The following is a 144,179-nucleotide window of genomic DNA, read 5'->3' as shown; positions in this document are numbered from 1 at the left end:
CTCTTGGTTTTCCTTTCTCACCAGGCCATCTACCAAGCATCTTCTCCCCTACAATTACTTGCAGAGTTCTTTGTCCCCCTCTCCCACACAGTGGTCTCCCTTGAAGCCCACTCTGGACAAGTAGAAGCTCCCACTAGTAGAAGGAATACTCAGAAATAGTGAAAGACACCGCCCTCCAAGATGCAGTTAAAGGCACCATTTTAGCTTTGGAAAAAGTGGCCCCCACCCAAGCTGGCAAAAGGTGGCCCTTTTCCAATCCCAGCTTCAAGCAAAAGAGTCCCAGTTCAAAGGTCAAGGCCCCAGGTAAAATGTGTTTCAAATTTCCCTGGTGACACGCGAGCTTTCCCTATCCTTGACAGGACTAATGGATGATCCTTGCATCAGGGACTCCTTCTGTCCTACCGCCATTTCCAATTGGTTCACTATTAAACCCATCAGCAACATACACAGGACAAAATCAGTGACTGTAGAAGCTGCTCTTCCCTCAATTCATCCTACATTTGAATGCCATAACTTCAAAGATTATACTTACTGCTGTCAAGTGGTTCACTAATTCTAAGCCATTGGTGAAAGCAATATGATTTTTCTATTCATTCAAGGAATGTGGGTGTCACGGTATCGGTCAACATTTATTGACCATCTCTTATTGCCCAGAGAGTTCTTAAGAGACAACCATTTTGCTATGGTTCTGGAGTCATATTACAGACCAGATCAAGTAGGGTTGCCAATTTCTTGCCCTAAAGGACATAAGTGAACCAGATGGATATTTTTTACAATAAATAAAAAAAACAGTGATTACACTAGACTAGCTTTTTATCCCAGATTTTTATCAAATTCAAATTTCATCTTCTGTCACCAGCCCAGAGTTAGGGATTATTAAATTGAAATCAATAAAATGTACCTGGTATTAAGAATCAACTGATGATCATGAAACCATTGTTGATTGCCAGAAAAACCCATCTGGTTCACTATTGTTTGTCAATGAAGGAAATGTGCATCCTCTCCTGATCTGGACTCTATGTGACTCCAGCCACACAGCAATGTAGTTGACTCTCAATTATGCTCTGAAATGGCCAGACAAGTTATTCAGTTGTATCAATTGCTACAAAATCTCAAAGCAATTATACCGGACAGATCACTTGCATAAACCTTGGCATCAGAAGAGACAACAGTAGAAGCACTCCTATCAGCCCTGCAAAATCGTCCTCACTAACATCTGAGGGTTAATGCCAAAATTGGGAGAGCTGTCTCACAGACTGGTCAAGCAACAGTCTGATATAGTCATACTCACGGAACCATACCATATAGACACTGTCCCAGACATCAGCATCACCATCCCTGGATGGACAGACTCAGCAGAGGTGGTGGCACCACGGTATACAGCCAAGAGAGAGTTGCCCTAAGAGTCCTTAACATCAACTCTGGATCCATGAAGTCTCATGTCTACAAGTTAAACATGGGCAAAGAAACCTCCTGCTGGTTACCACATACCATTCCTCTGTCAACTGATGAATCAGTACTCCTCCTTGTTGAATGACACTTGAAGGAAGCATTGAAGATGACAAGGGCACAAAATGTGCTCTCAGTGGGGGATTTCACTGTCCACTGCTAAGAGTGACTCAGCAGCAGTTTTACTGATCGAGCCGATCAGCTTCTAAAGGATATGGCTGCTGGATCTGCAGCAGGTAGTGAAGGAACCTATAAGATGGAAAGCATCTTTGGACTTCATCCTTACCAATCTGTTGCCTGCAGATGCATCTGTCAATGACAGTATTGGCAAGGGTGACCACCATACTGTCCTTGTGGAGACAAAATACTGGCTTCACAGATACTATGCTCCATCGTATTGTGTGGCCTATTGTCATGCTAAATGGGTGCTTCAAACAGATCTAGCAACTCAAAGCTGGGTATCCATGAGATGCCTTGGGCCATCAACAGCAGCAGAATGTTACTCTAGCACAATCTGCAATCTCATGGCTCAGCATATCTCCCATTTCACCATTACCATCAAGCCAGGGGATCGACCGTGGTTCAATAGACAGTGCAGGAGGGCATGTCAGGAACAGCACTAGGCATCACTGAAAATGAGATGTCAACCTGGTGAAGGTACCGAATAGGACCACATGCATGTCAGACAGTAAGTGACAGACAGTTAGCAGTCCCACAAACAACAAATCCGATCTAAGCTCTGCAGTCTTGCCACATCCAATCATGAATGGTGGTGGACAATTAAATAACTCACTGGAAGAGGAGGCTCCACAAGTACCTCTATCCTCAACGATGGAAGAGACCAGCACATCAGTGCAAAAGATAAGGCTGAAGCACTCGAGTGGATGATCTATCTCAACCTCCTCCAGCGGTCCCAGAATTACAGATACCAGTCTTCAGCCAATGCGATTCACTCCATGTGATATCAAAAAGCAGTTGGATACATTGGATACTGCAAAGGCTTTGGGCCCTGACAACACTCTGGCTAGGGTACTGAAGACTTGTGCTCCTGAACTTGTCACTCCCCTAGCCAAACTGTTCCAGTACAGTTACAACACTGGTATCTACCTGACAATGTGTAAAATTGTCCAGGTCTGTCAAGTACAAAAAAAAAAGGGCAATTCCAACCCAACTAATTACTGCCCCATCAGTCTAATGTCGGTCATCAGTAAAGTGATGGAAGGTGTCATCAATGGTGCTATCAAGCAGCACCGGCTCAGCAATAACCTGCTCAGTGACACCCAGTTTGGGTTCTTCTAGGGTCACTCAGTTCCTGACCTCATTACAATTTTGGTTGAAACATGGACAAAAGGGCTGAACTCCAGAGGTGAGGTAAGATTGACAGCCCTTGACATCAAGGATGCATTCAACTGAATGTGGCATCAAGGAGCCCTGGCAAAACTGGGATCAATGAGTTTCCGGGGAAAATTTTCCACTGGTCATACCTGACACATAGGAAGATGGTTGTGATTCTTGGACATTAGTCTTCTCAGGTCCAGGACATCTCTGACGGAGTTCCTCAGGGTGCTGTCCTCATCCAAATGTCTTCAATGACTTTCCCTCCATCATAAAGTCAGAAATGGGGATGTACACCCATGATTGCACAATGTTCAGCATCATTCCCAACTTCTCACATACTGAATGTTCAAATGCAAGATCTGACAATATTCAGGTTTGAGCTAAAAAGTGGCAAATAGCGTTCATGTCACACAAATGCAAGGCAATGACCATCTCCAATAACAGACAATCTGAATATCACCACTAGACATTCAATGTTACCATCACTGAATCCCCTACTATCAACTTCCTGGGGGTCACCATTGACTAGAAACTTAGCTGGACTCTCCAAATAATCACAGTAGCTCAGAGGCTCAGAATACCATGCCCTAAAACTCTCCTCATGACTCTCCAAAGCCTGTGTACCTACAAGGCACAGATCAGGAGTGTGATGGAATACTCCCTTCTTGCCTGAATGAGTGGAGCTCCAACAACACTCAAGAAACTTGACACCATCAAGGACAAAGCAGCCCACTTGATTGACACAAATCCACAAGCATCCATTCCCGCCACCACCAAAACTCAGTAGCAGCAGTGTGTAGTATCTAAAAGATGCACTGCAGAAATTCAAAGATCCTCAAAGAGCACCTTCCAAACCCAGGACCACTTCCATCCAGAAGGACAAGGGCAGCAGATACATGGGAATACCACCACTTTTATGTTCCCTTCCAAGCCATTCACAATCCTGACTTGGAAACATTGCTATTCCTGCACTGTTGCTGGATCAAAATCCTGGAATTCCCTCATTAAGGGAATTGTGGGTCACTCCATAGCAGGTGGAATGCAGCGGTTCAGGTATGCAGCTCATGACAACCATTTCAAGGGCAACGCGAGACAGCTAAATGCTAGCCAGCCAGCAATACCTACATCCCACAAATAAATAAAATGACATGTTATGAAATCGTATAGTTGTACAGGCTAGTCTGTCTCAAATATCTGTCATAAAATGACAGAGATGAGGGAAGTGCATATACTACTGCCAAGTTTGCACATGACATAAACATAGGTGTGAAGGTAAGTGGTGACCGTGACACAGAGTTTGCAGAGGCCTAGAGACAGGTAAAGTGAGTTGGCAAAAACTTGGCAGATTGAGCAGAATATCGAGAAATGTGAGGTTATGGACTTTGGTGGGAAAATAGAGAAGCTGAATATTATTTGATTGGGGAAAGACTGCAGAAAGCTACAGAAAAGAGGGAGTTTGAAGTCATCATCCCATGAATCTCACATTTTCAGCAGGCAACAAGGAAGGTTGATTTTTTATTTCAAAGGAAACAGAGTGTAAAATCGGCAGGTTTTGATGAACCAATACAAGGCATACGTCAAATCATGGTTTAAATACTCGTAGAAAACTTTTGGGCCCTTTATCATTGAAAAGATAGACTGGCATTGGAGACAGTCCAGAAAAGGTTCATTATGATACCAGGCATAATGGGACTGTCTTATGAAAAGAGGTTGAGTAATTTGGGTCTGTATGCATTGAAATTTAGAAGAATGAGAGATAACCTTATTAAACCATGCAATATTCTTAGCAAACTTTACAGGGTAGATGTAGAAAGGTTGCCTCCCTTTGTGGGAAAGAGCATAATGTCAAATAAGTAGCCCCACATTTAAGGCAGAGGAAAAGAGGAATTTCTTTTGTCAGAAGGTTGTGAACCTGTGGAAATCTTTACTGCAGAGAGCTGTTAAGGTTGGGTCATTAAGTAGATTCAACGCCAATAGAGGGCTTTTAGGCAGTGAGGGAATCAACAGTTATGGAGGAAAGGCAGGAAAGTGGAATTGAGGTATATCAGATCAGCTTATGATCTCACTGAATGTCAGAGCAGAACCAATGGATTTTATGACCTACTATCTTCTGTCCATGAGCCCTAGCAAAGTTAGAATGAATGGGAATCAAGAAGATAAATCTTCTTAGGTTGGAATGACTCCTCGCACAAAAGACGATTGTTGTGGTTGTTGGGGGCCTGTCATTTCAGCTCCAGGATATCTCTGCAGGTGCTCCTCAGCATAGTGTCCATCTTCAGCTGCTTCATCAAAGACCTTCCCTTCATCTTAAGGTCAGAATATTTTCTGGTGATTGCACAGCAGGATTTGTGACTTCTTGATTCAGAAGCAGTCCATAACCAAAAACAGCATGACTTGGACAATATTCAGGCTTGTGCAAGTAACATTCACATTACACAATTGACATTTGATGACATTGCTATCACTGAATACTCCACAGACCTTAAACAGGACTTAATCAAAACCTTCTAAAAATCCAAGTAAAAAACCTTTTATCAACTCTACTGGTTACATCCTCGAAGGTTATAAGTTAATTTATCAAGCATGGTTTTCCTTCCATGAAACCATGTTGACTCTGCCCAATCAAGTCACTGTTTTCCAAGTGCTCTGCTTTAAATATGATACAATGGCCTCTTACATTTTCTCTATTACCAATATTCGACTAACCAGTCACTGTCACTGAAGCTAACCTCTGGAATTACCTTCCCAACAATACCATTGGGTGTCCCTCCATCACACAAAACTACAGCAATTCAAGATGGCAGCTCAACATTATCTTCTTGAAAGCAATTAAGGATGGGAATAAATACTAGCCTAGCTAGCAACACCACATCCTGTGAATAAAACTGTTGGTCTCACTAAGAGAAATGACAGAATGGTTGGCATGTGAGATGGGGAAACATAATCTCACTGGTATAATTCTGGGTTCTTTTCTGAGGTGAGACAAAGGATGTCAATGGCATTTTAATCTGCACCCCGGGCTCTAATGGTGTAGTGGTTCTATCCCTACCTCTGAACCAAAAGGTTCAAATCCCACCTTCTCTACATGTGTGTAATAACATCTGAGCAGGTTGATTCATAAATCCAGTCCTGCTATAGGCTAACTTGGTAAAGCCATGATCCTAATTATATCCATGAGTTGAAATTAGCAGATTTCTGTCCAAACACTGCACATTGTAAAAATTGAAGCCATGGGTATTTTATCCTATGAATTTTACTTAAATGACATTAATTAATTTCTCACCCAGTCTGCATGGTACAGAAGTCCCATACAAGAAATTACGTAAAATGTATAACACAGAAACCAGCCTTTCCATACGACTGAGTTACACCAGTGTTTATACTCACCACAAGCCTCCTCTCATTTTATTTCATCTCATGGATCTGCATATCCTTCTATTACGCTTTCCTAGTACTTCCCATAAAGGCATCCATGTTATTCATCTCAACTACTCCAGGTGGAATCAAATTGCACCTTCTCATCATTTTTTGATCTTAGAAGATTTTCCAGAATTCCTTGTTAGATTTATTAGTGACTGTCTGAGACTTATGGCCCCTATTTTTGAGTTACCACTCATTATCAATATCTGAGAATATTAGAGTAATGCAGCACGGAAACAGACCCTTTGATCCAGCTAGTCCACATTGACTATGTCCCTAAACCAAGCTAGACCCATTTGCCTGCATTGGGGTCAATTCCCTCCAAACTTTTCCTATTCTTGTCCTTATCCAAAGGTCTTTTAAATGTTGCAAATGTATCTGCATCCATCACTTTCTTTGACACATATAATCTGTGTTAAAAAAGTTACCACTCATGTCCTTTTCAAATCTTCCTCTTCTCAGCTTAAAATATGCCCCCTAGTTTTTAACTCCCCCATCTAGAGAAAAGACTATTGATAATTAACCTTATCTATGCCCATCATGATTTTATAAACCTCGATAAGGTCACCCTTCAACCTCCAATGAAAAATGTCTCAGCCTATCTTTATAATTCAAACATTCCTTTCCAGGCAACATCCTGGTAAATGTTTCCTGAACCCTCTCCAATTTAATAATAACCTTCTGATAACAGGATGATCAGAATTTCACATAGTACTCCACAAGAGGCCTCACCAATATCCTATATAACCTCAGCATGATGCCCCAACTCCTATGCTCAAAGATCTGAACAATGAAGGCAAGCATGCTAAATGCCTTCTTTATCACACTGTCTATATATGATGCAAATTTCAAAGAATTATGTACCTGAACTCTTGGTCTCTCTTTTTTATAACATTACCCAGGACTCTGTTATTAGTTGTACAAGTTCTGCCTTTGTTGTTTTACCAAAATGCAAAACTTAACATTTATCTAAATTAAACTCCATCTACTATTCCTCAGCCCATTAACCTAATTGATCAACATACCCTTGTAATCTTAGGTAACCTTCTTCATTGTCGACTATACCACCAACTTTGGTGTCATCTACAAACTTACTAACCATGTCTTCTAAATTATCATCTAAACAATTTGCATAAATGACAAATAAAAGTAGACCCAGTACTGATCTCTGTGGAACACTGCTGGTCACAGGCCTCCAGTCCGAAAAACAACCCTTCACTACCACCCTCCATCTCCTACCTTCAAGCCAATGTTGTATCCAATTCGCAAGCTCACCCTGAATCCCACGTGATCTAATTTTACTCAGTACTCTATCATGTGGAACGTTGTCAAAGGCTTTACTAAAATCCATGTAAATGTCTACCAGTCTGCCCTCAATCTCTTTGTCACTTCCTCACAAACTCAATCGAGTTTGTGAGACACAGTTTCCCTTGCACAAAGCCATGTTGACTATCTTTAATCAGTCATTGCTACTCCAAATGCATGTAAATACTATCTTTCAGAATCACCTCCAACAACCTTCCCATCACCAATGTCAGACTCATAGGTCCATATGTCTACTCTACCAATCCTCTTTATCAATTTAAAGAACTCTATTAGGTCACCCATCAACCCTCTCATTTCTAAAATGAAATATTTTACTTTTACCGAAGACAACACTCAGGGCTGCTTTTTAACAAAGCAGCTGTGACTGTGTAATGTTATCTTAATACATCTTTGGGATATCAGTTTAGATTTTGTGTTCAAGTCTTTGATGTTGGAGGTTTATGAATATGACCACGAAGCCACAGCTTCACACAGACCATGCTTGTCCTTAAGTTGTACTAGGCACCATTTCCTGATCAACAGGTCTCACAGACTTCCTTGCCAGTGTCATTCTGAAAGCAATTGCTGTGTTCATAAGATCATAGAATCATTAAGTGCAAAAAGAGGCCCTTTGACCCATTGAGTCTGCCCCAACAAACAGCTGCTCTAAATCTATACTATCCAATCTCCCAGCACTTGGCCCAAAGCCTTAAATGTATGATATTTCAAGTGCCCGTCCAAGTACTTTTAAAGGTTGTGAGGTTTCCCTCTTCTGCTATCCTGCCAGACACTACTTTATGGTGAATACAATTTTCCTCTAACTTCCTTCCTTTCACTTTAAAACCATATCCCCTTGTTACTGGCACATCAACTGAGTGGAACAGCTGCTTTCCATCTGTCCTGCGCGTGCCTCTCAACCTTTTTTTTAGATTAGATTACTTACAGTGTGGAAACAGGCCCTTCGGCCCAACAAGTCCACACCGACCCGCCACCCACCCATACCGCTACATTTACCTCTTACCTAACACTACGGGCAATTTAGCACGGCCAATTCACCTGACCCGCACATCTTTGGACTGTGGGAGGAAACCGGAGCACCCGGAGGAAACCCACGCAGACACGGGGAGAACGTGCAAACTCCACACAGTCGCCTGAGGCAGGAAACGAACCCGGGTCTCTGGCGCTGAGAGGCAGCAGTGCTAACCATTGTGCCACTGTGCTGCCCATAAACTTCATACATCTCAATCAGATCCCATCTGAGCCAGCGCTTGTCCAGCCACTCTTTGTAACTAAACTGCTCCATCCGAGGCAACATCCTGGTGAAGCTCCACTAAACCCCCTCAGGAGCAATCACGCCTTTCCTATAGTGTGGTGACTAGAACTGCAGACAGTACATCAGCTGTGGCTGAACTAAAGTTCTGTTCAACTCCAACATAACCTCCGCTTGTGTGATCTATGCCAAAAATGATAAGGTGGATTTGGTATTTGCTCCTTGCTTGCTCACCCAACAAAGCATGGGGCACTTCATTATATAAGCCAGTGAATAAAACATCTCAGTAATTATTGATTAAACTGGAAACTATTTTATTTGTAATAAGTTGATCAGCTGTAAGGAGTTCAGACTTGTAAATGCGTATTGGAACCAGTCTCAAGCAGCTTTTAAAAGTAAATTGGTTTAGTAAGCCCACACAATTATCCAATTTATAACTTGTGTGTGAATAACTGGATGTAAAACAATCTGACCTTTTGCTTCGGTGGTTCTGAACGGGGAATGTGGGTGTGTTATTCTTCATTTACTTTCTCCAGCTTCACTTGGGCAGTAAAATCACTCTAAGAAATTAAACAGTTCTGGGGCTGTACAGTCTCCATATCCAGCTGCTCCACAAGTCTGGTGTTGATGAAGTAGGTGTAAAAACAGACCCACAGATTACCAACTCAAGCAGAAAGGAATGCTTGCCTCTTCACCGATAACACAGCAAAGGAAAAGTTCAAAACTAAATGTTGATGCCTTCAGTTTCAACTTTTAAGGAACAAAGTGACAGGGTGATAACATAATGTAAGAAAAGCTTGATACGCATGAAGTGTGATGCCAAAAAAAATCTAACACTGCTCAATAATCACATGTCATCTTTTGTTCAATGATGCACTCTTTAAAGCTTTCTTATCAGTTTTCTGCATACTGTGAATTCTTTGTATGGGCTTTCATTTGGCTTATGGTATATAAATCATCTCAGGGAACATAAGAACACATTAAGCAAGTCACAGTGCCAGAATTCTGAGTCTGCTGGTTTGGTGTTCTTTAATGAAGGGTGATGCGATTACAAGTGGAAGGAATGTAGGAGCTATCATTAGTGTGTCTGGTAATGGCAAACTCTGCAATTACTGATAAGCTGCTCTTTGAACTAACTATTAAAGGAAGACTGAAGCTGTGAATTTCTCAGCTTTTTGAAGTTAGGGCAAACATTTCACAAGTAGGAAAAGTACTCAAAGAAATCTATCTCAACAGTTCATATTCCACATCTTAAATTTGATTATCATTATAATATACCTACAATCTGAGGTCAGGGTGTGTAAACACAGCATATTCCACAACTTCTCTTCTCACCTGAAAGCACTGAGTCCTGTTGGAAAACAGTTTTTGGATGATGACAGTTCCCAAAGATCCTAGTATTCACTGTCATTAGCTGCCCCAATACCAATTTGAATGAGCTCAGAGAGGCGGTTGCTTTTAATCCCTCACCCCACTCTTCAGTTCAGTGGGAATAATGCGTGGGAAAGGTTAAAAATCAATCAAAATCAGTGGTGTTTTATTTTACGTTGACTTTAGTTAGTTCAAAGAGTATTTCCCACTGTGGGAAGGTGAAGGCCTAAATTAAATCCAGAAGTCCTACTGCAATGATAAAATCAACAAAGCTTCAGCAAAGTTTTGCGAAGTCCCAGGGACCCATACATTGTTGAACCTTGATTCCCGGGACAAAGAACCACTGTCTGATAACCTGAAATGCTCAGGGTATGTACCATTACTGAGATATTGTAGAATTCATTGAGAGTTAAGAAGTACAGGAAGTACTATTCTGACAACCAGAAAGAATCCTTAGGTTCCTGTGCCATAACAATCCCAACACCATTGTCTTTTTTGCACTCACCCACCCTGTCTCTACCTAAACTCTCTAATACTGGGAACCATTTTTTTGGATGCCTGGTGGTGGCACCATCTGTCCTGAATCCTCTTCCCCATCTGCCCAGCATCCATTAATCAATTCCCTCATTTGGGAGACCAAATACGTAGGTAAGATTGCAGTTGGATATTTAAATCTAACAGGGCTTGCCTCCTGCTGAACAAATGTGAGCACCTAGCCTATCATCTCTGCAATAAGTCAGCCATAACTTTAAAACTCCAGTCTGCCATTTAGCACTGCTGCTTTATGGCGCCAGGGATCCAGTTTCAATTCCAGCCTCAGGCAACTGTGTGGAGTTTGCGCATTCTGTGTAGGTTTCCACTGGGTGCTCTGGCAGTCCAAAGATGTGTGGACTTGCTTGATTGGTCACATTTAATTGCCCCATAGTGTCCAGAGATGTGCAGGCTAGCTGCATTCCTGATGAAGTGCTTTTGCCCAAAACGTCAATTTTCCTGCTCCTCGCATTCAGTCTGACCTGTTGTGCTTTTCCAGCACCACTCTAATCTAGATTATCCATAGTAAATGCGAGATTACAGGGATAGGGTGGGGAAGAGAGTCTGGGTGGGTGCTCTTCAGAGGGTCAGTGCAGACTCGATGGGCTAAATGGCTTCTTTCTGCACTGTAGGAATTCTATGATTCTATGATTCTATTCACTACAGTACCACAACCAACCCCAATCTCATCCTTAAACAACATTCATATACCCACTTTCCCACAGGTGGCACAGAACATTAATTTATTGTATGTCACACACTGGCAAGTTTCAACAGGAGAAAACATACCAGAATGATTATTTTATTTACTAATACCACTCTGGAACAGAAATCCAGGTTATTTCCCCAACCCCAGCTCTCCTCAGCAACACCCAAACATTTCTCTTTACTGAAATTATGCTAATTCTTCAATCATACCATACTGGATTTCATGGTTTAGTTTCATGTTGGATAGAGGTTTGAACATGAGAGTTATGGAGAAGGATCTCAAGCTGTGTTTTTTTTTAAACCAGCATTTAGCCATACTAACTTGAATATCACTAAATAAAGTGACATGTTGTTGAAGCTTTTTGTTTTACACACATCAGGACCAAATGCAAGAATGCCTAATTTCAAGTAAACTGTATCACAGCGAGAAAGAATGTCAATGTCTTATCCATTTAGGATCAACTTACCAGTTCCCTTTTCTCTTGTAATATAAACTGTGTGATGACTTTAAACCTGGCATTTTTGTATTTGTCCTGATGTAAAGTTATTATAGTCTTAGCAGACCAGAGGGCTGCTTTGTTATTACACGGATATGACTGATGGTGGTTAAACCTGAGGGTCACCATGCCTCAGGCAAGGGATGGAGTTGAGAGGGAGAGTCTTTCATGCCACCTCAGCTTGCATGGGAATTGAAACTTGCTGTTGGTGTCACTCTGCATCACAATCCAGCCATACAACCAACAGAGCTAACTGACTGATTCAGTTAGTGTGTTGGATGAAACACTTTAGCAACATGTCTATTTTTGAAGTGCAGCCATTGTTGTAAATTTGGAAACATGGTGGGGCAATTTGCACTCAGCCACATCCTTCAAACAGCAATATGATAAATGATCATGAATTCCATTTTATGATGTTAATTTGGCCTTAAATATCAACCGGGGAGGGGGGGGGGGGGGGGGAGTGAGGAGAACAGCCTTACTGTTCTTCAAAATATTGGATTGGAATCTTTATGTCCACATGAGGGAAAACAGGATCTGAGGTAACCTTTCATATGAGAGACAACACCTTGAAAAAAGCAGTGCATGAGAACAATGCATGGAGTAGCATGGTGGCTCAGTGGTTAGCACTACTGCCTCACAGCACCATGGTCCCAGGTTCAATTCCAGCCTCGGATGACTGCCTGTATGGTGTTTGCACATTCTATCCATGTCTGCGTGGGTTTCTCCAGGTGCTCCAGTTTCCTCCCACAGTCCATTGATGTGCAGTTTAGGTGAACTGGCCATGCTAAATTGCCCCTAGTGTTAGGTGCATTAGTCAGAGGGAAATGGGTTACTCTTCAGAGGGTCAGTGTGGAGTTGTTGGGCTGAAGGGCCTGTTTCCACACTGTAGGACAACTAATCTAATCATTAAGACATAGGAGTGGCAGTAAGGCCATTTGGCCCATTAGCTAAGATATTACCTTGAACCTGCATTCACGCAGACAAGAGCAAGCTGCTTACTTGTCACCCATATTTGGTGACAAATATGTACGTGTTGTACACTTGTGATAGAGTGTACTATCTGAAGAAGTAGTTCACACCTGTCTCCAATTGATTTTTGCCCTTGAGGTAACATGGTCACAAAACCATGGAAGATTTTGAGTCATTTATCACTTGCTGCCACATTTTTGAAATTACTTCATGTGCATATCAGTTAACCTTTAAAATGGTAAAAAAATTTTGAATTGCCCACCACAGCATTGCTCCTGATTTCATTGTGCAGAAATAAATCATTGTAACTGTATTCAGTCAAATCAGGGTTGACTGCATGCTGAACCTACAAGACTGATTCTTGCGAGGTGAATTAATAACCAAGCCTGAATTGGAGGTCTTTTGTTAAATAAATGGAAATGTTGATGCTGTGCGGGGGTCAGATGGGAATGATTCAGTCTTCATCAATGGTTCTCGAATGCATTGGAAAAACAGTGATTGAGAAAAGAGTATTGTCTTCCTTTTCGCTCCTGCTTTATATCTAATCAATCATAAAGAGTATTTTGGGAAAATTCTTGACAGCTGGAAGGCCAGACCGATTTCAACAACAGGGCAATGTAAACAGTTTTACATCTAATAATTTCGTCATCAAATGAAACTGTCTCCTGACATTTTTTCTTCAAATAAGCAGCAGTCCTGTCAAATGACCAAAGTGAAATGGCAGGTTAATGATTCATCTTTGACCTTCTCTTTAAACTGAGAACTGACAGATAGCTCGTATTTGAGTCTGGCTGAGAGGAAATAGCAGGTGAAGACGTGACAGTGACTGGCAGTCACACTGAGACAAGGAATAACAGCAACACAACATGAATTAATATGGCACCGTCAGTAAAATGAAACAGTCTAGGATCTTTTATACAGATACACGGCTTCAGAGTAAACGGAGAGCCCTTTGGAATTGAGATAAGGCAGAATTTCTTCAGCCAGAGCATTATGAATTCATGGAATTCATTGCCACAGAGGGCCGTGGAGGCCAAATCATTGTGTGTACTTAAGACAGAGATAGATAGGTTTTCAATAAGTAAGGGCATTAAGGGTTACGGGGAGAAGGCAGGTAAATGGGGTTGAGTAACTTATCAGAGTCAAGTGTGTAATGCTGGAAAAGCACAGCAGTCAGGCAGCATCCGAGGAGCAGGAGAATTGACGTTTCGGGCATAAACCCTTGATCAGGAAAGGCTGATCAAAATTCCTGATGAAGGGCTTATACCTGAAACATCGATTCTCCTGCTCCTCGGATACTGCCTGACCTGCTGTGCTCTTCCAACACTGCACTCTCAACTCTGATCTCCAGCCTCTGCAGTCCTCGCTTTCTCTTTGATTAACATATCAGACATGATTAAATGGTAGAGCAGACTAGATGGGCTAAATAGCCTAATTTTGCTCCTCTATCTTGTGGTCTTAGATGTCCTGCTGAGCAAACTGATTCATAAAAGTAGATAATCAGGCAGATAACTAAAACATTGCACAAAGAGAAAGACTTTAGGCATTAATTTGGAGAGAGAGCAAGTTGGAGATACTAGGGCAGAGATTTGCCCAAATAAAGGCCACCAATGATTAAGAGTTAAGATTGCTCAAGAGGTTAATATTGGCAAGTATCTTACAGATATCTCACTCAGCTCTTAATGCTGGAAAAAAAATCAGTGAACTACAGATAAGTTGAAGCCACAAAAGGATCTGAAAACAAAGATAGAAATTTTAAAAACTCGAACCACTGCTGGAAATATGAATTAACTGCATGAATATATTAGCAATAATCAGCAGGCCAGACAAGATGGGTGGAAAGGCAGAGTTAAAATGTCGGTCCTTTCATCAGGACATCAATCGCAATCTCCTAACCTCCTTGGTGATGAACTGGAAGATGGTAAGACTGGAAAATGGCAGTGAAAAGATAGTATAGGCAGGGGGAGGAAGGGATGATAGGGAAAGCCTAAAGTCTGACTATCTCCAAGTCAATTTACAAGGGGCAGGAAAGTTGGAAGTGTGGACATCCATTGAAATACCTCCATTGAGGTGACACTGATGCAGTTCCCTCAGACCCAGCTGTCAGAGTGAACCGAACCCCTGACATTCCTGTTCATTTTTTCTTTTTTTAATTTTCCCCCAAATTTTCACCCAACTGAGGAAAATTAAAAAAAATGAACAGGAGTGTCATGGGTTCTGTTCACTCTGACAGCTTGCTCTGAGGGAGCTTGATCAGTGGTGAAGGAGGGGACTGACCTCTGAACTGCCTGGGTCATACGGTCAGTGTGTTATAACTGCTGTTGTGCTTATTTCTTACTCTGGCATCCATGTTGTGTGTGTGCAGGCATGAGATACAGTGAAAGACGCAAGGTGTACAAACCTTTATTCAATTTCCACCACCAGGAAAGTGACCAGTGACGAGCAGTTCCATTCACATCAAAGGGCAATGCTGTGTGATCAAACAGTGAAGGGGAGGGCAGGGATTTAATCAAAATAGAGTTGGAGGAGGAAATAATACACTCCATTCCCTGCTGCGCCCACCTCTCCCTGAACAACTCCAGGGTGTTAGTGGACACCGCGTGCCCCTTCTCCAGAGACACCCGGGCTCGAGCATAACCACGGAAGAGGGGCAGGCAGTCGGCCCTAACAACCCCCTCCATGGCCTGCTGCCTGGACCAGTTTATGGTCAGTTTAGCCAGGCCTAGGAGCAGACCCACGAGGAGGTCTTCAGACCTGTTTCCCCCTCCCCCCGACCCCTCTGTACTGGGTGCACAAAAATCAGGAGCGTGAGACTGAAGTGCAACAAAAAACAGAGAAGAGGTTTTTAACAAAATCAAAAAGGGAGTGCGAGTGCCCACACCCAATATATACATGATGGTTCACAGACTCCATAGCACCACACAACAAGCAGTTGGGTTGTATCTCTCGCTTTGTGGAGTCTTGTATCCAGCATAGGTATTCCCGATGCCATCTCACACTCCCCTCCCAGGTCCAGGAAGATCAGATTTAACCTGATGTGGAATCTTCTCCCCATTAACAATGTTGGAACTTTCCTGCATTTGTATAAAGTGTGGACCGATAATCAAACAGGAACAGGGACAGTTTGGTATCTAGTGAAGATGTAGGCTGTTTCTTACAGCCTGCCTTCAAAGTTTGGACTGTTCTTTCTGCCAGACCATTGGACAATATATGGCATGAAGCTGTCCTTGTATACGAAATACCATTCAATTTTAGGAAATACTCAAATTCTTTGCTGGTAAACAATGGCCAATAGCAACACTTCTGTAAGTCTGTGCATTGCAAAGATGTGTGCAGTTTTTCTATCGTCATCACTGTGTTTGATGAATGAACTCTTTGCACATCCAGCCACTTTGTCATCCTTAATTACTAAGAACACTGAGCCCATGAAATGACCAGCATAGTCAACATGTAGTGAGTCCAGTGTTTACCCAGCCATTCTCACAAATGTGGAGGAGTGGCTGGCAGTAATTCTTTAAAGGAGAAAGTGAGGACTGCAGATGCTGGAGATCAGAGCTGAAAATGTGTTGTTGGAAAAGCGCAGCAGGTCAGGCAGCATCCAAGGAACAGGAGAATCGACGTTTCAGGCATGATCCCTTCTCCAGTAATTCTTTAAAGACTGGTCTGCTAATGCCAAAACAGCTGCACCAATCTCGACCTCCATTAGAACCAGGTGACCATTTAACCAGATGTTTATTTTGATTTGTTGTGATTTGGATGTTGTTAAGCAATTTAAGTGCTCCAAACCAGCTGTAGGTGACTTTCCAGGGTATGCACTCTCCAAGATACTGGACTATAAACTCTCTTACGCAATTTAGGTCAAGTGGAATTCTTTTGCTCTCTCAAGTCAGCATACCGACAGCATCTACAATGGCTTATCAGCCGGGATACTGAAGAAAACTGTAACTATTTGTCTTAGGCTTGGTATGTTTTGGGGTTTTGTTGTGGGCTGACTTAGAGTCCTTTCATTCAGGGTATGTCTGAGTGAGGTTATTTAATTGTCTTCACTCCAGTTGCGTTCCCCAAGCTCAGTCGGATTTGCAGGTGTAGCTACTTCCATCAATTCATGTGTACTCCACTTGCCACATTTTCCAATGATAAAGCCATTGTAGTGTTTGAAATCCAGTTAGCCTTCAGCTATTGGGTGCTCATTCATGGTTGCATTATTAGTCCCACATACCAAACAATCTCTCAGCATCTCATTAAGGGTAACCCAAAGTCTCATGTTCTCTGCCAGTCATCTTACTCTAATCAAAAATCTTGATAAGCCTCCCCTGGTTCTCAAATTGGCAAATTAAAGCCATTTGTGTCCCAGAATTAGAGGAGGCTTAGTGCCATAATATTCCTTAAGTAAATCTGTCAACTCTTGAAATGTTTTAGTATATTGTGCCTCAGGGAGTTGCCAGGGTTGGAGGATTTGAGCTATAGGGAGAGGCTGAACAGGTTGGGGCTGTTTTCCATGGAGCGTCGGAGACTGAGGGGCGACCTTATAGAGGTTTACAAAATTATGAGGGGCATGGATAGGATAAATAGACAAAGTCTTTTCCCTGGGGTCGGGGAGTCCAGAACTAGAGGGCATAGGTTTAGGGTGAAAGGGGAAAGATGTAAAACAGACCTAAGGGGCAACATTTTCACGCAGAGGCTAGTACGTGTATGGAATGAGCTGCCAGAGGAAGTGGTGGAGGCTGGTACAATTGAAACATTTAAAAGGCATTTTGATTTGTTGTGATTTGGATGTTGTTAAGCAATTTAACTGTTCCAAACCCGCTGTAGGTGACTTTCCAGGGTATGGACTCTCCTAGATACTGGACTATAAGCTCTCTTACGCAATTTAGGTCAAGTGGAATGGATGGGTATATGAATAGGAAGAGTTTGGAGGGATATGGGCTGGGTGCTGGCAGGTGGGACTAGATTGGCTTGGGATATCTGGTTGGCATGGAGGGTTTGACTGAAGGGTCTGTTTCCGTGCTGTACATCTCAATGACTCTATGGGTCTAAATGAAAAAGCTATGGGTCCACAAGCTGTCAGGAGAATTATTTGATGCTTTTCATCTGCAGTGGTGTCATTTTCCCAGAGAGAAATAAAACAGTCTTTCCACATACTGGGCCCAGTCTTCAACAGCAGGATCGAAAGAGTCAAGCTTCCCAAATAATGGCATGATGCCAGAAATGCTTACCCCAAACTAAAGGTGACTCTTGTGAGTGAATTTCTTCAGGAGAATGCTTTTCTTTTATTGCCACTTAAATAACTCCACAGAGGCCAATCTCCTATCATCTTTTATTTACACATGGAGAGTCCATGACACGGATCCAGCACCTTCAGAGCCAGCTCTCAGAATGAACAGGATGGCCTGTTTATGCCAAGACTCCCTGATTGGGCCAGATTAACAGCCCCAATCAGGGAACTCATATTCTATGAGGTCCACCTGGCAAACCTTGTTACAATCGCTACACTCCATCAACACATCAATTTAACAGAATTAGGCAGATGGTATACAGAGGAACCGCGATTATCTGAACGAGATAGGTGGGGACTATTTCGTTCGGATAATCGATTATTTGGTTAATTGGTTAAATGCCTTTCCTCTGGGGCTCAGAGTTTTTAAAGTCTGCTCTCTGTTCAGGAGACAGCAGAAGCACACAGCGCGCGAGCCCTTCCCCCAACACCGCACTCTGCCTGCCCTCAGAACCCCACCTCCCGCACAAAGCACGTGAGACCCCCCAAAACCACACTGCTACCTACCCCGCCTCAGAGCCCCATCCAATACCACCCCCTGCCTCCAGCCCTGTCCAACACCATGCCCCATCCACCCCCCAGCCCCCAGTCCCGTCCAACACCACCCCCTACCCCTCAACAACACCCAACACTGCCCCTGCCAACTCCCCCCACCCGTGTGCACCCTATCCACCCCTGACTCTTTCTGGGGCAGCCAGACTGTACAGCAACAAGACTGCTGCTGCTATTGCAGCTGCCTTGTAGGTAAGTCTCCAAACAGCACACACACACATGATTTTTTCTTGCAACTTTTTGACAAGTTCCACTTTTGCCCTGTACACGACAATGTTCGAGACATTATCTGGGGAAGGGGGGTGGTTAGAGCACACGCCTCTGTAGAACTCCAGGGAAAGAGTGGAGAGAGAGAGAGGGCAGGAGGTCAGTCATTTGGAGACAGTACCTGTTTAATCACTGTAAACAAAAGACACGATCACTGCAGGAAACACGTCTTTGATGTAACATTTCTATTGGGACCTCGAGATCTCCTTCGGATAATCGGATTTTCAGATAATTGGTATTCGGATCATCAAGGTTCCTCTGTACTTGATTTCCTTAGTCAAGGCTTAAAGCATAAAGTTCAGCAGCAAGAATGTTATGCTGGAACTCTATAAAACGTTGGCTATGCATAACTAGACTATTGTGTGCAGTCCTGGAATTCCCATTCTAGAAGGGATGTGGCACTCGAGATGATGCAGAAGTGATTAACGAAAATGCTACCTGGGCTGGAGAGCTTTAGTTGTAAAGAGATATTGGAGAGACTGGGGCTGTTATCCTGACAGGCAAGTTACAAATCACACTACACCAGGTTATGGTCCAACAGATTTATTTGATTTCATCAGGTAATCTAGGTTGGTTCAATATATAGTATCAGTTGCACGACATAATGATCTTTTGCTATAAATTCTGTGTCTTATTAGCTTGCTCCACACTTACCTGATGAATTAGCAGTGCTCTGAAAGCTTGTATTGCCAAATAAACCTGTTGGACTATAACCTGGTGTTGTTAACTTTGTCCACCTCAGTCCAACACTGGCATCTCCACGTCATCCTTAGAACAGAGGAGATTGAGAGGGGACATAATTGAGATCTATAAAATTATAGATCAGGTAGATAGGGTAGACAGGAAGAAACCTTTCCTCTTGGTTGAAGGATCAATGACTACGGATCATAGACAGGCTCATGACACCAAGTTATAGTCCAGAAAGTTTATTTGAAATCACAGGCTTTGGAAATGCTGCTCCTTCATCATGTAATTTCAAGTAAACTTATTGGACTATAACCTAGTGTCGTATGACTTCTGACTTTGTCCACCCCAGTCCAACACCAGCACCTCCACGTCTTAAGGATCATACATTCAGAGGAGAAGTCAGGAAAACAGTTTCACCCAGAGGCTGATGGGAACCTTGAACTCACTGCCTGTAATTGGGGTACAGGCAGAAACCCTCAGAACATTTACAAAGTATTGCAAAGTACATTTGCAATGCCAAGAGACATAGGCTATGAGCCGAGAGCTGGAAAAGGGATGAGAATAGTTATATGATTGTTTTTGACTGGTGGCAGTGTAGATGGGCTGAAGGGCTTTTTTTGTACTGTAGAGTTCTATAACTCTACTATAATATTAGGGACCAATTCAGGATTACTTCCCATCATTGTGGACATTTTGCCAACATTGGGAGAGCCAACAGCTAGATGGTGAAGTGTAACTGTATTGCCAGGTGATACTGGCAAGTTGTCAGCAGATCCTGGGAGGGGTGCCCTCGTTTATGGGTACAGTATTACCCACAGATGCTAGACTGTCCTTGTGGCAATGGTGCCACTGATGCACAGTGATAACACCCCACTCCCAAACAATTGCAGGGGCCTAGCTCCTGGCACCAGAATTATCTAACCTCACTCTCTTACTTTCGCGAGTGTCTGATATGTGACACCTTCTCTGTGCAGCACATACCCAGTAATGGCAGCCTCTAATGGCAGTCTCTAATGGTGGCACTAATGTGACTGTTTAGGACAGACTGCAGTCCTCAATGAAACAGGAGCCATAGTGGCAGTCTCCCAATTGCCCACTTCTGGCAATAAATCTCCCTGGGTCCTCTTAATAGCAAAACCCATTCCACTCAGCTGACTGAACCTGACTATTTGTCATTTGTAATTTGACAAGTAGTTGGTTAGTGGTTTTCTAAAGCTAAATCATACATTCTGATATTTCTTCAACACTCTCTCAGCCATCGGACCACCTAACCCACCTTTACTACTGGAATTTGAAAAAAACTAGAGGATTTGTGTGTGTTTTACAGTGACAATTGGGAGAATGCCCATTCACAGCCCATGAATCAAATTCTACTCACAGAAAGTGCTGGTTACAAAGCTGCTCGGTTTTATAGCCAAGATTTCATCAGTGAGCTGACAGTCGATTATGCAGAGCAACAAGAATTCTCCCATTCTATTTCTTTTGTCAAAAGAATTTTGGGCACAGTCTCCAAATGTGACGAAAAACAGCCAGTTGCCTCTATTCAGATTCATAAAAGAGCTTCAGTATTTTTACATCTCCGTCCAGGTAAACTGATTGCAATCTGTGAGATTTCAGATAGGCCAGTCATGAAATTCAAACAGTAATTGTGGCAAGTTCTGTCAAAATGTCCAGTCCCCTATCAGCACTTCTGCCACAAAATAAACAAGCCACTCATTAAGAACTGTTCATGCGTTATTTTCTGTGCATAATCATTTGGCTGCGGTAGTTTCCAGCTGCTTCTTTTCCTTAAAGCAGAATTTCCCTTGGACGTGCAAATTTTTGAAGAACAAAGGCCACCTTGCCCATCTGGCTCATGTTGCTGTTCAGGTCGATGTTCAGGACCATGTTCTTCTCATTTGTTGCTTGGCACGGAGCCTATATGCTTTGGTTCTATGTTGGAAGAGGGAGAGACTAATTTCTTTTCAGAATGCATTTACTAGATCCCCATTCACTCTGCCTGAAAAGTACAGCGGGTTTATTTTACAGCATAGATACTCAAGGCTGTTTTTTACTTAACTGAGAATCACAGCCTGAATTTTCCATTGGTCAGACAGTCGTGATTCCAGAGTAGATGGGATTTGCAAATGGGGACCTGCAGATTCTCCATCAGAGCTCACTCAAAAGGGATTGCCTGGGAAATTAAACTTTCTGCTGAGGAATTCCATTTGACCAGGAACATTCCAAAGTTCTCCATTTAGTTCAAAGGTCTTGGAGAGTTTCAATGAAATTAAGTCAGTAATTACTCAAGAAAGGTTACTCATTATTTAGTTGACCCCATACTCAGATCACACACTCCCCACTCTGTTTGTCCAAGATCTTGATATAAATCCCGTACTTGACCCCACTATCCCCCACCTCCATCACTGAACCCAACCAAGCCAAACGTCACTCAAATCCCACCTGGCCCTGACATAATACCCACCATGGGACTTGATCCCCTTCTATTTGAACAGACCAGGCATATATGACTTTAACACTATAAAAAGTAGGCCATTCAGCCATTGAGTCTACTCTACTCTTGATGAAGGGCTTTTGCCCGAAACGTCGAATTTCCTGCTCCTTGGATGCTGCCTGACCTGCTGCGCTTTAACCAGCAACACATTTTCAGCATTGAGTCTACTCTGCCATTCATTGAGATCTTAGCTGATCCAAAAATCCTCAACTCAATTTTCCTGCCTTTTCTCCATAACTCTGAATTCCATTATTACCTTCACCAGACTGCATCCAATTCCCTATATAGGGGGCCCAAAACATTGCAACTGTACTGCACCTCATGCATTGGATAGTTTTAGCAAAACCTCCTTATATTTTTACTCCATTCACTTTGAAATAAAGGTCTACATTCCATTCGACTTCCCTGCTACCTGCTAAATTTGGATACTAGCTTCTTGGGATTCATGGACAAATACTCCCAAATCCCTCTTCTCTGTAGCTTTCTGCAGTCTTTTTCCTTTGACATGATATTTAGCACCTATATTCTTCCTGCCAAAGTGCATGATCTCACATTTCCCCCACATTATATTCTATCTGCCAAGTTTTTGGACACTCACTTGTCTGTATCCCTCTACAGACTCTTTGAGTCTTCTATATCACTTGCCTTCCCATCAATTTTTGTATCAACCGCAGACTTGGTAATAATACATTCAGTTCCTTCAGCCAAATTATTAAGGTATGTTGTAAATAATCGTGGCACCGATGCTGAGCTCTGTGGCACTCCAGTAGTAACAGGTTGTCATTCTGAAAATGCGCCCCTTGTCCAACTCTCTGTCTGCTATGCATTAGTCAATCCTCTATCCATGTTAATATATCACTTCCAACTCCATGGGCGCTTATCTCATGAAGTAGCCTAATCTGCAGCACTTTATCAAATGTCTTCTGAAAGTTTAAATATATTATATTCACTGTTTCCTATTTGATCTACTGTGCTTGTTATGTCTTCAAAAAATCTTGGTAAATCCATTAGGAACTATTTCTCCTTCATGACGACATGCTTACTCTGCTTGATCATATTTTGATTTCAAAATGCTCTGCTATTACATTCTTTATAATAGATACCAATGTTTTCCCAATAATAGAAACTATGTTAACTGGCTAATAAATACCTGTTTTTTTGTGTCTCGTCCCTTTTTTAAATAAATATCTCATATTAGCAGTTTTCCAGTCCTCTGGCACTTTTCCAGAATCTAAGGATTTCTGGGAGATTACAACTAATGCACTCACTATCTCTATATCTACATCCTTTAGTATCTTAGGACATATTCTGGGACTCCATGATACATCCAGACCCAACACCCCTCCCACCAGACTGGTCACAAGAACACTCCGCCTCTAAACCATGCTGTCAAACCCAACCTGACTCTACTTGCTCTATCACACTGATCACACGCAATTCTGCCCCTGCCACAAAATCCAATTTCTGCCATCCACACTGACCTACCCTAGGCACTACATCACTATCCTTGTCAGCTTGCACCCTCACCTATCACACCATTCACCTTACCCCCTTCCCAATTGAAATCCTACAATCCAGGCCTCCTCCCCAGCTGACCCCCCCACCCCCCACCCCAATTCTGACATTGTACACTCTATCTATCTGGTATCTTCCTCCTAGCACACTACGTGCTCCTCAGCTGGCACAGCAACTAACGTAGCTCACTATTCTCTATTCATATTGTTATCTTACTGCTAGCACCTACTCTCTCCCTAGCTTGTACCCTTTCCAGCTTACATCCTACTCACATGACACCCTGTTATCTCTACCTATCTGGTACCCTGCCTTCCAGCAACTTAACGCTGTACTTGCTTTATGTCCTAATGCAGTTCTTTGACAGCAGCTGTTAATGTGGCTGTCAGGACCCTTAAATTTCTCAATACATCAGCTGATGGCTGTAAAGAAGGGCCTTCCTCTGACAGTTCTGTGCCATGATACTGTCAGAATGGAACTATCACTCTGCATTTCTGAGGGAAGGCGATGCAGAATCTCCTGTCAGAAACTCCCTTCTTTTGTACAAAAAGGACAACTTATAATATTTTGTTCCACATCACTTAAATTGGCCAAAGGCTCATGATATTAAAAAAAAGGATATTTCTTCTCCTTGGACTGGTCTATTAGAAGGTCCTTTGGTTTCTCTTTACTTGGGATTGTGTATCTGACCTTTTTCTGCCATTCTAAAACATTTTGCGCCTTTCCATGTAGATAGAGCAAGGTCATCAGTTTCAGGTTCAAGAAAGAGAAATTCAACAGAGAAAGTCAGTTGCTTTGTGGCAGTGTGAGTAGACTATTATGCCTGAATCCAAGCCTAATGCTTTGGGGTTCAAGTATCACCAAGATACTTTGTAGAATTTAAAAATCTAGAATTGAAAGATAGTTTCATGGTTGAGATTATTAGCCAACCCCATTTGGTTGATTAATGTCTTTTCAGGATGGAAATCTGCCACCATTACCTTATTTGATCGGGTATGGTGATCCACATGTTGTTGACTCTTACTTGCAAAGCAAGTTGTTCAGCTTAAAGGCAATTAAAGGTAGGTGTGAGGTGATGCACTTAGGCAAGACAGAGAAGGCAAGGGCATATGTGATAAATGATAGGTTGCTGGAAAGCACCAAGGATCAGAATAACCTTGGTGTACGTGTCACCTGATCTCTTAGTGTAGGTAAAGTGGTTAAGAATTCATAAAGGATTCTTGCCTTTATTAGGCAATGCGTAAAGTTTAAGAACAAGAAGATTATGTTGGAATGGCATAAAAAGTTGTTTAGGCTCCAATTAGAATAGTATGCGTGCAGTTTTAGAATCCACATTGTAGGGTGCATGCGAGTGCACTGGAGAGGGTGTAGAAGAGATTAAGCAAGATTTGCCTCAGCTGTAGACTTTCAGTTCTCAAGAGAGATTGGATTTTTTTTTTCCCTTGAAAAAGAGGAGACTGAGGGGATGTATATGATTGAGATATATAACATTTTGAGACGCATAGTCAGTCAACATTGATCAAAACTGGATTGGACAAGCCATATGGCTATAACAGCAGGATAGAGGTTAGGAATTCTGCAGCAGGAAATTCAGCTCATGATTCCTTAAGTCTGTCCACCATTTACAATGCATCAGACAGAAAAGCAATGGAATGCTGCCCGCTTGTCTGGATGAGTGCAGTTCAAACAATACTCAAGAGCTTTACCACCATCAAGGACAAAGTAGCCCACTTGATTAACACCACACTTACAAACATTCACTCCCTGCACCACCAGTGCTCAGTAGCAGCAGTGTGTACCATCTACAAAATGCCCTGTAGAAATTCATGCTAGGATCATTGGACAGCATCTTCCAAACACATGATTACTGCCATCTAGAAGGACAAGGGCAACATGTATACCACCTGCAAGTTCCTCTCCAAACCATTCAACATCCTGAGTTGGAAATATATTGCATTCATATCGTGGGTCAAAATCCTGGAACATCCTCCCTAATAGTATTATGGGTCTACCTACACCAAATGGACTGCAGTGGTTTAAGAAGGCAGGTCAGCACCACTTTGTCAAAGGCAGCTGGGGATGGGAAATAAATGCTGTCCCAGCCAGTGATGCACACATTCTGTAACTGAATTGGAAAAGCTACTTATGACTCTAATTTTCTCCTAAAGCACTGTTCAAAAAAAGTGAGAAAAAAACATTTCTCAGCACTTATTAGCTTTCTGATTTTAAAAAATGTCATTTTGTCTAATGGATTATTCTTGAACCCAAAAAGATAAAATGCAGGAGGTCCTGGAATCTGTTGATCTGAAGATCTGGCACATGTGGTCAAATGATGAATCATGCTGGTTGACTCTGAAGTCTTGTAGACAGAGCTTGCTCAGGAAATGCAATTTTAAGTTGTTATTTCAGCTGTTGTTTTGAAAAGAATATATAGGTTTTACCCTGAACTGATATTCTTTTCAGAAATGACAGAGGTCAGCTGTGCAGTTTGTTCATAGCAACTGAGCTAGTTCTCAGCTGACTTTCTTCCAAACCCTTTTGGTTTTTATCAAGCTGTCACCCAATTTGGTTTCAACTGAAATCAAAACAAGCTCATCTCCAAGGTCAGTCACTGATTAGATTCTCTACAGTGTGGAAACAGGCCCTTCAGCCCACATTGACCCTTTGAAGAGTAAACCCACCCAGACCCATTTCCCTCTGACTAATGCACCTAACACTATGGGCAATTTAGCATGGCCAATTGACCTGTCCTGCACATCTTTGGAATGTCCATTGAAGCCGGAGAACCCAATGTAGACACGGAGAGAATATGCAACTTCCGCACAGACAGTCACTGAGGCTGGAATTGAACCTGGGACCCTTGTACTGTGAGTCACCATGCCACCCCTGTTCTAAAACAGCCCCAACAGTGTCTACAGCAAAACAAGCAATTACTATCATGTGTTTTCTTGGATGACTTGTGAAAGGAAGAGAGCAACATCCATTTTGAATTTTCAATAATTTGGTTACAATTGGCCCTGGGGCGAGGATCCTAATTATTCTGATAACAAATGGTACAAAACAAAAGACTGTCATTCTCCCAGGTAAGCAGCAATTATATTCCCTTCTTTACTTTCAACCCCTCTCTGGGTTGATAGCAATGAGGCTAATTTACAAAAATTCCAACACAAATGATTTTATGTTTTAAAAGGAGACAATTTACTCGGGCTTCCTTGTGTTAAATAAATAGTGAATTAGCGTTTAAAATACGAGAAAATACAAGAAAATGTGACTCATATATACACATGCACACAAACAAATTGTAAATGAGAGGTGAATCCAGATAGTAAATGTTAGTCAAATACAAACCAGTCCTTGGCTTTTCTATGATGAATAGATTGTGAGGTTTTGCAGCCATTCATCAGGATGCTTCCAGAAGCATTCACTTCGACAGCTTGGAGGTCCTTGGTTCTATAATTAGCTGAGCAGTGTTTTTCAGTTACTTTCAACTGTGTCATTGATGACTTTACCTATCTTCAGCAATCAGAGATAGAGAGTCTTGATTTTTACCTGGAAAAACACAACAGGTCTGGCTGCAGAGACCCTTCTTCAGAACTGGATCCATCAAGTTAACTCTGCTTTATTTCCACAGATTCTGCCAGACCTGCTTTGTTCTTCCAGCAATTTATGTTTTTGTTTCTGATTATCAGCATCCACAGTTATTTGATATTTTGATTTTACCTGCATGCACTAGGATGTCGAGTGAATTTTTCAGCTATGTTGTTTCACAGCACATTTTACTCTGGTTAAAACCCAAACTCAAGCGAACACACAATACTCTATCATTCAGAAACCAGGGGTTGCAATGGATTTTCATTTCCTCTTTTGTGTATTCCTGGGAAGGTCAAAAGGAAAGAAGTAGTCCTTCTTTCAAATCATCATGTCTGGAGTCTGAGACACAACCAACAAGAGCTTTTACTTTGCTGAGATGTAGCATGGTAATTATTCCCTCAATGACTACTGCCCAGTGGTCCTAACTTCAGTGGTCATGAAATGCTTTGAAAGGCTGGTCATGGCATTAATCAACTCCCCACTACTCTTCACCCACTCCAATTTGCCTATCGGACCAACAGATCCATGTCAGATGCCATATCAGCTTCCCTTCACTCCCCCCAGAACAGTCATGTAAGAATGATACTCATTCAATACAGTTCAGCCTTCAACACTATTATCCCCTCAAGACTGATTACTAAACTTAATGACCTCGGACTAAGCCCCACTCTCTGTAACTGGATCCTCAGTTTCCTGACCCACAGGCCACAATCAGTGAAGATTGGGGACAATATTTCATCCTCACTAACACTCAGCACTGGCGCTTTCTAGGGTGCGTACTCAGCCCCCTACTGTACTCACTGTATACCCATGACTGCATCACCAAATACCAGACTAATGCATTTACAAGTTCGCTGATGACACCAACATAGTCGGTCAAATCTCAGATGGCAATGAAACAGACTACAGACAAAAGGTGGAAGACCTGGAAAAATAGTGCACTGAGAACAACCTCACTCTCAATGCCAGCAAAACCAAAGAACTCATTATTGACTTTCAGCTGGATTTTACTTATGCCCCTCCACACATTAACAGAACAAAGGTGGAATGAGTGGAGAGTGTCAAGGTATTGGGAGTGATCATCCACAACAAGCTTTCTTAGACTCTTCATGTGGATGCACTGGTTACAAAGGCCCAACAATTCTCTTCTTCTCTTTTTCCTCAGGCAGCTGAGGAATTTGGCATGATGGCGAATACCCTTGGCAATTTTTATAGATGCGCCATCGAGCTCATTCTGTCTGGATGTATCACTACCTGGTATGGCAACTGTACCATTCAAGATTGGAGACAGTTACAGAGGGTGAACTCAGTCCGGACAATCACAAAAGCCAAACTTCCATCTGTAGAATCCATCTACTAGGCCCGCTGTCAAGGAAAGGCCGCCAGCATTCTCAAAGATCTATCCCACCCTAGCAATGTTTTTCTCCAACCTCTACCTTTGGTGAGAAGGTACAGAAGCCTGAACACATGCACCAGCCGGTTTCAAAACAGTTTCTACCCTATTGTTGTTAGAATACTGAATGGACTCACAAATTTTTAACATTCGCCTGTACCTGTGTTATTGTTTTTGCCCTGTTTACCTATTATTTACATATCTATGCTACTTAACTCTATGATCTGCCTGCATTGCTCACAAGACAAAACTTTTCACTGTGCCTTGTTAGCCCTTACCCACCAAAACACTAAAATAGCAGCGAATGAAATTGAAAGACCTATACAGACAACAAGCAAAGCTAATGTCATTTACAAAATATGTGGCAAGAACTGTAACAAACACTGCATTGGATAAACAGGCAGAAAACTAGTCACCAGGATACATGAACATCAACTAGCCACAAAAAGACATGACCGACTCACACTCGTATCCTTACATACAGATAAGGAAGGATACCACTTCGACTGGGGCAACAAACCCATCCAAGGACAAGCCAAGCAGCGACATGCACAAGAATTCTGAAAAGCATATTATTCCAATCAGAACTCGATCAATAAACACGTTGCTTGGATCCCATTTACAACTCCCTGAGTAAAAGAACAGGAAATTACATCACCACAGGTAATGACATCACCAACCCAAGGAAACCAAAACACATAAATAGAAAGCGGGGCATACAACCATTACTTCATCCAGAGGCTCACTGATGATGTTACCTAGTATGGTGACAAAATGTCTTAAAGCAAACCATCTAATTCGGCAAGCAAGCCTCCATCCAGAACCTCAACCTGAGCTACAAATCTTCTCAAAACTCTCTAACTAAAAGTTAATATTCAGGTGCAGTATGTAATTAAGAAGGCTCATGGAATGCTCTCCTTTATTATGAGAGGACTTGAAGATGAAAAATAAAGATTTCATACTTCATTTATACAGACGTCAGTTGGATGATATTTCAAACATTAGATGGAGTATTCATATCCTTGATTCAGTACAAATGCCGTTATAATATATATTAATGAAATGGATAAGGAAAATGAATATACTATTGCAAAGTCTTTGATTGATGCAAAAATAGGTGGGAAGACAAATGGGGAGGATGACAGTGAGAATCAAATAGGTGAAGTGAGCAGGAAAAAAATTGCCAGTTAGAATAAATTGTGAGAAAATATGAAGTTGTGAACTTTGGCAGGATGAATGGATGACCTGAATGTTCGTTCAAAAGAGAACGACTGCAGAAAGCTGCAGCACAGAGGGATTTGATGTCCATGTTCATAAATCACAGAAAGCCTGCATTCAGATTTATCAGGTAATAGTATAGACAGATGGACTACGAGCATTTATTTGTAAGAGAAAAAAATATAAAAATAAGGGTATCTTACAAAAACAATGCAAGATCATAATTCCATTACACCAAGAATACTGTGAGCAAATTTGTTTTCCCTATTTAAGAAAAAATACAGTGGTCTTGGAGACAGTTCAGACCAGGTTCACTAGGTTGATTCCATGATGTTGAGTAGTAACTGGGACTTCCTGGACCAGTTGCTCAGTCTGTCAGGGAGTGGTCTTTGTTTGAATTGGACTGTGTTTTCTTGAAAAAGAATCTGGCTACTTGTGCTATAACAAGAGCATTAGAAAGCTTTCTGCTTAATCTCCCTTCTCAGCTCTTGGAATCTCAGAGAATAGATAATCAAGTAATTACTGCCTATGTTTGAATGAACCAAAAAGATGATCCTGATTAACACCTTCAGAAAATCAACCAAGAGACCACCATCTCTGCCTGTCTAAGAGCACATCATGAAAACCATTCAAGTAATCTGACTAGTTTCATTATTTTCTTTTATTTATTCTTTTAACATTGTTGTTTGTCTGTCTGTTTGTCCTTTTTAGTGAATGGGTCTGAGATTAAAGGTTTTTCAGTTTATACTATAGTCCAGTTAGATTACTTTGTTCGTTAATTTTGCTCTCTCGAAGACATTGCATTATTAAACAAATTGCTCAATCTTTTGTTTAAGGTACAACTGAAGTTCAGAATTGATTATTCTGGGATTAGCTATTCAAAAAGCCTGGTTAGGAACCATTGGGTTCAACATTGATGGTCTGTGAGCATTTTAATTTTACTGTGCGATGAATATAGAGGTAGAAAGGTTCATTCAATTCAGCTGTCTGCCTTCATGTTAAGGAGTCATAGAGTTGGAGAGGTTTACAGCATGGAAACAGACCCTTCAGTCCAACCCGTTCATGCCAATCAGATATCCCAACCCAATCTAGTCCCACCTGCCAGCATTTGAGCCTTATCCCTCCAAACCCTTCCTATTCATATACCCATCCAAATGCCTTTTAAATGTTGCAATTGTACTGGCCTCCATCACTTCCTCTGGCAGCTCATTGCATACATGTACCACTCTCTATGTGAAAACATTGCCCCTTAGGTCTCTTTTATATCTTTCTCCTCTCACCCTAAACCTATGCCTTCTAGTTCTGGACTCCCCGACCCCAGTGAAAAGAGTTTGTCTATTTATCCTATCCATGCCCCTCATAATTTTGTAAACTTCTATAACCCCTCAACTTCTGATGCTCCAGGGAAAAATGCCCCAGCCTGTTCAGCCTCTCTCTATAGCTCAAATCCTCCAACCCTGGCAACATCCTTGTAAATCTTTTCTGAACCCTTTCAAGTTTCACAACATCTTTCTGATAGGAAGGAGACCAGAATTGTACACGATATTCCAACAGTGGCCTAACCAATGTCCTGTACAGCTGCAACATGACCTCCCAACTCCTGTACTCAATACTCTGACCAATAAAGAAAAACATACCAAACGCCTTCTTCACTATCCTATCTACCTGCAACTCCACTTTCAATGAGCTATGAACCTGTACTCCAAGGTCTCTTTGTTCAGCAACACTCCCTAGGACCTACCATTAAGTGTATAAGTCCGGCTAAGATATGCTTTCCCAAAATGCAGCAACTCGCATTTATCTGAATTCAACTCCATCTGCCACTTCTCAGCTCATTACCCCATCTGGTCAAGATCCTATTGCAATCTGAGGTAATCCTCTTCGCTGTCCACTACACCTCCAATTTTGGTGTCATCTGCAAACTTACTAACTGTACCTCTTATGCTCACATCCAAATCATTTATGTAAATGACAAAAATTAGAGGACCCAGCACCGATCCTTGTGGCACTCCAGTAGTCACAGACTTCCAGTCTGAAAAACAACCTTCCACCACCACCCTCTGTCTCCTATCTTTGAGCCAGTTCTGTATCCAAATGACTAGTTCTCCCTGTATTCTGTGAGCTCTAACTTTGCTAACCAGCCTGTCATGGGGAACCTTTCAAACACCTTACTGATCTCCATATAGATCAATTCTACCACTCTGCCCTCATCAATCTTCTTTGTTATATCTGCAAAAAATTTGTGAGATATGATTTCCCATGCACAAAGCCATGTTGACTATCCATAATCAGTCCTTGCCTTTCCAAATACATGTACATCCCATCCCTCAGGATTCCCTCCAACAACTTGACCACCACTGACATCAGGCTCACTGGTCTATAATTCCCTGGCTTATCCTTACCACCTTTCTTAAACAGTGGCACCACATTAGCAAACCTCCAATCTTCCGGCCCCTCACCTGTGACTTTCGATGATACAAATATCTCAGCAAGGGGCCCAATGATCACTTCTCTAGCTTCCCACAGAATTCTAGGGTACACCTGATCAGGTCCTGGGGATTTATCCACCTTTATGTGTTTCAAGACAGCCAGCATTTCCTCCTCTGTAATATGGACATTTTGCAAGATGTCACCATCTATTTCCCTACATTCTATATCTTCTACATTTGTAACAGCATGGAGGGATTTTCTTATGAGGACAGATTGAGTAGATTGGGACTGCACTCATTGGTGTTCAGAAGAAAGAGAGGCAACTTTATTAAAACATTGGTGACTGCCCTGCCACAGGAACTCATATCCTCCAATGCAATATCATCTCCCCCCACGACACTCCAAAGTTGTAAGAATGAGGCTCAGAAGATAAGGTTAGGAGATGAAGTCGTAGTTCAATGACATATATGGGTACCTGTTGGTTCAATACCGATGGGGTCATCAGAAAGCTCAGTACTGAGAGGTGATTGTGGCCAGGAAAAGAATATGCAATTTCAAGAGTGCTTTAATTATCAGGCTCAGCTCACTGCCCACTGTATCAAAGCCAACGTACATTGCACTCATGCTCATGTAACCTGCAAATGCACAGTGGAAATGCAAATTGTCTCAAATTCAACCAGCAAGAATGGAGTAAGTATTTTCATTCACTGTCAGGGCATAAGCATTCTACCTGTGAGTGATGTGAGACCCTTGAATGGGAAATTGTATTATTAATGTATTTATACAGAACAGATTAAATGCATTTATAATCATAGTATCCTACATGTGAAGTGCAGGCAGTATCCAACTATGTGGAATGTAAATCCTGGCAGATTGGAGATGGTTATTGCTGTGCAGCAGAAGTTATCACAGACGGTCTTAAAAGTGGCACCTGCAGACCACAATTCACAAAAACAATCAAAGAACTCATAATCTGCAGATGTCTCTCACCTTGAACTGTAAGTATTCACTACTATGCTCTTAATATGTTACATTAATTTTTGGGTTATCTACAAATTGGAGTAATAGGTGTCAGTAAACATACAGCACTTACAATCTTCTGCTATCTTTGCACTTCATGGCTTGTGTTGCATTCATCAGAATAAAGTATCTATGTCAGAGATCCATGTCGAGACATTCTATGGCACTCCTAATCAGAATTCATCATGTCCCACGATATAATGCGCGATGCTAAACCTTCATTTATAAGTGATATTAATGCAAACTGTACTGTTTCTGATATTTATCACACAGTTTCAGTGGAAGCATAACCAATGGATCCAGCACAGCAGCATTTACCATCACTGTTACTCTGATGTAGAGAAATTGGAGAGCAACAGGTGTGCCAACAAGCCCAGGACCAGCAGCAACCTCCAATGGATGCCAACGAGTGGTCCCCTCAATATGCGCAATAGGTACAGGAGGCCCAGACTCTATTAGCCTCAATGATATTTTCTCCAGATGAGAGAGGTGTCATGTGACCACAGTCTGAAGACATTCCAGGACACCATCACAGAACTATGCCAGCTGCTGGTTAATGGAATTATCTAATACAACCCTAGTTGGCCTTCCTGTTCAACGCAGTATGTGTCCACTCTATGTTTGAAAGCCAAGTTTTGATCATGAGTCAAAGTCTCCATAGCAACCTCCAATGGATTCTTTGGTCCTCCACAGGCCAAACCTCATGTCTGTTATTTCCAAGATCTACATCCTGCAGAAGTGGCTATCCTATCCCAATGGCTATCAAGCTGATGGCTGCACTAAACATGGTTGTTTCAAAGGATCTACTGGGGTCATGTGTGGTATCCCACAACCCTTGATACACAAATGTGTTAATGTTGTTGCCAATTTAATTCATGTAAAATCATGTTGCTTCTTCTCATTTCCCCGTGATGAGATTAATGCTGCAGCCCAGGCAGAACTATGTAGCTGGCTTCCCTCAGATTTAGGGCACTACAGACTAAACACATGGTGAGAGTGCCATGTCACAATGTGGCTGACTTCCATTCCATCAATGTATAAGTCATCTATAATCATCGGTACCACATCTTAAAGTACAGGCCAGCAATCCTAGGAGATATCATAATACTTATATCCTTGAGAACTCTCATGTTCCTGTCTGTTCCGTGAGCTGGATACCTGACAAGATGGTTAGTAGGAGATGAAGACAGCCCCCTGTAACCATGGCTGATGATTGTGTTACACAACCCATATGTTTGAGGGTGACCATTAATACAAAACAACCCATTCCTCGACCAGGACCATTGCGAAGTAGATGATAGGCTTCCGAGATAAGGTTTCAACGTTTGAGTCAGTTTTGGGCAGATTCTTCTGGTACAGTCCACATAAAATTTACAGTATAATCGTCGCACGCTTTGTTCTGCACAACTGGAGTGAGCAAAGAGGAAATGTGATGGTTAATGACCAGCTGGGAGAGAAGGAGTCAGTTTTCTGAAGAGGGAGCCGAAGACATTGAGGAGAAGAAACATCACCTTCAGCAAGATAGAACGGTTCAGCACTGGGCACAGCAAGCCAGGCAGAATTTAATTGATACCATTTCCAATAAATGTACATTGCAAAGTAATTTACTGAAAATAAGTTGCAGCTTGGAAGATAAATGATAATTGTCTGTTCCCAGTAGCACATGCTACTTTTATTAGCTTTGTTTTTTTTTTCTATTACTGAATAATAGTGAAAATTAGAAGATGTTAGGCATTGGGAAGAAGTAGCACTCCCTTCAACAGAGTTCTATGATGAGATGCTGATGACATCTGTAAGTCCTTTCCTAAATATTTATGAAGAAGTGTCAGCCGTGCCGCTGATGAAGTGCCCTGAGAAGTATTTCTACTTGATGTCCCATCCCACTAATTGCTTAGTGAAGGGTAGCTCCTGGCTGGCACAGCCTGACCCAGTTGGGCTTTAAAAATGACACCAGAGGCAGGAACTCAGGAGGTCCTGGCAGCGGTGCATACCTCCGTTCTGCCTAGAAGGAAGATAAAACAAGCAGGGCATCATAGAGGTGTAGCATATAGCCAGTGAGGTGAGTTTTAGAAAATAGCAGATGCGGCCTTGATCATAAAACCCTCCATGAAACTGTCAGATTTGACATTTAGCCCATTTCTGGTCAATTCAGCTCAGAAGGTGATTGAAGGGAAGTGTCATGGAATATATTTAATACTGAGGCAAATGGATTTTTGTTAAGCATAAGATTTAAATGCTATCAGCATTTGATGGGAATGTGGTTTTCAAAACACAATCAGCCATAAACAAATTGAATGGTGGAACAGACTTGAGGTCCCAAAAAAACCTTATTCTACTCCTAATCTGTATAACTGTGTGATTGTAAATGTCTTAATGACTCATTCTTTGACTTAGTGTCCAATGTTGTTTGATAACACTCCTATAAATTATCTCAGAGTGTTTTATACATTAAAGGTGTTGATGTATGCTGTAATGTAGGTAATTTCATATTATTGACCAGAAACTGGGATAAAACCTGCAAATTTATGTTTCCAAAGTACTTTCAGAGCTTCCAGAGAATATAGAACTGAATTTTATATTTTTGGATTACGTTTGAACTCAGGTCCCTGAGGACTATGTGATAGCCCATTGTGCCACAGGATCCATTTACTTTAAAGATGGATTACTCAAAGTCATGTTAGATTTACTACTTTTAGCTCAAAAGTCATTTTTCCAACATTGTTCATTTGTCTGCTCATGCATTAAGTAGTTGCTTTCCTCCAGTTTATTTATTAAAATTGCAACATTTGATGACAGTCATAAACATTTGTACAACATTCCACTGCTTCCTAAGTTGACAAAAGTGCTAAATTTTAAAACAGTTTGCAAATTAACTTTGTTTGCTGTTTGAACAATGTATGAATGCATTAATTTCAATGCTCGCTATTGGGTGGCACGATGCCTCAGTGGTTAACACTGCTGCCTCACAGCGCCAGGCACCTGGGTTCAATTCCCACCTCAGGTGACTGTCTGTGTGGAGTTTGCACATTCTCCCCGTGTCTGTGTGGGTTTGCTCCCACAATCTGAAGATGTGCAGGCCAGGTGAATTGGCCATGATAAATTGCCCATGAATTACATGAAAGTGACTGGAGATCAGAGTCTAGACTAGTGTGGTGCTGGAAAAGCACAGCAGGTCAGGCAGCATCCGAGGAGCAGGAAAATCGACGTTTCAGGCAAAAGCCCTTCATCAGGAAGCAGAGCCCTGATTAAGGGCTTTTGCCCAAAACATCGATTTTCTTGCTCCTCGGATGCTGCCTGACCTGCTGTGCATTTCCAGCACCGGTCTAATCTAGACTCTGTCAGGGGCATTAGTCAGGGGGAAATGGGTCTGGGTAGGTTACACTTCGGAGGATCATTGTGTTAATCTTGGGCCGAAGGGCCTGTTTCCACACTGTAGGGAATCTAATCTAATCTAATCATATCTGCTTTACAATTTGAACAAGGTATCAGATTAGATTCTCCACAGTATGGAAACGAGCCCTTCGTCCCAACAAGTCTGTACCGATCTTTTGAAGAGCAACCCACCTTCCTCTAACTAATGCATCTAACACTATGGACAATTTAGCACGGCCAATTCACCTGACCTGCACATCTTTGGATTGCGGGAAGAAACCGGAGTACCCGGAGAAAACCCATGCAGACACTGGAGAATATGCAAACTGCACACGGACAGTCACCCAAGGCTGGAATCAAACCTGTGACCCTGGTGCTGTGAGGCAGCAGTGCTAACCACTGAGTCACTGTGCAGCCCCATAGATTGATGTGAAAGTGAACAGAATGGTTCAGCTTATGGAGTGTAAATAGTTATGATCCTGATGGACATTCAAGCACAGAAAAGGAAACAACTAGCAAAAGCACCCTTCACAGCATAAGCACCATTCCAAACATCTGGCACCATCCAAGAGAGTGGCCAGTGCCAAGCCAGAGACTTCACACCAGCTTTCTTCAACACAGAGGGACATTGGCCAGGAGCAGGCAAGAGGGACTAATTTAGTTTGGGATTATGTTCGCACAGATTGCTTTGGCCGAATGGTCTGTTTCATGCTGTTTGACTCTATGACTCTATATATCCGATGAACTGTAAGCTACAAAGTCATGGCTCGAACGTAAGTTGATGACTAAGTACAATGCAGCTCCAGTGACTTCCTGTGCGAGCACATATCGAGCTTCTTGATGTCCACAGTATAAATATCCTTCTCTACCCCTGGATGACAGTGAAATTAGCACTTCCATTGACATAGCCTCACGAAAGCAAAAACAAGCAACCACATAATTAATTACTGGAACACGTTTCTGCAAACTGATGACAATCTCATCTCTAGATCGGGCACCTCCCATTGGAAACATTGCAAACTGCAACCTAGAAACCAGGTGATCCCCCAGGGTTTGACCTTCCATGAAAGTTTGTAATCAACCAGGAAGTACAAAATCAAGAAGTGAGGCTATCATCAGTTTGTATGCTGTGCACTTCAACCCAGTATGGGGCTACAAGATATTAAATAACTGTGTCCTTAACTGTGTGAGGACAGTCCAAGGTAGATGTGGCCTCTTGCTCCACAAGATGAGCATGAGGATAAGCTCAAATTGTGGTGTAGCTATTCAAATCAGACCATCGCTCATTTATTGAACTTTAAACCTTCCCAAGAGATCCATCTCTCATGGCTGCAGGACCACTGCTAATATTTAAACAGATGATTCCAACTCACTACTGTCATGTGTGAACAATGACATTTTGCTTACATTACCTTTGGCAAGATGATTAATCAATCCCAAAAGGATTATTGTGCTGAATTAATCTGCTATAATTTAGCAGCCCTTTGCTTTGAGGACATTTCCCAGCAGCATGCTATATCAGAAATACTCAGTAGCTGAGGGATTTGAAATGTGGGTTGGGACAACTCTAACAACAAAACAACAGTTTTGTTTATTTATTGTCTACAACATAGAGAAAACATTCCAAAGCACTCCACAGAGATATGAGGAAGAATTGGATGCCAGCTGCAAAAAAGTAGATAGAAGGGCTGTAACTATAATATTGTCACTAATAAATTCAGTCTGGAGTTCAGAAGGAAGATCTCTATTGAAAAGAATGGTGAAAATATGGAATTGATTATCACAAAGCATAGTCAAGGTGAACATTTAAGGGGACACTAGATACGCTTATGGGGGAGACAGAAATAAAATGTCATGCTACTAGAGTTAAGGCATGTCACTGGGAGGATACTCAAACAGAGTATTCATGCCAGCACAGTGCAGCTTGGCTAAATAATCTGTTTCAGCAGCATGCATTCTACATAATTCTACACATTATTAAGAAAGGTGACCAAAAGCTTGAGTTAAGATGTGAATTTTTTAAGTGTCTTAAAGCAGGAAATTATGTGGGAGGCAGAGAGGTTAGGGAGCCAAATTTTGAGTGTGGGGCCACAGTCTCTCAGTTACATAGCAGGATAAAACATCTGCAGGAACCCTCTGACCATTCTGCCATTTACACCAATTTTCAGACAAAGTCACCATGTTTTAAATAACTTAAAGGAGGATATCTTGAATTTGCAACCAACAAGAAAGGTGTTATGATTCTTAATAATCAAATGTTATACAGTGGAGTTTCCAAATGGGGACATGCCTTGGCCTACTTATCTTCGCTGGTTTAAATGTAAAAGCCTTTTACATAGTTAGTCAAATTCCTTCAGAGTGCAGTGCATGGATACTACCAATGAAACACTTGAAATTGCCTGCACAGTGAAATCGTGTCTAAATACTTAATGTATTAATTTTGAATATTATGGACCATTTAAACAGAGTTGTCAACCTATCATTTTAAATTAATTAGCTAACACCCCCACTAACATATCAGATATAGAAATTATGTATGAAGATATAAATATTGATGCCCTAAAGCTTGGGCAGCATACTTTCAAGACCAAAGAGTTTGCACTTGAGGTTTTGCCAAATCTAAAATAGCACCCTTGTGGGTTATCATGACACCGCTATCATGAAAGCTCAACAGGCGTTTCCTTTCTGTCAAAGTAATAGGACATTGCCTGTTTCCTATTTTAAGTTATTTTACAATAAATTTGGTGATTCTGAGATCGCTGCCTTTCTTATGCATCCATGCCTGCCAGTTCTCTGTAAATTAATGGAATGATAAGATGGCTGAAATCATTCATATGCTTCACTGACATTCAAGGGATTAGGCTTTACCCTGTCAGAATCACTTCACTGAATATACTTTTTAATCAAATGGCCCTTTTTTTCTCTCTCAGCTGTCCAATAAAACAGCAACTGAGATGTACAATAACATTATGTTCAGCTCCCTGAGGAATGTGTTAGAGCACTTTTCTTCATTCTTTTTTGGAATGTGAGTATTCCTGCTCATCCCTAAGTGTCCTTTTCTGATGAAGGGTTTTTGCCTGAAACTAGGAGAAAGTGAGGACTGCAGATGCTGGAGATCAGAGCTGAAAAATGTGGTGCTGGAAAAGCGCAGCAGGTCAGGCGGCATCCAAGGATCAGGAGAATCGGCATTTCGGGCATAAGCCCTTCTTCAGGAAATCCTATTTCTCCTGCTCCTTGGATGTTTCCTAACTTGCTGCGCTTTTTCAGCACCACATTTTTTCAGTTTTTGCCTGAAACGTCAATTTTCCTGCTCCTTGGATGCTGCCTGGCCTGCTGTGCTTTTCCAGCACCACTCTAATCTTGACTCTAATCTCCAGCATCTGCAATACCCAATTCCACCCAAGTGCTCTTGAACTGAGTTATTGAAAAAAATATCAGAGGGGCTCTAGGAGCCAGCAACATTGTTATGGGTTGAGATTATAGACATTGGCCAGATCAGGAGAGGCTGGTAGATTTCCCTCCTTAAAAGACATTAGTGAACAGGATGGATACAGGAGGAAAGTTTAGGAGTGATTAAATTTACAGTTGAAGGGAAGGCTGTTTAGGAAGATAATGGAGGCAGCAAGGCAAGAAAAATGGTTGTGCAATCAATATTATGGAACACCAACACCAACCATAGGGTGGCACAATGGTTCAGTGGTTAACACTGCTGTCTCACAGCGCCAGCTACCTGAATATGATTCCACCCTCAGGTGACTGTCTGTGTGGAGTTCACACATTCTCCCTGTGCCTACATGGGTTTCCTCTGGATGCTCTGGTTTCTTCCCACAGTCCAAAGAAAGTTGGACTGGCCATGCGAAATTGCCCATAGTATCCAGGAATGTGCCGACTAGGTGAATTAACCATGCGGAATGCAGGATCATAACGTTAGGGGAGTGGAGTGAGTCTGGATGGGAGGCTCTTCAGAGGGTCAGTGTGGACTCAATAGACTAAATTGCCTGCTTCCACACTGTAGGGACTCTATGATTCTATGAATTCCTCCTCTCAAAGTAGTTGGACCCCATCTATTTCCCTTACCCCACCCCTCGACAAACTCTCACAAAAGAATTTGATAATTCTATCATATGCAGGTAGGATTTTGCCAACTGCCATGTTCATTTAGCTGTGAATTGCTCTTTTGAAAAGTTATCAACATCAGTTTAAATTTTTCAGTGCACACTTGGTTTCAATGCATTTTCTGGGAGATTGTTTCAGGTGATTGAACTGTGTGTGGGGTAAAGGGTTAACTCCTCATTCACTCCAAGAATAATTATTGATCATTTTCATTAGGAGCTCTGTCGTGATGATGCCACCATGTGCTAGAAACTAAACTTGAGTGTGACAGTTCTTAGAAAATCTTCAGAGATGAATCAGAGAATCTCTTGCAGATATGCAGTATTTGTGGGCAGAAGGATGCCACTACCATTCCTCATTCCCTGACTGGGTCTGGTCATCTATTAAGTTTACAGTGGTAGGGGAACAACTGTTAGTGAGTCTTAAAAAGAAGCTCTTGTCTTCACAAGATTGCAGAATCACCAAATTGTTATGGTGCAAAAAGAAGCCATTCAGCCCACGGCCTCTCCACTAAAAACATATTTTATTGTTTGACAGCAATCAAGTGGAAATTACATTAGTCAGATAGACCTTATAGAGTCAAACAGTCATTGAGTCATGGAGTTGTATGGCACAGAAGAAGACCCTTCGGTCCAACTCGTCCATGCTGACCAGATAGTCTAAATTAATCCAGTCCCATTTGCCAGCATATGGCCCATATTCCTCTGAACCCTACCTATTCATATACCCATCAAGATGTTTTTTAAATATTGTAATTGTACCCAGTCTCCATCACTTCCTCTAACAGCTCATTCCATGCATGCACCACCCTCTGCGTGAAAAAGTTACTCTTCAGGTCCTTTTTACATCTTGCCCCACTCACTTTAAACCTGTGCCCTCTATTTTATGACTCCCCTAACCTGGGAAAAAGACATTAGCTATTCACCCTATCTATGTCCCTCAGGATTTTATAAAACTCTAAAAGGTCACCCCTCATCCTGTGATGCTCCAGGGGAAATAGCCCCAGCCTATTCAGCCTCTCCCTACAGCTCAATCCTTCCAACCCTTTCAACATTCTTGTAAATCTTTTCTGAGCTCTGTCAAGTTTAACAACATTTATCAGGAGACTAGAATTGAACGCAGTATTCCAAAAGTGGCCTTACCAATATCCTGAACAGCCACATGACCTCCCAACTCCTATACTCAATGCACTGACCAATAAAGCCAAGTGTACCAAATGTTTGCTTCACTATCTTGTCTCGACTCCTCCTTTAAGGAACAATGTTACAAAGAAAATGAGGGGAGCTGTATATAGATTTGTCCTCCATGACCTTCTAAGATGTTCTGCCTTATCTCCACCCAAGCCGATATGACATTATGAACTTATGTACAGCTTAATGCATACTTCAGCATTAACTCTTCAGAACCAGTATCTTCGACAACACTACACTCTTTGATATGAATGTTATGTTTAATAGAACCTATTCTTGTTGGCTTATCTGAGTGCAGTGACAAAGTGAGGACTGCAGATGCTGGATATCAGAGTCGAAAAGTGTCGTGCTGGAAAAGCACAGCAGGTCAAATAGCTTCCGAGGAACAGGAGAGTTGAAGTTTTGGGCATAAACCCTTCATCAGACATCAATGCCGTCTTATCTGAGTGCAGACCTGATCTTACTAAGCAGGACACCCTGGAAGCAGTCAGCAATGCAGTTTATAAAAACACTACAGAACCCCCTGGAAGGCAAGAGGCATCACTGCAGTCAGGTCCAAATGTCTTCAGCAGCCCAGACAGAAATGTTCAAATCCAGCCACCAGTGAATGTAAAATAAAAACACAAACAAGAAGCCAGTACTAGGGAATGTGGCAAACTGCTGATTCATTCAACTAAACAATAAGTGCTGGATTACTACAGATCAGAGATTGTTACAGCCATGGGGTATCGAAGGATGTACAGAAAGTCCTCCAGGTAGAAATGAGAAGTAGTTGATACCATCGAAGGATCACATTGATGGGAGCTTTGACCAACCATTAAATCAATGGATCAAATGTGCTCATAGAGAGGTCATTTCAAAATAGGATCAGCAGTGTAAAAAAACAGGTCACAATAATTTGTAGGCACCTAGGATACATTGAAGAACAAGATGTTTTTCTCTTTGAGGATGTTATAGACAAGATCTGGTGTGCAGATTGCCGTGTAAATAATTAATTACACTTTTAATCTAAAATAGTTATTGAGCATCTGCAAAAAGAGCTACATCGTAGTGATGCTAGATCACATGGGTCTGTCAGATTCCAGAATAAATTCTCGCCAATTATTCCTTTTTTATAAGTACATCTAATAAAGCTTGTTCATATTTATTCACTGGAGTGTAGGTATCATCCTGCTGAATTCATATCATTTTCAATGGCTAGAACACCAACTTGCCAAAGAATCTCCTTTCTGGGGAGAACAATATCGATACTGTATGTGCACCTGCCTTCAGAAAGGGCTGAAAATATGATTGGAGACTGATGCTGTAACTGCAAGAGACTTTGAGGATAGGATGAGATGTGGGATGCAAGGGTTGGGTAAAATTGAAAATGGATGATGAGATTAACAGTTTGTGGGAACTTGGCAGATCCTGTTAGTGTTCAATTCCCTAAGTGTAGGCTTGATCTTCCTGTGCCAGAGTGAGCACTGCTCAGCTTTCTGCCAAGTCTTTAGTCAGCCAGCATCTTGAGCCAACACTTGCAATCAAATAAGTGAAGGAGAAGCGGAAGTTTGAATGCTATCCACCTCAATGGCACCAGGTACAGACTGGTCACCACTTATGATGCTTATGCTTAAAAAATGGCATGGACTAACACTCAGCCATTTGACAATAGGCTTGCAAAGGTAAACAAAGTACTTCACAGGAAAAAGAACCTGACAGTGACAATAGAATTTCTTTCCTTCAATTCACCAACTTTATTTTCATTGGCAAGCCTGATTCATTGTTTTTTTTTGCTGATCTCACTGAAAACATAAATCTTTTCTATGCTGATTTAATTCCTCAAATATTTTACTCTAAAAAGAGAAATAAAGTAACTTTGAAGAATATCACGGCCAATCTGCACTTAAGCAGATTTCTCTGGACTGTAACTTTATTGGAACTGGTTGAAATTTGGCAGCCCCCAGCCAGAGTCACATGGTGGAGATCACATGACTATGGCAAGACAGGAGGCATATTGATGTAGATTCTATTTCTATCCCAAACAGATTGGCTGGCCCTATTCGAACCTATTACTACTTTCTTAAGTTGTCAAGTGGCAATACTGGTGTAAGAAGCCATTTCAGGGTTTCTTAGCTCAGAAATCAGTCCATTGCATTTTGATCCAATAAATGCCTCACACAAGTGAAAATAAAGTTTGATCTCAAGGAAATTGGATGACTTTTTTTTGGCTCAGATTGTATAGATCAGATTAGCCACCTCCAATTTAAATTTCAATATTATACCTGAATCTCATTTTAAATCATCTATTGTTCGCAGAGAAGTTTTATCAAGAATTATAAGGAAACACAAATTATGTTCAATGGCTCAGATGGTTCAGTCATATTTGCTGATGCTTGATGCTGAAAGTGCAATTTGATATCATGTTTTGAGATGACTTTTGATGCAAGGTGACAAGGGGAGGTGAGCTGAGCACCATGTCTCATTTCTGCATCTGGTCCTATTAACAATTTGGCTCCATTAAATTCATGGTATGTTCACTGTCTTTTTTTTCAAAACGTAGGATGCACATTTAAAGTGATATGAAAGCAAAGGTTTATACATAAGTGATAAATAATTCATTTTGTTCCCTTTGGCTGAGATCGTCAAGGATCATGCTGACAAAACTAGTGGAGTCTTGATAGTGACAAGGTAAACTCTTTTGTAGGAACAAATTATTGCAGGTGCCTGGAATCTGTACTGAAAACAACTGCTGGAGATCACAGTGAGTCAGCCAGCATCCATGGAGAGAGAGCAAGCTAATGTCTCAAGTCCAGATTACTCTTCATCTGATGAAGAGTCATTTAGACTTGAAATATCAGATTGCTGTCTGTCTATGGATGCTGTCTGACCCACTGTGATCTCCAGCATTTGTAATTTTCAGTAAACTCTTTTGTATCTGTTTCAGCTGTTTTTTTTTAATGTCCTTGCTTCACCAAATTTCAGACTGTTTTGTATTTCACCTCTACACCACAATAGCGGGTATCACCTCCGTGATTTCAAAACCATACACAATAATTATAGCGGCACTTGGCAAGCAATTGCTGTGGTTTCCTATCAGCAAACCATCTTAAATATTGCCTCTCCATATATAGGTGCTTAGGGCTTTCTGAGTACATGCTGCAACAGTTCTCTTTTGTCATGCTAATTTGCTCCTTCAACCATCTCAAAAAAGATCTTTGACTTGTTTGCATTGTGCTGATAAGTGGGAAATAACTTGCATGCCACACAAATTCCAGGCAATGACCATTTTCAAAAAGAAAGAATCTAACCATCACCCTTGACATTCCATGGTATTACCTTTGTCGAAGGCCCCTCCAAAACACATCAAACCATTGAATTAGGCATCAGAGGTTCAAGGACTCAGAATTTTGATGTGAGTAAATCACCTCTTACTCCATAAAAGATTACTGTCATATTCAAGCACAAGTCAGAAATGACATGGCCGACTATCCACTTTTCTGGATGAGTGCAACTCCTGCAACATTTAAGAAGCTTAATACTATTCAGGACAAAGTAATGCATTTGATTGAGACTTACTCACTACCTTCAACATTCGCTGCCTCCGCAATTGATGCACAGGGGTAATAGTGTATATCATTGACCAGATGAGCTGCAGCAACTTACCAAGTTTCCTTTGATAGAACCTCTACCATCCAACAGGACAAGGAGAACAAATGCATGGATACCATGATCTGCACTTCCCTTCCAAGCTACACCATCTTGATGTGGAATTATATCATCATTCCTTCACTGTTGTGAGGTCAAAATCCTAGAATTCTCTTCTCAATCGCATTGCACGCATACATAACTCCCATTGACTGCAGCAGTTCAAGATGGCAGCTGAGCATCATTTTCTCAAGGTTGGTTAAGAATGGCAACAAATAGTGGCCAATTCAGTAAAGTGCACATCCCATGAACAAATAAAAAGAAACCGAAGAATAATTATGGTCTGCATCTGTCATACCTACCACCAAGCCATTGGATTTCTCGCTTCCTGGCTGCATCCATCATGCTTTTGCTTTATATATGCTCTTCCATCTATCCTTTCATGATCATTAAACTTATCTTTTTTATAATAGCCACCACGTATGATTTTTGGAAGGCAGAATATTTCCCTTGACTCTGAGCTGAGTTTTCTCGTCCCTTTCCCAGCCCCCTCCATCCCCAGCCTGCCAGATGTTCTTTCTTTTACATCTCTAGCATTGCTTGCCTTCATCTTTATCTGTCTCCATAAGTTGCCATCTCTCTTTAACAACCTTATCAAATTGGGGATGAGCTTCTCTGAGGCTCTTCTTGCCAGCTTTTGCATATCCATCATGCATGAATTGCAAATCATCAAGAATGCTACCACTTGTAATCGCTCCAGTTCATGAGCATGTCCAAGTATTAAGCTTGATGGGATCCAAAAGCAAGCAGAATGATTCAAGATCCAGGATAGCCATTACCTAGTGGAGTGCTGGAATAGGCTTGAGGTGCTGAACGGCTATGTACTATATTTTTGGTTCTTCTCCATCTATTGGTTTTAAAATTAGTATGAATTTGAACTCATGCCTGTTTTGGTGGGGCAAAGAATACATTTGCCCCCAAACCATTGACAAGTCAATATATTGGTAACAATGTTTAATTCTGGTGAACATTGCTTTATCTCACATTTTAGAAGTGAATTGACCAATTATTCTTCATTTCATGTGCTCAATCTTCAACAGTTTTTCTGGTTGGACAATGACATCATGGTGGTGGTGGTCATCATGGAAACAATCAGAATGGTCCAAAATATTGAAGGATAAAAGAGCTGAAAATCTCATCAATCAGTGCAGCAGAAAGAAACATCATGTTTGAAGGTCTTCCAACAGAAGACTGTAAGAAATAAAGGCAAGAGTAGTTGATTTAATCACTCCTGTCTGCTCTGCTATTCTGTAAGATCATGGCCTATGTCTGCTTCTAACTCATATGTCCACATCAAGTGCATCAACCCCACACTATCACCATTCCCTCTGATTCTCTTCATATGCTAGGCTAAAATCCTACAATTCCCTCCCTAACAACACTGCAGGTGGACCTGTACCAGATGGACTGCAGTGCTTAAAGAAGGCAGCTCACCACCACCACCTCATGTCAGGTTTAATATGAGAGGAAGAAGCTTGAAAAGGGGTCTAAGGGGCAGCTTTTTCACACAGAGGGTGGTGCGTCTGTAGAACGAGCTGCCAGAGGAAGTAGTAGAGACAAGTAGAATTACAACATTTAAAAGGCATTTGAACAGGTAAATCGATAGGAAAGGCTTAGAGGGATATATGCCAAATGTAGGCAAATGAGACTGGTTCAGTTCAGGGAATCTGGTCGGCATCGGATCCATGTCCATGCTTATGATTCGACAACTCTGATTATGTAGATTTCACAGCCACAGGAACCATTATCTCAACATGTTAGTTTTAATATCCTTCTGCTCAGACTATCTCCAGAGGGCAATTTCCTTATTCCAAAAGTTAGTTTTGCAAGCCTTTGTTGCAATTCTTCAGAACCAAACTGCACACAGATATTGTTTCACCAGGAAGTTATATAATTGCAGTAAACTTTCTTTTTTGTAATATGATCCCACATACTATTTGCTCATCTGATTGCTGTTGTACTTGTGATTCATTAACAAGGCCACCCAGGTGCCTCAAATGCCAGCATTCCTAAATCTCTTCATTTCAAAAGTATTTTCCTTTTTACAATGCTTTTCCCACTAAGATCTATATATTACATTCCACATGATTAAATTCCATCTGCCATCTTCTTGCCCAAGCATAAAGGTGTCTTTAGAGCTCTGCAGCTTCTTTGCATCCACGTCAAGGCAGATTACTTTCGCACCTAATCAAAAGTGAATTTGGATAAATTACACTAGGACCCCTCCTTTAAGCACTGAGGGAATGTCGTATCCCAATAGAAACAAACCATCAGCCCAAAAATGATTTCTTTATCCTGAAAGTGTTGTCTGTCAGATAAGCAATCCTGAATCCACTTTAATATGTTACCTCAGTTCCAAAAGCTATAATGTTGTGGAATAAACTGTTGAGTGGCACATTGTTACATGATTTTTGGAAATTTAAATGCACTTTATGTTATTGTTTCCTCCTTCATTACGATCCCCATAGGGATCATAAACAAAAAAATAACATCAACTGCAGAAATTGCATTTTTATGTAACTTTTACTTTAACATGAATCAGAAATCACATAAATTAGACCAGCTAACAGGCCAATCATAGATGGTACTGTTGTATTGGCAGGCTAGCTCACTACAGTATATGTGTTGCTATTCATGATGAAGGTTGCTGTATTCCCCCTGTTAACTAGAGGGGAACTTGATCTGGTTAGGTAAAGGAAACCACTTCCAGCTTTCACTATAAGAATTAAAAAGACGAAGTTTATCACTAAGTACAGGTTACATTGAAATGACAGACATTGCTATAATGACTCTGAGGAGTTAAGTCTTAATTCTTTGAGATTCTAAACCGTTCTGCCCACAAGAGCATATGACATCATGGTGAGTTGTGATTTTGGCACTCCTCAGTATAAGCTCTGCTATTACAAAGATAATTACATTTACCACTACTTCATATCCATCCAAATCTCTGTCTTACAAATTCAGGCAAGCTGGAAGTTTTGTGCAGAATGGATTTCCTTTGGTTTGGAAGATTGATAATTTGCTGAATGAAAGATCATTGTTTTTGATTCTCTTTCTGATTTTCCTGTGTTTTGTAGGTCCCTGGAAACGGGAGGACTTTTAATCACATTGGTTTCCCTTGGGCTGGATGTCTTTATTACTGAAACAGGCAAAATCTTCCTCGGCCTAGCTTGAGTCAGTGAACACCTGGTCATCATTTCTAAGTGTTGGCTTCTGTGGAGTTGTATACTTCACATCTTCAATTTGTGTCAGCAGATTTTTATTCGCAATCCATCTGGAGCATGTTGGTTGGTTTGGACTCTTGTTTACCCTCAACAATTGTATTGCAAGTGAAACCAATATTTTCACTTCCTCAAAAAAAAACAAAGAACTGCAGATGCTGGAAGTCAGAAACAAAACAGAATTGCTGGAAAAACTGAGCAAGTCTGGCAGCATTTTTGGAGCGAAAGCAGAGTTAATGTTTTGGGTCTGGTGATCCATCTTCAGAACTGATTTTAACTAGTAAAGGGATGATACATATGCTATAGATGGGATGGGGGAGAGAGGAGGAGTAAATGATAAATGGAGATTGAGCCCAGAGAGACAGAAAAACAGTTGGGCAGACAAAAGAATGGATAATAGTCAGACTGGGAGTAGCAATAGTTGTTTTTGGGGTCTATTAGTGGTTGACAATGTTTGTGGTAGCAACCCATATATTGTCAAGGTCTGGTGTGTAGGGTTTGGGGTAAGCACATGGAATGAGGTGTTCAGGCCCTAAAATTATTGAATTAAATATTGAACCCAGAAGGCTAGAGGGAATACAATTGGAAATGGGATGTTGTTCTTTCAGCTTGCACTGAGCATCACTGGAACATTGCAGCAATTCTGGGACAGAGATGCTGACCAGGGAACACAGTGGTGTGTTGAAATGGCAGGTAACAGGAAGCTCAGGGTCATTTTCGTAGACAGAACATGTGTGCTCTGCATAACAATTGCCCAGTCTGTTTTTTGTCTCCTCAGTATAGAGGAGACCACATTGTGAGCATGGAAAATGGTAGGCTAGATTGAGTGAAGTGCAGGTAAATCACTGCTTCGCCTGGAAGGTGTGTCTGTGGCATTGGATAGTGAAGAGGGAGGAAGTAAGTCGGCAAATGCATGGGAAGGTGTCGTTAGTGTTTGGGGAGGAGTTGGGAGTGGAGAAGGAGCAGACCAAGATGTTCCAAACGGAACAATCCCTGTGGAAGGCTGTCAATGGAGGGGAGGGAAATATATGTCAGATGAAAGCATCCTGCTGGAGGTGGTGGAAATGGCAGCTAATGATCCTTTGAATGCTGATGTTGGATGCTGATGCCTATCTTTTTACATGAGAACCAGAGCGGCCTGTCACTATTGTGGGAGGGAAGAGAAGGGGGTGAGGGTTGAAGCATGGGAAATGGATCAAATACAACTGAGGTCCCTATCAGCCATGGTGTGGGGAATCCTTGATTGAGGAGGAAGGTGGGCATTTCTGAGGGCCCCTTGTGGAAGCTAGTATCAATGGAACCTATGCGGCAGAGATGGAGAAATTTCCATTCACTTCTTCAATTCTGCCATTTGAGGCTTGCTTCTGGCTTGACTTGATTTCTGTCACAGTTACTGAAGACTTTTTTCCTGGGAAGATAAAGAAGTCAAATATTGTAATGATACTGTCTCTATTGAATCATTTCAGCATCTAGGATCAGACTTAAATCTGTCACTGCTTGTTATTCAACAAGCTGTGTTGCTCTCTAACTTACATCTGTTGTAAATTGATCAATTTTGTCAAATAGTGTATATTGTTCATTGGTTATCTTATTCAGGGATTTCCTCCTGACTCATGCAACTTGAGCACTTTTCAGTGTTAATAGCAGTGCAAATCATTTGTGCCAATCCACTATAGTCAAAGGTTCCTATCTTGTTCACAGTATGAAACAAATTTCTTATGCTGACACAACTAATCTCAATGGATTCTTTGATTTGTTTAAATTCCTACACGAGTCTAGGGAATCTTATGCAATCTTGGAGATTGGCTATAGACCAATTGTTACACAGCTAACTGTTCCCTGACTGAATGTGCCTTGATTGGTTTTTCCTTACCTTTACATTATTTAAATCTTCTGCCATTTGAAGAAGTTGGTAGCATCGGATGCTGATGGGTGACCTTATGGAGGTTTATAAAATCATGAGTGGCTTGGATAAGTAAACAGACAAAGTTTTTTCCCTGGGGTGAGGGAGTCTAAACCTAGAAGGCGTGGGTTTAGAGTAAGAGGGGAAAGATTTAAAAGAAACCCAAGAGGCAACGTTTTCACACAGAGGGTGGGGTGTGTATGGAATGAACTGGCAGTGGAAGTGATGGAGGCTGGTACAATTACAGCATTTAAAAGGCACCTGGATGGGTATATGAATAGGAAGGGTTTAGAGGGATATGGGGCCAAGTGCTGGCAAATGGAACTGGATTAGGTTGGGATATCTGGTCGGCATGGGCGAGCTAGACCAAAAGATCTGTTTCCGTGCTGTACATCTCTATGACTATATGGCTCTAAGATATGCCATCCTATTTAAGAGTGCAAATTCTTGAATGTGAAGTATGTTTTCTGCTGTTCAGCACTCCCTGTATAGGAAACTTTATTTTAGCATAGCTCTTACGTTAAGGCTAAACCTCCTAGACAATTTTTGCATTGATGGCTCTTGCTGTGTTTCCTTAAATATGACTCACTTTATGATAATACAGCCACAACCCCTTTGGTGTCTAAATTTAGCTTTGTGAGATGAACATTCATAAATATTAGCTCGCCAAAATATGAGCTCTGAATCACTTATTTCCTCTAGGAACACTTTCCTCTGTTGTGGGTCTTCTACCTCATTTCCCTTTGTATGGATAGATGTTAGATTTGTTGCTTTTCTGAAATTCTCTCCCACTTCTAAGCATTTTCTGAAAGTGATATATCACAGATGAAGCATTTATCTTTAATAGCTGAATACTGTCTATACCTCTGAGGTTTCTTTGATCCACAGTTTCTGGTACCTGTCCTGCACACTGCAATCATTTCTCATGTGAGACATTTGTTGTTTTGTCCATGAGGAATTGATTGGATTTTGGAGATCTCTTGTGCTAATGTTGATCTTCTCCTCATAGGACTGGTTTATATTGCTTCTGAAGTTATGCATCACTCAATACCCAAATGGCTTTCTTTAGAGTCAAGTCTTTGTTGGACCCTAATAAATCTGACAAAAAGACTTGTCAGCAAGTTCAATGGTAACTCTGTTTCTTATTCTGACTTGAACATTAGCTTCTATATTAGCATTTTTCCACTAACCTGTGAAAGGCTTTCAATACCTCTTCATAAGTATTTTTTTTTCTTTTACCCCTTGGTGAACTTTAACATCATCACATACATTCCCAGTTGTACTGTATGTGTATTTACTTATTCAGTTTCTGATTTTATATCTATTTTGAAAGTTGTTCTGTATGTCACAAACTATTTTCTCCAAGATGTCCAATTCCATGTCTTTTAGTCCATCTCTAAAATTAAGTCTGCTAGTCAATTTTTATTTCTCATGGAGAGCAGTTTTGCAGTTACAATGGACAATTCCCATATTCTTGCAGCTAAACTGGAAGATTTCAACTTTTCACAGGTTTGGATGGAGCAATTATACTTTTTCACATTTTCACTGCATGAATCCCATTCTTTGGAGCTTTGATAAATTGTTTCTGCTTTAACAAGGTTTTGCTGAATGATCCCACTTCGTCCAGATTACAATAATGTCCCAGCTTTATTGTGGATCTGGATGATTTCCTATGTATTCTATGCCTAAGTAAAGTTTCCCAAATGTTCGATACTCCTTCGACCAGACTTGTATAGGTTTTTAATCTGTTGAATGTGATTGTTCCAATTATTGGCATCACAAAGTGCCCAAGACTATAATCTTAATTAATTTTTTTTTGCATGAGTTTATTCCACTTCTGTATCTAGGACTCATGGTGCATGCTTGTTTTAACTGTGACATACAAACTGATGTGTAAGGTTTTCTTTTAACTTTTTGCTTTTCCAGTGTGGATTATGGTGTTGTTTTAAAGTTTCCAATGATGTACCATTGCACCTTTTATTTTAACATGAACTCTACATTCCTGCATGTACATAATAATCTTTCATCCCCTTGATTATCAAGAAACTGTCTACCTCTGCTTTAAATTGGATAGTGCAATTATCTTTGTTGACTTCCAGTCCAGAGGGACCAACTTAAAGTTCTAAAAGTAGTACCAATGCATCCATGATCTCTGCAGTCACATCTTCAGAAATGATAGGATGTAGAACATCAGGTCTAGATTTTCTGTCAACATTTATAGAATCCCTACAGTATGGAAGCAGACCATTTGGCCCATCCAATACACATCAACCCTCTGAAGAGCATCCCACCCAGATCCATCCGATTCCTGTAGCCATCCATTTCCTATAGTTCATCTACCTAGCCTACACATTGCTGGACACCATGGGCAATTTAGCATGGCCAGTCCACCTAACCTACACATCTTTGGGCTATGGGAGGAAACCAGAGCAAACCCACATAGAAACAGGGAGAATATATAAACTCCATATGATTTGGAGATGCCGGTGTTGGACTGGGGTGTGCAAAGTTAAATATCACACAACACCAGGTTTAATTGGAAGTGCTCCGAAAGCTAGTGTGCTTCCAATTAAACCTGTTGGACTATAACCTGGTGTTGTGTGATTTTTAACTTTAAACTCCATATAGTTGCCTGAGGCTGGAATTGAACCTAGGGGGCTGGCACTGTGAGGCAGTAGTGCTAACCAATGAGCCATCATGCCATCCCAAAACTGTCAATCAGTCACAACTCATATCTCACAATCTCACCTCTGAACCAGACTGTTCAAGATTCAGATTTAAGTTCAGGAACTTGAACACAAAAGCTGGACTGAAACCAATTCAGTGTCTGGGAACCCAAAGTCCCATTCAAACATTTGAAATATTCTATGGCAACTTCTTAAAGAAACCTAAGGATATTTTCCCTGGACTCTTCATCAATAATTAACCTTTACTCAAAGAAACACTCTATCTACATGTTGCTGATTATGTGATTTACTGTGTGCAAATTGTTTTCTGACATATTATTTAATAAATAATGTCAATTTTTAAAGATCCTTAATTTGTTTTGTTCTTTGAATTTGCACTATTTCTAGAAATATCTATGCATTCTAACTTGAAAACACATGTCAGTATTTATTCAATATCTCTGGCAAATCTTTAGTGCCCACTATAATATTTTCTATTACTACTTTTAAGAGACTCTTGTTTACTTTCACTACTTTCTCGCCTTTCACTTATCCTCAGAAACTTTAATAATCTGTTTCATACCTCTCGCTATTCTCTCTCAATCAATTTTGTTGTGAATCTTTGTCGAATTCTAAAATCCTCCCAACATTTCAGGATTACCATTCTATTTGGTATAACTAAAAGCCTCTTCCTTCAGCACCACTTACATTACAATCTTTGACATTAGCTGTTAGCTTTGGTTTGTCCACTTTATTAAAAGGGTTTTGTTCTAGTGTAACATACATTTGTTGTGAATTATATCTTTAAATGTTTGCCAAAAGTTATCCATCATTATAACTTTCCAGTTAGTTTCCCAATTGCCAATTCATACTCACTTACGTAGTTTGTTTTGTTCTGACTTAAGAGACTTGTTTTAGAATTAAGCAATAAATTTCTCATTTGAAATTGTGATGTAACTTGTTCACTGAAAAACTGACAGATTTCTGGAACACTTTATTAAGGGAAGGCCAATGAAGCTTTAATGGATAAAGCGAAAACCGCAACAAAATAAACTTCCAATCAATCACAACTTATGCCTCACAATCACACCTCAAAACCAGAATATTGAAGATTTAGGTTAAAGTTCAGTAACTTGAACATAGAATCTGGACTGAAACTAATGCAGTGTTATGGGAAACCTAAGCCCCATCCAACCATATGAAATATCCCTCGACAACATTTTAAAGAAGTTTGAGGATATTTTCCCTGGCTTCTTAATCAATAATTATCCCTTTGTCACAGAAATAAAATATGTACATGTTGCTGATTGTGTGACTCACTGTGTGCTAATTGTTTGCCACATTCCATCTGTAACAAGACTTAGCGCATTTTAAAACATACTTTGTAAATCGGACAGTGCTTTGGGATAAGCTGAAACGTACGAAATGAATGCAAAATTTTTAATTGCGCTTTTCTTTGAGCAGGGAAGGTAAAAGATGTTGATTCTTCAGGTGCAAATCTTCATCAGAACTGAAAACTGAAAGATAAGCAAATTTCTACATAAATCTATATAAATTCCAGAGAGAAAGTAAATGGGTTGTATCTGTTAGATGGCATTAAAGATTATCACAAGGCAAAGAAAAGACATTTTAAAAATGGCAAAACAACATGAAATTTGCTAACATGCTGTAAAATCGAGGAAGATGCCAAATAGAAGGCATTGACCCCCTTGTCACTGAAGCATTAGTTGAGCCTGGTTAAAGTAGTGGAGGGAATAATGGAGAGTTAAGATAAGAACGGCGGAGGGATTAAGTAGTAAGGCAAAGACAATGTAAGATTCACAAATAATTGCTTTAGTTTATTGAAAGGCAAATTATTGAGAATATAATAAAGTAAGTCAGTAGATTTGAGTCATTATAAAACAAATTAAATGAGTAATAACTATCTCTACTCTTAAGTATTTTCTGTAGAGTAACTTCGATTTCCATAGAGAAGTAATCCGAATTATCTAATTCTAGCTGGTATAGGTATACAAGGCCTTTGGCTTGACAACCCATGTAAAAAACAAGTTGCAGGATTCTTGCTCCTGATTGTGCAGGTTTCTTGTGTTAGGTTTCTTGATAGTTGTAAATTAGGCCTGCTTTAGGAGTCCTCTGCTAAATTGGCAAATGCTAAATAGAACAGAAACTTATGTTGATGTGAAATCAAAAGAAATTAGTGATCTCTTCTTGGCTCCACACCAGGTCTGGAATCTGCTATTAGCTCATGATCCACCCTTCCAATGCACTTCCTGGGATTTAACTAATAGTTGCGACTGGCAAGAGACAAAGTCTGAAATATATCCTTCTCAAATAGACATGTGGCCTCTGGAGATGCAACAGGCACACCGCAACTTGTCCAAATTAATACAGGTGGACTGAGGGTTAATCTCAGCTGTGCCTCACGCCTCCAGACTCATCCGTGAGTCTTTGTTTCTGTGCCTGAAAATGGTCTTTAACCATTTCGAAACAAATGTCTCATATGACAATGTAGAACAGAATTTAGAGATATTAGTGATCTGATAGCTACTAGGCAATCTTAACTCAGCTGACAACCACCATCTACAAAGGCTGAATTGATAAAGGAAAGAAAATTGGCAACAATGTAATGAGAATCCAGAAAATTCTAGAAATCCAAAAAGAAGGTCAAATTAAGTATATCCATCTGTATTGTTTGTCGAGCTCTTTCATTCTTTAGATATTCTTAATATTTCTTCATTTCAGACATTTGCAGATTCACTCCTCACTTTCTTCCACTTTCACAAGGTTTTCCCAAGTTCTTCGTTTGCATAAAACATTGAATGATGTACAATGAACAAACAAAATTTGTTACTTTCGTCACTGGTTATAGAAAATTTAAATCAACCATTCCTATGTGTTGCCGCACTCTAGAGTAGATGGATGTTTAACCAGTATCTTCCAGCAAAGAAATAGGGACAATGCCACTGCACCATTACAGCTCACTAAATGTCTGCTTTATGCTTTATCTCAATGTGATGCTTCTTGGTTTCAGCACTACATTCAGCCTCACTTCATGATTAATTTTAACCATGTTGTATTAGAACAAAAAAATGCAGCAATGGCTAAATATATATAGTCTGTATATACTCACATGTATATATAGATATTAGATATACATTTCATTTAAAAGTAATATTTAAGGTGTCAAAAATAAATTAAAAATAAGAAAATAGCTGTCAAGCCTGCTCAGCCATTCAATATGATCATGACTGATACTGGGAAATAAATCCACATCCCTTTTGCATCCCATATCCCTTGATTTCCCCAAGAGACTAAAATTCTGTCCTTCTCAGCCTTAAATTTATACAGTGGTGGCCAGGCAACTTTCTCTCTCTCCAAAATGTTGCAGTGTCTGACATTCAGACTCCAGCTTATTAATCCTGAGTTGAGTTTCCTCAATCTGCAGACAGTTCCTGCAAATGTTGTTGTCAAGCATGGTGTGGGTGTCTATATGATCCCACATGTTTTAACTATGACATATCTCAAATATGCATGTCTAATATCTTCATTGTGCTTTAGTTAACTAGTTATGTTTCAAGTATAGAAATATAACTCATCAAGTAATTGTATTGAATAGTTTAAATATCCCTGAAAAAGGTACATTTGTCAAGGCTTTCCATCTGCAATCATCAGGAAAAGAGGATTCTAATTGGGTGAGATATTGACATGGAGAATGTACCAGTTAGATGATGGCTGACAATTAACATCCAGTATGTGCATGTTGTAATGATGCTGCCCCTTGAACAAGGTTATTTTGTCCTTGACATTTTTTAAAGAGAGGTTGTAAAGGCAGAGGTGCTGAAATGTCTGACAATAAGCCTAGTTTAACAATGGCAGGGGAGAGGCCAGTTCTCCCAGTTCAGTGTTTTTCTAGTTTCTTTTAGTTGTAACAGTGAGAAGTTGCTGCCATCCAGAGAAAGATTCCAAGCTTCAGCAGATGATTCCAGACTGGTTTCTCTCTCTGGAATCTCTTCTGCCTATAAGAACCTGTGTTAGAATTTAACTTTTGCCAAATGGTGTGTTTAAGAGATATTGCGGGAATTGGAACAGCTCTTTAGTTGAGTTGCTCTATTAAATTGGTTTGGTTTTCAAATAATTAAATTATTCGAAATTCTGTTTTTTTTATTGTTTGTGTTTCATTTGTAGTGTTTAAATAAATAATGTTTTGCTTCAAGCTGAGTGGTTTACCCAGTTGCATCACTTCTTTGCTATCCACTTTCCATCTGCCTTTAAAATAAGAAAAAGTTAGGATCTAGGCTACCTTCTGAAATATTTTGACAGAGTCTTGCCTGCATGACATTGTGCACTAAACTGCAAGCTAAACAGACAATTGTAAACAGGCTGTCAGCATAATTATTGGTGCAATCAGTATAATTTAGTAAATGTTATCCAATCTTGGAATCATAGCTAACATTAGATCATTTTTCATTGTATGTTGTGCAGTTTCATGCACAGGCCGAATGCCCTTGGTTTTGGTCCAGAATACTATCCAGGCTGTGTCAGATTACTGTGTAAGGGCAAAGTATGTCAAAATTACGAGCAATGGCTGAAGCTAGCTATTTACATTGCTACAATCCAGTTGCAACAGAAAAGGTATTCATAATGAATAGGGTGCTTCTGTCAGGCTAGAAAGATGTTCTGCCTATCACATAAGTCAGTTATGATGTTAGGTACATAGGCCCAATGACTGATGGGTAGTTTTCAAACAGAACATCCTCAAAGCAGTTTGCAACAAGTAAGGTACTAGCTGTACCCAACCTGTCCCTATTTTAAATTCAAAGCACAGTGTCCAACATTAAATGTGATTCAGTTATTGGCTAATGTTATTAAATAACTTTGGGCGTGGTCTGAATTACATTGCCAAACAATTTTGGAATGTCAGTTGGACTTACCATGTGGTGCACTTGCACATACTGGAAGCTACTGACAAACAAAAAGAACATCTGACCATGATGCACCTGTTTCAACCGAGCAAAACAAGTCTCAGCCATTCTCTGATCCATTTCTCAGAACAATGTATTGAGCAATCAGAGTCAACAGCAGCTGATTTAAAATTTCAACAAAATGTGGCAGTTAACTGTCTGTCATCATCTAACTGGTGCAGTCTCCATAGCAAAAGCTCACCAAATAGAGTTGACATGTAAACCGATCAGTGCTCTCTTCTCATACGATATAAACATTATGTATGCATTTTTTTGGAAATAGTCCTGATAAGTGCAAGATGAAAAGCGTCCACAAAATGTGTTTTTTGTCTCAGTAGTCAAATTCTGTACTGCCAAATGACTATTAAATATTTCCTTTGACTAATAAATTAAATCCAACACTAAGACTTCTCCAGTATTATTTCAAATTCTGATATCGAGGGTTAAAATCTTAGAAAACGTCAAGCATTCACCCACCTGCTCACTTAATTAATGCCTTTAATAAATCATTAGTGACTGGAGGGTGAGTAACGGTCCAAAAAGCAGCACAAGCTTCCTTCTCTGCACCAAATTTCCAAGTAGCATTTCTGCTTCTCACACTCAATCTGCATTGTTTCTACTTTGCTCTTACTTTATGCATTCATAAAACCTATCTACATGTTTGTCCCAAACATGATTGGAAATAATTAGTTTGAAGTGTTGGCATTAATTTTATTTTTCATTAAAGATGATTCACTGCCACCCATTCCATGCTATCAACCAAGATAAATTTGTACGGTCACACAACAGTATTTAAATTAATGGTTGGAAACATCATTATAAATTTTTAAATTGAACAGGCAGTGTAGAAAAGTGCTTTAGAGAAGGAAATCTGCCATCCTTACCTGGTCTAGCCTAGATGTGATTTGAGCCCATTAGCAATATGGTTACCTCTTAATTGTCCTGGACAATTAGAGATGGACAATAAATGCTATGCATAACTAGTAAATCCCACATCCCAAGAATGAATAAAAGAAAAATAAACTTAGCACAGCATTTCTAGGATTTCAGGTGAGGTTTTCACTCCATTTTCCACTTTGAGAGGCCAATAACCAGTTAAAATATCAGGAACAAATATTTCATCTATGACCCCAATTTCACTTGAATGGCTTGACTCTTCTCTTTCATGTTTTGCTTACTTTCATGTTTATTTTCATTTTCCACCGATTGTATTTATTTCTTTTCTTTGAGGCAAATATTACTGTCTTCTCATATAGTTTTCCAAAGCAAGAATATCCAAATGACAGCAAGTTGTCCCAAATTTTTGACAACAGAGCTGTTGCAATTCAGTCACAATCCTTACTTGCTGATGAGTGTTGTTTGAATTTTTCAGGTTTGGAGGTTTGTGTCTTATTGTCATTATTTAAATAAATTGTAAATTCAATAAACACTTGAATAACAGTAATCTGAGACATACAAAATAAACGACTTTGGAGTGGGTCTTGTGGAGCAATAGTAATGTCCTTACCTCAGAGCCAGAGGATTTCTGAAGTGTGTAAGAACTATTTTGAATAAATTGATTTGGAAGTATCACTATAAGTTAATAAGATAATTGATTTAATGTTTAAATGTCCTGAAAACAATCACCTGCCTCCAATCCTGTTAACTCCTATTGATTGGTGTTCTTTCTTCTCTCAATTGCCTCTAACCTAAGAATATCAACAGGTCTCCTCAATGTCTAAACTGATAAAACCAAAAGAGCCTGCTTTTCAAAAGGCGACCAAAAGACCATAAGATGTAGGAGCAGATTTAGGCCATTCAATCCAACAATTCTGCTCTCCCATTCAATCATGGTTGATATGTTCTTCAATATCATTCTCTTCTCTTCTCCCTGTCACCCTTGATCCCCTTATTAATCAAAAGCCTACCTATCTCTGGTTTAAATACACTTCAATGACTTGGCCTTCACAGACATCTGCCATAATGAGTTCTATAAAACCACTACCCTCTGGGCTGAAAATATTTATCCTCATCTTAGTTCTTAAGGGTCATCCCTTCACACTGAGATTGTGTCCTCAGGTTGTCATCTCTTCTACTAGCAGAAAGATCTTCTCCACATCCACTCTATCCAGGCCTCTCAGTATCCTGCAAATTTCAGTGAGATCCCCCACCCCCACCCGCCTCGTCGCCAGCCTTCTAAACAGTGTCAAGTAGAAACACAGAGTCCTCGGCTGTTCCTCATACAGCATAACTTTCATCCTCAGGATCAATATTATAAACCTCCTGTGGATGCCCCCCCCCCAACCATCAACTGAGCCTGCATGTTAACCTTAAAAGAATTCTGAACTGGGACTGTCAAGTCCCTTTGTGATTCAGATTTCTGAAGTCTTTCCTCATTTAGAAATAGCCTCTGCCTCTATTCTTCCAACCAAAGTGCAAAGCCTCATACTTTCCCACAATGTATTCCATCTGCCATTTATTTGACCACTCCCCTAGCAGGCCCATATACTTCTGCAGCTTCTCTATCTCCTTAACACTACCTGAAACTCCACCTCTCTTTGTGTAATCTGCAAATATAACACATTGCCTCACTTCCTTGATGCAGGTCGTTAATGTATAACGTGAATACTTGTGGTCCCAACACTGAACCCCTTGGAACTCTACTATTCACTGGTTGTCATCCTGAAAAAGACCCCTTTTGTCATTCCTCTCTGCTACTCCCCACCTACACACTAGATTTAGTCCAATGAAGCCTGGGCCTATCATGATTCTTGATGGATTACTTTTCAGCAAACTCTGTCAGATTCTGATCCCATAATGTCTGTTTCTGCCTTTCTCCACCTCTTACGCATTTAGTATGAGCAAATTAATGAACATTGAGATGGTCATCTATAAAAGTCTTCCACGGGTATCATTTCCTACTCCATGTCCCTGGTAAATACGAATGATACTGATTCAGGTTGATCTGAAATCGTCTGACTTTCCAGTGTTCAGAAAATATTGGCAATGAATAACACATCAAAGCAGTTAGATGTTATCCCTCTGTGAAAACTGAGCAAAAGTCAACAGGAGACCAAAATTAGAAATTACAGTACCATCTGCAGATGAAATCAATCGTTCTTGTTTTATTATTTTTGCTGACTCAAATTTCCCTTGACGAAAACAGAGAAACCTTTCCCCTTTGATGGCTTCCTGCCTCAGCAAAAACATGCCCCTCTGCACGGTCACTGTCACAACAGCAGCACTGGTAATCTAATCTGGCTGCTGCTGATTGTCCCTTTGAAATCTCCATTATTAAGCTGCTAGAATCTAATTACTAGACAATTTGCCCTCTCACAGTCCTGTGACAGCAGGAGGCTGTGTACTGAAGCTAATGCTTTGTTCAGAAGCCACGTGAATTCTTCATTCTTTCTCGCTATACACACGCTGCTCTGTCAGAATTTAAAGCATCCTTGTCCTTGCACAAATGTTCCACCTTGATACCTTTCTGAGACTGTTTCTTCCCAATGCTTTTTATTTAAACCCCCTCCAAGTTACATTGCTGTTGAAAGCAGCAACTTGTGATGAGACCCAATTCCACTGCTGCAGGCTTCCTTCTGGTACCTTGCCAAACAGCCAGTCCTCACAAGTGAGAGTCAAAGTAAGTTCTGGCACAGCAATGAAAGTTGGCTAGACTTCAGGAGCTTCCAAACTACTTTACAGCCCATCACGAATGTCTGAAATCCAGTCACTGTTAAAGTGGAGCAAACACAGAATCCTATTCGTGCATACCAATGTTGTTCCAACAGCAGTGAAATAAAATATAATACTTACTGCATATTTTCACAGATCTTGTCACCAGGGAGAGCTCTACTGCCTTTCATGAAATGGTGCCTTGCAATCCTTTACGTCCGGTTGAGAAGCCTTTGTGTAATCTCATGCCAAAGACAGAATCTCTAACAGTACAGCATCCCATCTGTATTGTACTGGAGTGTTAGCCCAGATCAAGTGTCTAAAGTAAGATTTGAAATCACATCCTTTGGAAAGGTCCACCATTGGTCCACAAATAATTCACTAAAGAGTATTTCAAAAATAATGTTGTTCATATTAACAACATTAAAGTGAATATTAGGGTATCAGGACAAGCCCAGGCACCTCTGTAATGAAGGTTGAGGATGTGGGGTGGGGCTGGGTGTGTGGAGGGTGGGAGTAGTGGTTGGGGTTTTTCTAAGCATTACAGGAATGCCCGGTCCTAAACTGTCTGCTACCGGAAGTTGGATTCAGGCAGCTATCACGCATCTGCCTGTAGGGACCAGGGACCAAATGGACAGTCCCAGTCAACGTCTGGCCATTGGTTTTAGGCCGCCATTAACTGGGTCAGTTAGCTACATAGGTAGTGGGTGGCTAGCCTTGCTGAAGCCAAAGCTCACCTCCACTTGAGGAATGGGATGGAGCCAGGGAACCTCCACTTGCCTGGATGAGTGCAGCTGCAATACTCGAAAAGTTCACCGTCATCTAGGACAAAAGATCCCAGATGCGTGGCACCTCACTTAAAAATTCATGTGAAAACAATAAATCAAACTCAGACTCACTACTTTCACCATTGATGCACAGTGGCCTCAGTATATTCTATCTACAAGATGCACTGCAGCAAGGCTCCTCTGATAGCACTTTCCAAGATTACAAACTCTGTTACCTCACAGAACCGGACACATTCCACAAACTTGGAACAATATGGCTGCCACTTCAGAGCTGAATCCTGTAACTCTTTTCCTAACAGCACTGTTTGGGTGTACATATACACCAAATATTGCAGCAGTTCACTGCTACCTTCCCTAGGGCAAATAATGATGGGCAATAAATGCTGGCCTAGTCAATGAATCTCAAATCTCGTGAATGAATACAAAACACTAGCATGTCAGCCAGTAGTGCGAGATATAATGCCTGATCACCTCTGCTCTTGCCCCACCAGTAACTCATTGTTATTCCCCAATACAAGTTCAAATCAGAAGGATGCAGACTGTAAAACATGATCGCAGTCAATGGTGTGTATTTCAGACTGCCATATATTTCATCCTTCTGTTGGAAGTGAACACTATTGTTCCCATTGCATTGGGATTTCAGAAGATGTCATGGCATAGTTCAATTCAGCAGACAGGAAGAATACTGACTTGATGAGTACTTGTGAAAATAAACATTTAACAGTTCACCAAACATTACGCAAATACAGTTTTTACGAGTGTATATACTTTGCCAATACTGACTAGGAGATATTGCAAACATAAGGTGCTCCACCTTAAGGTGATAATAATACATTAAAGTAGAATTAAGACATGCTCAAAGGGAAAGTAGATTTATTTTAGTCAATGAAACAACTTTAACAAAATAATCAATATTGCTAAATGTAAATGACTGGATGCACTGTTGTGTGTGGTCCATCAGTGCAAGTAAATCTAAATGAAACATTCTGTCACAGTTATTTTGTTGGCTAGAAATCAGAAGCTTCAGTTTTAGATAATACAGAGAGAACAATATTATCTCTAACTGATTTAGGAGGGCTCATTCTAAGCTATGCTTTTATCCAAACAGTATCTATCTATTTTTTTTCTTTATCAAATCCCATGTCTTTCATTATCAAAAACAGTCTGAAAAAATTTAAATCAAAGTGTCATACACATATTATTCTTTCCCCAGGGGAGTGAGTGATGCACTGAGTCGTAATGTTATCCTTTCAAGCCTCAGTTTGGCTCAAATGGCAACAACACTTATCTGAGTCAGGTGACTATAAATTCAAACCTCACTCTGGCAGTTGCTAACCAGGCTAATGCCTTTTATGCAGTGCAGAGAAAGGTGTCAGCTTTCAATTGCATCATGAGCCCCATTTGTTCATTTAGGTGCATTTAAATTATTTCCTGGTATCATTTGAACATGTTCATAGAAGTGCTGACCTGTATTCCTCCCATAACCATCATCACCAGAGATAAGCTACCAGGCTATTTCAAATCATTTGGTGCTTGTGGATCTCAAACTTCACAATCAGGCTGAAGAATTCTCCAAAAACATGACAGCGATGGGACTTACCTGATTTTGGAGTTTGTGAGAATATGGTAAGGTGCTATTTAATGGTAAGTTTACTCTTTTTGCTGCTTCCAAAAGGATCAAACCCTTCAGTTTAGTAGATCAACAATAAGCAAGCAGTAAGTCTCTCATACAACATGTTTAACATGATAAAACATCCCTGGACATTTCGGGATCCTCATGAAGTATAAGACATAGAAGGAGATATCAGATCAGGTCATCGAAAATTTAATTAGAGAGGTAGGATTTGAAGGAGTTTCTGAAAGGAGGAAAGTAAGTTGGGGAAGAAGAAATAGAACAAGAGATGAAAAGAGGGAGAATTAGCGAAATAAAAAGAACTCGGAGGGTTGTGGGACTGGAGGAAATTGCAGAGGTAAACAGGGGTGAAGCTATGGAGAGATTTGAAAACAAGGATTAGAGAATTAACATTGAGCCGTTCCTTGACTGAGAGCTAGTGGTTGATAAGGAATGGGACTTGGTGTAGTTTAAGACACAGGCAGCCAAATATGGGATGACCTCAAGTTTAGATCAGGGAGAATTTAGGAGAATAGCCAGGAATATGTTGGAGTAATTGAGTCCTGAGGTAACAAAGACAGGCATGAATAAAGTTTCAGAAGTCAATGAAATATGATAGGATGAAGATGGGCAATGTTATGGATTTGGAAATAGATGGTCACATTAATGCTGTGAATATGTGGTCAGAACTGATCTCTTATGGTGAAATCTGATGTTAAATTTGCAACTAAACTAAGTTAGGCTCAAACCTTAGCCAGGGCTGGACATGGAATTGATAGCCAAGGAATAGGGGGAAAAAAAACTGATTGCACACTTGGCACGTGGCAACTGGAAGTTTATTGATATCTACTCTTCTTATTCTACTATAGTCTGGTGTCATCTTTCTGACAATACATATTGCACAGGCAGATGCAAGTGCACAATCACATTGTAGATAGCATTGAATGGGAATAGCTGCATCATTTGTATCTTCTTTATAACGTGAAAGGACTTCTACATTTGTATGTCAGAATGATGTGCTATTTTTTAAGTGTGCATGCCATCAGTGGATGTAATACCAAAACACTATGCATATGCTGTCACATAGGAATTCTGCCTGCAATTGAGTAGTTCTTGTTCAGGAAGTGTTAATATTCCTGCCTTTCCAGTGATTGAAGAGTCAATTCAAATAACACCTGGCTCATTGATGCTCAGTTTCTTGCGGCGGCATGGTGGCTCAGTGGTTAGCACTGCTACCTTACAGCACGAGGGTCCCAGGTTTGATTCCAGCCTCGGGTGACTGTCTGTGTGGGTTTGCTCCGGTTTCCTCCCACAGTCCAAAGATGTGCAGGTCAGGAGAATTGGCCATGCTAAATTGCCCATAGTGTTAGATGCATTAGTCAGAGAGTAATGGGTCCGGGTCGGTTACTCTTCGGAGGGTTGGTGCGGGCTGGCTGGGTCAAAGGGCCTGTTTCCACGCTGTAGGGAATCTAACCCAGTTATGTTCATGTTTACTAACAGCTGAATTGTATGTCGTGAAAAATTAATAAAAGCTGGGAGAAATACCATAACTGAGACAAATAATGAAAACCATGATAGAAATGCAAGGAATAATGTTGAAAATAAAATGAGTAAGTGTTTTTGTAAAATAAGGGGCAGTGTGGTTCTGAGAAAAACAGAATGGGACTGCAAAGAGATTGAGATCATGAGAAAAATTAAAGAAAGAAAGTCTTCAAAATAAATAAAGACACTGGGAAAATAAAAGGAAATTCTGTAAGAAAAGTGAGTGGAACAATTTGGGAAAAAAATCAGAAGAATCAGTGAATTAAGTTTGGAGATTAATAATTCAGAAATATGCAACTGCAAAAGAACAAGAAGAGAAAGAATGTCAGATTATGGTATTTTACACCAACTGAGACACTTATACTGCAGCTTTGTACTTTACTCATTATTTCCCATTTTATTTACTGCATTTTTGTCTCTGTCTGACTAGATTATTTTTATTTCTATCTCTTCTCTGTCTTCCTCACCTCCCCTGTTGTTTCCCTCATATGTCAACAATGTCCTTGGCACTCATGGTTAAAATGATTGGCAGCATTCAGCAAGGTGTGAGCTGCAGAGAGGAGAAAGAAAACATTGCATAAGGAAGCTCCAGGAGATGAAAGGAAGAAAGGGAGAAAAATCAAACAAGCAGGGCAATGAAGCAGGAATGATCCAAGCAGCACAAGCAAGGACTGACCCGAGCAATCAGAAAAAAATACAAATAGAGGCAAGTTGGAACAGAGGAAGATTCTAAAAAACATCGAACAGCCTGGAACGTAGGTGGGACAGATTGCTCATGGAAGAGAAAAGAGATTACACAGGTTAGGAACAGTGCACAGGGGAGGGGGGTGGGCTGTTATAGGCAAATTTCCAGTAAGAGTGTTCACTGCTGAAGGAATCCAATCACCACCTGTGAAGTAAATAGGGCTGGCGGGTCTTCCCTCTGTGTTTCATAGCAGTGAAATAGCAGAACATTCATATCTTCACTTCCCGCAGGAATGCAGTCAAACAGAAGGGGAAGCTTATATGGGGGCCAAGTATTCTTTGGAAATGTACAGCGCTGGCTGACAGTCAGAGCACAAGCAAGTCAAATTCAATTGTACTCTGTTTGAGGGAATTTCTCATGCACTATTTATTCTGCAGCTACACGGTGCAATGAGCCTACCGGGAACTTGGCCAATAAACAGTGCCACTGCAGCACTCCAGTTCACACCAGTTGTAGAATGGTACCCAAACATGAACCATTATAGTCTTGCACAGAGACAGAAAATCTTGCTTATCATTTAAGATTGTTGAAAGTATATTGGGCCACTGAGGTTTATTTTATGAGTTCTTAAGGAATCATGAAGCTTTATAATTATGAACTACAACAGCTTTCAGCAAGATAATCTTCAAATAAGGCAAGTCAAGCTCACCAAGGCAACAAATAATAAAACTAATCAATCAGATCTTCACTACTTGTATAGTAGATTTTGCATTTAACTGAAAGTAAGTATCACGATGCACTAACTAGAATGAGCATTAATTTGTTTTAGCCTTAGCACAGTGCACAGACTGATTAAATGTTCCACATTGGATAATATTTTCTAATTAACTCTTACCGAACTAATATTTTGCACCTTATAAACAGGAAATTTGGGATACATGTAACCAGGGTGCTACAGTAATCATGAAAGACTTTAATCTACACATAGACTGGATAGACAATATATGCAATAATAAATATGTGCAGATTACTGTTATTTTTCCCAAAGTGAATCACCTCACATTTATTGGCTTTGAACTCCATTTGCCACCTCTCAGCCCAATCCTGCAGTTTAATCAAGTCCCCCTGCAACTTGCAACATTCTTCCACACTGTCCACTATTCCATCGACTTTCGTGTCATCTGCAAACTTACTAACCCATCCATCTATGCCTGCGCTAAGTCATTTCTAAAAATGACAAACGGCAGTGGTCCCAAAACATATCCTTGTGGCACATCACTAGTAACCAGACTCCAAGCTGAATATTTTCCATTAACCACCACATGTTGCCTTCTTACAGAAAGCCAATTTCCAATCCAAACTGCTAAATCACCTTCAATCCCATGCCTCCGCATTTTCTCCAATTGCCTACCATGTGGAACCTTATCAAAGGCTTTACTGAAATCCATGTCCACCACATCTGCACGCTTGGTCATGTTCTTAAAAAATTCAATGACATTTGTGAGACACGAACTGCCCTTGACAAAATCATGTTGACTGTCTCCTATCAAATTGTTGTTTGCTAGCTGATTATAATCTCTTATAATAATTTCCAAATCTTTTCTTACAGCACATGTAAGGCTCACTGGTCTATAATTACCTGGATCATCTCTGCTGCCCTTCTTCAACAAGGCACAACATTTGCAATCCTCCAGTCCTCTGGTACTAAACCTGTAGATAATGACAACTCAAAGATCAAGGCCAAAGGCTCCGCCATCTCCTCCCTAGCTTCCCAGAGAATCCTTAGATAAATCTCATCCAGCCCGGGGAACTTATCTGCTTTCACACATTCTAGAATTGATAACACTTCCTCCTTACTAACCTCAATCCTTTCAAGTCTAATAGTCCCTATCTCAGTCTTTTCCTCTAAATTATTCTCCTTTCCTTGTGTGAAAACAGATGAGAAATATTTGTTTAGCACCTCTCCGATTTTCACAGGGTCCGCACACAACTTCCAACTTCTGTCTTTGACTGGACCTATTCCTCACCTCGTAATCCTTTTATTCCTCACATACTCATAGAAAGCTTTAGGGTTCTCCTTTACTCTATCTACTAAAGACTGCTCATGTTCCCTCTTTGCTCTTCTAAAGTGTCTCTTTAAATCCTTCCTAGCTAATCTGTAACTCTGCATCGCCTGAACCATCTTGTCTCAACGTCACATAAGCCTCTCTCTTCTGTTGAACAAGCAATACAATTTATTTAGTAAACCACGGTTCCCTTACCTTATCACTTCCTCCCTGCCTGACAGGGACATACCAATCAAGGACACGCAACAGAACCAGAAATGTTTGAGAAGCAGAGACAATTAGGAAGGAGGAATTGAAGGAAATTAGTCATAACAATAAAAACGGTGAGAGAAGTATGTGGGTCTGAAAGCTAATAAATCCCCAGGTCCTGATTGTATAACTCATAGAATAGTCAAATAATCTATTGGTTGTCATCTTCTCAAAGTCTGATGAAGTTGAAATTGTCCTGGCAGATTGGAGAGTGGCAAATATTTAAACATTAAAATGTTTAAACTGATCAAATAAGAAGGAAGGAGAAAGCAAAGAATTGCAGACCAGAGAAAATAACAGGATGCTTAGAAATGATCGGCAGGGTTAGACAAAGTCAAGACATGCCAAAGAGATATTAATAACTTGAAATGTTGACTCTGTTTTCTCTTCATCGATGCTACTAGACCTGTTAAATATCTAGAGCAATTTTGTTTGTATTTGCCTCAACATCCACAGTTCTTTCTTTCATTTTAGACCAAGCCAACAGGGATTAATGAGAAGGCAAGCATATTTGACTTGCCCACTGGTGTTTCTTTGAGGATTTAACCAGTAGGATAGACAAGGGAGAAAAACAGCAGATGTAGTGTATTTGGATTTTCAAAATTTTATTCTTACATAAGAAGGTAAAGGCTAATGTATGGCATGAGTTTATAAATGGTTATACACAGGAAAGAGAGAGTAGGAATAAATGTGTCTTTTCAGAGTGAAAGACAGTGACTATTGGGTACCATAGGAATCAGCATTTGGGTCCGATTAAGTATAATTGTGAGTTGTGAGGAGGAGATAAAGAGGCTTAAGAGAGATTTAGACAAGTTGAGTGAGTGGGGAAATATATAGCAGATGGCTATAAGGTAGGCAAGTTATCCCTCAGATTTGAAGAACAAAATGGCAGAATATTATTTTAACTGTTTTAGTTTGGGAAATACTGATGTACAAAGGGACTCAGTCACTATGGCAAGCGTGCAGGTGCAAGAAGGATTTAGGAAGGCAAATGTTATGTTAACCTTCATTGAAAGAGGATTTAAGCCTAGGAGTAAGAAAGCCGTGCTGCAGTTCCACAGGGTCTTGGTGACTATTTTGTGCAGTTTTCGTCTCCATACTTAAAACAAGATATGCATTCCATAGACGGGGTTTTAATAAAGGTTAACCAGACTGATTCCTGGGACAGCAGGATTTTTGTATGAGGAGAAATTAGTTCGACTCAGCCTCTATTCACTGGGGTTTGGAAAGATGAGCAGGAATCTCATTGAAAGATATAAATACTGACAGGGCTGGACAGATTGGATGCAGGGATGATGTTCCCCTGACTGGGGAATCTAGAACAAGAAATCATGGTTTTTGAGATTCAGAGTAGACCATTTAAGAGTGAGGTGAGGAAAAGTCTCTTTAGTCAGAGGGTAGTGACCCTAGGCATTTCTTTACCACATTAGGTGGCTGAGGCCAAGTTACTGAATACAAACAAAAAGAAGTAGATAGATTTCTAGACACAAAAGACATCAAGGAGAATGGGGTGGGGGTGCAGGAGGGTGTAAGTATGAGTTAGAGGATCAGCCGTAGATAAATTTAACAGTGGAGCAGGCTTGCTGGGTTGGAAGACCTCCTCCAGCTCCTATTGTCTACATTTCTGAAAATGTTGAGCCATCCTGAGAGATGGATTTAATGAAATCATTAGCCATTGCCTGATTATCACGCATTCAAACAGTGAACCAGCAGGAGATTTGACTATGAAACACGAAAGTTGAATTTGATCCTTTTCTCAACCAATGTTCACATATGAGCTGCTTTCAGCAAGAGAGATGGTAAAATGAAAAGGGATAAACGAGAACTTGTGTGTTACTCATCCTGATCAAGGGTCTCTGAGATCATATGCAGCCCATAGTAACTAGTGCCATCAAGCAATATGGGAATAGTATGGAATAAGGTATGGAGGTAGATGGTCAGCCCTACTCTAGAATAGTAGGGTATGTTTCTCCTACTGCAATCCCAATTGATCCTGCAACTGAGCATAACAAAGGAATAAACATAGTCTTTCCTAATGTTTATTGCTCAGAATTGCTATGGACATATATCTACCCATTGAGTCATCACATAACCTTGCATAGGCTAAGGTATAAGTGCAATATTTGAATTTATCATTCAGCAAATTTAGTGTACATGCTGTTCATTTCTGTGACTACTGAATACACGTATTTTAGATTAGATGAGATTCCCTACAGCGTGGAAACAGGCCCTTCAGCCCAAGAAGTCCACACCGACCCTCTGAAGACTAACCCACCCAGACCCATTTCCCTCCGATGAATGCACCTAACACAATGGGCAATTTACTATGGTCAATCCACCTGACCTGCACACCTTTGGACTGTAGGAGGAAACCGACACAGACAAGGGGAGAATGTGCAAACTCCACACAGACAGTCACCCGAGGGTGGAATCAAACCCTAGTTCCTGGCACTGTGAGGCTGCAGTGCTAACCACTGAACCACCATATGTATTTTAATGCAGGAGAAACGCCAAAATACCAAGGCTTAAATCTAAAGACATAAGAACTTTTGGGAACAGGAAAAGCCTAATTAATAATATAAACCATTCCTTCTTAATTGATCATCATCCATCTAGCCAACTTCACATCAGGAGGTAAATATTCTTCCGTTCATTAGGTGTAAAATGTTGCAAAAGATGTATTCATCATAAAATCAAATGGGAACAATTTTATGATCTAATTTAAATTGCTTTTACACACAAGCACCAGAGAAATATTCATCACATCCTCCTCAAACACGTCTCTGTCCAAAAAACAGGAACAAAACAATTAGTCTTTCCACTTCAGTTATCATCCTTGGTAAAATTGTGCACAAATCTATTACTAAGTAAGGAGAAAGAAAGGTATATATACATGCATGTATATATATATATATATATATATAGAGAGAGAGAGAGAGAGAGAGAGAGGGAGTATTATACATGTGTGTGCATCATTATTCACACCCTCCTGATAAATGTTTTGGTGAGCACCAATTGTTTGAGCAACAGTGAGAACTGCTGGGATCTGGCATCATTTCTTGGAAAAGGAGATTGATGCCTGGTGGACTATTGTATTTAGAAATGTGAAATGTTTGGGAATGCACCTGCAGTCTGCTGCTGACAAGTGAGCAATAAGTGCCACAACCTGAACTGCATTAGGTCTGGGTGTCGAGATCACTGAACAGATTGTGCCATCTCATGATTATCAGGTTATGCTGGTAACAATGGCCCTTCAGAGTGATGCCAGGATACTTAGACTTAGACTTAGACTTAGACTTAGACTTACAGTGTGGAAACAGGCCCTTCGGCCCAACAAGTCCACACCGACCCGCCGAAGCGCAACCCACCCATACCCTTACATTTACCCCTTACCTAACACTACGGGCAATTTAGCATGGCCAATTCACCTGACCCGCACATCTTTGTGACTGTGGGAGGAAACCGGAGCACCCGGAGGAAACCCACGCAGACACGGGGAGAACGTGCAAACTCCTAATACCTTATATTAATGACTGCCCAAAAAGGTGGTTGTGGTGGAGCATTCATTTAGCATGTCCTTGTACAGCTGTGAAATATGGATGTCATATAGTTGTCAAGAGAAGATGTTCAATAGTTTCCATCTTCACTGTCTCTGATTACCAGTAGTCATGATTTGGAGATGCCGGTGTTGGACTGGGGTGTACAAAGTTAAAAATCACACAACACCAGGTTATAGACCAACAGGTTTAATTGGAAGCACTCTAGCTTTCGGAGCGCCGCTCCTCACACAATCACCTGATGAAAGAGCAGCACTCCAAAAGCTAGTGCGCTTCCAATTAAACCTGTTGGACTATAACCTGGTGTTGTGTGATTTTTAACTGATTACCAGTGAATTGTGAAGACCTAAACTGTATTACAAGTGTACATGAACAGGGCAAAAACACACAGGCAGTTATCTGCTTTAAGGCAGAGCTCCCAAGCTTCTTAAATACTCTTCAAACAGATGCTGCTACCCTTGCATAATCCACAGAATAGAAGATGGCCCCCTACAAGTTTCCTTGCAAGTCACACGCTATCCCAGTTTGGATCTGTCTAACATGTCTTTTACTGTCACTGGGTCTAAATTACAGAAGAACAGAATTAATATGCCACTGATGGAGGCTGTTTGGCATATTGTGTCTGGAGTAGCTTGATAATAAGTATCATGATATAGTGCCATGCACCTGCTTTTCCTTATGCCATTGCTGAAACTTCCTTCCTAACAACACTGGACTTATAACCTAGAAACAGCAGTACTTCAAGTAGTCAGCTCACCATCACCTTCTCCAGGGCCGTTAGGAATGGAAATGCATGCTGGTCTAGCCAGACATGTCCTTATCCCATGAGCAAATTTTAAAAAATCACATACCCGAGGACTTTCTGTAGAGAAAGTTAATTGGAACCAGATGACTGGTAGCAGACCTAAAGTTCCACTTCAAGAATCCTTGATAATGTTATATGATGGCCCTAAACATTGATTATCCTACTTAGAAGTCACTCGAGAAAAATAATAACCTGTCCTGCCGTGAGAACATGTGGCCAGCAATGTCATAATAAATTCCTTTGTCAGAAAAAAAACAATTGACAACAGCACATGGAATGGAATTATATAGGGGCCTGAATGACAAGGGCTCTAGTGAAAAATGTGGCAGAATCAAGTGAGAGGTCCAATAAAGAGGAATAATTCACTGCGTCATTCAACCAAGTTCTGGGTATTGAGATGAGATTCTCACTGGGCAGCTCTGAGTTGCCTAGTATGGGGGATTATTCCTTGTTAACTATTTTATTAACTCTTAGTCTCACTTCAATAACATGCAGTTTTATATCGTACAACCCACAATGAACAAACTGAATGCCAAGAATACTCAGCATTGAAGTCAGAGTGAGCACCTGGTGAATTCAGCTTGTCACTTGCTCTAAATGACTTGCCTGTTGGACATTGAGTATCAGCATCTAAGGGGCACTAGCGATTAATAGCTCCTGTCCATATCCATTGGCATCCAACATGTGCCAGCCTCTACAAACTCTCTTGGCACATCTCTGATCCACTTACAGTGCACTTCTGCACTTCAGTGCTGCAAATCAGGGTTCAACTGCAACTATCATTGCAATGCTGCTGCAAGAATACTTTGCACTTTGGGATATATACCCAGTTCATGGATTAGACCATGCTGCATCTTGGGTCTGTGCATTCAATCTTAGTACTCGCTCATTCTTGAGTCAACCTGGAAGCTCAGAGCATTCCTGCCTTGCATTGCATTATTTGCTTTTTGTCCCATCGGCCAGAGATATCAAACTCACAATACTTAGAATAGAAGAACTAGTGGCAGGAGTAGGCTGTCTGGCCTTTCCAGCCTGCTCCACCATTCAATAAGATCATGGCAGATCTTTTCCTAACCTCAGCTCTACTTACCTGCCCTCTCACTATAACCCTTAATTCATTTACTGTTCAAAAAATTATCTATCCTAGCTTTGAAAGCATTTACTGAGGAAGCCTCAACCACTTCACAGGGCAGGGAATTTGACAGATTCACAACTCTCTGGGTGAAGAAGTTCCTTCTCAATTCAGTCCTAAATCTACTCCCCCTAATGTTGAGGCTATGCCCTCTTGTTCTCTTTTCACTCGCCAGTGGAAACATCCTCTCTACTTCTATTTTATCTATTCCTTTCATTATTTTATTTTTCGAGAACATCACCCTCCACCCCCACCCCCCATTTGAAAATATCCAATCTGATATGGATTTGTTTATTGCATGTTCCATCATCTTTTGTAGCTACTTGAGAGGGGAAAAAACTACTCCTGAGGACATTCCAAAATCCCTTACAGCGAATTGAATATGTTCTTAAATGAAGGTACTGTTGTGATATAAGAATGACAGTAGGCAGTTTGTTTGTGCACAGCAAATTTCTCCAATCTGCACAATCATAATGATCAGAAAATTTGTTTTTTGCGATGTCTGAGGGGTAAGTATTTTCCATGGGATTTTTTTTAGGTACATGAAAGAGGACTTTGGGTTCAAGTTAACTTCTTACATTTGGCTTCAACTTGTATTCTTGAATGTTGATATTCAATATTTTTTTTCCTTCTTTTCATTTAAGTTTTCAGATCTTATTCATTTTTTTGCCTTTCCTCCAAAATAATTCCAGTTACTTGCAATTCTGTGCGGTTCCATGTAACATTAATGCCTATACCATGTGGACACACTGAACACGTTTCATAAACATTTCAATTGTCTAACAACATTAAGAATAAGTCAAGCGCAAAATAAAACAAGGCACTTCATCTTTTTTTTATGTGCAGACATAGCTGGCAGAGTTTCTTTCTAAGAGCATTTTCTAGCAATACACTTACCAATTTTCCAAACCCAACTTTTTGGGATAGGCTGACGTTAAATTGTAGCTTTCCTCTGCCTCTTTGCCTCTTCTTCCATTTCATGTGCTGCACTTTTGCTTTTTGTCATTACCACCTCCCTCTGATTAGTAAACTCCCAATCATTTCCAGATCTCACATTAGGTCTGACATTCAGGAATATAACACCCACCTTTGAGTTGATCAATAAAATTCTCAGTCTGTAGGGGCATTTTTGACTTTGGCCGATAATGCACTACAGATAATATTGATTCAGCCATCCATTAAACTAAATGGAAACAGACATATTGTCAATGCTGAATCAATATTTTCTACTTTAAACTATCACTAACTGTCAAAATACACCCAGGTCCCCCTTATGTGTAGATAGAGCACAAAATTAACCAAACCTGTTGTTGAAATCTATTGTGGTCTTTCCATGAGACAGTATTTTCAGGTTATAACATCATGGGTTGTAAATGCAGATATTTTTGCTCTTTAATATCTTTATTCTACCATTGTAAAATAGAATCTGTACAAATTCAAGACTAATTTGTTTGGATAATATCACTGCAATTGAATCGTACTGAATTGAATTTAATTTATTGTCAGGTTTATTGAGACACAGTGAAAGCTTTGTCTTGCGAGTAATACAGGGAGATCACAGAGTTAAGTAGCATAGACAGTAAATAATAGGTAAACAGTGGCAAAAACAAAAAGCATTTGTGAATCCATAAACACATATTCTAACAAAAGTAGAGTAGAAACTGTTTTGAAACCGGCTGGTGAGCGTTTTCAGGCTTCTGTATCTTCTCCCTGATGGTAGAGGTTGTAGAAAAACATTGCCAGGGTGGAATGGATCTTTGAGAATGCTGGCAGCCTTTCCTTGACAGAGGGCCTGGTAGATGAATTCTATAGATAGGAGGTTGGCCTTTGTACTTGTCCAGGCCGAGTTCACCACTCTCTGTAACCGTCTCCGATCTTGAATGGTACAGTTGCCATATCAGGTAGTGATACATCCAGACAGAATGTTCTCGATGGCGCACTTACAAAAGTTGTTGTTGCTGTTCTTTAAAATAAAATGTTTTTTAGGATATAGCTTCCCAGCTAGAGCCTCAGGGAGGCATTCATAAGCATTGATGGAACAATAACAACATATCAGTATGTAGCATATGTCCTGAGATCACAAAGGAAATTTGCAGACAGTAATTGATTTTGAGGTGAGAGAACAGGATATTTTCTGATCACAGGGTAATGAAAAGTAATATTCTCTGCGAATCAATGCAAACATGTAATTATTCACTGTAATAGCTGAATGGGAATATTGTGAAAGTGTATCCCAAATTTCTGTGATGATCCAAATTTAGCATGTAATAGTACAGAAGGGTGCAAACATTTAAAAAATATGCATTGAATGACTGGGCAGACAAGTAGTGGTTGTAATCTAATGGATGAAAGCACGAAGTAGTTGACTTTGAACATATGAATGCAGTCTGGATATTTTAAATAGGAGAAGTTAAATTTAAGATGCCAAGTGCAGAAGTCATGAAAAACAATATGATGGATGCTGGGCTTCATCATAAATGGTATGGAAGAGAAAAGTAGGGAAGTATATGGAATGACACATGCATTTTTGAGCAGGAAATCATAGAAAGCAGAAACTTACACAAACAAACAATATCACAATTCATCAGAATGATGCACAGGATACAGAATTGAATGGATAGGATGAATTTGAGTTCCATTCCATGGAGCTGAGAAGATTGGGGTAAGTTGGATTGTGGTGTAAAAACTGGAATCAAATTGTAAATATGAATATGTTTATGCTCTTAGTAGGGGAGTTCAAACCTAATTTGAGCTAAACTGGCTACAAGCCAATTTAAGGTTTGGGACAATTTGGATTTCATTACACCAGGAGAGCACATTTGACAATTTAAGTGCTTTTCCTCAGTAATAATTGATTATTATTGAGGAAACAATTGTAATTATTAGAGGTGGAGAAGTTTGGATAATTAGGATAAAAATGGCAGGTGATATGCTACTATGAGTAAGAAAAAGGTTGAATCAAGTGGCCCACTCCGGTCTGTATTCACAAAAAAAGTCTCATTTCTCCAAAGTCCATGCAAAGTATTAATTTAAAAATACATTTAATCTTGATATTTTTACATTATTCATACAGTGTGGATATTGTAAATACTATAGCAGCATGATAGTTCTTGATGAAATATTTAACTAAAATGTTCTTTTCACAAAAACAAATCGAGGAAAAAAATTACTTAAACTTCCTAACCCAATTTCCCCACTGCATCTACAATCTGACCTGTCAGGGCCTCCATTTAACCCAGTTGACTTCACAAATCTTATCTGAAAGTAAAAGAAACAATCTTCCATTTATTTAGTAATTTTCATGACCATAGATGCCTCAAAGAAATTTACAATTAAGTACTTTTGAAATGTTGCAATGAAGGGAATAACGCAGCCAATTTGCTCACAGTAAACTCCCACAGACAGGAATGTGATAAAGAACAGATAATCTGGTTTTGTGATGTTGACTGAGGGATAAAATGTTGTTCAGGACCTGAAGAGTACGTTTCCTGCTCTTCTTTCAAACATTTCCATGGGCTCCTTTACATCCACCTGACAGGCAGACTGAGCTTTTCTTTAACACCTCATCTGAAGGATGGCATTTCCTTTAGTCCTACACTGGAGCGTCAATCATGATTTATGTGCAAAAGCATTTTGAACTAAAGTGCAGAATAACAATCTGACCTTTAGAGTCTGGTCTGTATGCTGTCATTTTGTGTATAATCAGGAGAGACTCCGTCAAGACCAATAATAGACACAGAACAGAGAAGAATGTAAAACAGAAACCAACAATAGAATGAGACTTTCAATGATAGGTAAAGGGTTCAAAAGTTTAAAGATTGATTAATGTGAAGAAGTTGTTAAAGCAGGTACCATTCCAATAAAGTACTACAATGAAGAGAAATTCAGAATGACTTTGGAGGTCAAATAGGAGAGAGTGACGTCTGCCCAATATGTGTATGAGATTGCCACATTAGTTGCACTCCCTTCTTGAAGCTGGCATCAGGTATCTCAGACCATTTGTAGATGCTGGAGAGCTGCTGGCAACAGTGGATGCTCACCTAGAGCAAGGTAGCTGAGGAGGGCAGAAAATAATTTGGCTGCCAAGTCAGGCCTTGACTGGAGATTGGACGTGATCCTAGATGGGGGAGGTTTGGGCTTTGTCAGACTGATAGTGGGATATGTTTTGTCAGATCCCAGGACAGATTTAGTCATCCTGACCCTACAAATTTTAAAAGTATTCAATTTTTGAGCATTCTCTGGTGGAACCAATGACTGTGTCACTCAATGCCTGGTAAAATAGAAGTGTGAATGGTGACTGCACATTTTGTTCTCTTCATGTCTGAACATTGAAATGATGCTCCTAAAAAGGCATGGAATAAGGGTTCCATATTTAAGCAGCATCATACCTGAATCAGACTGAAATTCTTAACACTCATTTATGTGACCTGCCTGAAATCCAATAAATTTAATGTCAAAGATGTGGCAAATATGTTTTCAATCCATCATGTTTCTTATCAACATTTGGGTAATGGGGTATTATCAGACAGTGTAAATCATGATGATGCAACCAATAATATGGCAATACAACAAACACTCTGACATTGATAGCGTGAAAACACCAGGCTAGAATGTGCCTGTGACAAGAGAGGTCTGAGACAATACATCAGGGAATTGTATTTGCTAACTATGTACCAATCTAAATAGAGGAGTGTTACAGTAAAGAAAGAGTTAATGTTAAGGAGCAAGCAGCCTCAGGGCAAGTATATATGCAGATACAACTTGAGACACTTAGACTCATACCTTAAACACTAATCCAGTTTTTGTACCACAGATGTTGCCCAAACCTGCTGAGTTTCTCCAGCAAGGTCTGTATTTGTTTCAGATGTTGAGCATCCACGGTTCTTTGTTTAATTTAGTACCTTAATGCGTATGTAGAAGTATTGGCTTGAAACACAAATAAAATAGGGCAGAAAGGCCTGTGTTGCGCTTATGCAGAAGTCTAAGGTTGGCTTAAAGTTCCTTGAAGTTTGTCCATCTCTAGTAGTGGCTGGTTTGCTTTGTCACTGAAAACATCCCTGTGTCTAGGTAAGTGCAATTATTCACCTGAAGAATTTAAATGGACTCACAGATGATGGGAAAGACATGTAGAAGTATCATGTTGACTTTGCCAGAGAAAGGAATTTAAAGTAATAGTATCACAAAGTGTTGGAGAAACTCAGCAGATCTGGCAGCATCTGTGGAGAGAGAAGGTTTGGTTCAGTGTGATTTTTCAACTTGAAACATTGTCTTTTCTTCTGTCTCCACAGATGCCCTCTACTTTTTTGTCATTTACATAAATGATTTGGATGCGAGCATAAGAGGTACAGTTAGTAAGTTTGCAGATGACACCAAAATTGGAGGTGTAGTGGACAATGAAGAGTTACCTCAGATTACAACAGGGTTGGGACCAGTTGGACCAATGGGCTGAGAAGTGGCAGATGGAGTTTAATTCAGATAAAAGTGAGGTGCTGCATTTTGGAAAAGCAAATCTTAGCAGGACTTATACACTTAATGGTAGGGCCCTAGGGAGTGTTGCTGAACAAAGAGACCTTGGAATGCAGGTTCATAGCTCCTTGAAAGTGGAGTCACAGGTAGATAGGATAATGAAGAAGGCGTTTGGTATGCTTTCTTTTATTGGTCAGAGTATTGAATACAGGAGTTGCGAGGTCATGTTGCAGCTGTATAGGACATTGGTTCAGCCACTGTTGGAATAGTGCATGCAATTCTGGTCTACTTCCTATCGGAAAGATGTTGGAAAACTTGAAAGAGTTCAGAAAACATTTACAAGGATGTTGCCAGGGTTGGAGGATCTGAGCTACAGGGAGAGGCTGAACAGGCTGAGGCTATTTTCCCTGGAGCGTCAGAGGCTGAGGGGTGACCTTATAGAGGTTTACAAAATTATGAGGGGTATTGATAGGATAAATAGACAAAGTCTTTTCCCTGGGGTTGGGGAGTCCAGAACTAGAGGGCATAGGTTTAGGGTGAGAGGTGAAAGATATAAAAGAGATCTAAGGGGCAACGTTTTCACACAGAGGGTGGTACATGTATGGAATGAGCTGCCAGAGGATGTGATGGACGCTTGTACAATTGCAACATTTAAGAGGCATTTGGATGGGTATATGAATAGGAAGGGTTTGGAGGTATATGGGCCGCGCGCTGGCAGGTGGGACTGGTTTGGACTGTGATATCTGGTCAGCATGGTTGGGTTGGATCGAAGGGTCTGTTTCCATGCTGTACATCTCAATGACTCTTTGTTGCCAGACCTGCTGAGTTTCTTCAGCATGATTGGTTTTCATTTCAGATTTCCAGCATCTGCAATATTTTGCTTTTGTTTTAAGAGATTTAAGTGAAGATATTGTTGAGTTGGATGAAGCGAGATCATGAAAAAACAGTAGGAGGAAGAAGTGATCATGGATCAGATCGATGTGACAGATCTTCTTGAAAGTAGGGTGGGAACAAAAATTTTCTTTTTTGCTTTAGTGGTGCTTTATCATTGATGCAATGTAATGTACTTTTTCACAGTAGGTATTTGAAGACAAATTTTAAAATGAGTTTCCAATAAATCACCTATATAGTGACTTAGGGTCTTTGACTACACCAACTGGGTTAGTAGCATTGGCATAGCTAGTTATTTCCTGTGAACAACAGAGCAGGCCCAGTAGCATCACAGGAGCAGGAGAGACGATGCTTTGGGTCCTGTTGAAGGGTCGTAACCAGAAACGTCGACTCCCTTGTTCCTCTGATGCTGCTTGACCTGATCTGCTTCTTCCAGCTCCACACTTTTTCAACTCTCACTTTCCAGCCTCTGCAGTCCTCACTAACTCCTGTGAACAATACACTTGTATGCAACTATGTGGTCCAATACTGTGTCATTTTTGGGAAGTACCTTTCCTGATATCTAAATTGATTTATAAATTGAAAAAAAATATAAAATCATGAGGGGCATGGATAGGGTAAATCGACAAGGTTTTTTCCCTGGGTTGGGTGAGTCAAGAACTGGAGGGCATGGGTTTAGGGTGAGAGGGGAAAGATTTTAAGGGAACCTAAGGTGTAACTTTTTCACACATAGCGTTATGCGTGTATGGAATGAGCTGCTGGAGGCAGTGGTGGAGGCTTATACAATTACAACATTTCAAAGGCATCTGGATGAGTATATGAATAGGAAGGGTTTGGAAAGATATGGGCCAAGTACTGGCAAATGGGACCAGATTAACTTAGGATATCTGGTCGGCATGGATGAGTTGGGCCAAAGGGTCTGTTTCTGTGTTGTACATCTCTATGATTCCACGAGTGTAATCATTTCATAGAGTCATTAAACATGGAAACAGACCCTTCAGTCCAACCATAATCCCAAACTAAACTACTGTCGTCCCATCTGCGTGTGCTTTGCCCATATCCTTCCAAGTCTTTGTTATTCATATACTAATCCAAATATCTTTTAAATGTAACTGTACCCGCATCTACCACTTCCTCTGGCAGTCCATTCCATACACTAACCACTCTCTGTGTAAAAAATGTTGCCCCTCATGTCCTTTTTAAATTTTTCTCACTTAAAATATGTCCAGTGGTCTTGAAATCCCCCACACTAGGTAAAAGACACCTGCCATTCACCTCACCCGTGCCTCTCATGATTTGAAACAAACCTCTATAAGACCATCCCTTGACCTCCTACTGTGAAAACAGCCCTAGCCTCTCCCTATACATAACTCAAGCCTTCCAATCCTGGTAACGACCGGATAAATCTTTTTGGAACCCTTTCTTGATAATATCCTTCCTTTCAGTTAAAGTTAGTGCTGAGTTTTTAATAATGGAGACAAGACGTTGCTTTTTATTTCTTGTCTTGAAATCTAACAATAAAAATGTTTGTATCCAATGGATGAATGTGAGCAGGCACAGAGCGAAGAGTGGGGGCGAATGCGAGAAAGGGAGAATGAGAATGAATGAGGGAGAGAGATAAAGAGAGAGGAAAAAAATCACGAATATGTAGCACCTGCCGCAAGTCACGGTATTTAGCATTACAATCCAACAGAACGGGCGTGCTCAATTGTACTCCTGTCATCTGAGATGTAACTGTTACCAGTCCTGAATAAACAAAGCGGCGTTGAACGGCGCTGAAGCCCTTTCCCCCTTCTGTTTGCTGACAGAGCTAATTTCACCCACTCCCCTCGATTTACTATTTCAAGAACAATGCTCATTGCCTGCTGGTGCACTGGCGGCCCGAGAGGTTTAAGTACAAGGGAAGCTGAGTACGGAACACGAGTGCACTTGTGGCGAACGGAGAGATATGAGGCCACTTTGTCAGAGTTGTTCCACACTTAGCCAAGGTGACTGCGCGGAGGAGAGGCACAATGGGGCTGCTCAGTCACCGAGCTTGTAACATCCCTCTCCACAGCATGGCACCGTGTAACTTGACTCCACCTGTGAGCTCATTGGAGACAGCCCTGGCGAATCCCCCAAGCATGCAGGAGGGCCCGGAGAGTGGTCTGCAAGAGTTGAGTTACATTGGTGGGTTAGTGAGATCAGCAAGTGGGCGTTTTCCCGTTTCAGACTGAGCGAGTGCGAGGGTGCTTCAACTTCATTCCGTTCCCAAGAACTCAACAGGTCTCCCCTGTTGTCGGACGGGTAAAGAGCTGCAGTTCTCAGGAATCCGTGTCACCGTTAACGGTAAGCGCTTATCCTCGTCCTGACTAGATTGGCGCAAGCGGGGCAGAGGGACATGCTCCTGGGAGAACAGGCACTATCCCCGGGTCATGCAGCGTCAAGTCCAGTGGCTTCAAAGTCAGGGGAAGGAAGAATCGTCAGATGCAAACAACTTTGACGAGCAGGGTGGAAGTTGTGAAGAAGTCACGCACCCTGTACACACTTTTGCTAAGTTTGCACTGAGCGATCTCAGAACCAGTAAATCTCAGGGGAATTATGGGAAGTGGGTAGGGAGGGGGCTCTGAGTGTGACAATTTTAGGGACTCTTGCTAAAAAGTCTTGGATGAACAAACTCCACCGCCCCAGTTTCCTGAGGCGCTGTCTCCCTCATTCGCATCTTCTCTCGGGTTCTCTCTCTCTCTCTCTTTCCGACATTCACACACACACACCTTCCACGTCGATCCCTTCACGCTCAGAAGATCATCGATTCTTCCAGGCTCCGATTTCTCGTCCAATAGCCGCATTTTGCAGACTGGAATGTGGCTGAATCGCTCAGTGAAATCGCACAACTTGTTGGAGTTACCAGTTCAGGTGCAAGTCTGTTCTGTACTTACGTTACACAGGGCAGGTCGAGCCGATTGACTGCACATTATATACCTTTCAAAGGTTACCTGGCTGACTGCCTCTCTCTCTCTTCAACAGTCCTCCTTGTTCTTACTTCACACTTCTAAAAAAAAATTTTCTTTCCCCGTCTTCTGAATCCTTGTATGTTAAATTGCACTGTCAACGCTACTTCTGCCTTCACTTGGAAGTAGACGCAATAATCGGCGCAATAAGATGTAAAATAGAAATGAGAGAGCAAACGATAGGTGCGTCTAACCTCTATTTTATGTTTCAAAAAAATTACCCGGTCAGAAGTTTTAAACGGTGTCAATGGTTATATATTTGCATCAATGCCTGTTTAAACTCTTCATGTGTCGCCCTCTGTCCTTGCCATTTACTAATGCAATCCGCCAAATGAGCCAATATATCAGGAATGTAGAAACAAATGTTTCAGATTTTAGAAGAATGTTTTTTTTAAAAAAATCTAGCATTTTTGTTTAAGAGGATGGTTTTCACTTTGCCAATATCTACGCCTTTCAGACTCAGTGAGTAAACTCTTTCATTACTGGTCCCAACTGACCTGTAGAGTCAGGATATGAGCCACTGACTTCAGTTGCGTTTTTTTTTAACGTTTCCTTATTAATGTGACCTTTCATCTCCAGTCTATCTCTTCACCCGCTATTAAAAGAACATTGTCTTTGAAGGGAATCAATCTTTCAGTGTGCTCTCGTGCGGAACGAGATGAGCTCTGGCAACTGTAGTTATCATTGCTCATTGAGCAACTGAACTGGCTGTGAGCTTTCGAGTTTTTTGCTGATTTTTTTAAATCCCCAAGAGAAAGGGTAATCTGTTAGAGCTCTTTAAAATTGCGAGGGTTCGGTAAGGTGGACATCAAAATAAATGTTTCCAAAGTTGGGGGTCAAAAATGTGCAACGTAGTCGCAAATTAATCCAAGAAGGAGCTAAGGGGAAATCTCTCTGAGGGAAATGGAGGTTTTGAGAGAGCAGTATGGATTCCTGTCAGAGGAAACAAGGAAGAAAAATGTATCTGTTGTCGGGATGCCTGTGTGAGAGCAAAACTAGCAGCATCGCCCTGTTGGACCCAAAGCCCTGAGGTGCTGTGTAAGTTAATGGTGGATAATTTAGTGTGTTATACAGCCAGCAAAACACGCGTTAACCTGACGCAAAGAAAGGGAATAACCCGCGTAGAAAATGACTTCAGGAGAAAAAGACACCAACTCCCCGGTGAGGGAAAGCAAATAAATTGACTCAGTGTAACCCGAAGAGGAAACCACATTTACGAAATAAATCCAGTCTAATAAATATTAACACGAGACATAGCAGAAAGTCTTGGAATAAGAGAAACGTAATGTCCCCTCGGAGAATTAACTTTAGTTACACCAAGTTCAGACATAAACCCAAAAAAAATTCAAATCTAAAATTTCAAGGCCTGATTTGGTAGGATTTGCTGTTCATTTTATATTCAATGTTTATTAATGGGTTTGAATCAATTAATACTTTGCAAACTAAATATCCATAATGATTCATTGTGGCAATTATAGATTAAATGCAAAACACTTCATCATTTGGGGTGACATTTTGATTTATTTTTTCAATGTCGATCCTAGACACATTTAAAAGCGCCAGGCTATTCAAAGTTTATTTTATTAAAGCATTTTGATTGTGCACGTGGGCAGGAGGCCATGATTGGTGGGAGGCAAAATCCATCCTTGCTTCAGCTTTTCAAGTTTTTCTCTCTAGTATTCCCCCCCCCCCAAAAAAAGCTTCCCCTTTGCAGCAGCTTGGCTCAGTCCAACCTGTGTATAAAATTATAGGAGTCAAGACCGCAGATTGAGAGTGTGTGCTGGGATGAGATTGAATGACGCTGGGATTTTGAGAAGTTGCCTGGGAAATATATCATCACCTGTCGTGTGCTGTAATTTTGCTGTTTTGTTTTCGTGTGACTCATTATGTGTGAGGCCTGCTAGACAAGTTAATGACTACTGAATTCCTCCTGTGTACATTGCTCGATGATCACTGTGCTGAAATGTTGCTGTTTCCCTTCCCACTATTCACCCGTTGTTGACTTGTTTATTCATGTGCCTAACAGAAGGGACACGTTCCCAAAGCAATATGGGGCGCTACTTTCTTCAAACTACTTTTGGAATCTCGCCAGAATATTCCCCGCCCCTATTCTTTCTCTGTCTCACACGCGCATTTCTTTTATAGAGTTGTTCATTTTAGAAACCCGTGTCGCTTTCTCTTTGACATATTAAGCTGCAATCCACGGTCAACTGTAAAATTTCCTATTGATCTGCTTTCTCAGCGGTTCGCCTTGTCAAGGCGCTGATCTCACTTAAGAGAGTTGGCGGCAGCGAGAACTGATGTATTCAAGCCATTTGTCTGGCAATGGAGCTGGGACTGGCTGTGAAATTCACGAATCCTGGGCTAAAGATAGCGAAAGGCATCAGGGAGAGCGTGTGTGTGTTTCTTCAACAGGTACTGGTCACGTTTAAGAGTTCCTGTTAGTCTCTGGCAGAGGGTTCACTCAAAGATGTGCACTGCATCCCGCTAAGGCCTTATCGGATATTTTCTACATTCAGCAGAAACCCGAGTGAATATCTCCTGCAGCTACAAAGTTGAGAATCACACAACACCAGGTTATAGTCCAACAGGTTTAATTGGAAGCACACTAGCTTTCCGAGCGACGCTCCTTCACCAGGTGATAGCGCACTGTAACACGAGACAACAATCTAGGTCCCTTTAGTTTGTTTACTCAAGAATAGTTGGATTGTTGAGCAAAATAAATATCATATGCACAAGCGTTTTTTTCTTATTTTGCCCTATTAATTCAAAAGGTAGGACTCTGAAATTGTACGTTAAACTTTCAAAGGTATATTCCTTTTATAAAACAGTTGCCATAAATGTAACATTAATTCTGTCCACTGGCACGAGCCTTTGTTTAACATCAGAAGCTTTGTGCTTGTATAGCCAGAATACCGTTTGAGATATGTACGACATGCAGACGGCTGCTGTCATCCATCTCAAATGTTACACATTGCTCCACTGCCAACACAGCCTGTTCCAACTCTCCGATATCAACACTTTTGCTATTATGAGCATACCGTTTACCGAGATGATAGCGTTGCATGTGTAGGAGTTGAAAATGAGACATAAATTAATCATATATCATGACAGATGGGAATTGTTCAGGTGTACCTGGTGCACAAGACAAGTTGAACCACCAAATGCATTACAAATGAGATTGGTTCATGTACAGATCCGCTTGGCATCCATTTAACAATGCAGTCACTGGGAGTTAGATTTCCATGGAAAGGGGCCATTCGGCCCACATTGTCCATGCTGGTCATTAACATACATCTATTCTAATTCTATTTTCCAGCACTTGACCTGTAGCATTGTGTGTTATGGGTTTTCAAATCCTCTACTAAACACTTCATGCTTTCAGTCAGTGAGTTTGAGATATTCACAATTCTCTGGTTGAAAACAACTCTGAACACTCCTCTAAGCCACCTGCTCCTTACTGTGAAACTATGACACTTTGTTATCGATTCCTCTACTAAAGGGAAATGTTTCTCCTATGTGCCCGTTCTATGCCCCTCAGGTCTTTGTACACATCAATCAAACCTCCCTCAGTCTTCAAGAACAACTTCAAACACTGAGAAACATCAATAAATTCACCAACTTCAAACACTGAAAGACACAAACATTGTGTTGTACAACACAACCACGAAGGAAAACAACCCTAGCCTGTCTAATCTCTGATCATAGTTGAATCAGTCCAGGTCAGACTACATCCTGGTGAGTCTCTTCTGCATCCTCTCTCTTTTTTTATTCACTTGTGGAATGTGGGCATTGCTGGCTGGGCCAGTATTTATTGACTGTCCCTAGTTGCCCTTGAGAAAGTGATAGTGAGCTGCCTTCTTCAACCACTGCAGTCCCCCCTGCTGAAAGTTGACCCACAATGCCATTAGGAAGGGAATTCCAGGATTTTGATCCAGCCACAGTGAAGGAATGGAAATATATTTCCATATCAGAATGGTGAGTGGCTTAGAAGGGAACTTGAAGATGGTGGTTTTTCCTTATATCTGATGTTCTTATCCTTCAAGATAGAAGTGATTGTGGTTTTGGAAGAAGTGCAATCTTTAGTGCATTCACATCCTTGCTATAGTGCAGCAACCAGAACTGCACACAGTACTCCGGCTGTGGTTTTATGAACATTTTATACAGCTCCTTCTTCTTTTCCTTGCTCTTGCAGTCAATATCTTGACTAATAAAAGGCAAGTATCACATATACCTTGTTAACTACCTTATCTATCCATCCAACTGTCATCAAGGATCTATGAACATGCACATCAAGGTCCTTCTGATCCAAAAATAGAAATTGCTCGAGAAACTTATAATCTGACCTTCCAAGATTCTGATCTTCTGTACTTCCTAGATTCTTACCATTCAATATTTACTCCCTTCCTTATCTACTTCATCCTGTAATCTAAAGGCTTTCCTACACCACTAACTTTCATGTCATCTCTGAAATTAGTGGTCTTGTTCATGTCTAGATTATTAATATACACAACAAACAACAAGGGAGTCAGCACTAAAGCATCTGGTTTGCCACAGGATACAGGTTTCCAGTCGCAAAAACTGCCTTCAAACATCACACTCCGTTTCCTGCCACCAAGACAATTTCAATTCCAAGTTGCCAAATTGCTCTGGATCACGTGGCTTCTTAGCTCCTTAATCAGTCTGCCATGTGAGATCTTATCAAAAGATTAATGAAGTCCATGCAGACTACATCAACTGCATTAGCCTCATCTACACACCTACTACTACTTTGAAAATTTTAATCATATTTGTTTGACTCAACTCCCCCTGACAAAACCATAGTTTTGCTTTCAACTCATTCATGGGCAGAATGGGTTAATTTTGATTCAGAATGGGTTAGTTTGTTTCCAAAGTTTGGATCTGCAGTTTAAAAATAAAACTTATTCTCTCATGTTTATGATTATAGACCATTAAAGTCATGCATTAGCTTGCATTTCTGGTAATTCTGTTTCTTTGCCATGATCCAACAAGACCCACTGAGACTGAATGCAAACAATATGCCTTTAAAGTTCCATGAGGATCACAATTGGATTCTCACCCATAACAACAGTAGGAGCCTCACACGGAATTCAGTTACACTCCATCGATGCCATTTCTGAGAGTTTCTGGTTTGCTTGTTAAAGACTGGAAAGCCGAACTGCATTTTTGATGGCATGGGATGAGAAATGCTTCTCAGCTCCTGATACTAGGGCAGATCAGATTCCCGAAGTGAGATCCGACTCACTGGTTGTGCTGAAGCTTCATCACTGATCTGAATCCTCCAATGAAGCGAATCAAATCATTTCAATTTTCTGGTCTTCTCACACCAGGGATAAATTTGAACAGCATTGGGGTTTTTAAGGAAGGAGGTTAAAGTATTGCCTCCTCCACAGATATGTATTCAAAAAAGGTTTGCATTTTCTGTAGTGTCAAGAAAGTATCCCTAGAACAAGCTCCATGCAAGTAAAGGGCCTTCTCAGTAACCCTATAATCCTACATGAGGATGAAGACTGAAAATCACTGACTGTCATGACCTGCATCAAATATCTGAATATAGACCTGTAACATTTCAAAATATATGCCCCTCGATTGGATTATTAGGGGATAATGGGGGAGATTGTGTTAAATCTTGATTTCAGTTCGAAGGAAAAACATGCTTGCTGCATCAAGAGCAATTCTTTTGCTACAGTTCACATCTTGTCACTTCACCCTATTCCCTTTGCATCCAGATGTGAGGGCACAGTTTTTCTGTTCCTGGGTCCCTTCGTATATGAGATTCTCTAGACAGCAACCAAATGAGCATTTAGAAGGCAATTGCCCTTTTTACCCCCATGTGGTCCAATGCACTCAGGGACAGGAACAGCAAAGATCTATTGATGTGATCACAAGGAATTCACCATAATTTACAACCTTTCTTGAGAAAAAAACGTAGTTTCATTCTGTTAATTGAGGTATGGGAATTTTATACTGAGCAATAAAACACATTTTGCTGTGCTTCCCAGGACAGATTAGACTGAGTAAAACTTCATTATTTCTGCACAATGTTTCTCAATCTTGCAGAGGAGCTGTAAGGTATTATGGTGATCCTTTTTGTGCATTGTCCCTGCTAACTTTTTCTGTGAATACTGATTTTGTGTCAGTTAGTGCCTAATTATCCCACAGGTCTCATGCAACTGACTGAGACAGATAAAGGCCATTTCATGTTAAAGGTGCTTTAAGCAGGTGAACAGATGAACATTTCATCTCATCAGTAAATTATGAAAGGCCAATGTCTGTTTTACTGCATCACACAATCCTATTATTTTTCTATTCCCTAATTCGGAGTGGCGTTTCTTACTTCCCAAGATGCTCTCCCATTTGCCGAGACTTTCTTATGCTTGCTGACTTTCTTACGCACCACTTCATCCCAGAAGTAATTCTTGTTGCTCACTTGCTCTCTGTCGTCACGTCTATCCTGAGCCCTCACTCACATTGAACATTAGGGAGTGGAAGAAGTGAGTGGGAGAGTCAAACAGTCAAGTGGTAACAGGGGGAAGAGTTAGAATATAGGACTTAAGTAGATTTAGTGTATTGCTTTTTTGCATTGAGTATATTTTAAAAAGTTATTTCATTACTGACATTGGAAAGTACAATACTTTGACATGCAAGGCATGTTTTTATGATTTTTTTAAATGAAAAAATGTCCTATTGAAGGTAACAACAGCTTTTATATTGTTGATCATTGTAATTAGCAGATACTTAAAACTGCATCGTTAAGAAGCACAACTGCAACTTTTAAGCAAGAGCTTACTGAAGTATGTATCATATGCAGTGTAAGGCTTCCTTTATAGTTTTTAATAGTCTTTGCACCAGAAAATCACACTATAACTCAATCAGGTATCTTTGTTTCTGCTTGCCATGCAACAGTCACCCTTGAGGAGTCTAGGGTGAAATTACCAATGAGCTGTTTCTAGTTACCTATTATCAACATAGTGAAGAAGCTTTCATCTAACCAACTTGAGGTGGATTTTGACCAGAGATGAAAGATTCTTAACATAGCATGTTAACTCTGGACCACCCAATCTCCACAATGTTCTATTTCTGAAATATATAAAGTTCTGTGCTGTATTTTAAACACCATAATTTTAAATGTTAATCAAATGTGAATTCAATTCTAGAATTGCTAACATTCTCTACTCGTTTTTACTTGAAGTTTTCTTTTCAATTGTAACATTATAATTATGATATGCTTACATTTAACAAACATATTCATATTCAACCTTTTTAATTTCTTTGAGATCTTGTATTATATCTAATTGATCCTTGTAAAGACTCCACATAATTAACCAAAAAAATGTGGAAAGGTTTCTCCAAATAAATTTTTCAAGGTGAAATGTAATTCAAAATATTGGTCAACTAAAGCTGAATGAGTCCCACTGACAACAATTAGGCTCCTTTAAGCTTCCCACACTCCTCCGTTAACTCAGCTGTAGTTACTCACAGGAAGAAATGAGCTTTATTGTTCAATTAGTTTGGGGAAATAAGCAGACAAATAATAGGGAGTTTCTCAGGCAACAAACAAACAGTGTTCTGAAACTGCTTCTATCGAACCTCAATATTACTCACAACTTTATTAGTTTCCAACTTTTCCATTAACAGATAAAGAGAAAAGCCCAACGATTTAACAAACACTCCTGAATAATGTACAAGAGTAGGTTGCTGTTTGACAGCCAAATCCTTATTCATCACTAACCTTCAATTGCTTGCTTATCTTGATATCTTTGGCTATTTTACTGATACTTCTGTTATCAGTGATGGTCTGAGCATTCCACTTTCATTCCTTCCAAATCACTTCCATACTCCATTCTTCCCTGCATTTATAAGAAACAGGAGCAGGAGAAGGACATTCAGCCCCTTGAGCCTGCTTCACCATTCAACAAGATTTTGGCCGATCTGTCCTCAGCCTCAACTCCTCCCTCAATCCAGCCAGTAGCAATGAGGTCCCTGATATTTCAAATACCTATCTACTTCCTCTTAAAATACTTCTAGTGATTTAATCGCTAGACTCTCAGGGGTAGAGAATGACAAACATTCACTATCCTCTGGCAGAAGAAATTCCTTTGCATCTCAGTTTAAAAAGTGTGATATCTTATTCTGTAGCAATGTTTCCAATTTAGAGACTTCCACACAAGTAGAAAAATCTGCTCATTTACTTATCAAAGACCTTTTTAAGCCTATTGAGAACCTTAATTCTCATTCTTGTTTGTTAAAATTCATTCCCTTATCTGATTACTCTCTCTCTTTCTTTCCCAGGACCATAAACTGTCAATGTTCTTACTTTGCCTTGTTGCTTTCCGTTTACAATGTGAGGGTCTTTAAGATAGCTCTCTCCATCTCTCATTTAACAGTGTGTCAAAATAGAATTCCAGAGACTTGAGTGCATAACTTGAGCCATACTGGCAGATTTATTGATTTTTGGATACATTATTAACCAAACATCATCCTTTTGAGTGGATGTAAAAAGCAGTATTTAAAGAACAGCAGGGAGTTATCAGTATCCTGGTTAATATTTGTTTGTCATCCAACAATGCTAAAACAGATTATCTGGCCATTATCTCATTGCTGCTTACTGAACATTTCTGCATACAAATTGCCTGTTGCATTTCTTATATCACAGGAGTGACAGTTCTTCAAAAAAATACTTAATTGGCTATAAATGCTTGCCATGTCTGTCTTATTTTAGATAAATATTGTCAGTGTTGTGGTTCAAGCAATTTACTTTAAATATTTCAGCAGTTTCAAATATTTCTGGTCTAAAGAGACCATTAGACAAAAAAAAAGCTTAAAGAGGCAAACAATCTAAATAATTGTGAAATAATTATCAAAAGACAAAAGTTTACCCTCTCCCTGAGTGACATAATGTTTATGGAGCAGCAAATCCAGGTTTGGTTGGATTGCATTCTCCCTTTTTTGATGATGTGAAATGGCTCAGATTAATTTCTAGGATATGTATCTGATACAGTCTCTCAAATATATTGTACTTACATTGAAAGACAAAAAAATTAAATGCAAAAAAAAACTAGGATAAAGACCCCATGGCATTCCGTTGTGTTAAACTTCCCTTTCCCTCCTTATTATATTGACCTGTCCCATTCTCATGTTACTTTGCTGTGTTTTCCTTCAACCATACATGTAATCTTTTATAATCTTGAATGATAAAGTTTTTGTTTATGTTCTATTTTCTAGTTTATCATATCCTGCTCTTCAATAATCTGTCAATGTTTTCAGTCGAGCTATGATCCTTCACTGAATTCTTTTCATTACGGGTGAACAGTTTATTTGCTGGTTTTGGAATTTTCTCAGCTTGAAACAAAACTCTCTCTATATGAATAGGAAGATTCAAATATCTGGACTGTATTAAGTTTACAACTGCGTCTACTTGATGGGTGTGAGGAAAGTTACTAAAGTTTCTTTGGGATCAAGCTAGCTTCAGAACAACCTGCCTGGAACTGAGTTGATCTGCTGTGGAATTTCAGCAATCCAGTATTGGAGGCTTATAGGAATGCTGGATACCAACATGTTGCTGATGATTCATCTGCAAGACAGATTTACTCATGAGGCACAAAATAGGTGGCTCTTTCATTGAGAGACTAGCATCCTTCCTATGCTGATCCACAAAACCCTGTCAGCAAAGGCCCCAGCATTTCTAAGGAGATAGACTGACAGCAGGAACATTACCAATGTTCTGAATACCTTTACACTTCGAGGCAATTACAAGCCAGTGGAACCCCTGTGTCAACTCAAATCTTCAACCATTGATTATGACCACTGGTGGAGATCCATGTTGGCTCAGCTTCGCTAAGCGAGATGTTTCCAGTTATGAAGACAGTAGGCAAACCACAAAATAAATTGCAACAGTATAATTCAATCTTGTTAAACTAATCATGTGCATCAATGCAATATATGGCTGTGGAGGCCAAGTCATTGAATATCTCTAAAATAGAGATATATATAGGTTTTTGATTAATAAATGGGATCAAGGATTATGGGGGATAAGGCAAGAGAATGGGATTGAGAAACCTATCAGCCATGATTGAGTGGCAGAGCTTACCTGACGGGCTGAGTGGCCTAATTCTACTCTATATCTATAGTCTTATATGTAATGGCTGACCTTCAGTGCCTCCTGGTATCCAAAAGTCTAATTTTCAAAACCATTAATGGTCTCAGTCCCTCCATATCTTGTTATTTTTCTCCAGCCATATACCCTCTAAGAACCTATGTTCTTGTTTCAAGTTTGACCTTATCTGAGAAAGAGTTAAAGTTAAGGTTAGGGCTTGGGGTTGGGATAAACCTTACCAAACCCATTTCTGTTGCCACATGATTTACGTAAGTACTTTCAGCCATCAAAATCTCAAACTTTGGAATTCTGTTCTGCCCTTCTCAAACATTTTCTCAACCACTTAAGACTTGCTTAAAATCTATTTATTTGATCATGCTTTCAGTTGCTCCTCTTTGTCTGCTGTACGACACCCATTTTTGTTTGATTATGGTTGTGTGAAGTGCTTTGTGATGGTTTTCTACATTAAAGGCACTATATAAATGGAAGTTGTCACTGTTATTTATATAGTCAATTGATTCAGATATTGATTTCCACATGATGTTCCCTTACAGGTCTTGAAACTACTGAAAGAAAATTAGCTCACAAACGTTCAAAGACAAGTTTCATTTCCAGTGCTGTTTTTACTGTTGTAAAAGCATCCCAAGGTACTTCATACAGGGGAGGACTAGCACTGATTAGTGATAGGTTGAGGCTTATTGACTGAAATCATGGTCAAAAAGATAGCTTTTCAAAATACATTTGAAAGTAGAGAAAAGGATAACAAAGGAAGGGATTTGCAGAGAGTGCTCCAAATATAGGATCTAGCCTTTGAAAGATGGACCAGAGTGGCTAGTGAATGTAAAGGAGCCAGAGTCGGAAGACTGGAGGGTGCAGACCGCCACCTAGTACTGGAGAATACTGAGTATGTAGGATTGGACAAGGTCTGGGAAGAATTTACAAGCGAGGGCAAAGATTCTGAACTATCTGTGTGACTGGATAAAGAGCCATTAGACCATAACAATGTAAGATTTAGGAGCAGTGTAGGCCATACATAATGCTACGTATGCTCCACCATTCAATGAGATCATGGCTAGTTTGTCAATCCTCAACCCTAAGTTCTTGCTTTTCCCCCATATCCTTTGATTCCCTTAGTAATTAAACAAAAGTCTATTTTAGCCTTGAATATACTCAACAATGCAGCCTCAGCAAGCTTCTATAAGATAATCTACAGATTCGCTACACTCTGAGAAAAGAAATTTCTCCTCATCTTTCTTTTAAATAGGCGACCCCTTACTTTGAGATTGTATTCTCTGGTCCCAGACTCTCCCACAACCTTTCTGTATCTAGCCTGCCAATCTCTTCTAAATCTGGTGAGGACAAGCCCAATCAACTCAATCTCTTATCATAAGAAAGTCCTCTATACCTGGATGCAAAGCACTGGACATCCTTTGGATTGTTGCCAATGCCAGTACTTCTTTCCTGAGATAAGTGGATCAAAATTGTTCACAGCATTCCAGGAATGCTCTGAGTCATACATTGTATAATTTTAGTAATACCTTCTTATTTTAATTCTTCATTCCCTTTGAAATATAGGCCTTAGTCCGTTTATCTTCCGTATTACCTGATGAGCTTGTATTTTAGGTTTTTGTTGTGAAATCATTCAATGAATGTTGGTTAGAACAAAATAGTTGGTGAGTGTGAAGAAAGCTACAGAGGCTCAGGTGGTGCTGATTGTAATAGTATACCCTGAAGTGTGGCCCTGTGGTCACATGGGCACACATCTCCAAGAGGAATGTCACTCTGTTGTTATGGACCAGACCAAACCCTCTTCAAATTTATCAAGATAGCCTAGACCTAAGTCTTTTTTTAATTTAATGGCAAGTGTAAGGTGATATGTTCCAGATGTAATTTGATTGGTTACACTACTCAGCTTTAAGAAAGCACACTTTATCCTTACTTGGACTAGATTGGGTTGGGATATCTGGTCGGCGTGGATGGATTGAACCGAAGGGTCTGTTTCCATGCTGTACATCTCTATGACTCTAAGTGTGACTTAGTCAGTCACAGGTTGTGGATGGAGGAGCCTGAGGTGAGTTGACTTAAGTGTAGTTTGGAACTTGATCAGCTATGCTCCATTCAGAATAACAGTGGCATAAATTTAATCTGAGAAATCATCAACTCATCAATCTAATTTCAGTGTGTTACTGGAAAAGCGCAACAGTCAGGCAGCATCAAAGGAACATGAGAATCGACATTTCGGCCATAAGCCCTTCTTCAGGAATGAGGAGGGTGTGCCAAGCATGGTAAGATAAAAGGTAGGGAGGAGGGACTTAGGGGAGAGGCGTTGGGAATACGATAGGTGGGAGGAGGTTAAGGTGAGGGGAATAGGCCAGAGAGGAGGTGGGGGCGGAGAGGTCGGGAAGAAGATTGCAGGTCAAGAAGGCGGTGCTGAGTCTGAGAGTTGGATTGAGAAAGGGTGGGGGAAGGGGAAATGAGAAAGCTGGAGAAATCTGCATTCATCCCTTGTGGTTGGAGGGTTCCTAGGCGGAAGATGAAGCGCTCTTCCTCCAGGCGTCGTGTTGCCATGATCTGGCGCTGGAGGAGGCTAAGGACCTGCATGTCCTTGGCGGAGTGGGAGGGGGAGTTAGTGTTCAGCCACGGGGCGGTTGGGTTGGTTGGTGCGGGTGTCCCAGAGGTGTTCTCTGAAACGTTCCGCATTTAGGCAGCCTGTCTCCCCAACATATAGGAGGCCACATTGGGTGCAGCGGATGAAGTAAATGATGTGTGTGGAGGTGCAGGTGAATTTCTGACAGATATGGAAGGATCCCTTGGGGCCTTGGAGGGAAGTAAGTGGGGGGGGGGGGGGGGGGGTGTGGGCGCAAGTTTCTCATTTCTTGCGGTTGCAGAGGAAGGTGCCGGGAGTGGAGGTTGGGTTGGTGGGGTGTGTGGATCTGACGAGGGAGTCACGGAGGGAGTGGTCTTTCTGGAATGCTGATAGGGGTGGGGAGGGAAATATATCCTTGGTGGTGGGGTCTGTTTGGAGGTGGCGGTTCCTTCGTCATTTCCTCCACCTCCATTCCCCTCACTTCCCTCCTTTCTGACTCCTTAAAAACAAATGTTAGGTGTGTAAGGGAAGATTTTCCATTTATACGGATGAGTGCAACTCCAACAATATGCCAGAAGTGCATCTTGATTGGCATCTAATTCACCACCTTACACATTCACTCCCACCACCACTAGCTCATTGGCTGCAGTATATGCCATCCATAAGATGCAGTGTAGAAACCCACTCGGACTTCTTTGACATGCTCCAAAGTCATTACTTTTACCATATAGAAGGATGAGAGGTGAAGGTGCATGCAAACACTGCTAACTGTAAGTTCTCTGACCAAGTGGCCTGGAAATATGTTCCTCTCTTCATCAGTGGATCACAATCCTGGGCCTTTCACCTTAAGTGTTTTCACCTTATAGGCTGAAGCCATCTCAAGGGCAGATTAGGATAATTAATAAATGTTTGGCTTGTCATTGATGCACATGTGCCCATTAATGAAGCAAATAAACTTGCAAGGCCAGTAAAAAGAGAATTGAAGGAGTTGAAGCTGGAGGTGATAAAGTTAGACTGACAGTTTGACTACTGGCGGAGGAGAGCTTCGGTTCATGAACAAACATACGATATGGATGAATAAATAGGAAATCTTGGTGATAGGTTCAAAAAGTAAAGTTGAAACTCAATTGAAGGTAAAATAAGGACATCAAAATTGTTCTGAGTGAGCACCTGGGAGAGATTTTAAAAGAAACTTCACATGATAGCTTTATACCTGCCAATGTATTTGCATACAAGTGCTCTTTCTGCTGTTTTACGGAATTCAGTAACCATCTCTAAATAACTGGATTCACCACTGCATTTAAACTTTAACAAAAGAACAATGTCCTAATTTCTGTACAGCATTTTGTAGAACATGGAATTTTGCAGAAAAGCATTTGATGTCTATGTGCAATCTGTAAACAAAGTACGTTTTAAACATTTTATTAAGGTAACTTGTAAGTATTTACTGTTTCAGAACGCATGGTCAAATAGCAAGTTTTTTAAGAATTCCAAATTCAACAAAATAAGCTGATGCCATTCATATGTTAAAATTTAGTGTGAATCTGCAGTAAATGTGCAAATAGGGTACAAGATGCTTTTCTAAAAGAGTGGGAACAGCTGTTCGCACTACAAAGCAAATCCACTTGTGAAAAATATCAAGCATGTTAATTACTATGACAGTAATTTCCCCTTTATCCATCTTTTCCAGAACAAAATCAATCCATTTGCACTTATTTTATCATATAAAGATAATCTATTGTTCTGCCACCCTAATTTTACTAGTGCAATTATGTCCTGATAGCAGTTACAGTGAAGTATCATCGTAAACAATCCGAATGATAAGTCAAGTGAAGTAGCTGTACCTTTCACTAGCAATATCAAGTTCTGTATTCAATGTCAAGATTTTTCATCGTTTTGATCTGCAGAAGATTAATACCAATTTTCATTTCTGATTTCCTTTTACCTTCGGAACAATAACTTGTCTCAAATAATATTGTCTGTAGTAACTAATCATAGTTAAAAAGCAGAAGTTTACACTTAATGGTTTTAAATAAAGGGACATTCTGGGATGGTTTATAGAAGTGTAAGAAATTGGATCAAAGCCAAGAATGCAATGAAACATGTAAAATGAAGATTCGTCAAAGGAATTTTCTTTTTAACCTAGTTTTCCAATCAACCTGTTCACAGATGTTATTACACAACTCTGGAACAGGTGGGACTTGAACATGGACCTCCTGATCCATGGCTAGGGACACTGCCACTGCATCAACCCTAAGGCTATTTGAATTTAAGCTTCACCAGCTGCTGTGATAGGATTTGATTTTGTTGTTTCCAGAGTGTTTAGAATCCGAATCCAATGACATTACCACATCACCACAGGATAAATCTTGAAATACAATGCAAATGGAATGATGTAGAATTTCAGAGAGTGGCTTCAAGGCACAGCTACTCTGCTGATAGTTAGAATGACAGCAATGGAAAGTGTGGGAGTTAGAATGAACATTCATTTGGTTTTATACTAGATTGTCTTTATTCAGGTGGACTGAACTTGCTCAATACATGATTCAAATGGAGTTAGTGTGCATTGCCTTCTGCAGATGCAAACTAAGATCTGAAGGGATTCTGGAGAGATTTAAATGGAAAGGTGAGAAACATAAATTTGTTTCGCATTCTTAATCAGGACAAATGTTTGAATAAACTGATATTTATGAATTCAAAAAGGATGGCGCTGGAAAAGCACAGCAGGTCAGATAACATTTGGGGAGCGGGTCATGGAGAATGGAAAGAAGAGGGGGCGACCGGGTGCAGTGGAGTATAACAAAGCAAGGCTGAGATTTTCAGATGAGCAGAGGGAGGAGCAAAACATTTGCAACAGCAAATGAAAGGAAAATGTAGCAGAAAGGTGGAACTACTGTTTGCGATGGGGAATATATGTCAACAGTTGCTCAGAACATGCTTATTCTGGTATGAATAGATATGTTCAGTTTGTGCTGAGGTTGTGAATGAATGTGTTCTGCCGGTTACAATGGTCACAGTACGTAGTGGTGAGTATGTGGAGCCTGTACTGCATCCCAGAAGAAATTTGGCAAAACAATGGAAACCCAGTAGCTGGTGATGTGGTTAAGCCAGATTTGATCATTACTTTAAGAAGGGTTAACGAAGCATAGAAATATAATCATTTTCACTTGAATCCCCAATCCTTTCCATTGAAAATCTGTCCAATTCTATCCTCAAAACATTGGTAATCTCCACCCCACTCCATCATCTGTACCATTGAAGCAAAACCAGCTCAAGAGGTTGCATTGACCATGGGCTTGCTATGTGTTAGTTCATTCATTTCAACGAGATGTGATCACTGCCCTAGTCAAGAGTCTATCCAGCTCTATCTTGACAATACTGCCAGCCAGCTCCCACTGCCTGGCTGGCAAGGCATTCCAGATGTTCTGATGAAAAGTCACATTGTTTTCTTCCCATAGATGCTGCCAGATTTGCTGAGTCTCCCCAGCAATTTCTGTTTTCGTTTCAGGTCTCCAGTATCTGCCGTTCGTTTGCCTTATTACTAAAGAGGTCTTTTAGCTTGTAACTTAAAGTGTGCAATTCCAAAGGAGAATTGATGTTCATTGCACAGTGTGGTCCAAATGGCTACATAACAGCACTCATACCCAGTTAAGAGCTAAATAGACTGAAGCTGAGAAACAGCCCAGAGAAGCAACTTAGTAGGTAGTATGGAGATTTGGGACCTTGAATGGAACCTTTTCCAGGCTCCAGTTTAGCTCTTAGTCACTGGACTATATAATCCCGAGTAAAGTGTATACTTTTCCCCACAAGATGCAGTAAATAATGAGGTAGAAAATGTTTGCACTTTTTTGGAAAAGAAAATTCCAATCAAAGGGTTAACATGCAGATGGTCTGAAATACCTGGCTTACTGTGTCGTATGTTTACCTTCACCCGACCAGGTGTCATGCTGTTCAGTCTGCGATGATAAATTGTTTAGATTTCAGAATTTGCCATGAAAGATTACAGATGGTCCAAAAGAGAGCTTCATTGTACCACAGTTAACAGTTAAGACCTTGAAACAGCCAGGGGCAGGAAGTTGTCTGCAGCAAAGAATCTTGATGAATATTAAACAAAGACCCCTGACACAACTTTCAAATAATTGTGAAGGAACAGCACCTGGAAACCAAAATGTCGAGCATAATATTGGTGATTTTCTTTTTTTTAAATTTACTGCATCTACATAATTTTTATGTTCTAACTAAAATTAACCGTTAAACAACTTTAATTGTACAGTTTATCTGGCACAGTAGCAAATGTGAAAAACGCAACTGCTGTCATGATTTTGAATGTACAGCATGGAATGAATGCACCTTTGGGACTCGAGGCACATCTAACCTGTTTTTTTTAAATTATTGAATGGATGGAAACTCCTGCAGATCCTGCCATCTCCAGGCTCCCAATATATGCTTCCATTTGTGATGATCCAAATCGAAAGTTCAAATGTGAAGGAAATGACTGTCCTTTTGACCAAACTATTATCACCTTGTGGTCTAACACTGAGACAGAAGGTCCCAGGTTCTTCCCTAGTCCAATGTTTCCAGTTGTGGCTTAATTCAGAATCTGAGATCGTAGATCATAAATGTTAGCTATTCATTGAGAAACCTAATAAGGATTCCAGGAGAAATGCCTCTGATCAGAAATTGGTTAGAATGTGATACTTGATACAACCTAGAGTACTGCAAAGTGTGCAGGTGCATTTAAAGAAGTGAAGAAGAAAGGAATAGAAGATTAAGTTGACGTGATGAGATGAAGTAGAGTGGGAAGAAGCTTATGCGATTATCCTCTAGCCACTTGCTCACATCACCACCACCACCCCCCACCAATCAGACCTGATCACATCACCAAACAGACCTATCGCAAGACTCACCTGCCCACTTGTCTTTCTACCCAGTCTCACCCACATTCACTACCTGTGTACTCATGCACTCATTCATCTATTCACCTGCTCATTCACCTACTCAATAACATTTTAAGACTGGATACTTAAATTTACCATGCAGTGGATAATCTCATAAATGGAAGTGTGCACTTTCTTCCCCTGACTCCGCACTAGTTCAGTGAAATTCCTAAGGATCACTGTGCTCTATGCTTCCAGAAAAGCCAGTCTCAAAAGGTCCCAAAAGAAATGTAGAACAGCATTGTGTTGGGAGAATTGTCAAACAGAGCTGTAATCTAATAATGACTACTGCCTCTCGGAAGATCTGCGCCATTAACAGTGTTTCTCTGTCTACTTTGTTTTTATTTCTGAGTTGCTGAAATTGTTTGTCCTCATGCTCCACGAGATAAGCAAAGCAACAATGGTGTGCCTTTTACAACAATCGTTAAAATGGGAATTGCATCAAAATATAACAAGGTGCTAAATTATCCTCCTGAAAGGTGTGAACAAACAAACTATAATTTTAGATTGGCAGACCAAGCCAAAACTTCTTTGACTTGTGGAACCATTCCTGTAGGGTAAAGGATTAGCAGGCAAATATGTAAAATGAACCACCTAGATCAGCCATGATGTAAGAGATCACATAACAGCAAACTCTAGAGAGAGATGATTCTGGGTACATTCTCATTTAAGTGTGATGGTATATGTTGTTAGCAGAATGTGAAATACCAAAGCAATCCTACAACCAGCTTGGATTCTAATAGTTACTCTATAACTTACCAAGGAAACAACCATTTCTAAAATACAGCATGATGATAATGGAATTACAACATGGTAAAATTTATCAGCGTAGACAATAATGTTTTATGAAAGTGATGAATTGATAGGGGCTGGTTAGCTCAGTTGGCTCAGATTGAGGTGTCCTCATAATGACTGAGGTGATTCTTAGAATTAAGCTTCTTGTCGTGGTCCTTTATGCTATCATGGCAAAAATATGATTTGGAGATGCCAGTGTTGAACTGCAGTGTACAAAGTTAAAAATCACACAACACCAGGTTATTAGATTAGATTAGACTTACAGTGTGGAAACAGGCCCTTCGGCCCAACAAGTCCACACCGACCCGCCACCCACCCATACCCCTACATTTACAATAGGTTTAATTGGAAGCACACTAGCTTTCAGAGTGAAGCTCCTTCATCAGGTGATAGTGGAGGGCTCGATCGTAACACAGAATTTATAGCAAAAATTTGCACTGTGTAACTGGAATTATACATTGAAAAATTGATTGTCTGCTAAGCCTTTCATCTGTTAGAATACAGTGATAGTTTCACTGTATTCTATCACTGAAACTATCACTGTATTCTAACAGATGAAAGGTTTAACAGACAATCAATTTTTCAATGTACAATTTCAGTTACATCACACTGCAAATTTTTGCTATAAATTCTGTTACGATCGAGCCCTCCACTATCACCTGATGAAGGAGCATCGCTCCGAAAGCTAGTGTGCTTCCAATTAAACCTGTTGGACTACAACCTGGTGTGTGATTTTTAACATGGCAAAAATAATGATTCATAACTCTCAGTTGATGAGAATGTTACATGAAAAGAGACCAAAATTGTGCTTCACATAAATATTGGAGCTTTTAGAGTTTACAACTAACCGGGTAGGTAATGGGGAATATGTATGCATATGGGTTTATTGCATTTTCAGCAAGCATTTCAAGTGCCGCACATCTAAATTAGGGCTCATGGAATTGGGGTAATATTTGAGCATGAATTGAGGTTTGATTATCAAGAGAAAATTAAGAAGTATGAATAAGAACATTATTTGGTTGGTAGGCTGTAAGAAATGGGGTACCACAGGGGTTAGTATTGAGGCCTCCGATTTCTACAATCTATGTTAATGACTTCAAGACAGTAATGTATCCAAATTTACTAACAATACAAGACTAGCTGAGAAAGTAATCAGTGGGAAGTTGCAAAGGGATGCAAATGCCTATAGATAGGCTAACTGATGAGGCAAGAAGGTGACAAAAGGAACATATTTAAATAGAAGAGAATGGAAGTTTTGGTGCGTTTGTAGTATGGAAGTATTTCTGCAAATGTACACACCTGGTGTATTATGGAAGTTAAGTCTCTGCAGCTAAGGAAGAATATATTTGTCTTCAAGGTAACTTAATGAAGATTGGCTAAACTGATTCCTGAGATCAGAGCTTTGTGCTTTTGAGAAGAATGTCCCTATACATTCGTTTTGTAAGGAAAATGAGAGATAATCTTATCTCATCACAGCACTTAAGATTCTGAGAGGGTTAGGTAAAGTGGATACACAGATAATCTCATGATAAGAGGTTGGATATTTAAAGCCAGGATGAAGAGGGATTCCTTCACTCAGAGAATTGAGAACATTGAGAATTCTCTGTGCAAAAGCTTGTTGATGCTTAGTCGGTGAGTATATTGAAAACTGAGACCAACAGATCTTTTGGATCTGAGAGAACAGTGATATGGGGATCACATAGGAAAGTGGAGTTGTGTTCAAAGATCAGCCAGATATTATAAAGATAGATGCATGACATTGCCTTCTCCTGTTCCTATTCTTATGATTGTAGTCCTCAATTTCCAAGGCCCATATTCTATATTTGTAGTTTGAGAAAAACATTGGGAATTTTGGCTTCAAAGCTCAACACAAAAAAACAGCTGTTCAGAAGTTTCAGGTATCCATGGAACTGTATCTTTAGAAACTAAGGGACAGAAACAGAACAGCAAAACAAAGTTGTAGTATTGGAAATACAAAAACTTATCTGAACAAAAAGAATCGTACAATGGTTACAGCATAAAAACAGACTATTCAGCCCATTATTTCTGAGGCACCTCTCTTCAATAGCAAATCAGCTAGGCCTACATCTTCTCCCATCCTGTTCCTGTGACCTGCAAGTTGTTTCTTTTCTGGTGATCATTTAACTCCCTTTTGATATATTGTCTGCATCACACTTTCAAACATGAAATCTTGATCCTAACCACTCACTGCCTTAAAAGCAATCCTTTCGTCTGTACTGTAGGGTAAAACAATGAAGTAATGTAATCCATGGAAAACTTGTACCTGTATTCCTGTGGTTCTGTGACTGAGATAATCTGCATACCTCACTCATAGGTTTAAATTTTAGGTATCCACAGTCAGTAATAGCATAAATGAGCTCAACTCATCTTAATTTGTCCTGCTCCACCTGCATCGAACTGAACTAATTTGGAACTGCAGATAAAAAAGACTGTGAATAATGCGAGCTCTATCTTGTCGAAACGGTTGTATTGCATTTTTAATGTCTGTTGGACCAATCGACTGAGTTTCAGCTTAACATTCTACTTGAAGGACTGGACTGCTGCCAGTGCATGTAGTGCTTCTTTAGTATCATATTAAACTTTCTAACTGCAGGATACTAGCAACTGAGGCAAGTTGACAGTATGAGCATGATTCATTTTGTTCAATGGGATTTGGGATAATTAAGTTGAGGCTATGGAACTGCAAATGCAATGGAATGTGAATAATTGCATGGCACACTGAATCAGTAAATGAAAGAAAAGTGTTCATAATAATGAATGTTAATTTTAAAGAATGTGAAAAGTAGCAAAGGATTCAAAGTACTTCCTGAATGTATCCAATTCCTGTGAATGTTACCAGTAAGGCTTATCAAATACTGAGCAGATCTGAAGCGATCTGATTATGCAAAGTAGTCATAACTTATTTTTGTCATTGCCAGATCATTGTTCATGTCATAATTATAATGGTCTAGGCAACTTACTTTAAAAAGGACAGTGATGCTCTGGTGAAAGTTCACAGGAGAGTGAAAAGGATTAGACTGAATCTTAAAATTCCAAGTTATGAAGAGGGCCTCAGAGAATTGTTTTACTTTGCACTGGGGGAAAGTAACTTAAAGCATATAATCCTTGTCTTCAAAATACTGACAGGCACTGATGATGTAGATTTAAGTAGACTGTTTAGCTTGGACTGTAGCCACTGATTCTAGAAATATGAAGACAACCTCAACACACCTATAATAAACTAACAGATTAGAAGGAATATTGTTTTTCCCACGTAATGGGGGATATGTTGAACAGTCTCAACAAAAATCTATTAATTTTGAGTTTACACACAAAACAGCTGTAAAAGTATTCATTTGGAGGTAGTATTGACAAATCAATTGTATAAACCCAGTGTCAAGCGCTTTGAAAAGAAAAGTTATTTTGCGATTCAGATCAAATAAATTCCACATCATAAAACTATTGAATCAGGCAGATTCAACACTATTTTAATCCACCTTCTGTGTTGGAATCAGGCTCACTGTAGTTGCTAGAGGAGTTTGGGGAGTTGCTCTGAGGCAGTGATCGTGAAACCCTGAGTCTTTCATAATACGGAGCAAAAATATCGTCTTCCTGATATAAATGCATACTTTTTGTCAATAGCTGCGTGACAGAATCACAGGCTCCATCGTGCTCCGATATTGTCATGCGGATTCATTCCTGATGAAGGGCTTATGCCCAAAACGTCGAATTTCCTGTTCCTTGGATGCTGCCTGACCTGCTGCGCCTTTCCAGCAACACCATTTTCCGCTCTGAACAATGGGAAGAAAAGCAGTATTGCTTGGTTTACATCCTGCAGGAGGGTTACACCTGAAATGTTGACTTCTCCATCTCCTGATGTTGCCTGGCTTGCTGTGTTCTTCCAGCCTCCTGCTTGTCCATCTTGGATTCCAGCATCTGCAGTTTTTTTCTCTAACCTGGTTTATATTATTGACACAAGTTACCATTATCCTATTAATCTTACAGATAAAGAACAACTTAAAGTTCATCCCTAATGAGTCCAATTGGCCTAGCCAAGAACATTTCAGATACACAGATTTCTAGTTGTATATTCTGTTCAAAATATGTGACAGTGGATAATGATATACAAGTGAAAATTTTATGTTCAACTCCCAGTGGGGAAAGTATGTTTGAAAGGGACATCTGTCAGAAATAGACCAATAATATAGAAGTCTTATTAGCAAACCACATCAGAGATTTTCAACATAATAACTTCAACTGCATCATGATTAGTTGCTAAGATTTTACAAGGCCTTCATCAACTACACAAGAAGAGTTCCCTTATTTAGGGAAAGGTAAGCTGTCACTGGACATAGTCCAGAGACTTTTCACTAGATTTAACCTGAGCATGGAGGAATCTATTTTTGAGGAAAGGTTCAGTAGGCTGGGCCTGTGCTGATTGAAGTTTTGAAAAATGAGAGGTGACTTTATTAAAAAATACAAGATTTTTAGAGAGTTTCATGGGGTAGATGCAGAGAGGTTGTATTCACTTGTGACTGAGTCGGACCAGAAGGCAAAATTTCGCAGCAAGGGGTTATCCATTTAAGACACAGATGAATCTTCTCTCAGATGGTAGTGAATCTATGGAATTCTTTACTGCAGTGGGCTGCAGAAGTTGGGTCACTAATTTTCAACCCTGGGCTGGACATATTTACAATCAGTAAGGGAGTCAGTATTTATTAGGCAAAAGGCTGGAAAGTGTAGTTAGGATTAACAGATCTGCCATGATTTCATTGAATGGTGGTGCAGACCAAATGGGCTAAATAGCCTACATCTGCTGTTATGGTCTAGTGGTCCCCTCCCAACAATTTTCTACTTGCAGTTGTGTAGGCACTGACTCATACTGAGGTGTGCCTCAATCAGGGCAAGCAAATTGCTGTTTCCAGTCTTAATTGGAGACAAAAACACTGAAGGTGCTGGAATCCAAGCAGGAGGCTGGAAGAATACAGCGAGTGAGGCAGAATCAGGAGATGGAGAAGTCAACATTTTGGGTATAACCCTTGAATATAGTTTTACTGGCTATTGTACCACTGTTTAATGGGTTATGCATAATAGTTAACAGCAAGAGGGGAAGACACATCAGAGTAGACTCTAAGCTTTCATAGTTGTACATGTACATGTGTTGTTCTGAAATAGGCTTACAAGGTCTATGCCAGTATCTGTCTTCCAAATGAGCCTGCTCCCATACTTTGTCATTTATCCTATTAAAATACTTCCCATTCATGTTTCACTTATGTGCTTGATGCTAGATTAATTGCTAATTTCATACCTAAGATAGATAGGGCAGGTGGTTATATAGAGTTAGATTGCAGATAAACCACTATTTCAATGAATGTTGTAAAGGATCTCTGATGTTAAGGTAATTTAGGTCTGAGACAGGAATAAGCCACTTAAGTATCTGTGTTATGCAACTCCACTACTTTGCGCAGTGAGTTCCACAAGGATCCTCAATTTTCTGTGAAATTTTCCTTTGAATTTACAATATAATAACTGGAGGCCATAAACATTTTATTACTTCATTCATGGGATGTGGGCATCATAGGCTGTGCCAGCATTTATTCCTATTCCTAATTGCTCAGAGGCAGTCAAGAGTCAACCACATTGCTGTGGGTCTAGAGTAACATGTAGGCCAGACCAGATAAGAACAGCAGTTTCCTTCCCTAAGGGGCATTAGCGAACCACAAGTGTTGGTTTTCCCCAACAAACAACATTGGTCATTATTAGACATTTAATGCCAGATTTTTACCGAATTCAAATTCAAACGTCTGCCATAGTGGAATTTGAACTTAGGTCCCCAGAATGTTTCCTGGGTCTCTGCATTAACAGTCTAGCAACAATATCACTAGGCCATTACATCCCCACAATATATGGATGTAGATTTCGTAAAATCTGCTTGAAGTTCATTTTCAAATTGAAAGAATGTTGAATATTGACCATTTGAAGACAGCTGATTGAGTGAAAACTGTGAGAAACACTGAGTATTTTCTCCATCAGCTCCTAACAGAGTGACATCTTGTGAAGAGCTCATATCATAACCCTTGAATATAGTCTTAGTGGCTATTGTACCACTGGTTAATGGGTTATGCATAATAGTTAACAGCAAATTAAACAGAGAGCTTTTAAACATCAATAATCTAGACAAATCAATGAGTAATTATTTTGTATAAAACACTTGTTTTGATTTAATTTTGGATGCTAGTGCCATCGTTCATCAAAATTAAAAACAAAGAACATGCTTGTGCTGGGAGTGCACATAATAATTTCATATACTAATATAGAGAAGATATAACAGAGTGGCATGATTGTAAATTCAAGTCACGGAGCCAGGAAATGAGCAACAGAAGGAAAATCAGAAGTAGCAGAGCAGAAGCGAGAGAAGAAATCCAGAATGTTAGCAGCGAAATCCTGCAGTGTATTTATACAAAATGATGAATTTAATCTATGTATGCAACTAAAACTGCTGAATGTTTCCTTTCTTTGAATATGTAGATACTTGAATAAAGAAACCATGTATTTCAGCACTATGCACATGAAGACATTTTAAATAATGTCAAAGTGACAGACACACAGACACACCTTGTCATAAAGTGCCACACAACACAACTGCAAACAGGCACCAAATTGCAATTTTATTTTAGCATAGTACACAGGTCATTGCAGTGAACATTTCGTATCATTCTTATAACTTTCTCTCTTTTGATTCATTGTTGTCATATGTATTGAGATATAGTGAGAAATGTTGTTTTGGTTGCTGTACAGGCAGATTGTATCATGCGGAGTGCAGAATACTATGTTACATTCAGAGGTGGTTCAGAGAGAGAGATTACAATTTAAAAAATTGAGAGGTCCACTCAAAAGTCTATAAACAGTAGGGAACAAGCTGTTCTTGAATCTATTCCTACATGTATTTGAACTTTTATATGTTCTGCTCGTTGGAAGAGTGTATAATCAGGGTGGGAGAGGTCTTTGATTATGCTGGTTGTTTTCCCGAGGCAGCGGGAAGTATACATGGAGTCAATGGACCAAAGGCTGCTTTTAATGATGGTCTGGGCTGTGTTCTCAGCTCTTTGTACGTTCTTGCAGTCTTGGGAAGAGCAATTGCCATGCCACACTGTGATGTATTTGGATAGGATATTTTCTATGATGTGTTTATAAAAATTGGTAAGAGTCCTAATGGACATGCTGAATTTCCCTAGCCTCCTGAGGAAGGACAGATGTTGTTGTGCTTTCCTGAGTATTGCGTTGGCATGGGTGGACCAAGACAGATTGTTGGTGATCATCACTCCCAGGAACCTGATGCTCTCAACCATCTCCTTTGAAGCAGATGGGGATGTGCTCTCCACTCCACTTCCTGAAGTCAATGACAAATTCCTTCACCTTGCTGCCTTGATGCAGAGATTATTGTCATTACACCTTCCTGCTAAGCACACAATCTCTTTCCTGTACTCTGCCTTCTCATTGTTTGTTTGAATCTGACCTGCAATGATGGTGGCATCAGCAAAAATGTAAATGGAGGTGAATTTGGCCGCACCGTCGTGAGCGTATAAGGAATATACAATTTTTAACACTCTTAGAAACAGTGAGGAGTACAAAAGAAATTTAAAGATCACCTCCATCACGAGTCTACATCTGATTTAGCTTTATACGTTATCGAGGCTGCACCGTTAAGACTCGTGAACCACCATAGAAATTAAACAAATGCATGAAGAAAACACAAACATTGCTCGAGAGAAGGATGGGACGGATGTGCCATTTCAGATGTGATACTATTGCAGTATAGACAGCAGGGTGATGAGCCATCAGCAAACAATGACTTTCTAGCCTTTCAACGTGTCAGAGCTGGCCTACACTACTCAGACAGAAGGCAGTATGATTTTACAAAAAAAAGGAGAAAATTGACACACCTAAAAACAAAACTATAATGTCTTCCCAGACAGAGACGTATGTAATTTTCTTGAGGAATATCTGTAATAAGAATTTTATCTCTGCATGTTTAAACACACCAGTATAATGCCTCTATTATACCAAAGGTGTTGATATTATGTCAGTGCCGTGTGTCTATTAGGCAGAATGCCCAGATACACTGGGAACTCACAATGCTTTGGGGAAAATGCTGGGGCTCCAGATGTGGGTGCATAAATACAAGAACAAAGCTTGATTCACTGACCTGCTGCTGTGTTACTGTATGTTTAAGTAAGTATAAATGGCTAATGGAACAGTTAACCCCTTTGAGTCAGAATAAAAATAGCAGTTGATGTTTGAATGGTGATTAATGGAAGGTGAGTAAAATAAAATTGGATGGTAGGTGCAGTCTTTTTGAACAGGTTCACAATTTCCTACTAGTGCATTGGTGAGTGCAGGTTAGGAACACCATCCAGATATTTGCTGTGTAGGCCTCCCAGCCACTTTGGTCCCCAACTTAAATTTGAGGATGCTGATTTGACTCTGCAGTCTTCTGGCTTCCACCTCTGTATGATAGCCAGAATGTTCCACAGCCAGTGATCATTCCCTCTGTTGCAGACACTAACCCTATAGCTTAAGTGCAAGCCTGCACCTGGGGAATGCTAGGCCAATGCATCAAGTTGATTCTACATTGAAATCAGGTCAAATCAGGTAAGCAGCAATTGGGTGTTTTCCACCTGACCTGTGCCTTGAGGGTGGGGTGGAGATGGAGGAAAGTCAAACCCAAGACGATGCCACATTAACCTAATCTGTCAGAAAACATTACTGACAGTACTTGCATAGTGTGTATATATTTTGTGCCAAGTCAACTAATTATTATTTATATCCTATGATATCAGTCTAATATGTGCTGTATGCTTCAGTGTTTTAAGAAAGTGGCTAATTTAGAGGTATGCCGTTGTTGATTTCTTTTCATTATCAATAGCTTTATCATCCATTAATACAATATTTTGCCGATACCCTGGAAAAGTTGTAAGTCAACATAATACTTATCTGTGAGGGTCTTCCTTCATGGCCAGTCAATGTGGATTAATCAAATGGGAGAGATTTGAAAAATAATGTCAATAAGTTGGTTGGAGCCATTCAAAATGTTAACTAAAACTTCTGATTTATCGAGGAGATATTTGTGGAGCTATGGTGGAAGAGTAGGGGAATGGGACTAATTGTATTGCCTTTTCAAAGGACTGTGACAGACATGGTTCCACTCTTATGTTGATTAGATTGGATTCCTAACACTGGGCAATTTAGCAAGGCCAATTCACCTTATCCTGCATATCTTTGGACTGTGGGAGAAAACCAGAGCACCCAGGGTAAACCCACATAGTCACAGTAAGAATGTGCAAACTCTACACAGTCACCCAAGGCTGGAATTGAACCTGGGACCCTGGTGCTGTGATGCAGCAGTGCTAACCACTGAGCCACCGTATTCTAGCCAAAGTCAAACTAGGAAATTTATCATGGATTCTTTCCCCAGCTTAAATATAATAGGAGGGCTGATAACATTTAGAAATGGTGTCAATCTGAACACCTAATTTGTTTGCCTGTCATGGTTGATAGGCCCCTTCTCAAATGCAATCCACCATTTCAGGTTGGAACTAATCAGATAGGGTACTATGAGCTTTCTAGTCAGTTCCACTGGTAATGGAACCAAAGAGGCTTAACCAAAGAAAGTTGAGAAGTAATTTAATCAGAGTAGGAGAGTATTCTGGGCCCTGTCATCTTAAGACTTCTACCCTCTATTGTCCCTAAATTTTTTTTCTTCTTTTAAAAGTGCAACAGATCAACAAAAGTTTAGTTTCAACACAGCATTGATGTGAAAATACAAAACTAACCACAGGATAATGTAGGCAGACACTCACATAAAGATAATAATGAGCAGCAGAAGACAGGAATCACTCTTGCCTGCCTTGTTTAGTTTCTGAGATGTCCCCCCAGATATGCTAATCACACTTTTTTGCCAAGTCCATGTCACCAGAGGGATGTCTGTAGACATTGTGATTTGCTTCAACCCAATGCAATTCTGACCTGAACATTATTGTCTGTCATGTGTTCCAACATCCTGTGAAGATACAGCTACAATGTTACATTCTGAGAGGACAAAGTTGTCCAAAGTTATAAAATAAAACTCCCCCTTCATGCTTAAAATTATTTTGTAATCACTAGTGTTGGTAGGAACAAGCTGGAGGATGGAATCATTTACTATCAATTTACTACAGGTTCTTTGTAAATGTATTAAAATATGAATAATATTTAGCCTGTGTTCCACTAAATTATTGCTGTGAATTGTCTAGAAAAGTAAATTCACAGAAATTCAGATTTGCAATGAAAAAATGACAAAGCAAACATAAGGATCTGAGCTAGACATAAGGATCTGAGCTAGACATAAGGATCTGAGCTAGTGTTATGATTGTCCTGACAGAGTGAGGACAATTATGATACCATTTTTTGAGTTGCTGACATGTCTGATGTGCGTCATTGTTTTTAAGAAAGTTCTAGCCTAACAAATAGAGAACGTGCATATGCCTGTCCGATTCTGTTCGTCCGCATATTTTTATGAAGCACAATAAAATATTATTTCACTGAGAATGGCACAGTGCAGAACTATAAATTTTTTGACAATTGCACTGTATGCCATTCCACATATGCATTGTTGGACTATTGAAGCAGCCCATGGCGTGCAGCAAGACATGGACAACACCCAGGCTTGTGCTCATTTGTTTGCATTCAGTTATCAAAGGTGGATATCACTGTCGAGGTCCTCACTTTGTAAAAAAAATTGATCTGTTCAGAGATGCTCCTGATACTCCGCTGGTACAGGCAGCTCTTGAAGCTTGAAGACCTTTGGGTTCAGAGGTGCAGATGCTACCACTGTACCACAAGATCCCCAGAAAGAGTGGGCCATGAACAGAAAGAAAGAAGAACTGTGCTTTGGTCATGAATCCAGCACACGTTGCCTTATTGCCCAGAGGGCGGTTAAGAGTCAGCCATATTATTATTGGTGTGAAACATTTGGAGACACTTATCTAGATGAATATCACTCAAAACAGTTGACATCATCAGGACAAAACAGCCCATTCGACCGACAATGTCCAAGACCTTAAACATTCACTCTTTGCAGTGCTGCAATAATATGGCAGCACTGAACAACAGCAACACAATGCACTTCTTCAACTTGCAATAACTTATCACAATGATCCTCCCAACTCCTAGAAAGAAAATGGCAGTAGGTGCATGGAAACACCACCAGCTGCAAGATAGAAACATTGAAAATAGGAATAAGTATAGGCCATTTAGCCCTTTGAGTCTGATGCACAATTCAATATGATCCTGTCTAATCATTCAACTGAGTACCTTGTTCCTTCTTTCACGTCATACCCTTTGTTCCCTTTGGTCCTAAAAACTGTATCAATTGCTTTCAATGTTTTGCCAACAACTGCTTTCTGTTGCAGAGAATTCCACCAACATACCACTCTCTGGGTGAAAGGCATCCTTTTCCCAACCACATGTCCTTCTGACTTAGCAACACATCACTGTTCTTTTGTCAGCACTGGGCTAAAATTCTGGAACTCCTTCTTGAGCAGCACTGTGGGAGTACATTTTGTTTGTCCTTCAGTGTGAAGATGATCATGTTCTTTGTCTGGGGTATTTGATAGGATTGAGGTGGGTGAGTAACTGACAGTTATGGTTGTGCTGCCTGTAGGATTGGATACCACAGGTAATTGTGTTTTGGGCAAGTTCTTTCACTCGGAATTTCATCTGTGTGCATTTTCTCTCTGCTTGTAATGCGTCATCACTGCAAGGATTGCACCAGTTGGAGGAGATGGTTCATCACTTTTTTTATGGACACTTGGCTGTGGAAAGTAAATAGTGGTTTTTCCTGTGATATCCACATCTAGTGAAGGAATGCATTTTGCAAATATTGGTAGATTTCTAACTCTATATTCAGTCAAGACCACCCCACTTGTTGGAGAATTGGTTTATAATACTTGAACAGGAGGCGTCCTAACCTTACTGACGCTCTGTCTTTTCAGTTGCATTAGTCTGCCAGGCTGTCTAGTTAATTATCCACAGTGCCCCAGTTTCAGATCATTACAGTGAAATACCTCTCTTTTTTTTCCTGAAACTTTGAAGTGTAGTGTGTGAAATCTGAGATTCAAAATGTTTATATATCATCACAAATCTCCTGTTAAGATGCTTATGGTATCCTTGGTACAGTAGTTCATTTTATAAGGAAAGCATATTATACTAGATAGAATTCATCTGATGCATTATCTTCCTCAAGTGTGCATCCCTTTAATTAAATATTTGGCAAGTTTATATAAAGGTTAATTAAAATGTTAAAGTTATGGTGTGATCAGTTGAAGAACTTGTCTGTGTACATCAAATAAGTATCTTTTGTTCCTTTATGCTGCTTTTTAAGTACAAAACAAATATTTCCATTACATAGAGTGCAGTGCTTGAAGTGTGATGGTTAGGAAGTTTTTTATAATATTGAAGATATGTATTAGTAAATTGCCTATGGCATTACTCACTACGATTCAGAGATGATGCTGCAGCAAGGAGGTGTTAATGTAAACCTGTCCTGATCAGACTCTAGATGATTTGACAGATAAGGACTGGAAAACCACACTAGTGCAAACAGGTAGACATTTATTAACTAATGATTCAAGTGACAGAAACTTTCTTTAGCAGGACATCATCGGACTTTTGCATTACAGTTTCAAGGGATGTGGCACCATCTGAAGGCACTAATGCTGCACTCTAGCTGTTAGTCATTAACCCATTATGCTGCAGTCAGCTGTGGCAGACATCAATAATATAGCAAACAAGAGTTTTTTTTCTGGTGGAGATTAGATGAACCTCACAGTGACATAAATATATTTATGGGAATGATCATTATTCAGATGGGGAAACTGGCGCTGTGTGAGAAGTGCTAAAGAAAATGTCACAGATATGTATTTTGATGTGAGGAGTAATGTTTGTCATGTACAGTTGCTTTGAGTTTGGCTGCAAAGATTTCCCAATATTTCTATTGTGGCACCCTCTATGGAGGCTTTGTGGTATCTGTGAGCTGGTCAGGTAACAGGGAGGATTGAAGAATCAATCTGATTGAAGAATCCTCAGGATCAAGCAAATTGCAAAGTAGGAAGACTCTTTTTTGAAAATATAGGCAAATATAAGATACTTTTGTATGAGAAGTGAAATTAAGACAAAAACCTGGGATTACATGAGTGACCTAAAAGAAAAGTAGAAAATTTAAACAAATATGATTTTTATTTTTACTCAAATGTCTGCAAAATCAGTTTTCTTCAGGAATGTGTCACATATAAAATTAATTTTTCAGGGACAGAGAGCATTTTCAGCAATAACCACCAAACGTTCATAACATTTATAATCATCTGAGTATAAATACTCTCAGTAAAGACTTCAACAGTGCACACGGCGGAGGGTTCACTGACAGTGTCATGTCACTGACAGCAACTTTTAGATACAGGGTCATTATCCAAATTCTGGTGATCCAGAAGGCAGCCATTTTTCTCTCATGCAATTTGAGTACTGAAATTTGAGTACATACAGAGCTGACGGGGCCATTCTTGGCTTTGACTCCTGAGGACAGAATCAGCTAATTGTGCGTACACACACGTACACGTACACACACGTACACGTACACACACACACACACATACACACACACGTACACACACACACACGTACACACACAATCTGTGAGATTGCAACACTTCAGGATCTGCCGCTCCATTAGAGTCATAGAGATGTACAGCACAGAAGCAGACCCTTCAGTCTGACTTGTCCATGCTGACCAGCTATCCTAACCTAATCTAGTCCCATTTTCCTGCACTTTGCCCATATCCCTCTCAACCCTTCCTATTCACTTACCCATCCAGATGCCTTTCAAATGTTGTAATTTTACCAGCCCCACCATTTACTTCCTTTGAAAGCTCATTCCATAACCCACTCTACTCTCTATTGTAGATTTATAGCAAGGCCACATTTAAAAACTGTGCACTTATTTGTTCCTGTGCTCTGAGCTCTCCCACACAGGTTCCTCTAAGGTTCTCCAGAGACAAACTTGTCTGTTCCACTGGGTAAACTTGTCTTGGTCTCAAATGTGTCAGATATTGGATATGCAACATTTACCGTTTTTTTTAACTCTGATTTTGTAAATGCAAAAAGTTGCTGTTAGCTATGCTTTGTAATAATACTGAACACCGACAGCTTTGCCATAATAATTATTGAGTATCGGCACTACTTATGGTCAACCAGCTGTATTGTACAGTCATGTTTTTGGCATATTTAACTCAAGACTTCAAAAATAAGACCTCTACTCTGGGCATTGTCATGGTAAGCAGTTGTCAGGATGGCAGATAAGCCACTTTGAGGACGTCATCAAAGAGTCCTTCGAATGTAACGTCCTCAATGGCTCATGGGACTCTGTAGCCCAAGGCTGCCTGAACTGAAGAAGAAACATCTGGCAAAGTGACAGCCATTTTGAATGTCTCCAACAGGCAGAGATGGACACCCAACACCATCAGCAGTATGAGCTTGTGAAAACCTGAGCATTGTATCCAGCTGCTTCAGCAAATACCACATTCCCCACCAATGGCATGGTTTGTGGAACTAGCATTGGGTTATTTAGTTACCTCAGGACACACAAGACTGGAGTGCAAGAAAGTCATCCTCAATCCCAAGGGACTGTCTAAGATGATGAAGCAAAACACAAACCATATGATTACTCCAAGGAACATAATTGTATCAACTAATAGATATATATCTAGAATCAATACAGATTTACTTAAGCCCACAGAAAAATTAAGCAAGACTCATAGACATCGGATTTTCAATTTTCTGATCAGCTATCATAATTAAGTGAAGAGCAATATTTAAGTATTTTTTAGCTTAATAGGAAGGTCCGTTTTTGAGCTCTAACACTATCCAGACAACTGTAGTAATCTCATTGCAGGCTTTGTATGAATGTCTGCAAATTGTAATAAGGTGTTGATTTTACTAAATGATCCCTTTGTTTCATTTGTTGAACACTTTTTGAACTTCAAAGCTCATCCTTTTGTATCAACAGTGTGGTTCTAAATTCAGTCATGAAACCTCCTTATGGTGCTCAAGATCAAGGCTAAGTAGAATGGACCAAGTTGAACTCAACACAATACGACACTGATTAGAAAGTAAACATAACGTTCCACTGTGCAACATTCTCTACCCATCTGCGCTGTATCACATGAATTACATATGGTTTAATGATTTGCAGGGACCACAAGACAATTTCTGAGTTCCCATTTATCTTAATCAATTTAGTCTTCACTGATTCATGTGATTAATTGTGGTTGGTTAAAATTGTATTGCAAGTTATATATTACAAGTTAGGGCGTGTGCGAAATCATGTTCCCATGAGTGATGAGTTTTGCAAAAAAAAAGCTAAGTTTGTTTTAACTTGAAATAAGAACCAGTTTAACTCAATCATTTTCAGATAATATTCACTCCTGTTATACCCCCCCAATCTGTCATTGATATTTTTGTGTGTTTTCTGAATGTAAAATGAAATGGAATACATTATGTTTTGAAGAGATAAAATGATCCATTCACAGGTACAAAGAGGAAGTATATCATATCGTACATAACAGCTTTGAATAAATTCTGTAGGTTCCTGTTAAAGGATGGATAAAGGCTTCTCTGGTGATATACTACAAAGTTAGCAAAGTGAGATATTCCCCCAGAACCAACAGCAGCCACATCTTGTTAGTACAATATCGCTGCTTTCAGCTCCATTCATGCCTCTATTTTCAGAACCCCCATCCCTCCCAAAACAGCAAGGACAGAACCCCCCCCCCCCCCCCCCACCCGGTCCTCACCTTCCATCCCACCAGCCTCCGCATCCAATACATCATTCTCTGCCACGTGCACCACATCCAAATGGACCCCACCACTAAACATATATATTTCCACCCCACCCCTATCAATGTACCAAAAAGACCATTCCCTCTGCAACTCCCTCGTCAGGTCCACACACAACATCCACCAACCGCCCCCACCCCCCCCCCCCACCCTACCCCAACCAGCCCACCTCCCACTCCCAGCACATTTCCCTGCTACCACAGGAAGTGCAGACCTGTGTCCACACCACTCCCCTCACCTCCTTCCAAGGTCCTGAGGTATCCTTCCGTATCCATCAGAAATTCACCTGTACCTCTATCAATGTATTGCACCCTTTGCACCCAGTATGGTCTCCTCTACATCGGGGAGACAGGACAACTTCTTGCGGATCATTCCAGAGAGCATCTCTGGGACACCTGCACCCACCAACCCCACCGCCCCATGGCTGAACACTTCAGCTCCCCCTCCCACTCCGTCAAGGACGTGCAGGTCCTGGGCCTCCTCCAGCGCCCAACCATTACCACCCGGCGCCTGGAGAAGGAACGCCTCCTATTTCGCCTTGGTACCCTGCAACCACACAGGATAAATGTGGACTTCAACAGCTTCCTCATTTCCCCTCTCTCCTACATTATCCCAGTTCCGGACCCATCCATCACTCCAACCCCGATGAATCTCCTTCTTCTTCACCTTCATCCACCTAGCACTTTCCCAGCTAACTGCCCCCAAACTCCACCACCCTCCCATTTATCTCTCAGGCCTGACCCACAAGCCTCATTCCTGATGAAGGGCTTGTGTCCGAAACGTTGATTCTCCTGCTCCTCGAATGCTGCCTGACCTGTGCTTTTCCAGCATACACTTTCGACTCTGAACTCCAGCAGTTGCAGTCCTCACTTTCTCACAGTTCCTCAGATTGCTTTCCAACTGGCCTCCCACCTTGCCTGACCTCTCCATAATTTTACAGTCGGACGGATCATGTTGAGGCCTGTTTCAATTAATACACTTAAGTGACCAATTAAGTATCTAATTAGTGACTATGTCTACTTGAAGATTCAGGCTGGACAGTAAACATACTTTAAGGTGATGGGAGGAATTCAGGGGTGGGGATAGCCTAGAAAGTGACCCTACTCAGCCATTAAGGCTGGAAAGAGGTATACCTTCACCAGCAAGCTCCTTTCAAAATCAGGTCAGTGTTGTGCTCACCACTAACATTTTCAGTGGTGAGAGGGGAAACCTGATCATCCTGAAAATCCTGGCCTTGGATTTTTATATAGAGCCTTTCACAGCATTCTATAGTTTCTCACAGCCACACACTTTGGATCTGTAGCCATTGTTGAGAAATCTGGCAGTGAAGTTATGTACGGCCCATAAAAAGGAGATAAATTACCAGGGAATCTGTTTTCCTGATGTTCATTGAAGGATAAAGGTTAGCCTAGGCACTGGAAGCATGCCCTTGTTCTTTGCTTAGTGAAATGGGATATTTTAGGTTTTAACTAAGAGGACAGTTAAGTGTCATGCATTTAGATCACACCCAAATTACACACCCTGAAAGGTACACTATTCCCTCAGCACTGCACTGAAGTGTGACCTGGTAAGATTGTGAAAGGGTATTCTTGCATCCACTTTGTGATTGGTGATAGCATGAAGGAGGGGTTTCAGACAGACCCATCAGCAAGTAAAACCTGAGGATTTTGACAATTCTGAATGTGTGAGAAAGACAAGAGTTTGAGGCAGTCCAGAGAGGTTTCACTTGGCTGATGCCAGGTATGGAGGGACTGCTTCATGAGGATGGGTTGAGTAGTTGGGCTGATACTCATTGGAATTTTAAGGAATGAGAGGTGGCATAGTTGAAACATAAAAAATTCTCACGGGGCTTGACAGGATAGATGTAGAAAGATAGTTTCCTGTTATGGGAGAGTCAAAAACAAGAGGCCACAAACTCAGAATAAGAGGTCTCACGTTTACGACAGAAATGAGGGAGAATTTCTTCACTCAGAAGGTAGTGAATTAATGGAATTCTTTACCTGAGGGAGCTGTTGAGGGTGGGTCAATAACTATATTCAAGACTGAGACAGGCATATTTTTAAACAATAATGGAATCAAGGGTTATGGGGAAAAGGCAGGAAAGTGGAGTTCAGGATTGTTAGATCAGCCATGATCTCATTGATTGGTGGAAAAGACTCAATGGACTGAGTGGCCTACTTCTGTTCCTGTATCTTATGGTTTTCAAATGCATTTAAATCTCTGTTTTGGTCTTACCTGAATGTACAATATTTAGAGCTGATCTCATCTGAACTCATACTGTCAGGAATATGAATTAAAACGTAAACCAAATGGGATATATTTAGATTACCTAGAAACATATAAAACAACACCGAGGACTAACCGGCCTTTTCTCTGTGAGGCCACATTGTCGGAGTTAAAGTCTCTTGTCACGCTATCTGAAAACTTCTAAAATTGTGTTTGAAATAAAGTCAATAATTATTTATGATTCACATTAACTGATCTCAGGAGTAAAATGCCAATGCAGCTTACTAAAATCTTTGCTTGCCCATCTGTGCACAACAGAGCAAGTTTAAAATAAACGTCCAAGATAACTTTTTTTTGTTTTCAATAATGTGCTTTAATAATGAACTCTGTGATACACAATGTTTAATGCATGAAGTAACTAGTTACATCTGTTCATGTAGATAGTTGGCTAGACTATAAAATAAAGTCCAAGAAATGAGGTTGGGGGGGGGGGGGGGAGGTGGTAGGGGAACTGGCTTGACTTGTCTCTCTGTTGCTGTATTAATTTTCCATGGAATGTTGGCTCAGAAAGTACATTTATTTTATTTGAGTCAAAACTCTATGGAAACTTCTCTGAGATGGCTGCAAAATGCAAACTAGAACCATTGATACAATCTTACCCAGAACATATTGCAGTAATGAGACACAGTGCCCAGCCATGACCTGATTATTGTTGGAAAATATAAAGCCACTCCCTTTTTTTTTCACAGACTAGCAATACCGTGTATGGATAAAACATGTTAAGGCTATTCAGCCCCTTGAACTAACCAATTAAAGAATATTGATCAGTATTACAATTTAATTTGTCCACCTTGTTCCAAATTACCTATAGACCAGATAGCCCCATTTTCTAAACGATCTATGACTCTGTGATGACTTATTGCACTTCTCAAACATGAAAACTATCAATTTCAGTCCTTAAAATTTAAATTGAATCAACGTCCACAACCTTTCGGAGAGTTAGCTCCAGATTTCTGCTCCCTGTAAATAAATTCCTGAATTCCGAACTCATTATTTTAAGATTATGTCCCCTTAATATGGAGTCCTGTACTAGAGAAAATACTTTCTATGTATCTACTCTATTGAATCCTTTTATCATTTTTAACATCTCAAATGGATGATTGCTCAACCTTCCATGCTCAAGGGAATATACTTTTGAGTTTATGTATCCTATCATCACAATTTAACACTCCACTGAGAACCTTGAATCTTTGAAAATATGGTATAATGGAAACAATAAAAGAACATGCACTAATACACTGTCTTTCACTACCTTAGGATGTGCCAACTGCTAAACAGATGATCAAATATGATTTGAAAAATAGTCACTGTTGCAATACAGGAAGAGTGAAAAATTCTACATAGAAAAATCTCACAAACAGTAAAGAATAAATGGTCACTTCAATAGTCATATTGATGAAATCTATAAGGAAGTTAGATATAGGCATGGACACCAGGAGAAATCCCCTACTCCTATATTTTAAATTGACAGTGTACCCTGTGTCAATAGAGATTCATGCTGTACTCCATTGGAGTGTCAACTAAAGTTGTGTGTTGAAGTTGGGATTTAAGAAGACAACCTTCTAATTTGGAAATGACCCAAGAATAGCTGTTTCTCTTTGTAATCGGAAATTCTTAATCAAATTGTAATATCGTTAATAGCGCACTTCACAGCCACGTGTTACCGCGGTGTTGCTGTTTGGAACAATTGGCTTCTACCCATTATTTAAGAAAATAATTTTGGTCCCTATTCAAGTTATAGATTGAATACTATTTTGACGCCTTATGTCAATCTGATTGTCAACAGTGTGAACTGAGTTTTCCAGTTACCTCGCATAGGTGAATGTAATGGTGGAACAAGTGATAAAATGGTGAAGTAGTCTTCTGCTATCTTCCTGCCTTGAACTGAAGTTTCTCTTCCTGGCCTTCACTGGAACCATTGCCAGCTTCTCCTCACCATGGTATCCACATGGCTGGAATGGCTCATTTAACAACATGGAACAAATGCATCTTTCAAAGTTTGATTCTTGTCACCACTCACTCCCCACCATCCCTGTTACAGAATTCCTTGGCTCCATTCTGCAGTTGTCTGGGATTGCATAGTGAAAATCAAAAGTTCACTGTGCAGAAAATTTGTGTTGAGACTTGTGTTGGCAATTCCTGGAGGTGTCCTCACATGACTGCCTGTGTCTGTCCCAGCTCCAGACTCGTGCCATCAATTTTCCAACTTGTCCATATTGCCTCCTATGACAATCTGAACTTGATTACACTCTTTGTTACCTGACTGGATAATTTTTCACTGTCAGTCGCAAAGCCTGCTTTTCTACATTGATATTTTTATAACTAGAAAACAAAGCTGCTCGAAGAAAAAACATTAAAGACAATATTTTCTCTATCCCTCTGATTTTTCTTCTGAGTTGTTCGCAACAGTGTTCTCGAGGTTAGTGTTTGGTTCCAGACACTCTTGGAGCATTGACAGCCTTAGCAGACAGCCACTTTTGATTGTTGTGGAGGAATATTGGACCATATCCAATGCATAGCCTTTAAGTGAGGCAGTGCTTCCTTAGCTTCATCCCTGCAGCCTTACTCTGGAGTGAAGACCAAAAAGCCATCTTTAATATTTAAACAAAAGCATTGTGAGACTCAACAGAAAATGTAAATCTCATGTCCATTCCTTACAGATTTGCTAAAATTATACAATCTATCCCTAAGGTGTTTGAACTGATCACTTAATCATGTTTAAGTTGCATTTCTAACTTCTTGAGTAATACAGCTCGTTCTGCTGTAATGCACGTTTTGTTAGTGGATTGGGGACAACGTTTCCAAAGTGCAAACTTTTAAAATGTGTGTTGACTGTAACGCAATTACATTGCCAACATTTTAAGCACTGTTTTTAAAGTGTGATTTTTCTATAACATGGGGTTGCACAAGAATGCAACCATTGCGTTATAAAAGCACTACCCGGAAAGACATTTTTGTATTAGTACAAATCATACACAGTTATTATGCCATAAATCTGCCTCAATTTATTTTTAAAAAAATCCTAATTACTCACTGTATCACATGCGTCAATGCGACTTGTTGGGGTAGAGTTCAATGGTTATTGGTGTGGTAGGAAAATTGTATGGGCAGTGTTTCTGTGAGCCTGCAAATATTTCCCAGGCCTTGAAGAAGTTGGCCATAAATCAGTGTAGGCTTCTACAAACATCCAAGGAAATCTGAACAAGCGTGAACAAATAAACTGCTTGTACAAATTTCCTGTCACATTGTCAGTTCCTTAGTAAGTGGTTTTTCTTTATATGTGAGCACAGGCACTTCAACTACACACAGACACAAACACATACGTCTGGCAAATCAACAGACTATACACTTGTGAAGGAAACAGATTAGATACAGATAAGTCCTACTCTGCCCTAGCAATATCCATACATAATTGAGTTCAACAAGAAGACTGACTTTTAGCTTCTTCGTCATCCTTAGTTTTGGTGTGCAGAAGCCAAAAGCAGAGTGCCGCCTGCAATTATTCCTTCTGCACTCTTACATTTTTTAGTAGAAGATGATTAGCTTGCCCTTTGGCAGATGAATTATATATTGCATATCCACTAATAGATATCACTTTAAAAAAAGGCCTAGAATATCTCATGGCATTCTGCTGATTTCCCTGTGTGACTGAAGACTGTCTGAAAGCACTGAGCAAACAGCATAAAATCAACATTTTTAACTGATTTCTCTGTGGGGATAATGCCAACTTCCCTCTGGACAACCAGCCGAAATGGTCAGTCTTTGAAATCCTCAAAATAGAAAGAAAACCTGTGGCAAGACTGGGACCCACGTGTGATGCCAGAGTCACATGGGGAATGAAAAGCAGCTGACAGTTTTGCTGTGGTGACTGCTGCCCTGTTACTCTCCGTTCTGCTATTCCAAAGCATATCAATATTTTCTCAAATCTTCTTTGATAAAACTGTACATAGCGATTTTCTTTTGGAATTCCAGTTTTATTGTTCAACAGTAAAGTGACTCCACTGTGAGATCAATATCTCAGTGAGTTCATATTCAGCCACATGGATTTAGTGGCTCAAGTAGACATTTTTGTGACCTTGGGAAGGATGTTGAAAGGATCATCATTTCCTCAGCGTTACTATTCCACTGTTCCAGACATTCTCTCACTGGGTGACCTTTTCCTAGATTTTCACGACACTTGCCGACGAACTCAATCTTTTTGTTCAAACCTAATATTTTTACAGCTTGTCGCAGATGACCAGGATGTAGCCAGCTGAAGTGGTGATGTGAACTTCTTTCCATATTTAATTTGCTATTGACTGAGTTATTTTGCTTAAATACATAACACCAAGCAACTTGGATAAACGCCATCCATTTGGCAAAAATTAAAAGTTATAAGCCTTTTTACCTATTACTCCATATGTACATTGCTACAAACAGCAGAATCATATCAGTATCATTTATTGGATATAATAACATAAATCTCCTTGTACTTTATTTCAGTGAGAGTTTTGGCCTTGCTGTTTCTAATTCATATTGAATAATTGTTATAATTAAAACTTTCCTGTGCATCATATCTGTCATCTACACTTTTATCGATTTTCTTCCACTTCATTGGTTAGGGATCTGTTCTTTTCACCCTTCTAATTGATTATCTTGCCCTTTCGTTATACATCAATGATATTACATAAAACATTTGCTCGTTCCCCCCCCCAATTTAAGGCTTTCTATAATAGCTTTAGAAATATCTTCACATTCCAACATGAAGCATGACATCTACCCATGGAGCTTATTGCATGCCTTAAATTCAAAACTTAGCAACACTGAGACAAAACTTGGGCTTAACTATAACCTGGGGCTACTGACACACTGTTATACAGTCTAGCAAATCTTACACTACCATTCCACATCATAGACTGTGACCATATATTATGTCTGTGAAATTAAAAAGTGAAAAGGTAAGTGATATATTTTTCAGAGACCTTTGTTAGAACAACAAATTATTGACCAAAAGCTGCAATAGAATCGGTAAATATTATGAAAGAGATGTCGTTAAGTATTTATTAAGATGCTGGATGAAGAATTTAGGAATGGGATTAAATGAATGCCACTTTCAAACAGTTGGCACAGGCATGGTGGTCAAAATGGTGACAATCTGTTCTATACAACCTGTGTTGAAAAGTATTACAACTCCTGAGGAGCCACTGGACACACAAAGGAACTTGTTCATATTTACATGGAACCAGTAGTATTCCTTATATGCACAAGAGCAAAGGTCCAGTCCATTTGGACAAGTATCTAACCGTATACATTCTAGATGAGGACAGTGAGTAGGCAGACTGAAAATGGACACATTTAGTGAAATGTAAGAGGTGGGGGCATGACAGAATTTTCTCCTATTTGTAATTCAATTGCACTCGAGCAGCAGAGAAATTGTGAGGGAGGGATTGAAAATAGCAGAAATCTAGCGACAGGTAGAGGTTAAGGATGTTGAGGATTAGAAAGATACACCCAAGGAAGGGTTGAAAGAGGGAAAGGAAGACTGGAAAGAGGAAGAATTGCAGAGAGAGCGACCTATTTTCAGAGAAAGAAGGATTTTTTAATAAAGATGCAGAAATAAAAGCATTGAGAGAGATAACAAATGAACTGCAGGCAGAATACAGATTGGAATAGGCCTAATTTTCTATCTGTGTAGATATCAGATCTATGTGACATAAACCAAGTAAGAGAGAAAATGCTAAACAGATAATGAAGGACGAGATCTTGAGAGAGAAACAGTGTATCAAGGAAACGAGAAACTGTTGCGTTACACAAGGAGATAAACCGAATAAAACAGTGAATAACAGGTATGATGACATAACAAAACATCCTGTTATGATGGATAGTGAGAGGTAAATTGTTGAGGGGAATCGGCCCTCTGGGGGGACATTGAGATATTTAACCTTGTTGTACAGAGGGCACCTCTCAAATTGAATGGAGTACGTCCTCTTGGGTCTACTGTGTGCCTGAATAAAACAGCATACCCCCTGACTAACTGTGACCAATGCTGTCGTAGATCACTACATTTTTTTTTCATTATTCACATAGTAATGCATTTAATTAGAGGCATGCTGTAAGAAAGTTCATCTGCGAATCATTCACATGCTGCAAGGCAAATTAAACTTTAAATATTGGAAACAGAATTATAATGAAAAAGTAATAGTATCAATTTTTTTTCCAGAGGTTATTGCTAATTCATGTACAACCATAGTAGTCACAAAGTAAAATGAGCTGTTTGATAAATGAGTATTTAAGACATTGAAATTATGCCATGTGAATATTAGCTTACGAATTTTAACACATTCCTGCAAATCCCTTTGTTCACTATTTCAATAGAGAGGTTAGACAATTTTAAACTGATTTAAGCCCCAGACAAAGAAATTTTATATAAATGCCTTATGTTTGCATGTTGAAATTTGCACTGTGTAATTGCATGGTCTGAATCTTGCCAATTTGGTATAATATCAGACCACTCTAAGTTAGAAATTGCTTCATCCTTGACTTTGGTGAGGGTATATAAAAGGAAAGGAATTTGCTGTCTCCAGACAGATATTGTAATCATGAAATACACACTGATTATACCATAAACAATAGCTCCAACCACTGTTTTGAAATTCATGCAGCTTTAGTGACATTTAGAAAAGTAGCAGCTGGACTGATGTCCAGACTATAAATATAAAAGGAAATGTGAAACCTGAGTACAAGACGACCAACATATAAAGAATGAGCAATATAAACAATACAATTAAAATGAAACAGACAGCAATCCATTCCATTTAGCTTCAAGCTCCAAACCAAATTGTGTTTCAGGGAGTTAAATGGTTGACCTGAGAAAACATCTGACAGCATTGATTCTGAAAGTTGCAAATTGCTCAGACATTTGTTCTTGTGAAAATAGGCTTTAGAATACCTGATTATTATGATGTTGAGATGTTGGAGCTTAACTTGTAGGTGTTAAAATATATTATCCATCATGCAATAAAGACATAGCTACATTCAGTAGATATCAAAATGTAGCACTTTGCAAATCTTAATGTTGCAATTTACGTATTGTTCTAAATGTCATTGCATTCAACTGCATCCTGCTGCACCACCAGTCATCATCTTCTACTGCCATATCCGTGCCCACAGCAACCTTAAATTCTTCTACTCCCTCACCATGTTTTCGAAAGCCCATCTATGAGATCTCATTGAGTGAGCTTTTAATGACAATTCAGTTTCTGTCACTCCACCCTTCCCATTCTCCTGTACTTTCCCCTTTTCCAATCTATTCCAAGATAGACATCTTTGCATCTGAAATGAAAATTGTTGACATTAGGCTGAAGTGACAGTGGCTGAAGATATTTTACCTAATTAATGCTTGCTTTGATACAATTTTCATTTGACCTCTGACAGTGTTTTAAAGTGAGGTTTCAACTTTCTCATCATATGATTTATTATAAGGTTAATAGGTCAAGGTAAGCTCATGATACTTTCCTTAACCTTATACATATTACAAAACATAGAAGTATTATAAACTCTGCAAAAATAGTATGAAAGTTCAAAAGGCCATTGTCAGGTTGGCAGAATTGGGCGGTATTGTGGCAGATGAAATGATAGCAGTGAAAGTTGAGTTATTCATTTTGGCAGGAAGAAGGTAGAAAGACAAAATATAATCAAAGTACAATTCTAAAGTGATGTAAGAGTACAAGGTGTGAACGTGAGTAAATCACTGAAGGTGGCAGGATGGGTTCTGAATGTAGTGAATAAAGCACACACCATCGTGGACTTGATCAACAGCTGAATGGAATACAAAAGAAGGAAGTTATGTTATGATTTGGAGATGCCGATGTTGGACTGGGGTGTACAAAGTGTTTTAAAAAATCACACGACACCAGGTTATAGTCCAATAGATTTATTTGGAAGCATAGTTTTTGGAGCTCTGCTCCTTCATCGCAGCGCTCCGGAAGGCACTGCTTCCAAATAAACCTATTGGACTATAACCTGAAGTCGTGTGAAGTTATGATAAGCTTGCTTCAAATACTGGTCAGATTCAACTGAACTACTGTGTCCTGTTCTGAGTTCCAAAATTTAGGGAAGAGAGGGTCTTGCAGAAAGATTTCAGGTTTTGAGGAAGTTCAGTTATGTTAAGTATTAGGAGAATTTGGGGCTCCTCTCCTTGAAAGAGTTTGAAAAGAAATTTGATCGAGGTTCCAAAATAATGAGGGACCCAAGCAAAAAGAGTGAAATTAATCACTTTGGTGGAAGTATTGAAAGCCAGTTTAATTTTGTGGTCAAACGAGCAATGGCGACATGGGGAAAAATGGAAGGACAATTAAAACATTCAAAGAGAATTAGATTATAAAGTGGAAAGAAGGAATTAGCAGGAACTACAAGAAAGAGCATTCAGTGAATTGCTCTTTCATAGAATGAGCATGGACACAGCAGGCTGAATGGTGACTTCTACACTATAAATATTCTATGATTCTATTAGTGGAGGTTCAAGTGATTCCAAAAGATTATTATTGAAATTTTCATATATACATTCCAGTAATAGCTGTCCTCACATCTGATCCTGCTGCCTAACTACCTACCCACCCACACACTTTTGTTGAATGCTTATCCAAATTCCTAGCTGTCTATTCCACCATCTAAATACATGAGCCATGGCTCAATGGTAGCATTCCTATCTAAGTCGGAAGGCCATGGGTTCACGTCCCACTCAAGACAGTTCTCAAAATCCAGATTAATATATCAGCTCATTACTGAGGGAGTGCCATCCTCTTGTGGTGGCAACTTTTGACTGAGATGTTAAACTGAAACTGTTGTGCCCATTCCTGTGGACAGAAATGTTCCCATTATATTTTTCAGGTGAGTGGAGAAAGATTTAAAAAAGACATGAGGGACAACTTTTTCACACAGTAGTTTGTATATACAACGCACTTCCAGAAGAAGTAGTGGATGTGGGGACAGTTACAACATTAACATCCGGATCAGTAGATGAATGAGAAATGTTTGGAAGGATATGGGCCAAGAGCAGGCAGGTGGGACTAGTTCAGTTTAGGATTATGTTTGGCATGGGTTGCTTGGACCAAAGGGTCTGTTTCCATGGTGTGTGAAAGGAACATGGTGTCCTGCCCAATATTTAAAGGAGGCTTATTTTGTCATTTTCACGGTGTTAGTCATTGCCAAGTCCAATGTGCAAATCACCAGCTATCTTTTTACGTTATGATAGTGACTATACTTAAAGAATTATCGAATTGGTCATAAAGCATTAATCATAAAATGTACTATAGAATTTGATTTTGTTAAATCATTTAAATAGGTGGTACCAATCTCTGAGGGAAGTTTGTCAGATAGGGAAGCAGCTCCTGCTGTGTCATGCGGCCTTTGTTCTCACTGTCTTCTGATTCCTGAAGACTGTTTGGGGTCCTGGGACTGAAATGCAAACAGAAAAAAAGGGACAAGTGTTAGCACTTAGTGACATGAGTAAGCAGAGACAGATGGTTAGTTTCTGAAAACAGCAGCAACTTGTAATGGTAACCCTGGCTCCATTTGTAGCTCTCTTGCTCCCCCAAGTCAGAGCGTTGCAATTGAAGTCTCATTCCAGATCTTAAACAGAAAAGTCAGCACTGACAATATAGTACAGTACTGAGGGAGTATTGTACTATCATTTTAATTAGGCAACGCATGAGTCAATATTTAGCCCTCCAAATAAATAATTAAATCAGATTATGAGTGAGTTCCTGTTTGTAGGAGCTCATACACTTCCTTCATTACAACAATGAAAACACTTCAAAAGTATTATACTGTATTGGCTATAACACAATGTGTGATGAACTGCTGTTTTGCAAGGTACTGTAGAAACATTTTTTATGCCATATATGTTAGACATTAAAGGAGTGAAAAATGGTTTAAAACCATTCAAAATGCCATGCTCTTATTAGGTAACATGCCCATGATGCTTGTCATCTAATCTTCAGATGGGCTCGATTTCTGAAAGATGTGTAGTCCCAGGTACTGGCTATTCCCGACAGGAAGGAGCATGTGAATTGAGTGATTTTGAGCACCTGTTGGTCAAGGTGAAACAGTGGGCTTGCGAAAGATGGGCACGTTGTGAGGAGACAAAGCAAGGACTAACAACGAAAAGCACAAATGCAGAGTGACTACAGTAAGAGTCTGAGAAGATGTGTAAAATGAAGATGCTGTGGTGATTAATCAGAACTGGAGCATGTGCTCATTCAAGGCTGAACAGTAAACAATGGAATATACCAGTTAAGGATGCTGTTGCTGGTGCAATAGTTACAAAGTTCCCTAGAAATGGCACAATGTGCTTTGCTGAGCACTTAAAAGAAAACAAAGAACTGCTGAAAATCAGAAACATAAACAAAAATTGCTGGAGAAACTCAGCAGGTCTAGCAGCGTCTGTGAAGTGAAGCAAAGTTAACATTTCAGGACCAGTAACTAGTCTTCAGAGCTGACCTTTACCCATTCCTTTGTCTGGCCAAATCTTGTTCTTTCTTAATAAAAATGGGGGGGAAAAAACTGCAGGTGCTGTAAATCAGAACCAAAAACCGAAATTGCTGGAAAAGCTCTGCAAGTCTGGCAGCGTCTGTGAAGAGAAATCGGAGTTAACGTTTCAAGGCGAGTGACCATTCCTCAGAACCGGAACCGTTAACGCTGTTTTCTCCCACACTTGCAGAGTTTTTTCAGCAATTTCTGAATTTCTTTCTTGTTCTCCCTCTCTCTGGGCTCCATTTCCATCTATCGATTACTTCTCCCACCTACCGATTCCACCTTCACCTTTTTCTAGTGACAAGCAGTTCTGAAGAAGGGTCACTGGACTTGAAACGTTAACTCTGCTACCTGTCCACATGTTCTGCCAGACCTGCTGAGTTCCCCGAGCAATTTGTTTTTAATTTCCTTCTCTGATCAATGTCTGTTTGCTCCTCCTAAATACCTTTCTACTTGTAGAGGATGGCATATTACCAGTCTGACAAGACATTCGACATGACCCACATACAGATTATTGTACGTGGTTTGTAATAGAGGAAGTTTGAATCCGATTAATAGTGACTTGAATTCCCCCACCTGCTTTCTAATTCAGAAACCAATCATCCTTGAAATGTCCACGAAGAAGAAACAAGCATCATTTTTTAAATAATTTTTTCCCCCGTTTTGTTTTGCAACACGAATGAGCTTCCTCCGTTTTGAGAGGCACCTATTCGGGTGTTAACTCACTCGACTCCCCAAGCCCCTGGTAAGCCTGGCGCCGGGGAGGGAACTCACTGACAGTGACAGTCGGTCAGAGGCTGGCTGGGCGAGTAACCCGGGGAAAGGGGAAAAACATACATTTTCCCCCCCAGAGCCTTCTGCCCTAATCAAACTGCCGTAAATTCACCCCCGAAAAATTAAAAAAAAACTCTATTTAAAAACAGGGGCGCACATGATTTCCGATATAGCCCTCTCAGTCTGTGCCTGGATTCTGAAGTGGGGCGCTTCCTGGTGAAATGAAACGCTGAAGATTGTACCGTCGCAAACAAACCAAAACAAAACGCTACATCGAGCAATGTGACATCGAGCATCAAATGCCACTGCATGGCAAAACGCACTTAAGCATTGCTTTATGTAATTATGTTTTTGTTTTCTTAAAAAAAAGACAGTCAATATCCACTGACGAGATGTGCGCCCGTTCAAAGCCGCCCTCTTCCCCTGCATGCAGTTTGTCCCTCTCACAACCACTCTCGGTGGTTGTTCCTGCTATTGTGCACTTCTATTTCAAAGCGCCTTATTTCTCTCTCTCTCTACCCCCCACCCCCACCGTACAGCGTGTCAATGTATCTTTTTTTATGTTTCTGCTTGGATGGTGAGATTCAAATCATTACGACAGCTGCAGTTTGCAGTGGCCCTCCTTCGCTGCACAGTAATTCTCCTTGGCTTACAGTGCCACCTCGCTAGAACCTGCTGCATCTGCTCCTGCTCTCGCTACCGCAGGCAAAGCGAGCAACTCGCCTCCAGCACTTGTCAACAGTGTGCACGGGGTTAACCCTACCTGACCTGAAAAGGAGTTAACAACAAAATAGAAACTGCATTGTATTGTTAACTGGGTCGCACTTGATGGATCCCCAGAGCGCATACACACACACAAAAGCAAACGCACCCAGAATAAAGGGGGCGAATTCATGTGTCGTTCGCCTTTTACTTTTGTAGGGGGTGAAGAGGGGATATTTTCCAGTCACCGGGATCTTAAGCCGAGGCTTTGTGAGTTCGGAGTCAAGCCGTTAGTTTTTTTTTAATAAGTTGCAGCAAATCGTGCGATAAATGATACAATAACCACGCGAACCGACTCGGTAGCTCCCCGGACTGGGTCTCTCCCCTTTGCTGGCAAGGATTTTAATTATTCGAATCGTTTTGTTTTCAGAGCCAGCGTAGGCAATAATTTTTTAAAAATCTCCCCGTTCACCACCCCCAGTGGTTGCAGAGTGGTCACTCTAGCATTGAAACATCTGAAAAGACAAGTCTCCACCCGCAGGGGTTCCGGACACACAAAAATAAGGCCGGCGGAGGTGGACGACTGATTTATCTTTCTGCTGGTTTAAAAGTGCGAGTCCCTTTCCGGGCCACGGACAGGACAGAAAATGTTAGCTGGTCAAGTCCAATTTATTATTTTTGAAACAAAAAAAGAGACAGCGAAACGGTTAGTTGGACCAGAAACTGATTGTTTCTGCAAAAGCTTGTGAGTAACTACTATTAGAATCCCTCACAGCGACCCCGCCAAAAAAAATCTCTGTCGAATGATAATCAGCGACTGATCAATTGTATAATTCTGAGTTAACTTCTTTTCTGCCCCCCCCCACCCCCAACAGTTTAATACTTTAATTTGCTGCTAGCTGAGATTTTAGCTGACTGTTGTGAAAGCTTATCAAGTTTGTATTTTTTTTGGAATTTTTTTTCTTTTAAATTAGAACAGTAAAACTCGATTTTTTAAACAGTTCCCATCAGCCCATTTGAATGGTGTCGAGATCACCACATTTCCGAGGCGTCTGAAGGTCAGGGAAGAGAGAAAAAAACCCACAGGGAAATTGGGGGGGGGCTTCACCCTTACCTCCTAGCGGATGAAATTTGGGTGGGGAGAGGGGAGGGGGGAGTGGAGATGAAATGAAAATAGCAGCCACGGTGGCTGCTTTATCGGCAGTTGGTCCAAGGAAGGAGTGGGCAGAGACGTGTTGTGTGTGGGGGGGTGGAGGGGCTCCTGCATTTCACCTCCTGCCCAGGACAGAATTGGAGAGAGAGAGAGAGATGGGAGGGTCTGAGAGAGAGAGAGAGAGAGATCGCTGTCAGCTGAATTCATTACTGTAAACATCTCCCAGGGGTTTTAAGAGTGAAAGGGAAGACTTACATTAGCAATAAACAGTCTGATCAGCTGCATCATTACTGGCGTATGACTGCGTGCAGCAGGAATTCAGTCTGGAGCGCAAGAAAGAGTGATAAAGTGGCTGCTTTTTTCTCTCTCTCTCTCTCTATACTTCCTTTCTTTACCTAACGTATAAATCCTCCCGTCTCTAGAAGAGAAACCACCGGCAGAGGCGACACTTGAGGGGGCTCCGGGTGCTTTTTCAGGGAGCGGAGAAAGAGAGAGCCAGAGCGTGGTCACACTGCTGAAGCAAGAGCCGCCGCCGCTGGACTGAGCAGAGAGCGCTGTTTCAGTGATGACAGAAACCGAGAGCAGGACAAGTCAGCCCCCAGCAACTACTGGGACTGCTCTCCCCAGATTGTCCATCAAACCAGGGAAATCGTAAAGGAGAGAGAAAAGCAGAGGATGAGCGAGTCACCGAATCGGACAGCAACCTAAAGGTAGTTGTAATCTCTTTTTTTTAAAAAAAAATGATCGTTTGAATTTTATACACTTACAATTTTTTTTTAAAAATTCTGGTGCTTACATCCATCACTTAATATTAACTAGCCATCTCCGCTGCTTAAATTTTAGTCAGTCAGGGGGTATTTTTGTTCCCCATTCTCTCTTCTGAATTGGCTTTTTAATAGTCTTGTTTTATTAACTGGCATGGAGTAAGCTGAAGGCTGTTATACTGACAGCCTATAGATTTTTCCAGCAGAGGCAGCTCTAGGTTGAAAAATACAGTTCTGAGAGTACGTGAATCCAAATGAACTATTCATTTATTTCTTGTGTGTGTGTTTTTTCTTATCTAATGGAATAGGATTCTAGATGTACAAGGCAAGCTGAGATGACACCCTTTTCTGACTTGGAGCAGCAGTGTGTGATGAAGAGACTCCAGATTTAATAAACCCACCGAAAGCTGCTGGGCTCTGTCTTTGCATTTATATGTGCGCTTTCAAATTGCCAATCTCCAGTGAAAGCAGAATGTGATGTGCTTTAGTTCTCACCACCAAGTGTCCTGGTATAGATGGAAGAATTTGCAGGTCTCGGCTGTAGTTTACAAATTGCTGCTTCCACTATTAAGTCATAAAACAAAAACGCACACAAGGATTATTCTCACCAAGCACATGTACTGTTTCTGCTCCCAAGTGTTTGGATGAAGCAAATACTGGCTTTACATTCACAGGAGCTGCCTCTGGCATTGTGGATTTTTTAACCGCCTGCTGTTTTACAATTAGAATTCCTTAATTGTTAAGAGTGATGGGAATGTCACAGACCAGAGTCTGTTTCGTGGACTGGATTACTTTATTGCAGTTATGGATTATATTTCTTTTGGGACTGTGCACACAAATAACTGAGGCGGATTTTTGTCCTTTGGAGTGTCGTTGCGATAAGAAATTTGTTTACTGTAATGACCGTGGCTTGACATCAGTGCCTGCTGGGATACCAGAGGGTGCCGCTATTCTCTACCTCCAAAACAACGTCATCAACAATGCTGGATTTCCTCTTGACTTGCGAAACGTGCTGTCTGTTCAAACGGTATACTTGTATGGCAATGAGCTGGATGAGTTCCCTGTAAACCTACCAAAAAACATGAAGGAGCTTCACTTGCAGGAGAATAATATCCAGACTGTCTCCAGGGAAGCTATTGGCCAGTTGCAGAAACTCGAAAAGCTACATCTGGATGACAACTCCATCTCAACTGTTGGCATTGAGGATGGCGCTTTTCGAGAAGCCACCAACCTCAAGTTGCTGTTCTTGTCCAGGAACCACCTGAGCAGCGTGCCAGTTGGGCTCCCCTTAGGATTGGAAGAGCTCCGGCTGGACGAGAACCGGATATCCATGGTGCCGGAGCTGGCCTTTCAGAATCTGACCCTTCTTCAGCGCCTAGTCTTGGACGGGAACCTCCTGACTGACGGTGGGATTGCTGAGGGAGCCCTGGAGCAGCTGGTCAAGTTAACTGAACTCTCGCTGGTGAGGAATTCTCTCACTGTGCCCCCACCAAACCTTCCGGGTGGTCACTTGGTGAAACTGAATTTGCAGGAGAACCAAATCAATCAAATTCCAGTCACTGCCTTCACACAACTGAAACGGCTTGAGAAACTGGATCTCTCCAACAACCAGCTGCGAATGCTGGTGAGAGGAGTTTTTGATGGCATGACCAGTTTGAAACAGATTCTTTTGAGGAATAATCCCTGGTATTGCGACTGCAACATAAAATGGGTGACCAAATGGCTGCAGTCACTTTCGTTTTCTATAAATGTGCGTGGGCTAATGTGTCAGGGTCCAGAAAAGGTCAGAGGAATGGCTATAAGAGACCTGAATATCAACCTGGTATCCTGCCCGACCACCACACCCGCTCCCCACGCCACGCCCATCCCTCCTGCCCCCTTGCCATCTGCTGTGGTGACTGTCATTCCCATGACCTACACTGATGCCAACACTTCCATTCTTCCTTTTTCACCGGGGTCAACCGCTCTCGTGCCTCCCCGAGACAAAGAATTCACGGACCCTTTGCCCGTTGGACAATTGCAACTAACTGTCCAGTTCGTGAACGACACATGCATTCAAATCAGTTGGCTGGCCATCTTCACAGTGACCAAATACAGAATCACCTGGGTGAAACTGGGGCACAGTTTAGTCGGTGGCATTGTGCACGAAAGGATAGTCAGTGGAAATGCAGAGCAACTGAGCTTGTTAAATCTGGAGCCGAAATCGACCTACAGGATTTGCATGGTCCTGCTGGACGCCTCAAACAGTTTGCAACCAGAGGATGACACGGTTTGTTTGGAAGCCACCACAAAGTCGTCATCTTTTAACACGAACATGGCCTCGAGTCCTGAGCAGGCGGCCCAGCAGGACCTGAGCTCCCCTTTACTGTTGGCAGGTCTCATAGGGGGAGCTGTGATCATCGTGCTGGTAGCCCTGCTCAGTGTCTTCTGCTGGCACATGCACAAAAAGGGCAAATACGATTCGCACTCATGGAAGTACAATCGCGGGAGGAGGAAAGATGACTACTGTGAGGCTGGCACAAAAAAGGACAACACAATCCTTGAAATGACTGAGACCAGTTTTCACATAGTCTCGTTAAACAATGAACAAATGCTCAAAGAGGATTTTAGACTGCAGTCAATATACCCTCCAAATGGAGCAATTAACTTTACAGACTGCCACACCAGAAGCAACAGCAGATACTGTACTGGTGGTGCACCAGATTTGGAGCAATGTCATACATGACCATGCATAATAAAGACCCTGCAGTTATAGGACTTTCTAGAATATATTTGTGAAATATTGTCCAGACGGATTGTGTCTGCCTACTGTGTAATTTATACAGTGTAAAAAAATTGCTATCTTTTTTATTATAAAAAAATAAGTAGCAACAATTTTGTAATGCAGTCAAGTGATTTAAAAAAAGAGATTAAGTAAGCTGTATAGTTGTTGCTGTACAATCAAGGCCTATGTTCATAAATGATTTTTAAAAAAATATATGGCGGCATTTAATGATGTAGTTTCACAGTTGGGGTTTAAACATCTTCTGAACAGTCACACTGGCACCTAATTTAAAAACTAACACATACTGACAGTCAGTCTGATCTGTCCAGGCCGTCCCTCCACCATGTTTCTCACTTTTCTGTTTTAATACTATTTGTCCCTCATTGTAGCATTGACTCCCTTTTCATTGGTACTTTGTCCCTCAGTATGGCCAGATTGATTTGTGAGCCTAAACTTGACTGCAAGCTAGCAGTTTTGGAGAATAATCCACTCAAACCCAAAATCCATCTACTTTCCAGCCAGGAGAGCATTGTATTGCAGTCAGGAGTGGAATCTATCAATGATTTTCTGTTCTCTGATTTTCTGTTCTCCCCATCACCCAACCCAATCAGTAGCCGTTTGTGACCAGTTTTAGCACCTTATTACTTAGCCGTGACTCAGCTCAGATAGAAGTTGGTCTTCAGGACTGAAAACCGCACCACACATCTAATGACCTATTTCAGAAGATAAGCCTGATGCTTTAATTGGGTGTTCACTATTTTCAGTATAACAGATGAACAGTATAATTTGATTGGCTTTTCATAGAGTCTCCTCAACACTCCAGTTAAACTCTGATCTTTCTTTTTATTCAGTGCCGTGATTAGGTTTCCTCCAACAATTAGGTCAATTAAATTTATTCAATTCAAAATCTATGATAGTCAATATTTAATACATTTGAAAAGTATGATAGTTTCATAATAATGAGGTCAGAATAGATGTAGAATTTGTTGCAATGTCATCTTATAGTTATAGCACATTTGTTGAAGGATATTCTCAAACAACAAAAAAAAATTCAAAGGATGCATATTTATAATTGTTGACTTGTTAAAATTTATTTGCTTTTGAGACAAAAAGTTTTCAGAGACATTTTAGTTAATGGGATTATGGCCTAGCACTACCAAGTCATGGTAACTGAAGCATTAGAAGGGCAACTCACTCACCAATTCAGTACATGTGAAGCTAATCATCCAGGAAGAATAAGTGTGATATAAAATCTCATGAATTGATCAGCATTACATTAGAGTTCTCACAGGTAATATGAAGCATCTACATCTCTCTTCAAAAACAAGGTGTCATAGATTCAAGCTCAGTGGCAGAAGGATTAGACTGGATGTGAGGAAAAGATTTTATACAGATGGTGGTGAATATTTGCTGCCTGAATTGGTGGTGGAGGCAGAGATCCTAAACTCTATTAAAAAGTAACTGCATCTTACATTAAATGCTGTAAGTTGCAAGGCTATGAGCTTTATGCAGGAAGACGGGACTGAAAGAAGGTAGCAGGGTTTCCTTGGGTTGACAGAGGCAAGGTGGGCCACATGGACCCCGTCTGTGCTGTATCATTTCAATAGTTCTAAATGAAAGCCATTTGTTACATTTTGTACTCATGAATGGGCTACAACTGGGGCATCCAATTACTTTTTAATAATCAGGTGTCCAATTAATTGTTGGAACAGTTGTTTAACTCTTTAGTTATATTATGGTTTAAAAAAAACATGGTGTCATTTCTTAGTTTAGTGTGCAGATGCCATCTTTAACAGAAGTGCATTGCTGTCATACCAAACAAATTTTACCCATTCAGATTGGCCACTTTGCAACTAAAAACTTTCCTATTCTATATTCGGGGTGTTTATTTCTTCCTTCCATCTCTGTATGTCTCCCTGTGCCTTCCATGCCCCAAGAAGTATGGCTTGTTTCCTAAGACCCCTGACTCCTGCCAGCTCGGCTGAGTTGGCAGCCTGAAAGGAGGGTATAAACTCCACCATCAGGAGTGGAGGTCAGGAATTCGCCATGCATAAGCACAAACTCAATCATGTACCATTCAATGGTGTCACGACCAGACCTCCAACACTTGGGGCTATGTGCCACAATATCTTGTTTAGTTGACGAAAAGGACAGCTTGTTAGCTGAAGAACTGTGACTTCATTTTAAAATTAAGAGCACTGCATCAACAGTATTCTATACAATGTCTGAATGATAACAGTATTTTGTCCAATTTCTGTCAGTGTTGGTAGGTAAATTATCTTGGGTATACTGATAATTAAAGCTTAGGAGTTAGAAATTCACTTAAATTTCTGATGATTATACATTTTAATTAAATTAATTTGATTAATCCACATAACGCTGACCCCACTACGATGTTCATTCTTTGTATCTTCCACTTAGAAACAGACAGTTCTGAAACTGAGCCAGTTTTGAGAATAAGCAATACTGGTAAACAGACATCACACTATGGTGAACGGAATAGTAACAGAAATCCAGAATCTTTTTTTATTAAGAAAATGCCTAGAGGAAGAATGCTTAAAAATGTATTAAAATCAATTACTACTTTTGTAATACAGATGTCAGAACATGTTTGTGCAAATTACTGTGTCAAAATATTTTGGTTTAACCTTTTCTTTTATGTTCCAAATTTTCCATAGTGCAAGGAACCAAAGTTCATTAGCTTGCACCCTTTTGGTGTATCATGTATGTGCCTTGAATTTAAATCATAATGTTCAGTCCTTGAAATCTCCTCATTCCTCCACCCTATTATTTTGCAGAGAATGTATGAGTACATGAAAGAAACAAAGCTTTTGTGAAAAAAAATAAACAGCTATGAAAGTTGAATATTCAAAAATAAAGTCATGTGAATCATCTTAATTTCAGGTAAAGATAACTCTGTGACTTTTATGTTTGTGCAGTCTTGGAAATTTTCTCTTTGGTTCTGAGTTGTTACAGAAGCAACAAGTATCCCTTTTGTGACATAATAACCACTTTTTACCATTTTAAAGTCTTCTAGAAAATAGACTAAAATGATTGATTTTTTTTAAAAAATGAGAACAAATAGATTTTGTAGTAATTTGAAGAAAAATAGTGACCAAGCAATTTGTGGAACAGCATATGATGACCCATGATGTGATTACAAATTCCCCTTTTAAAATACAAAATAATGTGATCATTTATTAAATTGGTTAGTGATACCGTATACAGTGCAACACATTCCTTTAGATCCAACATGCCAAGGACCTGTTGCCACTATTGACAATTGGTTAACCCTTATTTTCTAATGGACCATTGCACTGCAAGCTTTTTTTTACACAGCTGCTTCAGAGCCAATGTTGTAATAAAAAAAATCCTCTGAAAATATTTTTTCTACTGCAAAATAGATTAAAAGGACACTTTTTTAGCTGGGTGGAAAAGACCCATTTCTGAACCTTAGGGAGTTGAAAGGATCAAGGTCACTTGTGCTCAGTTTTACTGTTTAGCCTTATCTAGAGCAGAGAATCTCATGTTGAGAATCCGACAGTACATTTTATGTTTTGTGTATATTTTTGTCTTGTCAAGGTGGGAGAAAGAAATCTTACGCTTTATATATAAAATGGCTACTTGATGTAACTTATAATAATGCACAAATATACTTGGTATACTGACAGGTTGCAGAATCCAGAGATACTCTGTACCTCACTTGCATATTCCTTACTTTCAACAAAATCTCTGTATTTCTAAAAGATTGTTTGAAGGATGTCCATAAACCAAAATACAAAATAAAGTATGGTCACAACATACGCAGTGCTGGCATTAGAACAGCTTTATGTTATTTGGAATAAATGGAAGACACAGAATGGTTCAGGCTTGTGAATGTTTGCTTGCATCCTAATCTAACAATTCGAATGCCTCCACAAATTCTATGCAGTTGAGGCAGCAAATCTTACTTTGTTGTAGCTGTAATGATTCACAGGGATGGAAAATGCTGCAATACTAATGGACATTTTCCCTATAAAAGAGATACAGTGTAAGTCAACACTGATAAAGTGTTTTAGTTTGGGCCTTTTAACTATCAAAGGAAAGCCCCTAATATCTGAGTATTATCCAAAGGCAGAGTTGTTACTTGTACTCATCTATAGACTCGTACATTTTTATATTCTGGCCCCCAAAATCTATCATGAGTACAGTGGTTTAATTGCTGGGACTGTCAAGAGAGAATGCCTGTTCATTCCCATTACTGGAAGCAGGGAAGAGTGTTAAGACTTACTCAACACCACCTTCAACACCGTTCCCACCATCCAAGCTTACTTTAGAAGGACAGACATAAACCAAATTTTCTTCTCCAGTGTAAGGTTCCCCTTCATTCCCCCAGAAAGACAAACTTGTAACTTTTGGAAGGCAACAAAGGGTGGGAAAAGACTGCACCCTTTCAACGCTGAAATGAATCATACCTTCCTGGAATGTTCACCTGGAAATCCCAAATATTTTGTTTTTGACCACAACAGCTACCTTTTTTGTTTCAAACACTATTGAAATATGATACAATATGAAAGAGGATATCACTGAAAAATTGCATAACAATGTAAAATAATATTGAAATTCACAAAGTGTTGGGTTCTATTGAATGGGATATTATAAAGGGATTCAGATTCCTCCATACATCCAAAAAAGTCACTTAAGACACGTTAAAGCTCAGACTGGGCCATCCTTAATAATACAGAACACAACGGATTTTTTGTTACCATTTCTCCCAAGAACTTCTCAGTGCACTGAAAATTGTGAAAGTGGGGACATGAATGCATTTGTAAATTCTAATTTAAGAACTTTTATTTTCTCATATTTATATCTCAAAGGGCACGCACACTTTCTTGTTTTTTACTATATTCGTCTCAGGTTTAATTACCACATGCAGATCACCACTGGTATTTAACAGAATTGTTTTTAACTGATATTCTTAAATATTAGCCCCATTCATTTCAGGATGCTTGGAGGTCCAGGGCAGAGAGAAAGGTCCTTCAGCCCATCAAGCCTGTGCCAGTCAAAAACAAGTATCTGATTATTCTAATTTCACTTCTAGCTCTTGGCCCATAGCCTTGTGTGCCTTGGCATTGCAAGTGTACTTCTAAATACTTTTTAAATGTATGAGGGTTTCTGCCTCCACCACTCCCACAGCAGTCCCAGATTCCTGCTACCATCTGGGTGTAAAATATTCCTCACATCCCCTCAAAACCTCCTGGCCCTTACCTTAAATCTAAAGTAAGGTCACTGAAATCATTCCATCCTGTCTTTATAGGACCCACCTTGGTTTTATACACCTTAAATCATATCCCACCTCAGTCTCCTCTACTCCAAAGAAAACAACCACATTCTACCAAATCTGTCTTCATAACTGAACCTTCTAGCCCAGGTAACATCCTGACAAATCTCCTCTGTTCCCTCTCCAGTGCAATCCCATGACCCCTAAATTATGAATTCCAGAACTGCACAAAATATTCTTGCTGTGGTTTAACCAATATTTTTATTCAGTTTTGCCATAATCTCCCCACTTTTAAATTATATGATTTGGCTAATAAAGGCAAATATCCATAAGCCTTCTTAACCACTTTATCTTTTTGTTCTACTATCTTCAGATAGCTGAACATGCCTTGTGATCTTCAGTGCTCCCCATTCATCAAGTATTCTCTTGCATTGTTTGTCTTGCCCAAGTACATTACCTCACATTTACCCATTTAACACTGATCAACCCATCTGATTCTCCCATCTTCTTGATCTAAGGTTGGCCTCCCCATTGTTATCACCCTGCCAATTTCTTTATTTGCTACAGACTTACTGAGCAACCCTCTGAGCTTCAAGTGTGGATTATTTATAAGTACTGAAACAGCAAAGCCCCAACACTTATCCTTACCCAGATTGATTTTCACAACTGGTTGTTCCCTACTGGTCACTCTTCATGTTGAAAGCTTTAACAGTATGTCCTGGCAGAATATGTTCCCAAAGAAATTCTCATCCCGGTCCATATCACATTCTCACAATTTCAATGCAGGATAATAGCCAACAATTAAACATGGGAAGTCTCCAGTGTTTGAAACCATCTGTCCCTGAACAAGTGGCACTGATATCAATAGTAGAATCTCCACTGTAAGACAATGGTAGCCTTTCCTCCACACTGTAGAATATATTCACCTGTGAGTTATGTTGTGGAAATAGAAAAGTTGATATGAATGCATCAGATCCTGTTGAAATCTATCTCTTTCCATTTCTACAACACTTTTCATGATAGCAGGATCTTCTGGAGCATGTTATAACCAAACTGAAAGCCAATTTGTGCACAAAAATACCACATTACCAAAAAAGTTCATGATTGAGTGATTTGTTTTAAGGAAGCTCTGTAACTCAGTGATAGCATTCCCAGTTGTGGGCCAGAAGCTGCAATTCCAATTCCTACACTAAGATATTTGGCCATTGAGGGTTTGTTTGTAATGTGGTCAAACAGATTGATTATCAGCCTGTAAATACACATCCTATTGGCTGGCTCAGTAAGAGTGGGAGAGTTTCCTGGACACACAGCTATTCTGCTTTGTCCATCAGTATGGATCAATCCAATAGAAGCCCATGGCTCAAACCTTAGAAGCAAGTTTGGGAGAAATGATGGACAAGGAATTGCTTGTAGATTTATCAGTTGAGGATAGCAAGGAAAGCATCCTGTTCTTTAAAAAGGATCTTTCTATGTTCATCGGTATGAGCAGATGTAGATGAAGCTTGCTTTTAAAATCTCATCCAGCAAGAGTCTGAGAGCAGAATTTCTTCAAGAATCCATTACGAGTGTCAGTTTAGGTTTTTGTGTTCTAGTTACATGAACTTACAAGTTTCTGACTCAGAGGCAAGAGTGCTGCCAAATAAGACAAGGTTGTTATTATAAAAATGCTTCACCTCCACTCCCTATTTCTCCTTGCAACACTGCTCCTTTTGAACTTTAACTTCAATTTCATTGATGACTTACTGAATTATGTG

General features: G+C 40.2%; 1 protein-coding gene across 3 annotated transcripts; it reads left to right on the top strand.

Annotated features, from left to right (window-relative positions):
* Positions 1 to 64,414: 64,414 nt before the first annotated feature.
* Positions 64,415 to 140,951, top strand: si:dkey-87k14.1 (leucine-rich repeat transmembrane protein FLRT2). Of its 3 annotated transcripts, XM_060829369.1 has the most exons (4): positions 82,988 to 83,185; positions 84,253 to 84,309; positions 134,060 to 134,347; positions 134,710 to 140,951. In XM_060829369.1, the coding sequence occupies exon 4, from the start codon at positions 135,150 to 135,152 to the stop codon at positions 137,124 to 137,126; it is 1,977 nt and encodes a 658-aa protein (XP_060685352.1). In that variant the 5' UTR covers positions 82,988 to 83,185; positions 84,253 to 84,309; positions 134,060 to 134,347; positions 134,710 to 135,149; the 3' UTR covers positions 137,127 to 140,951. The 3 variants fall into 3 exon arrangements, with proteins under 3 accessions (XP_060685353.1, XP_060685352.1, XP_060685351.1); XM_060829370.1 differs by lacking the exons at positions 82,988 to 83,185; positions 84,253 to 84,309 and adding an exon at positions 64,415 to 64,478; XM_060829368.1 differs by lacking the exon at positions 84,253 to 84,309.
* The last annotated feature ends 3,228 nt before the right edge of the window (positions 140,952 to 144,179 follow it).

The sequence above is a fragment of the Hemiscyllium ocellatum genome, chromosome 8 (genome assembly GCF_020745735.1).
Source record: "Hemiscyllium ocellatum isolate sHemOce1 chromosome 8, sHemOce1.pat.X.cur, whole genome shotgun sequence".
Classification (NCBI taxonomy): domain Eukaryota; kingdom Metazoa; phylum Chordata; class Chondrichthyes; order Orectolobiformes; family Hemiscylliidae; genus Hemiscyllium; species Hemiscyllium ocellatum.
Note: the sequence above shows the minus strand (reverse complement) of the source record. Positions and strands in the feature narration are given on the sequence as shown.

Bases quoted from the DNA above. Each gene is read 5' to 3' on its own strand.
- si:dkey-87k14.1 (XM_060829370.1), top strand. From the start codon at position 135,150: ATGGGAATGTCACAGACCAGAGTCTGTTTCGTGGACTGGATTACTTTA.